This window comes from Euprymna scolopes, chromosome 2, assembly GCF_053919585.1.
Source record: "Euprymna scolopes isolate OS-2025 chromosome 2, ASM5391958v1, whole genome shotgun sequence".
NCBI lineage: Eukaryota > Metazoa > Mollusca > Cephalopoda > Sepiida > Sepiolidae > Euprymna > Euprymna scolopes.
Window position 1 is genome coordinate 80233813 of NC_136483.1, and position 143092 is coordinate 80376904.

Below are 143092 nucleotides of genomic sequence, written 5' to 3' on the forward strand. Positions count from 1 at the left end.
ATTTCTTGATTAAAGATTATTCTAACCTAACCTCCAAACCTGACCCTCAATATCGCCATGGACATGGAATGTATGCCTACATTAAGAATGGCTTCCTTTGTGGCAGGAGTATCTCCAAAGAGGATCCTAAACAAATCTACATGTGCATCCAAGTAGCACTTACTGACAGCACCACTTTATTATTTGTCTTTACAACAATGGTGTCACCATCTTTGAAAATATTGCAGAGAAAACTGACCACATCTCGACTGCCAATTCCTCTGCCAAGATGTATGCGGAAATTTCAACATCCACAAATGTTTAATGGTTGGTCTACTCAAACAAGATAGATTATGAAGGAAGATTTTATTATGATTTCTCTCTTGCCTATGGTATAACCCAGATTTTTGATGAACCCATTCCTGTTTCTGATGATGATAGATAATTTGCAAGCCTTCTGAATCTTTTTCTAACCACCTGCACTGATCTGTGCTCATAATCTGTTCTGTCTCTGCTGGAATCCTCTGATCACTCCGTTCTCACAATTAAGATTAAAACAAAGAGTAACAAAACCTCAGATATCCCTCTCCATTGCACTGTGTATGGCTATCTGATGGCTGACTGGGACAGTTTTCATACATTCATATAAGAAATACCCCTATGCTCCATTTTCAAAAAGGACATGTCCTTCATAGCATCCAACTTGACAGATTGGCTGTTGGCATAGACAGCTACATGTAGTCTAAAAATTTCAACTGAAACTAAATAACCAACTGTGGTACACCTCTGAATGTGCCGCTGAAATTGCACATAGAAATCATTATTTTAATTGTTTTGAGTGAAACAGATGTTCAGAAACTAGAGCTGCCTATAGGACTGCTAGCAACCACTGCAAAAAGGTTATAGGAAATGTAAGAGTCATTTGCCCTAACTGTCAAGTCTAAAGTAACTGAGCAGAGACTAGTTTCCCACAAGTTTTGGTGCCTAACAAATAGGGTTCTGAACAGATGCATATCTTCCATCCTAACCATCATCAATGGACCTGAGGTGATTACATCAGCATCTGACAAAGCCAAGTTCTTTGCATCAAACACCATCTTGTGTGATAATGGCAGCCTACCCATTTGAATTTCCTCCCAGGAGTGAAAATACTCTGAGCAACATCCATAGATCTATCCGAGATGTATCCAGACTTATCAAGCACCTTGATTCCAGCAAAAACAACTTGCCCTGATAACATTCCAGTGATAGTGCTAAAAAAAAAAAAAACTACAACCGGAACAAGCTCCTATACTAACAAAGTTGTTTAAATGTTGCACTTAAGGAGAGGAGCTTCTCAACATCTTTGAAAATCTCAACAATCTCCCCAGTATTTAAAAATACAAGGGATCAGCCTCAGTTCAGAATAATCAGTGCATCATGACTAAGTTGTTGCTAGAGTCTGTGATAAATAGAATAATTGTCAATGACTTCAGCAGAAACAACCTATTCAGCAACAAGCAATATCGTTTTCATTCCGATAGATCAACAGCTGATGTGCTGAAGGTAATATCACACAGGATCAGTGAATTAATTGATGATGGTTTCATTTTTAGAGTAATAGCTCTTGACATATCTAAGGCATTTGATAGGGTTTAGCATAAAGGTTTACTTCACAAGATTTTCAGCTATGAAATAGCTGCAAATGGCATCTCAACCATAAAATCCTTTCTCTCTAATAGGACAATTAAAGTAGCCATTGATAGGCAGAAATCTAAAGCTCGCAGTATTAACTTTGGCATTCCTCAGGGATCCATCCCAACTCTCTTCCTGATCTTCACCGACAATCTTCCAAATCATCTGCTATGATCATTTGTTGACATCTATGTAGATGATACTACCATCTATGGCAACATTTCAAAGGCCAACAGAGACCAGGATCTTTTTAGTTCACTCCCCTACGACCTGGAGCGTATGGTGCAATGGGGTAAAAAATAGCTAGTTATCTTTAATACATCCAAAACTAAACTATCTTTTCACTATCAACACACACACACACACACACACATATATATGATTACCTGTATGTTTCTCTGTAGCTTATTTGTCATATATATATATATATATATATATATATATATACACACTGGCAAAAACCAAAAACAACAAGAAGGGATAACTTCATATTTGTATTTGTTCAGATATTACAATTGTTTCGACATAAACGTGACAATCTTAAATTTTATATCATTTAAAAATTTTCGTAGTTACACCACATTGGATATGTTTGAAAAAAGTACAAAGTTTGTACGTATCTTGACACATTTTCATTCTGTTAAAACATATATATGTATTCTGTTATATCTATATTTTTATAAAGTAATAGGGTTCGTGTGTTTCTGTCTGTGTGTACAGCTCTCCTCCATCATCAACGAAATATAAAGGAGGTAAGAGGGTAGATCTCTCCTGGTAGAGAAACATTAGAACCCATTTTAGGATGTTTCTGTTATAGGAGACATAAGAATCTTTGCCTAATTTTTTTATATACTAGTCTACAAACCACCCCCATATCGAATGACTTATGCTCATTTGCATATCACATTATATTAAATCTCTTTAACTAATTACCTCGACCTTATTACATATTGGAAATATTCTAATCATTTCAACTGTACTATTTACAAAATCTATTTAACATTTAATTATTTAATATATTTTCATTTAATTTTATATTCGATTTACGTATATTATCAAAACAATTCATTGGCGAGGAAAGCTTTATGTTTTGGGATTGTATTGAAAATGTAATGGAAATTTCAATTTCGTTCCGTTTTAATCTTTTATATTTTACTTGCCAATATAATTGAAAGAATACAATTCAACTATCGTAATTTTATATAAATAAACAAAAACAAATATTTTAAAATAAAACTTTATTAAAAAAGAAATAATTTTATTTTTAAATGAAAAAAATCAATTTAGTAAAATAATTGTATTAAACACCCCCAGCCTTGTCAGCAAACCTGTAAACCTATAAAAGTTAACATTTCGAATGTAAACAGTGATTTTTCGATTTTGTTAGCGCTTGCCGCAATTAAACACAATTAAAACGGAACTAACTTTATTTCCATTCTATTTTTTAAACAACCCCCAAAACATAACGCTCTCTTCTAGTTATAGCCAATTTTTTTTTAATTAAATAAAACAGGTCAAAATAAACAGATAAGCGCATTTTCTTTTACATTTTTTCTTGCAACCATTGTCATTTAACCAACTGCAGGATACCGTTACTTTTGTGGGGTTGTTTTGAAAATGGCACGGAGATTATAATTTCGTTCCAATTTAATCTTTCTGGTCGAGCCTATTTCGAAAGCCTGTCTTATCATAGATTTGAACTACAAATAATTTATTACATTTTGATTATTACTATCTTAAGACTTAAAGCTTATATTTATTTCATTTTTCTATTTATATATTGAATTAGTTATTTCCAGTCTTATTTAAACTTAGTGCTTTCTTTAAACCGGATGAACCTTTTATAAAAATATGAGTTTAACGTAAAGAACACGAACAAGGTTTTATTCAACTGAATTTCTTCCAGTTTACTAACAAAATATATAAATTTAAAAGAAATATAAATAATAAAATAAAAAGGTTATGTAATTTAAAAGAAATACACGTACTCACAAAAGCAGAACTTTTTTTACACATTTTTTTCTTTAAAACCATAACAATGAGACTAACAATTACCTAGATCTTAGTAATTATTTGTTTTAATAGAACTGTTTTAATTGTACTGTTTACTTAGTTAACCTAAGTTGGTATTACATTTATTTTACATTTACTTTTTTTTTTTTAATTATTACTTTTAGACTGTGACGTTTACACCCGGAAGTAATGAGTCACACGTAGATCGCTTTTATTCATTCCTTTTGGTCAAGATCAAAGTGTAGTATCTGTTCTTCAGATGCTGCACTTCATTTTCTTGTTCTCTTTCGGTGGAGGAGAAATCCTTCACGACTGAGACAATTTTTATTTTTGTACCTTTTCTCCACGTTAAAAAACGACCCTGGTGTCTAACTCTGTCCCGTGGGGAGGCATAGTAAATAGGTACAATATAATTGTTTATAATTGTACTATGCAGAAATATTATTTATAGTTCGTCCATTTCAGTTAGTATACATTTCCTTTACGCTTAATTAATTTACAATCATTAATATCGTTAAACAATTCCGTTTAAAACCGAAATTATGCCACCCAAACGAAGTAGAAACGAAAGTGAGGAAGAAAGAATGGAAAGATTGGAAGCTAATAGACTAAGAGTTGCTGCAATTCGCTCCAATGAAAACAATTCAGATAGAGAAAGACGTCTAGAACTTAACAGGATACGTCAAAGAGAAAGGAGAGCAAGACTGTCAGATTTGGAAAGAGAAACCCAACGTGAAGCTGACAGAACTAGACATGCTGTAAGGCGGTTAAATTCATCACAAGATGAAATTCAAGAAAGGCAAAGATATGCACTGGAAAGAGAAGCAATATTACGATCGAATGAATTATATGAGGTAAGTAGACGTACACAAGGTCAGTTGAGAGTGGCTCAACGACATCAGAATGAATCGGAAACCCAACGAAGCTTTCGCCTATACCAAGGGCAACAACGAGAGGCTGCATGGAGAGAGAGTATGACTTTGCCCCAGCAATTGACAGAAAACGAGGCAGCTAGACAACGAATGACTGCTTTGAGACACCATGAAATAGAACACTGCAATAGAAAAGGATTGCTCTACAACAAAAATGACTCTCTCACTACAGCTGATATAGGAAAAATGGACAAAGTATGTCAACATTGCTCAGCTGTAAAATTTAAAGGAGAAACCCCTGGTTGTTGTTGTTCTTCTGGCAAAGTTGTGCTTGATAGCTTTCCACCACTGCCTCAGTTGCTTCAAGATTTGCTCTCCGGCAATGGTCCCATCTCTAAAGATTTTCTGCAAAATCTACGCTGTTATAACAATTGTTTTGCAATGACATCATTTGGTCACAAAATTGCGGCAGTACATGGGTGGAATCTTTCTTTTAGAATTCGAGGCCAGGTTTGCCACCAGATTGGGAGTCTTTTACCACCTGAAGATGAAACAGCAAAGTTTATTCAAGTCTACTTCTTGGATAGTCTGGAAGAGGAACTACATAATCGGGGACGTGACAGTAGACTCAATAGAGACATTCTCCAAAGTCTGACTGAATTTTTACATGAGAACAACAGCTTCATTTGTCAGCTGAAAACAACAAAGGAGAGGATTGAAGAAGAACACTTGGTAGAACATAAAGTTGTCATAAGGGAAGACCGAAGGCCGCAAGAAGAGCATCCACGGCGATTCAATGCTCCAACAACAACGTATGAGATTGGAATATTAATGGAGAATGAACCAACAGCTAACCGGGATATTGTCTTGCGTTTTAGAAATGATACATTAAAATGGATCTCCGAACTACATCCCCTCTACGATACTTTAATGTACCCGTTAATGTACCCCTATGGTTCTCCATCTTACAACATCTACATGAAGGCATCCAATGGGCGAAAAGTTACCCAACAGCAATTTTATTCGTACCATTTAATGACTCGGCCTGGAAACTATTTTCTCTGGTACCGAAGGCTATTTCAACAATGGCTGGTGGATGTGTACTGCAAGATTGAAACAGAAGGTTTACAGTTCCTGAGGCGTGAGCAACAGACCCTGAGAGCTGACAATTATAGCAACTTGAGAGATTCAATTCTTAGGGAGGATGGGAATCCAGAACAATTTGGTCAACGAGTTGTACTTCCGGCAACTTATACAGGAGGCCCTCGATACATGTTTGAGCGTCAAAGTGATGCCATGGCATATGTTCGGCGAATGGGCCGAGCCGACCTCTTCATCACGTTCACAACAAATCCAAAGTGGACAGAAATTACAGAAAATTGTCTTCAAGGGCAAGACCCTCAGGATCGTCCAGATATTGTTGACAGGGTTTTCAGGCAGAAGCTAAAAAAGTTACTTGAATTTATTAAAAAGGGAGGATTTGGCAGGTTGAGGGCTTTCCTGTACAGTATTGAATATCAAAAAAGAGGACTGCCGCATGCACACATCCTCACCTGGCAGGCCCCAGAGGACAAACTTCTACCAGAAAAAATGGATCTCTGCATATCTGCAGAGATCCCTGACAAAGAGGAAGATCCTGATCTTCATGCTAAAGTGATGGCACATATGGTGCATGGACCTTGTGGACCATTTAATCCAAATTGTCCATGTATGATTGACAAATGTTCCAAAAAATATCCAAAAGAATTTCTTCAGTGTACCGAGCAAGGTCAAGACTCTTACCCCAAGTACAGGCGAAGAAAACCAGAAGATGGAGGCCAGACTGGTACAATAAGGATGAAGAGAAATGGTCGGTATGTTAATCAAGAAATAACAAACCAGTGGATTGTTCCGTACAAAAAGGTCCTCCTTCAGCAGTTCAACGCTCACATTAACGTAGAAATTTGCAGCTCGATCCAAAGCATCAAATATGTCCTCAAATACGTGAATAAAGGATGTGATCAAGCAGTGTTTGAACTACAAAGAACTGATGGAGCAGCTAACCAACAAGGCCAAGTACAAAGTCACATTGTGGATGAGATCCAGCAGTTCCAGAATGCAAGGTATGTCGGCAGTTCAGAGGCGGCCTGGAGGATATTGGAACATCCCATCCATGAACATTTCCCCCCAATTGTACAACTTTCTGTTCATCTTGAAAATGGGCAGCATGTCATGTTCTCAGCTGATACTGCTCTGGAACGAGCCCAAGGTCCACCGCCTGCCACAACTTTGACAGCATTTTTTCAACTCTGCCATGAGGATGACTTTGCAAGGGGTCTCAAATACGTAGAAGTCCCTGAGTTTTACACTTGGAAGAAATCGACAAAGAAATGGATGAGAAGAATGCGTGGGGTACAAGTTGAAGGTACTGAAAATGATGATGTATGGAAGGCACCATGCATTGGGAGAATCTACACGATTAGTCCAAAAGCAGGGGAGTGTTATTTCTTACGCCTGTTGCTCAATGAGGTTGCTGGTCCAACTTCATTTCAAAATTTGCGAGCATACAATGGTCAGGTGTTTGAAACATACAGAGCAGCGTGCCTTGCTCAAGGCCTTCTAGAAAATGACCATCACTTGCATCAAGCAGTAGGAGAGGCAAGTGCCACTCAATCACCTTCAAATTTGCGAAGCCTATTTGTGATAATTTTAACAGCCTGTGAGCCAAGAAATCCTCTTGAGATCTGGATGGCTTTTCGTGATGTAATATCTGAAGACATTCTTCACAGATACAGGCAAGAAGTTAACAATCCAGAAGCAGATTTTAATGAGGACATCTACAATAAAACTCTTTGTCTAATTGAAGAAAAAGTTCTCCTTATGTGCGGTCAACCATTGGCAAGCTATGGATTATCTGCACCAACGCAAGGGAGAGATGAAAGACTCGCGAGAGAGTATCAACGTGAAGTTACTTATAATCTTGAAGAACTTTCCCTACAAGCAGAAAATATGCAAGAAAAACTGACCGATTCTCAAAGAGAAGTTTACAATTCATTCATGGCAATGTTGGAAGCACAAGGTGAAATGAACAAAAACATGATGTTTCTTGATGCTCCAGGTGGTACGGGCAAGACTTTTGTAATCAATTTGATCCTTGCAAAGATTAGATCCATGAGAAAGATTGTGCTTGCAACAGCATCCAGTGGCATTGCTGCTACTCTACTACAAGGTGGCCGCACTCTTCACAGCACTTTTAAAGTACCCTTGGATACTCATCGAATGGATCAGCCAGTTTGCAAAATTACTGGTAACTCAGCCTTGGCAAATGTAATTAGAGACACCTCTGCAATCATTGTAGACGAAGCCCCAATGACGCACAAGAGTGCTTATGAAGCAATTGACCGAACACTGCAAGACATCACAGGAAACAAGAATCCCATGGGTGGCATTCCAACCTTATTTTGCGGTGATTTCCGTCAAATCCTCCCAGTGGTTAAAAATGGCACAAGGGCTAACATTGTCAATGCAAGTTTGAAACAATCCTATCTCTGGAGGCACGTTATAGTGAAGAGACTGACTACTAATGTGAGAGCCTATATCTCTGATAACACAGCTGCAGCAGACTTCTCAAAATTGCTTCTCCAAATCGGTAATGGTCAGTTTCCTATCACTTCTTCACCTGACACAATTAAGATTCCAACTGCGCTTGGTAAATATGTCGGTAATCAGAAGCAACTGAAAGACAAAGTGTACCCAGACCTGCAAAACAATGGAAAATCACCGGATTGGCTTGCTGAGAGGGCTATTATTTCGCCATTAAACAGCAATGTGAATCATTTGAACAATTCAATAATGGATGAATTTCCAGGAGAAACAAAGCAATACAAGTCAGTTGATTCGGCTACTAATGAATATGAAGCTGTTCACTACCCTGTGGAGTTTTTAAACTCTTTGGAGATATCTGGAATGCCTCCACACATTTTAAATCTCAAAATTGGATCGCCAATCATGATTCTTCGATCCTTGGAACCACCAAAAACAACAAACGGAACCAGATGTGTTATCACCAGATTGCACACCAATGTACTTGAGGCCACCATTTCCTGTGGTCCCTACAAAGGCGAAACCGTTCTACTGCCAAGGATCCCCTTAGTTCCATCGGACTCAGAACTTCCATTTAAATTCCGGAGACTCCAATTTCCTGTGAAGGTGTGTTTTGCAATGAGCATAAACAAAAGTCAAGGTCAGACATTTAACACCATTGGCGTAGACTTGACATCAGACTGCTTCAGTCACGGTATGTTCTACGTCTCCATCAGCCGGACAGGAAGTTCAGAAAAACTCTACATTCTGGCTCCAAATCAAAGCAGCAGAAATGTAGTTTACCCTGAGGCTCTTCAGTGAAAAGTTTGAGAAATGGATATGAGGAAAAACTGACATGATCTGATTGTGGTAAGTTTTTAGTATTGAATGTGCAAGATAAAATTTAAGCAAGAGTTGAAAATTACTTCAATGAAAAATTTACTATGTAACATCAAGTAACCTTCCTTTTTGATGAAAATGTTTTGTGAAGTTCCTGATTGAATTTCAGTCACTACAAGAGGTAGTTAAAATGTTAATCACCTTATACAATCGTTGCTCTTACAACATCAACTTACTGGAAAGGTGCCCACAGATTTTGGTACCCGAGTGCGCAACAAAGCTCCGTGCGAAGCACGGGTATCTTTGCTAGTATATATATATATTAGCAGGCTGCCTGGCGTTGCTTGGTCACAAAATACGTCTAAATATTATATTTTAATTAATGCAGAATTATTATTATAAATAGAAATACTATAGGTATTAAACATAAAAATTCCTGAATAAGAAAAAACAATGGAAAGAAAATAAGAAATGTGCATACGAGTATTGTTTTTTTTTATAGTTCACTTTTTGTAAGTAAAAATAAAAAATACTCAAGCTGAAATCAAAATCAAAACCTAAAGACAATGAGCCAAGTATAATAACCACTATGCCAGCTTGACATGATCTTTAAAAAGTGTTTTCAAACCTACCTATTCTTAACATAAGTAATGTCATGTGAACGATTCATGCATATACATTCGTAAAACAGTTGACAAACAGATAAAAATCTGATGACCCTCTACATACCAATTTTTCAATTTTTAACCCTAACCTTTTTCCAGATGAAAACTGATTAAAAAGTTTTCTACATGTCTAAAGACCCTATAGACCAAATTTCAAGTCTGTAGATAAAAAATTTGCTGAGTATATAGGTTGAGACATGTCCTCTCACATACACACACACTTTTATAGATATATAGATTAACCAGATTATCTTGATTATTTCCCCTGAGAATTAAATAAGCATACTTGTCATATATATTTTTATACTACTAAAAAAATAAGAAAAATAAAATCATATGTATGTATATATATATAATTTATTTTTTTAAATAAAATTTGGATATTACAATTGAGAGGAAATTCCAAAAGTGTCCAACATTGGTATGTTCTCTCTCTCTCTTCTGTCATTTCAGTGTGAAAAGCCTACAATCAGCAAATGGAAGGATAGGGGTTGGGGTGAGCGGCAGGAAAGTAAAAGGGGGAAGGTAACAGTGGGAGAAGCTTAAATGTTTGCAGCAATAATATGCAAGATGGGGAATCAGAAATAAATACAATGGAAAAGTCAAAAAATAAAAAATTCAAGAATATTTCAAACATGTACAGTTATTAAATTATCTTCTTTTGAAAGTTTTTCTTTCTCCATTTTTATCTGTGCAGAATTTCTAATTGGACGTTCAGTTTTGTTTTCCCTTTTGCAAACTTTACACCCACTTTGTTCGCTCATTTCCTCAGAGGGAAATTGAACAACAGAAGAAAATGTTCATATTTTTATCTTATAAGCAAGGTCAGAATTTCTTTTACAACAGACATCAACCCATATAATCATCTTTAATTATTTTTCATTTCAATAGCTTTTGTCCCCTTTTTGGTCACTCGATGAATGTATAAGATGATTATATTTTGAAGCTCTTTATTAGGAAGAGTTAGGGGGAAGTATTAAAGATTGACCCAGGGATAAATAAAGAGCGGCTAGAGTCAATAAATATGGTTATGCAGAGAAAGGAGTTGACGGAGACAGGGAAAAAAAAAAAACAATGGTAAGCAAAGATTGGGGGGAGAGGGGAAGTATTGAAGCCAATCAGAAAAGGTCAATGATTTTTATCAGTTCACTTGAATAACGTAGCCAGTTTTGATGATCGGTAATCAACACGTAACTGCACAAATGAGAGAATTACAGATTTGTCGAGACCCGCCTGAAAAACAAAAAAATAAAATAAAATAATAGATGAATGAAGGTCAAGGGTCAAACAAAATGAAAGAAGAAAGGTTCTTGTCCAGAATTCAACCTAAAAAAAAAAACAAAAAACAAACAGAAAAATTTTTATGATGTATATACCCGTCATGGAACAAAGATGCCATATTCCAAAAATCACATAAATTGATCATTTCTTTTTAACTCAGAAAATCAAATTTTATGAGTAAGCAATCTAGAAAAAATTAAGGACATATAATTGCAATATTAAAAATCTGTGAGATCAACCTTGTAATGCTAACGATTTCACAATTGCTTAAAGTCATTTAAAGATGATTTCCTTTATACATAATGTATAAAAAAAAATACTTGATCAATGTACGTGATTTTTAGACTATGATATTTTTGCTCTGTAATGACTACACACATCAAATAGATTTTTTTGTATTTTTGTTATTTTATTTAGGTTGAACTGTGGATTTGTGTCAAAAAAATTAAGATGCCAAAGCCATTTTAATAGTCTTTAAAGAAAATATTGAAAATGTATTGAATTAAATCAGATCAAATTTTAAAACCATAAAAAGAAACATTTTAATGTGCAAATTTACTCCATTTCACATCAAGTTTCATCTTTTAATGCCAAAAACAATTGGAAGTTGCAATAATCATGAATTTTACTCGCATAAGATTGTCAGCCGTATTCAGGTGTGTTTTGTTAAACTTGGGAACCTGTACAGAACATCAAACTGAATCTTTTATATAATCCATAGGGGTAGAACATTCTTGTTCCATCATCCATGACCGGGTAGAAATTTAAAGTAATTATTATTATATTACAAGTATCGCTTGTACTGACGATTGAACCCTCAACCTCGAGAGACTGTTACTTAAAAGTGAAACTTTATCCATTGTGTCAAAGGTCAAAATTCTGAACCCAAGTTTGACAAAGGTTCCCAAGTTTGATAAGATACATTTGAAGAAGGTTAATGGCTACAGCTAAAACGTTGCTAGAATAACATCTAAGAAGAGAACAATAGTCGAAATAAACTAATAATAACAATCATTAATCCTTATCTCAAAAATGTCTAAAGCATTATTTTAAGGATCCATTAATTTGGAAGATTTTAATCTAAAAGATTGTGTTCAATCTATTTATTAGACACATTTCAGGTAAGAGCAGTAATGTTATCTGTGTGATCATTAGTGCTATGTCAACAGAATATTCTTTTCATTATTTTGACTCTTGAGTATATATCAGTTAATATCTTCTATGTTTTTAGATAGACAGATGTGGTTCTCGATTGATTAACTGTGTCGGATATATACTCGAGAGTAAAAACAATGATAAGAATATTCGCTTGTCATAGCCCTAATGATCATGTGTTAAGAAACTTACCAGAGGTTCCCCAGTGCAGACCTGTTTCAATGTATCAGGCACAACAACCAACAAATTGCAAAGTGCATGCAGTTTATCAAAAAGTTGGTTCACAAGAGGAATTTGTAATTCTTTTACTGTCTTTCTGTATTCATTCACATCACAGATCACAAGCATTGCACCTGCACAAGTAAAAAGACAAAAAACGATTTAATCAACAAATAAAGATATGATGTAGTTAGATCTTACAGCATCCTTGCTGGGTTAAATTTTATTTTGTTTATTCATCATGAAGTACGACTTCATTTATTTTGATAAAAAGATTTTATGCTTGTGATTCATAATAGTTTTAACATTTAACAAATTCAATCTTGTATATTGATAGTTTACAGATTCATCTATTTTCTAAGTAGATTTTGTACATAAATGTCTACAATTGATTAAATTTATTTATTTTTTTAATTTCATAGAGCAGTTAATTTATTTGATTTGAAAGTATAAATCCACCATCTTTAAAAAGGACATGCTATACTTGAGCGTCTTGCATCAACTTGCACACATGTGTACACACATCTTCTAAACACCATCCTCAAGTGTCTAAGGATTTGTCAAGACAAGCTGGCACGAGGATACTTTTTGCTATTAGTTTTACAGTTAAGTTACCACTGTTTAAAAGAATTATTACCTTTTACAAATTAGTTCACAAAATTTCCAAAAAAATAAATACACAACAAATAAATGTTACTAAAGGCAAGCTAAATTACTCTTCTACCTACATGGACAAGTTTTTTGTGTTTTGACTTATTTTAAAGTGATTTTTAGTTAGAAATAAAAGTAGTGCAAAACGTGCCAAGAACTAAAAACAAAATGGTGGTCTCATTCAAGCCTTCATAATCGCTCAAAAATCGAAAATTAAACAAAATACTGAAGCACATCCAGTAAATGTCATCAATCATGCAAAAATGTAATATTCTACCAGTATTTTGCTTAATTTTCGAATTTTGAGTGATTATCAATTTGAATTTTGAGTTATCGAAGCTCGAGCGAGATCACAATTTTGTTTTTTATTCTAATTCAACAGGTTTAACACTACTTTTATTTTTTTAACTAAAAACACTTTAAAATAAGTTAAAACACAACAAATCTTATCCAGGTAGGTAGAAGAGTAACTTAGCTTTCCTTTGGTTACATTTATTTGTTGTGCATTTATTTTTTCACCTCTTATTTTGCTTTGTTATCTATTCTGAAAAATCAACAAACATTTTTATTTTATTATTAACATATTATTATTATTATTAACATATTATTATTATTATTATTATTTTATTAGCTGCGAAATATGCACTAATATGGCTGAGTATCTTCCAAGCCTTACAATTTTGGGGCAAAGTGTTTGCTTGATTTATGTTCACTTCTGATAATTTACAAACATCTATCCATCTTTTGTTTCATCTACCTTTCAACCAGCTTCTTTGTATTATGCCCTCAAGACATATTTTGTATAGCCTCATACTGGAATATGACCAACTAATCTAAAGACTTTACATTTGATGAGAGATGACATCAAAATTGAACTTACCCAGGGAATTGTATTGATATTGTTGGAAATGTTCAAAGATGAGACGATGGAATCGTGTTCCGAGTTCAGTTAACACAACATCAACATTTTTTCCATCAAGGCTTCGGCGAATATTATCAACCTGCAACTTGAGGAATGTCACAGTCTTTGCACATGCCTGAAAACAACCAAAAAAGATAGGTGTTAAAAAAAACAACAAAAAACGAAAATATATATAAAAAAGAAAAATATATTAAAAAGCAAATATATTAAAAAGTATATAAAAAATACAAATATATAAATAAAAAAAGTACAATTCTATTAAAAACAAAAAAGACATACAAACAAAAGACAATCATATTAAATATAAATTTTTTTAAAAAATTGAGCAGAGATTGTATTCTTTTCACTTCTAATTCTTTGATGACATATTTTAAATTTTCAGATCAAATACATCAAAAAGTTATCAAGAAAAAACAACAATGAGTCTAAAATGCATCCAATCTGTGCAATTTCTGATGAAAATGACATTCCAAACAAGGACCAAAGAAAATTTTTTCATTGACAAGATTTGTTTGCAAGGAGAGTTTCATTTAAGATTTAGATTAGTTAATTTCACTTGATTAATCTGCATTTAGTTTTGATGACAGCCTCAAGGCGGCCTTGGAATCGGTCACAGATCCTCATCATCATCTTCCAAATTAAGCCTTCAAAGGTATTGGTGAGCTTGGGTTTTAGCTTATTCTTCATAATGCAGCTTGATCTGTTGAAGTTAATGCAATTAGATAAGCTAGGAGGCCAGATATCCAATGAAGTATGGTTACCAAAGTTCTCTAACAGCCGGGCTTGAGTTTTTCAATTGGTATGACATCTTGAATGTTATTCTCACGACAATTTTGGCTGATGTAACCATCAACCAAGGTAAGAATAATTCCAAATAATCCAAATAAATGCATTTTAATCTCAAGTGTGACAAACTGACAGATCGTCTTAGATTGATACATGGACATATCTAATAATAAAACAAAAAAATGGCATCTGCATGTAACTCACCTCTGACCGCATTTGCATATTCGCATCTGCGTCGGGTTTAAAGTCAGACTTTTTTTGTTCAGTGGCTAAAATATGACGGATGGAACCAATAATTGCAGATATTGATCTGAAAAATAAAAATCAAGGGATGAACAAATTTTGGTTGAATGTTTTATAAAATGTTTTTTTCTTAAATTATCTTTTATTGCTTTCTTTGATAATATTTTGTCATTCTACTCTGAAAAAGCCTTTCTTGAAGATGTCTACTTTAGAACAAGGTCTTCGGAGGCCAATTTAATGTAAAATCATGAATCTGAAAGAATTTTTTTTCGATAATAAAGAAAATATTAACCATTTGATCTTTTCCTTTCAATTATTTTTAGAAATTTTGCAGTTGAACATTTTGATTAACATAATGCAGTTAGTTTCTTAAATATTGTTTTTAAGAAAAAAAACCCCAAACATTTGTTCTTATTTTTCCTTGAAAAACATTGTTGAGAATCTGAAACAGAATCTTTTTTTAATGTCATCATTAACAAAGACATCATCGACTTTCTAAAATAAAATGTTTCTTAAAAAATTATAACAAACCAGATGGAGTAGGAAGTTTGGGTGCATTGATAAAGTGGAAATGGGAGAAAAGTCAAACAATGTTGATGTAGAAATTAGAGGAAGGAAGATACAATTTTTTTTTAGTTAAGTATATTTGTTATTTCTTTAGACATAATAAATCTTGGGTACTTATTTAGAATTACACTTAATTAAAAAAACAAAAATACAGAAAAATCTTTATGATGTATGTACCTATCATGGAAGGAAGTTGTCATATTCCAAAAATCACATAAGTAGTTTGTTTTTTTTATTAAGAAATTCAACTTTTACAATTTTTTGTGATTAAACATTTTGAATACAAACAAAATCTTAATAGTTAAATTAAATTGTCACTCTTTAATTTTAAAACAAAATGGCAACTCCCAGCATCCTCCACGCTTGTTCATAAAATTTGATTTTCTGTAAGGAAAAATAAAAAAATAATAATACTTGATCAATATACATGATTTTTGGAATATGACATCTTTGTTCCATGACGAGATTTTTTTGTATTTTTGTTTTGTAACTTAGCGGAATTTTAAATCAGCACCAACTTTTTAATTTTGTTCTTAATAATTATAACATTTTTTTTCATTAAAAATTTTCTAATTAAATGCTATTACAAAAAACAGAAAACGCAATTCACCAAATAAGGAAAAACAATATTAGCCATGGTCTAAGTCAGAACTAATTCAATTTGGGGATATCTATGTCAGTGGTCAAGGACATGGAAAAGGTAAAAAGTATTTTAGCAATAACTTCAGTTCTGTTTATGCTAGACTCACTACTTGGTCCATATTGTAGTCAATAAAGTCCTGCATCTTATATGATCTTGACTTTTAAAAGTTTCATCAAAGTAGAAACTTTGACAGAATTTCTACTTTGAAATTTTATCTATGGATTTGCTGATTGATAACAGTAGTGACCACATACAATTTCAGCCTAATCAGATGAATATTTTTTGAGATATCAATGTTTCCATAGCATAACTTGAAGAATATTTGGTACAGCATTATCATTATACATTATTCTTTTTATGCAAATTGAGTCAAGGAAGAAAAGCTGTTAAGATTTTGTTAATGAGAAATATGTAAAAATATTGCAAATAAGAATTTTTTCTAAATGATTATACAATTTCTCCAAAAACTACCTATAAATAAATGTACTTTTAAAATATATATTTACCTTCACAAATGGTTCAGAAATATATATTACTGCACAAAAGTTGACCCAAAAGGTCACAGGTCATCTAATATATATATGTGTGTGTGCGTGTGTGTGTGTTCGGTCTCTCACCTGTCTAATCCTGTGTCTATTTTGCTCTCTAGCTGATCTCTGAGTTCACGTTTCCGCTGCAAACAACCACTGTGCTTTGGTGATGATCTGAGGTGAAAAGAAGAAAATACATTTGCAATAGAATAAAAAAGGAAGTTGAGAAAAGGACATGACTTCTGCAATGTCTAGATTTTATTGCTTCCAAGAAAATTCAGTGTTCAATAATCTCTCATATAAGCACTTCAAAAATACCCATTTTGTCCTGTTCATTTTTTTTTTTTTTTTTTTTTTTAATTCAATTTTCACCCCAAACAAGGCACAGTGCCACTTTGAAGCAGGGGGCTACTATTAGGGAATTAATTAGCGGGGTCATTATGAAGGGAGAAGAGTAGAAAGATGTTTGTTAACATTACACTTGAACTTCTGCATATCATTGCAGTTGGGAAAGCAGAATCCCGGAAGGGAGTTCCAAAGACCCGCAGTTCTGGGGAAGAAACTATTGGAGTAAAAGGCTTTCTTGCACCTAGGGATCTCCACTGTAAAGGGATGAGACTTAGTAGCTTGTCGGGTTTGTCGGGGGTAGTTACGTCGGGGAGGTACAAGTGTTTGCAGTTCGTCAGAGCATTCACCATTAAAGTATTTGTAGAACAGGCAGAGGGATGCAACATCTCGTCGATGGGACAGAGGTTGAAGCCCAGATGACAGTTCAGGACCTATCAGGTTTGCGACTCTTTTTTGAACCCTGTCCAGGAGCGAGAGACAAGCAGCAGATGCACCAGCCCAGATGTGACAACAGTACTCCATACATGGGCGAATGGTTGCCTTATAGAGGTATAGGATACTGGCAGGCGTAAGTAGTTTTCTAGCACGGTAGAGGGAGCCAACCTTCCTTGCAGCAGCCTTGGCAATGCTCTCAATGTATCTATTCCAGTTCATATTCCCTGTAAACGTTAGGCCGAGGAGTTTAAAAGAAGTACTTTCAGGCAATGTGTTCTTGGCCATTGCTATTGGTGGTAGAGAAGGTTTCTTGTAGTTATTGAAGGAAACAAGCTTAGTCTTAGCAGCATTGAATGAGACCAACCATTTTTGTCCCCATTCCACTACGGATTGGAGGTCATCCTCTAGTGTTTCTGCCATTTTCTTGGATATGTGTTCATTTGTTTTCCCCTCATATCTGTTATAGAGAGTGGTGTCATCGGCAAATATACCCATCTCCGAAACAATATTATCAGGGAGGTCGTTTATGAATATCAGGAACAATAGAGGTCCAAGGATAGACCCCTGAGGCACTCCCGCATTTATGTCATATTGTTTGGATGTACGTCCGTCGAGGACAACTTTGATTTTTCTATTACTTAAGAAGGATTTAATTACGTTATGAATTCTTCCAGTGATTCCATATGATCTAATTTTCCTTAGAAGACCATCGTGCCATACCCTGTCAAAAGCCTTAGATATATCAAGGGCCACCGCTCTACCCTCCCCTGTTTTATCCAATGAACGGTATATACGTTCAGAAACTACAGTTAAGATATCTGCTGTTGAACGGGCTTGCCTGAATCCATATTGTTTGTCAGTCAAGAGTTTAGCAGCTGTTAGGTGCTGGACTAGGGCTTTATTAACTAAGGACTCAAATATTTTGGCGAAAAGCGGGAGGAGGCTAATGGGGCGATAATTTAGTGGGTCAGTTCTTTCACCAGAATTCTTGAAGACTGGTACCACAGAGGCGGTTTTCCAGCAGTCGGGAAAACAAGATTCGTTAAGGCATTTATTGTAAAGTTTGGACAGAACTGGAGCAACCTCGGCAGAGCATTTTTTTAATAGCACAGCCGGGATGAGATCTGGTCCACATGCTTTAGAGGTGTCTAGGTTTTTTATAATAGCATGTACCTGAGAAGGGGTGATTTTCAAGTCGTCAAGTGTGGCGTCTGTTCGCAGAGGAAAATCAGGGAGTGAGTGGTGTACCGAGTTCAGTGTGGAGTTTGAGGCAAACCGACTGGCAAGCAGATTAGCCTTGTCAGTTGCCGTGCAAGCAACCTCATGATTGTTTGTTAGTGGGGGAATAATTGACTGTCCATTATTAACTACGCTGTTGTAGATTTTCCAAAAATCCCGGGTTCCTAATTTCTGTGCTTCGATGGGCTTTCTGGTGGTTTCAGAGTAATCTGACTTAGCTGTGTCTATCACTCTCTTACAATTATTTCTAGCTTCTATAAACTTCTGTTTATTTGAGCTGGACTTATGTCGGTTGAATCTGCGGAACGCATGCTGCCTTTGACAAATGGCAGCTGCACAAGCAGAAGTAAACCATTGGGGGGAGTGGGGCTTGCTATAGTATTTCCGTGCGGGAACATGTGCTTCAATAGCAGTTTTGAACCATTCAGTTGTCTCATTTGCACACTGTTCCGCTGGAAGAGTAAAGATATTTTGCCATGGGGCATCTCTGATGAGCTCCCTGATGGCTTCCCAATCAGCCTTTTTGTAATACCTCGTTGTTTTGAGTAGTGGGTCTTCAGTTTTAGGGCGAGAATTTAGGCTGATTTCTACCATTATCACAGCGTGATCAGCATTCCCGAGTGGGCTATGGGCATTTGTTGTACAGTCATTGGGAACTGTTGTCAGAAAGAGATCTAGAAGTGAGGCATGTTGATCGTGCTGGTCTGGGAAACGTGTCGGAAATGTAACCATCTGAGATAGGGAATGAGATCTAGAGAAGCTATATGTGGCGCTACCAGCTACGTCTGTGTGATTTGAGAATCCTAGCCAGTTACTGTGGTGGACATTGAAGTCACCAAATACATGTATTTGTGCGCTAGTATCGAGGGAGAGTGCTATATCTATGCTGTCTGAGACTTTGTTTATTAGGGTACAGTCTTGGTTTGAGGGAGAGCGGTAGAGAAAATATAAGTAGCTAATATTGTGTTGCATATTTAGTCTGAAGCACATAAAGGCCTGGCCCTCTGATTCTAGTTTTATTTCTCTAGTTAGGGGGAGGGTGTTTCGAATATAGACTCCAAGTCCATGCATATGTCTGTCCGAGTCCTTACGGTAGAGTGGGAGATAACCAGGCATGTTAAAGTGGTTAGAGGGTATGGAGGAGTGAAGGTTAGTTTCACTTAATGCTAAGATATCCGGGGTGTTTACAAGGAGAAATGACTCAACATCATCTAAGTTAGTTCTAAGCCCGCGGATATTAGTAAATGCAAGCCTCAAGGGAGGAGGCAGGTTGGTTTTCTTTGAGTTTGGTCCTGGTTTAAACGTAACTTTTGCTTGAGCTGTCATTTCATTTTATTTTATTTAAAAGTTTCAGTTAGGGTGGATGAGTGAGGGGGTGCTGGACAAGTAGTTGTGCAGAATACCAGACATGCAATACAAGTAGACCATCAGCTGTCCTCACCCACAGGATTGTGGCCTCAGGAAAGCCCACCGGGGATGAGTGCAGGGTCCCTTTCCATGCGCGACATGGCACTACAAACATCCCGATATTTTACAACTGTTGATGGAGCAGCCGCTCTAAGCGCTACCAAAGAGTTAGGGCTCCTGTACTATCAGTCGGAAACAGCAGCCAGGAACTGTCAATCCGGTACCCTCAATCCATTAGGCAAAGCCAGCCCAGTCCAACTGCACTGACATATATGGCACTGAAGCACCCCACTGTGTCCAGTTTAGGGGGATGGGATGTGGCAGGAGTGGGGAAAAGCGGCGTTCATTACCCTAGTCAGGAAACAAGGTCAACCACTGGGTGATTCAAGCGAGTCCCTGTGATAGTACCTCTACGCCTGGCCAATAGGCAAAGAAGGAGTATGAAAGCCGAGCGATAGACAGAGTCTATCTCCTCCTTAAGCAGTTTAGGTTTGCCAACCGGTGATTTGTTTGAGTCACCAGCTCTAGGAAGGTTGTCGTCCAGGACTGAAGAGACCTCCCTCCCCTAGGTTTAGTTTCAGAGTTTTCCTTCTCCTAGACGGATGGCCTGGGAAGACCTACGGGTCCATCAGCTCCGGGGGGGTTCGCCCCGCGCCTGGGTCCTAATCCAGGTATTTCTGCGACCCCGCATGGGTAGTTAATATTTATTGGTTATTTAGGTTAATATCTCCTGGAAAAATCGGGCATTTAGGTTAGCTTCTACAGAAGATTTTCACTCCTCAAGTGTGGTTTAAAAAGGGCATTATTATGCTGTCCATTTTCATTTATACTGAGAGAGGGTATACGTAAAAATTCATGCAGTGGAAGCAGTTAAATTTGCTACAGTATTGGATCGAGAGAGTCGAGTTGATGTATGGTTAGATATAGTTTTGTAAGTTTAGCAATGTATGGTTAGATATGGTTTAGTAGGTTTAGGAATGTATGGTTAGATATGGTTTAGTAGGTTTAGGATTAGGATAAGGTGTTAGAGTATGATCTACTTTCTATTAGAAATTCTGATTTGGTGCCCAAACCGGACATTTAGTAAGACTGAAAGATTAGATATGCTCAGTATAGAGACAAGAGAACATTTGATATGGAGTACAGTTATACCTGATAGATATAGGTTATTGCATATTCTGTAGGTATAGTTAAAGTATAGATGGATGGATAAGTAGTATTGTATACGAATGCATGGAATTTTAGACAATTTGAGTAAGTTGCCTTTAGACTACAACTAAGGAGAATGACTTCGCCTTTCTCTTGATATCCGGAAGTTTTTATTTCAATGAGTACCGGTTTAGTTTGTGTAATAATTATTGCAATACTTCATTGTCATTTTAAATGCACTTCTCTCCAAATCGACCATCCACCTATCAACGGATCGACAGGTGGAAACCCATAACGTGCCACTACTGCAAGAATGTAGGACACATCATGATGGACTGCCCGGTAAAGAAAGATACCGAATGTAAAAAGGGGATAGATTATAACCCCAAGGCTTTATTACCTCGTGCAAGATCTCTACAAAAGACAATGAGGACAGTATTAGAAAAGGATACCAACCATTTATATCAGAGGGTCTGGTACATACGGTAGATGATCACCAAAATCGACGACCAGTAAAAAATGGACCGAAAACAGCCACCGGTGAATCCGTCACCATTCAGGGAATTAGTGGAAATTTGCTTGATGTCCCACTCCACCGAATTTCCCTCGATTCGACCACAGTAAGCGGTCCAGTCGAAGTAGGAGTCGTGGAAAATTTACCAAGAAAGGCATTTCACTATTGTTAGGGAATGATTTAGCCGGTGAAAAGGTTATATCAAAACCGAGAATAGTAACTGAGGTAGATGCTAATAAAATCGAAAGAGATAAAGAGGAAGGAAGGTTAATCCATATATGAAGTAACGATAAAATTGATTTACCCCAACCATTGTTAAAAACTGAATTAGAACTAGATACCCCACCGACAAATTTAAAAGAAGGCAATAAGCATAGTGAAAACTTAGAATTTCCCATGAATCCTGCAAAGAACCTTAATTTAAATACAGCACCAAAGTTTAGAAATCCGACATTATACACCAAGAAGTGTTACCGAAATAAACATGTTCAAGTGATATGCAACAAAACAGTCAGGAAATCCATTTCTAATAAACTGAAAACCCGCAGACAGCATCGTTTAAAAGATTTGATCATAATTAAGAATTTTTGTTATAACAAAAGAGGTTCAGTTAGTAAATTTTGATGTCAGATTACATTGGCCAAGTTCAAAGTGTAGTATCTGTTCTTCAGATGCTGCACTTCCATTTCTTGTTCTCTTTCGGTGGAGGAGCAGTCCTTCACGACTGAGACAATTTTTATTTTTGTACCTTTTCTCCACGTTAAAAAACGACCCTGGTGTCTAACTCTGTCCCGTGGGGAGGCATTGTAAATAGGTACATTATGTGAAGTTGGATGACATAGATATCCGAAATGACCGACCTTTATGGAAAAGTCCTTCTTCGAGAACTTTTCTAAAACTGGTAGGGGGATGTGATACAGTTATTAAAATGTATAATAAATTATTTTATGGATTTTTAACCGAGAGGAGATATATTTTCAGTATATTTTATTCACTGTATCATATTTTTGCGCCAAAAAGGATTCAATTAACGTCTGCTCGGTAACATTTTGTAAACAAAACAGAAGAAAAAAAGGGGAGGAGGAGGCCTGCGAACAGGAGGAGAAGGGAGAGACAGAGATACTGTGAACGAAGAGTGGAAAAGGAAAGAGAAAAGAAAGATAGAGAAATAAACCGTATATATAGAGAGAAACTGTGTAGAGAAAGAGAGAGATAGATCGTATAGAGAGAGAGAGGGGCCTGAAAACAGTTGTCAACAGGCAGTGGAGCCTCACGCTTCAAAGCAATAAGACGTAAGTCAGCGAAGGTCAGGTTGGCGAAGCCAGCAAAAGACGACGACATGGTAGCGAGTCGCGGAGATAAATATAAATGATGTCAACCGATGATCAGCGGTCAAAGTTAAAGTATTGACCGAATCAAAGAATGAACCTAGCAAAGGAAGGAATCATAGATCAGTGAAACTGTTACTGTAAATCAAGGACTTCGATGAGCTTCGGAAAACAAATAATTGGAGTAATCAACACGCACGCGCGTAATGAAACATCGTCCGAAGGACAAAAATATGAAAATTAACCTGCACGCGCGTAATCAAACATAAACAAGTTACATGAAAGAAATCTATATTAAGAACAAAAAAAGGAGACGAAAGAAAGGTTGCATTTCCAAGGACACTAAGTGAGTTTTCAATCAAAACTTTCATTTCTCCAACATCTCTCTCTCACCCTGTATCTAATTGAGCAGACGATTTTATGTGAACATTGACTGTTAATATATTTTTCTCTCGGTAGAATTTGAATTCATTAAATCATTTCATTTAGTTAGGCATATTTAATTTTCTTTTCTTGAATTGAATTTTATTTTATTTTTTTTTTATATAAATAAAAATTTGTTAATTTTTCGATGATATTTGTCCTCATTATTTCTTATGTGATTTCGTTGTCCAGTACATTTCATTTTATTGTTGTCTTCGGGACGGTTGTCCCATTCCCTTTACGTATTATCAAGGAACCTGGGAAACTTTTTTTTTTTTTTATATATTTCGTTACGTCACCCATCTCTACCGTCCCCAGTAGGATTGGGATACGTCGTAACAATGAACATTTTCTTATTTCAAATATTATATAATTTCCAAAATTAGACTCACAGATCACTCAAACATAAATATATATTAGTTATGTTTGGGCGTTTCTACAGAATTGGGACAAGATTTTCAGAAATCATAAAACTGAATTTCACATGAAAACAATGGTATCTATATATTCCTCGCATTTTTAAGATGATTATATCCGAAAAATTACGAAAATTGATAAGGTAGAAAATTTTTTATTAAAGAAAATAAAAATAGAACTTGATAAAAACGATCGTAAAACACAGGAGAGTTTAACAGGGAGGTAATTTTCCGTTTGAATTAAACAAAGATGGCAGCAATTTTTTACCTGCTAACATGATTAAAGTTATTTTTTAATAATTCAGTAATATTCAGGTAATTTCGACTGAATAATTTGGACGCTACCATTGTAACTTATTAGAATTGACAAAAAATTAGTTGAAACCATTGTTTTTTTTAATCTGAAAACTCCATTTACCAACTACAAAATCTCATCCCAATAATGTAGAAGAACTTATGTTTGATATATTACGTACATAGCTATAGTGTTGTTACTTATAAAAGTAAAAAGACACAAAAATATTAGTGAGAAGCAGAAACTGTTTGGTCAAGACTTACAAAACTAAAGGTACCAAACTATCCATGAACTGCTTCTCGAAAAGATGGAACAAAGTATTTGCTTGACCAGTCACATCAAAGAAATAAATCTCTGGGGGTGTTTTTGCATCTGGTAGAGGAATAGCTGTAAAAGATAAAAAAAAAACAACACAGATTAGTAAAACATTTCATTTAGAGTCGATTTAATAGTAGAAACTGATGAATGTATGGAATACTTTTGTCATAAGTGAGATGATGAATCTTTATCCCATTTGAGGGTTCTTGATAAAGTGCAAAAATGTGTCCGCAATTTGATTGGCCCTAATCATTCTTTTCTTCCTTTGCAAATTCTCTCATCGATATAATATTGCTAGTCTCAGTCTTTTTTTTTTTTTTTTTTAATAAATACTATTATGGCATGTGTTCAGATTTGCTTGATCTATTCCTTTCTTCCTTTGTTCCAGCTCGTTTGACTTGTTGGTCTAGTGGTCTCCAATTCACTATTTTGATACCTTATTGTAATACAGCTTCCTATTCCAATTGCTTTGTTTCAAAAACTGCAAACTTGTGGAATTCTCTTTCTGCTGACTATTTTCCTCCTATCCATAGCCTTGTTTTTTTCAACACTAAGGTCAATAGGCATCTTCTGTCTTTGCAATAATCATATTTTGTTCTTTTTAGCTCCTTACACTAAGTAGCTTCATGCTTTGTCTGGAGCAATTTCCATTAAAACCAAAGTTGTTAGATAAATCAATAGGGGATTATCATCTAATAGAAATTCTTGCAAAAAGTTTTAATAGCTTCAGTCTCTTTTTTTGGCTCACGGAATCTCTCTTGTTTGTCCTTATTCTCTTCTGACCATCACCTGGCTTCATTAAGTTCATGAAGATGAATCAGCCCACTCTTCTTTTCACTTGATTTAAATAAGATTAAAGATGCGCGTGTAAAAATAATGTTCAGAAGTTTAGTAGTTTCCCTATATGGGGCTAGAGTAAGCATAAGATTAGGAGAAAATTGCATTAGAACTTAACAGACTAGATTACATCAGGGGATATTTTGGTTAAGTTGGTCATGTGGTATATTTTAAATGATATATTTAATTGCTGAAAAGAACTAAATGTTTGCTTTGTTTAATGGCATTTCAACTCTTTTAAATTTATTTAATGCCAAATCCAGTTGTTTTGATGAAAGTGAACATGCTTCAGTTTCTTAATATCTTCAAATATGTATTCATGGTGTGAATATGTTTGTTATACCATTGGATGCAGTTATCGAAATAGATGAGATTCTTACATGTACTACTACTCTAGGTCAAAGTGGAACTTGGACAACTAAATGGTAACTTTACACTTTCCAAAGCTTCCAAATTAGGGCCCGAGTGTAGTCTAAACACTTTCACATGACAAATAGCAGTGTCAAAAATTCACATGACAAATAGCCATGTCAAAAATTCACATGACAAATAGCAATGTCAAAAATTCACATGACAAATAGCAATGTCAAAAATTCACATGACAAATAGCAATGTCAAAATATAAAGCTAGATGAAAACAAGGAGAGGGAGGCAAGATATCATCAGTTTGAATTGAGAGAAAAAAAAAAAAAAAAAAAAAACTCACCTTGCAGTCCAAGTTCTACGGCATAATCAATATGTTCCATGACAAGAAATTGAATTAAAGTTTCCAAAATCCTGACAGCATTTGAAGGTAAATCAGATTGGCTGGAAATCTATAAAGAAAAAAAGATGATAATTAAATCAGTTTTTGAAATTTATACTTTAATCTATACTAAACATACCCATGACCTGCTGGATTATCATTGCCATTATTTATTCTACTTTGATCTGGATATACCCATCAGCCTATTATCTTAATAATTATAAAACTCTGAACCATCTGAGCATCTTTGCTTGAATCTTGTATATGTATATATATATATATATATATATATATATATTTGGATTTGCACACATACAGTCATATATATATATATATATATATATATATATATATGACTGTATGTGTGCAAATCCAAATATATATATATATATATTTAAAAAAAGTGTAGCCATCAACAATTGTGGGTTTTTCAGACTTTTATCATTTTTTTTTATTTTAAAATATTTTTATAACGCGCTTCAAGTCAGATATTTTTATATAAAGGGGTTTTTTAAAGTGAAAGTTTGAAATGTCATTTTTGGAAAACATTTTAACTCCAGAACTCTCATCCATTCTTTCAATGTGAACATACCATCAAAGTCTCCTTTTTTTGCATACATCTTATATTGTCCAGATTTAATCTTACTTTGAGGACATCAAATCTAAGTCTGTCTTTAAGAATCACATTCCCCATCCATGTTTGTATTATTTCTTTCTATGCAGCAGATATTCTCCAGTTTAATTTCCATATATCATTACACTGTGTATATATGACCGATACACTTTCCCTTGGTTAACCATGGTAATGCTTTTAGTAATGATCAAAGTTTCCTCAACTTACTACACCCACTCCTAATTCTTGCAATCACACTTGAACCCACTCTATCCTGTGCTCCAATGGTATCACTAAGGTAACAAAACTTCTGGACAATCTCAATAACAAATATACCTTCTCCACATCAGAGTTCTCATCCATTTTCTTGTACACAAACTTATTTTCTCTTAATTTACCAATAATTCTACTTCTTGAAAATGACTCGAAGAAAATTGGTCACATTTCAGACAACAGGCAGAAAAATGTTAAAAATATACAAAACTTATGATTAACAGAAAACAAAAGAGAAAATGTTTGGTTAAAACAATCAACTTACAACTTTACATCGTTTAAAAGCTAGTTTCGTTTCTTGCAAAATATTCATGGCAACTTCTTGCGAGAGAAAGATTTCGCCTCCATAATTCTCAATAGCTGGTCCAATATTAAAGTTGACGTTAGCAATAGCAACTTGAAATTCTCTTTTTAAATCATGAATTCTAAAAAGAGATGAAAAAGAAAAACATGTCATCAAATGAAGAGAATGAGACGTTGATTTTAAAACATTTTAAAACTCATGACATGGATTTATAACCTCCTGCTGTGAAAGGCATTAAACTTTACTTATAAACTTGTTGCTGACAGAAGTATCAAGGATTGAATAAAAGTAAAATTCATTTACACTTATAAAAAACAACTAGGCACTTGTATCCTTACAATTACAACTTATAACCCAATGATACTTGCCTCCACATCACAGATTTCCATCCTCCCTAATTTGAAAAATCCTTATTTGGATTTGCCTGAAGCCAATAAATTATTACAAAAAAGAAACAAATTGATTTTTGCAAATATCTTTTCAAGTTCATATTTTTATTCTATACAATCTTTATGACTGAAAGTTGTGACTAAATCCATTTTATTTTTTTTATTTCAATCAATGCCATAAGAAATATTTCTTTTTGACGGATCCAGATTGTTTGAATGCAAATGAGAATAAGAGATTGTTCGAAATGACGGGCTGAGACAGCAGCTTTTGGGTCGGCATGCTGGTGGGTATAAGTGACAAACTGTAAAAATATGGAATTGTAAAGAAAAAAAATAAAATAATAAAAAAATCAGAAATCATATTAAATACCGAATGATTCGTCACCCAAATAGCACCCGACACACTTTTCTCTCGGCAATGCGCTGATTTTGTCAGTGATGGATTTCTTCAGTTTAGGAATAGTCTGAAGATTTCTGAATTTTTAAAATGAGGATTAGTTATTTGTATTATTTGGATTCTTCAAACTACTGTTCTCAAGATGAGAACAGTAGTTAAAAGTAGTGGTGGGATGATTAATCGGAATCGGAAATCGTAAGAATCGTGTATTTTGGGAGGTATCGGAATTGGAATCGCATCATTAAAAAATACCTTAATTTTCCGATTCCTTCATTACGATTCTTTTAGTCTTATGTTGAAAAAAATAAAAAAATTTCCTGATATTTCTAATCGCAAGAGAGAAATGTAGCATGTTATAAAAAGAAACCAAAGAAATTCATCATTAACAGGGCAATGCTTAGTGCCCCTCCCTTACAAGGTTCATTCATTCAGATCTATTGTAATCAAAACTACAAAAGAGTTAACTTGAAAAGAAGTATGCAGGGCTCTACATTGAGAGTAAAAATAAAAAAACGCTTATCTTTTTGGCGATTGTTTTTTTTACTGACAAATCCTCTAATACTGAATGAAAATGCTTTTTCAACTTATATTTTCTTAAAATTAAACGAGCAAAGTCAAATTATTTAAACAGTAAAAGGTTTAATAGAACAATATACTTTTTTTTCTTTTTTTAAAAGAAGGCTTTTGAAAGAAATATCTCTAAAATGAAATTGATCACGTTGTATTATTTCGCAAAGTTTTGACAGTAGTCGGCTTCTTTTGAAGTTTCAAAAAAATCGACCCCATACCTATCTCTTCCAAACCTAAAGTTATTAAATAACCCCTTCGTTAATTTAAGGGTAATTAATTCAATTCAGTCAAGTTTTTTTTTTAATTTCATTGAAATAAAATCCATTATTTTTTTTTTATTTTTTTCTCCAGAAAGATAAAACCCTGAATTTGATTATATTAAAAGCAGAATAATATATATATCTTTTTTCTAGAATTTTAAATTGAAAATTAAAAGTGTTTTGCGCAGTTTTTTGCCGAACGAAAAAGAAATTAATATATATATTTTTAAAAGGTTTTGTAATCAATTAATTTTTATGTCTAAATAATATTTACGATTAATTAAATAATTTCATTTTAAAAAGTATTTATAAATAGAATTTTACTTAAGACTTATAGTTTAGCAATATTAAACCACATCAACCATGTGTGAATTGAACACAGTCAACCAAAAAAAAAAAAAATTCAAAAGAAAATGCATATTTGCATTTCATTATGTAAACTTTTATACATTGGTTTCAAAAAGTAAATTCTATAAGTTTTTTTTGTTAACTACCGGTTGGTACAATTTACCGCCCCATCCCTTTATATTTTTTTCTTTTTGTCTTTTTTAGCGGATTATTTTCAATTAATTATCCAAATAAGTGACTAGCTTTAAAATAAAATTTAATAGTAAATTATTTGTTTACAGATAAACTGAATTTTCTAATATGGCCCAAAGTCCAAAAAAAGTCTTGCATGGAAACTTTTTGAAGTTGATGAAGATGATGAGTTGAAAGCCATTTGCAAAGTCTGTCAAATTAAAATATCGCGAGGAATAAAACCATCTAACATGACCACAACCAACATGTTAAAACATTTAACTATGAAGCATCCAAATAAATTGGAGGAGCAAAATAAAAAAGAAAAGGAACAAAAAAATTACCAACTAGTCACTCAGAGCAGTTTTATTAGTGAGGGTCGAAATCGCAGTGTCTTTTTTTTTTGTTTTTTGCCTACGTCACCATCTAGGGGTCACCAATTTTTTTTAACCCTCCTTAACTTCAAAGAGTAAATACAATATATACAACTAAAAAAATAATTTTTAAAAATGCTGATTCTATTCATGAAAAATTCTTTTAACTAGAAATTAAAACTTGGGTAAAGATAGCTGACTGACAGCAACAGAAGCACTGGTTAACTACTGAACCACGTGGAAAGGTGTGGGGGGGGGAGGAAAAAAAGGAAATTAAATGATGATAATAAATTATGATAACCGTCTTTGAAAGGCACTAAACTCCTAAAATTTACTTCTTTAAAATTTTAGGCGGCACTCCCCAGCGATTTTAAAGCACTCTCTCTCTCTCCAAAAAAAAAGATTTAATTTTTAAGTTTGGGAAAGATATATTTATTATAACCGAATTCCTGTATGAAGACTGGATCTACTTTATTGGACGTTAATTTGTGAGATAAGTAATTTTCAATGTTTAATATGTTTTTAAAGTTTCAATTATCAATTAAATTTTTTTAATTGCACTTATTTTTCAATTTATTTAAAAAAACAGGGTTTTAAATGTATTTTTCAAGGTAACAAGCTTCGAAAGAAGTCTAATAAAAAAAAAATCACTTAATTTTTAATTTCGACAACCCTGAGAATTTAATTATTAAAAAAATATTGAAATGTGACATTTTTTTTATTTAACATTTCTATTAGTTCAATTAATTTTCTTTCAATAATTCATTTCACTCAACAAACTTCACCATTTTTTTTTTTTTTTTTAAATTTTTTTTTAAAATCTTTTTCTGTAATTTTGGTAATTATGTTTGCTCAATTTTATCTAGTATTTCATTTGTTTTTTATAGTGGTATCATTTTTATATGTGTTCCTTTGATATACCCTATTTCAAAATTAGTTTGGCTAAACTTATTCTTCACGTTAGAAACAACATGTAAAAGCAATGAAAAAGTAAGAAAAAACAATAGGTGTTAACTACTCTTTGTGAATTATGGAGGTCTGAAGAACTGCCGTCACAAATACAACTATCAATAGCCAAACAAAAAATCGTTTTTGAAATTCCTTTAATTGTAACTTTTTGCTATACCTACCTTTTGGTATAAAACACAAAAACTTTCGATTAATGGTATTTATCATATATGGTCGTTAACTTTGGAAAGGTTATTTTGTATCTACGGCGCCATGTCATGTGGTATATTGTTTTTTTTTCATTACGCACGTTCATTTATAAATTATTAAATTAAATATTTATCTTTTTTATATTTAATTAGTATATATTTTCTTTCTCTTCCGCTATATTTTTTTTATTTAATTCATTAAATCTGTTAATTATGAGGACCAAAATAATGAATCGTGTGTATTTATTCTCTAATTTTCTTGTTTTTGTTCTGTTATATAAATTCTATTTTATTTGTTTTTTCTCTGAAGGATAAATTCTATTTTCTTTGAGTTTTTTTTTCTGTATTCCAATTAAGTAAAATAAATTTTCTCTAAAATAAATTTTGCTAATTTTTCCGTTTAGTTTACTATATAATAATTTTATTTAAACCAAAACACGACGGTGTAGACATAAAATATCTCTTCCAAAGTTAGGGAACATATTTGGGAACTACCGACCATAAGTATAAAACTACCTGGTATATTTCAAAACAATAATTCCCTAGGAATCGGAATCGTACTTGGTATCGGAATCGTTAATCAATATTTTCCTGGAATCGGAATCGTATAAAAATTAGGAATCGTCCCAACACTAGTTAAAAGAATCCAAATACGAGTCTGGGGATTATCTTTAAGATGAAATCACATATAAAAAAATGGAGAGTTATGGTCCAGTGAATATGAAGCACATTCAGGATCACAACTTCTACTGATGAGATGATCACCAAAGTGTCCCCACAGTTATTTCAATAAGTCCTTTGAAGTGTGGGGAGTTGTTCTATCCTATTGAAAACACTGTCCATCCCTTGCAACGTCTTTGTCTGCCCCAAACCTTAACAACAACTAGGCAGTGCTCAATATTAATCAATGCAGAGATGGATATTTGGAGCATATTATTGAATGTTGATAAAACAAAGACTGTTGGACATTCATGGCTGAAGCTGGGTAGACAAGTCCAATCAAATTTATTTCATATTTTATAGTGTTCATCATTCATCCTTGTTCCTGTTATGTTTTTCTTAAGATTATGCCATTAAAAATACTAAGTGTTCCTTTCCTGATGTAAATATGCTGGTTTATATCTTTCAAATACTCAAATTAGAATAAACTTTACATGCCCCACATGTGTACTGCAGAGTGACTCCCCAAAAGAATATCTCTGATACATTCCTCTCTTGGCACTGTTCTGATTTGGGGTATGATGACTCTTCATTTCAAGAATATTCTGGAAATTGTTTTAGTACAAATTATTTTTTTTAGATATATCCACATTTAAAATCTGGGATGTTTAGGTTTGGTAATTGTGAAGCCAATTAAGAATCACAACTACTACTGATAAGAGGATTGTTAAAGTGACTCTGCAGCAATTTAAACAAGTTATTTAAAACGTGGCGAGTTAACCCATCTTGTTGAAACCATACTTCCTCCCTCACAAGAACTTTGTGTCTACCCAAAACTTAAGAATTAGATAGTGTTCAGTATTGACCAACACAGAAGTGCACATTTGGTGGAAATTACTGAAAGTTGAGAAAACAAAGACTGTTGGACATTCACGACTGAAACTTGGTGGACTGAACTTTATCTCAAGTAAGGTCGTATTGTGGAAAGGATGGTGTATTTTATTAATGGTCACCTGCACAGAAATTGCTTAAAAAATAACTATTAACAAAAAGGAGATGCTGTCTGAATGTAATCAAATCAGTCTCTTCCTATCAGTCTAAAACTAAAAAGCTGGACACCAAACCAAAAGAAAACAAATTTTTGCTCATCACCAAAAATCAATTTCAACCACATTGTTTTTAGATTAACCAACATGCCCATGAAATGTCAAAAAGATGAAAGTTCATTACTCCTCAGCAAAAATAACAAAAAATAAAAAAGAAAAACAAGTAAAAAATTAAAATGCATATTTTAAACTCACCCGCCAGATTGTATCTGTTTTTTCTGGTGGGTCTTACTGTCATAGTATCTTTGTAGCATCAGTGAACAGCGGTCATGTAGAAATTTGATTTCATGACTGAAAAAAAAAAAATAAAATCAATTTGTTTATATATATTTATTATTAATTATTTTGTTTATATACTTGTACATTTATTAAATCAATTTCTTTGTATAAATTATTAATCAATTTCTTTAAAACAAATGTACCAAAAATAAATAAAATTCTTTTGTCTTTTTCACCTTTTATAATTGTTTTTTTTTTTTTACTCTTTTGCATCTAAAACAAGACATATTCCAACTACTATTTGGGATTGTGTCTAACGATGGATTGTGGGGAGTTCAAGATGTCTGTTCACATTACATTTGAACTTCTGTAGGTTAGTGCAGTTGGTGAAACAGTAAACATGGAGGGAATTCCAAAGTCTAGCAGTCTGAAGGAAGAAACTATTAAAGTAGAAAGCTTTCGAACATCTAAGGATGTCAACAGTGAAGGGGTGGGATTTTGCTGCTTATCGGGTTGGTCAGAAGTATGTATATGTATTGCTACAAGTTCATCAGAGCACATTCTATTAAAGTACTTATAAAGCAAGCACAAGATTACAATTTGCAGTGATGGGACAGAGATTGGAGCTTGGCAGATAGTGCAGGACCTATTCGATTTGAGACTCTTTTGGACCTTGTTTAAGAATGAGAAACTTCTAGATGCACCAGTTTAGATGTGTCAACAATACTTCATGCATGAGCGAATTGTGGCTTTGTAAAGATATAAGGTACTCTTTCTGATGAGAGTAATTTTCGAGCATGGTAGAAAGAGCCCACCTTCTTTCAGTTTTTGATTTTTCTGTTCTCATATTTCTTATTTCTCCTTTATTTTTTCTTATTGCTATCTCTTCTCCCCCCCCCTCCTACATGATCGGCTTTACATTACTTTGCTATTTCTCATGCATTATCAAATCATTAACTACTGGGTAGGAATAGCTAGTATATAAGAAATAAGACTTATCCTAACATTTTACTGCAGTTTCATAGAACATCCAATCATCAGAAATGTATTAATGAAATTCAGAATGTTCATATTTACAGCTTTTTAGAAAAGGGTACAATAGATTGGGGCAAATATAAAAAATTGCCTCAGTTTAGGAGGATTTCTCACATATATATATATTTAACTTTCTTATTTTGTTCTAACTAGGGATGAGGTATCCAACTGGATGCCAGACATTCACATGCTATCTCATCCATTCCATCCAAGAGATTTTTTTAAAGATTCTAACCGTCCAGTTAAGTACAATTGTTTGTATCTCTTTTGCACTTGATTCACCGGATATATTTGCCAAATAGCTTTTGAAATTCTTTTTCATTTTTTTTTTTTTTTTTTAATATTCTTCCTTTGAAGATTGTAATATAAGGTATGGGGTAGCCAAACCAGCTACCAACATTACCCTGCTTTTTATTGAAACCAGCCAAGAGCTCTTTTTAGTATCCTCGTTGTTCCCTTAAGTGCAATTGTCTAGATCTCTTTTGCACTTGGTTCACCAGGAATATTAGTTAGGTAGGACTTCAGGTTCTTCTTCATAAGCCCTGTGGCACCTATAAAAACTGGTAGGATTGATATCTCCCTAAGATTTCAGTTTCTTTTCATATCATACATGAGACTTAGATATTTGGTCTGTTTCTCTCTTTCAGTTCTGTTTAGACCTCCATCATTAAGGACACTCACTTCAACCAAGGTTGCTACTCTCTCTGACATTCCATATAACTATATCAGGTTTGACAGCAGCATTTTCAAGGTAGGTGGCTGTAGGGATTACATGCTCGTAATGTATGTATATAAGTCATTTCCAATTGTTCTTTTAGGTTGATGTTCCCAGGACTTGCTGCTGAGTCTGGTTGCTCCTATAATTACTGAAATGATAGAGATCTTCCTAAGATTCCAGTTTCTTTTTACGTCGTATATAACACCTTGGCATTTTGTATATTTAAACAAAAATTCAAAATGTCCAAGAAAATGAATTCTGAAATGTATATGATGTGATGTCAGTATTTTGATTCTGAGAAGTTAGTTTGGTACTTGTACAGTTTAATCAAGACATTAAAAAATGAAAATATTGAAAAAAGGTTATATTAGACGTATCCGTTCTGAACTGAAAATCTCCGAAAAAAAATTTCACTTAATTTGATCGAGTAGTTTTTTTTTACAGTGGAAAAACACGTTTTTATGACAGCACATTGAAAGCAGACATCTTGGATTTTTTCTTAATTTTTGTTTGGAGTTTACAAACGTCACGGGAGATAACTCGAGTTGAAGTGTTGACACTCCTTCCCCATCTTTAATACTAGCTTTTCTTCCTAAAAAATCGAACCTTTTGCTCGGTATCATAACAAATTGTTTTTTCGCAGTAAAACAAAAACTACTTTATGAAATTAAGTGAAATTTTTTTTTTCGGAGAACTTCATTACATAATGGATATGTACAATTTAAACTTTTTTTTCAATATTTTCATTTTTTAATATCTTGATTAAACTGTACAAGCACTGTTAGTTTTCATGTTTGACATATTGATGAATTTATTTGTATAAACAGTTAAAATGTGTTTATTGATTAAAATAAGTGTTGCCAAAAAAATAAGCATAATAAATAAAATTTTGGAAGAGCTTCCTACCTTATGTATGCATCAAGATGTCTCTGGAATATCCACTTGGTCTGTTTACTGAGGAAGGCACTATCATTTCCAAGTTTAAATTTGGATAGATCATTTGATAACTTAGCCGTTCTGCGAGCAGAGAGTGAAAAGAAGATCATAAGCAAAGGAACAACATTAAAAAAATTATTTTTATTCTTTGATAAAAAATACATAAAACAAAAAGATGTTATTACAAAAAAAACAAAAAAAAACTCAAATTATATTAAAGACAAACAAATAGTTTGAAAATTATAGATCTGGATTTATCAAGAAATTTGATTTGCGATATCATTTTTTACTTTTTATTAATCTCAAACAATGCATATTGCATCTGAGTGGGGCCAAATTTATGGGAATATCTTAAGGTAGGAGTTGTGCAGCAAGATGTTTATTCATATTACATTAGCGGGGAGACGGGGGGGGGGAGCTTTTCTCAGGTGCAACATATGCTTAAATATGATATTTTAATTTGTCCAGATTTTGTATATTTTGTAATTTCTGTAAGATTTTGTAAAATCGTTATTTCAAAAGTAAAAAAAAGTATTCAAGGGCCATCAGCTGAAATCGAAACCAAAACTGTAGCATTCAAAGCTGGTGACATTATCATTGTACCAACATGACATGCATATGAACTAATTAAAAATTAAAAATAAACTAAGATGAATGTACTAAATGTATAACGATTTTTTTTCAATTTCAACCCATTTTTGACCCCTAAAGACCCATAAAAGAACAGTCTATAAAAAATCGAATCATTTGAGGCCCATAACGCCGCTCTACAACGTTTAGTTTCAGAGAAGATAGAGTTTGAAAATATGGAGACAGACATATAGCCGTTTATATATTAGATGCAAATTTCTGCATTTTGGTACAGTTAAAGGAGCAGTGAGGGATTTCTAATGAGAAGCAGTTTGAAGAAAAAACTATTAGAATAGAAAATTTTTTAGTATCTGAGAACCTCTCTTCAGTGAAGGAATAAAATTTTGCTGCTGATTGTGTTTGTTGGGGGTACAAGTGCAATGGTGGCTTTATAGAGATATATATGATTGGAAGTGTCCTCTATATACTTATTCCAATTCATGTTGCCTGTAAATGTTAGGGTGAGGAGGTTGACATTAGACCCTCAGGAAAAATGCTACCAGCCGTGACAATCAGTGGTAGATATATCATTTATTAGTGAAACTGCAAAGTACATTGAACAAAATAGTAAATATTACAAGATTCTTTGAAAGAGATAGAACTATGAAGATGAAAATTGGTGACAATTATTCTGAATCACAGTATATATATTTTCTGGTAGTCATTAGTGTTCAGTATTGCAACCTTTGTTGTTTTTCAAATTCATAAATGATGTAATAATATAAATTCAGAAATAGAAGCATGTGCTGATAATGTTAAACTACTTGTTCAAGCGTAAAACGTGTGTTTTGATTTCGTCAGGCCAAAATCTCCTGTTGTACGCCCGTCATTCAATCTAAGTAAGTGAATACCACTCTTAAATTAAAAAATAAATAAAAACAATAAAAAATATATAAAACAAAAAAAACAAACAAACAAACAAACATTATTATTTGTTTATAAAGTGGTTTTTGTTTTGAACTGAAAAATCCATTTGTTGCAGTACTGACTAGATCAAACAAGAACTTTCCTTCTCCTAGCTTAATTCCTATCCATAGAGATATATGGACGTATCTAAAAAACATAACAGATAAATGTAAAAAGAGGCAAGAAGAAAGAAAATAAAGAAATGCAACAAACCTTGTGTATAAATCATATAAATTGGTCAGATATTTCTCAGGGTCAGATTGTCCTTCCAGTTTCATTGAAATGTGGTCCTGAGTAGAGAGAAAAAAGTAAGGATAAAAAATTTGTCTTGAAGAAAAATATGGATGGAATACTGCTGCCATATCTGGGCAGGAGCTGCTAAAAACAGCCTATCCTGCCTTGACAGAGTACAAAATAGACTTCGTGGCTTAGTGGGGGGATGCCCTTTTCTCTACCTTGCAACCTCTCTCCCACAGAAGACACGTTGTGAGCCTATCCTTGTTTTATTGTTATTTCCATGGCAGGTGCTCGTCTGAACTCCAATCTCTGGTCCCCTCTCGCCAATCTTTCACGAAAAACACCCGTCTAGCTGAATCCACTGTGAAAAATTTCCCCTACTCTTTATCTGTGCCTAAATCAAAACGTGGATTCCATGAACAAAGCTTCTTTCTTAGAACTGTACGCCTGTGGAACTCTGTTCCGTCTGCCTGCTTCCCATCTGACTACAACTTGGATGTCTTCAAGTCCAACGTTAACAAATTCCTGATGAACCGCCCTCTTAAGTAAACACTTCATTAAATCTCCACACTAACGTACTGTACTTGCAATAACCCTTATCCCTGAGTGACTTCGGGGCCTTGATAAGTGGTGACCACGGTGTAAAAAAAAAAAAAAAAAAAAAAAAAAGAATTTTTTCTGAAAAAGATATATATTTTTTGAATTATTCAGACTACTACTTCCATCTGGGTTGTCATTTTCACAACATTTTCAATGATGTAACTTCTGATGATGTGCCTGAAGAAGGTTGAAGGTTACATCAGCTGAAATATAATAACATTCGATGTGTAAAATGGTTTGCAAATCAAACTTAAAAATATGTTCATCTAATATTTACAACAAATAAGGATTATAAAAGAATTAAAAGAAAAACGTAATAGATGTACTGAGACTAAAGCTGCCTTCAGGACTGTCAGCAACCACTCTAAAAGATTAATAAAAAAATGCAAGAGTGTCGTATGATCAGTCCTTCAAGTCCAAACTAGCCGAGCAGCGGCTTGGTTACCACCAATTTTGGCAAATAACAAACAAGGTCCTAAATAGAAGTGTGTGCACTATCCTAACCATCATCAATAGACTTGAGGTAATCTTGTCAGCATCAGACAAAGCCAAACTCTTTGCTAAAAACTTTGTAGTTAATTCTACCCTATGCAATCAGGGCCGCCAACAGTCTGTATTTCCTCCTGTGTCTGAAAACACGCTATGCAACATACAAATACCTATGCGTGATGTTGCCAAGCTAATCAAAACCCTTGATTCCAGTAGAGCAATTGGCCCTGATGGCATTCCTATTATAGTGCTGAAAAAGCTTCAATACTTACAAAGCTGTTTAAGCATCGTCTTAAAGAGAATTGATTCTCAACGCCCTGGAAAACCTCATCCCGTATTTAAAAATTCAGGTGATTGCTCATCTCCCTCTCTCAATACAGACTAATCAGTCTCCTGTGTATTATGAGAAAGTTACTGGAATATGTGTTAAAAAAGAAGTAGTCAATCACCTGAGCAAAAATAACCCTCTCAATGACATGCAATATGGTTTCCGTTCTGCTAGATCTACAGCAGATGTGCTAACAGTTATATCTCATAGGATTAGCAAATCTCTCAATGGAGGCTTCCTTTCCAGGGCAATTACCCTTGACATATCAAAGGCCTTTGATAGGGAATGGCATAAGGGTCTACTCCACAAAACCACAAGCTACGTTATAGCTGGAAATGTCTTTTCAGTTATTAAATAATTTCTCTCTGATAGGTTCATAAGAGTAGTGGTTGATGGGCAAAAATCAGAAGCTCACAGTATTAATGCTGGAGTCTCTCAGGGGTTCATCCTGGATCCAACTCTCCTCCTGATCTACATCAATGATTTCCCAAATCACATCCTAAGATTATTTGTAGACATTTATGCTGACGACACTACCATCTATGGCAACATTTCAAAGGCTATAAGTTACCACGTTCTCTGATTCTTTCTCCTCTGATCTTGATGCAATGAAGAAAGAGGTGGCTGGTTAATTTTAATACATCTAAAACTAAGCTTCTATCTTTCCATCATCAATGCTCTGATCCCCGTCTGGCATAAACTGAAATGTGAAATGTATGGCTTTCATCTTTGGGAGGTTCCATGTTTTGACAAGCTTCTGGGTCTGATCTTTACTCTGGATCTGAGATGGAACGCGTACATCAAATCCGTTAACAGGGTTGCTAGGAAAATGGGGGGATCGTTCTACCATTCCAGTAGATATTCTTACTACTGATGCAATTCTCTACATGTATAAGAGCCAAGTGCGTCCAAGGATGGAGTACTGTTGCCACAACTGGGAAAGAGGTGCTAGAAGCAGCTTATCTTGCCTTGACAGAGTTCAAAATAGACTTCGTAGCCTAACAGGGAATGTCCTTTTTTTCTTCCCTGCAACCTATTTCTCTACAGAAGAGACATTGTGAGCCTGTCTCTGCTTTATCGTTATTTTCATGGCAAGTACTCATTCTATGGTCTCTCCTGGCCTGACTTTCACAAAAAAACACTCGTCTAGTTGAAACCACTATCAATAATTTCCCCCACTCTTTATATGTGCCTAAACCCAAACGTAGATTCCATAAACAAAGCTTCTTTCTTAGAACTGCACGCTTGTGGAACCCTGTTCCGTTTTCCTGCTTTTCAACTGACTACAATATGGTTGTCTTCAAGTGCAACATAAACAAGTTCTTGATGAGCCGTTCAAGTAATCCAATTTACCAAATTTCCACTACTAACGATTACTACATTTTCCTATTGACTACTGTATACTCATTAACCCTTATCTTCGAGTAGCCTCCAGGCTTTGATAAGTGATGACTGTTAAAAAAAAAAGAAAAAAAAAGATGCTTTATAAATAAAAAAAGAAAAGGCAAGTTTCACCATAATTTTCTTTTTTGAGTGTCTTTTATAATGACATTCTCAGTTTTTCTGTTGAGTTAATTGTTTTCAATTTTTTGTGAAGTTATTTAAAAAATTTTTTTTTACATGGAGGTCACCACTTATAAAGGCCCAGAAGCCACTCGGGGATAAGGGTTATTGCTTGTACAGTAATCAATGGGATAGTAATCATTAGTATTGGAGATTTGATAGAGCGTCTTACTTGAGGGGGCGGTTTGTCAGGAATTTGTTTATGTTGGACTTGAAGACATCCAAGTAGTAGTCAGGTGGGAAACAGGCAAACGGAAGAGAGTTCCACAGTCGTGCACTTCTAGGAAAGAAGCTCTGCTCATGGAATCTACATTTGGATTTAGGCACAGATAAAAAGTGGGGAAAATTAATGTCAGTAGTTTCAGCTAGACGGGTGTTTTTCGTGAAAGATTGGCGAGGGGGGACCAAAGATTGGAGCTTAGACGAGCACTTGCATGGAAATAACGATAAAACAACGACAGGCTCACAACGTCTCTTCTGTGGGAGAGAGGCTGCAGGGAAGAGAAAAGGTCATCCCCCACAAAGCCATGAAGTCTATTTTGTACTCTGTCAAGGCAGGATAGGCTGCTTTTAGTAGCTTCTAGCCAGATGTGGCAGCAGTACTCCATCCTTGGACGTACTTGGCTTTTATGCAGATAGAGAATTGCATCAGTAGTGAGATATCTTCTGGAGCAGTAGAAGGATCCCACCATTTTCCCAGCGTCCTTGGCAACAGACCTGATGTACGTGTTCCATTTCAGATCAGGAGTAAAGGTCAAACCCAGAAGGTTGTCAAAACATGGAGCCTCCCCAAGACGAGAGTCATACATTTCAATTGATGCCAGATGGGTATCAGAGCGTTGATGATGTAAAGATAGAAGCTTGGTTTTAGATGCATTAAAAGTAACCAGCTACCTCTTCCCCCACTGTACAACGTGCTCAAGATCAGAGGAGAGAGAATCAGAGAGAACTTTGTCATTTCCGGCCTTTGATGTGTTGCCATAGATGGTCGTGTCATCAGCATAGATGTCAATGAATGATTTAAGTATGTGTTTTGGGAGATCATTGATATAGATCAGGAAAAGAGTTGGCCTCAGGATGGACTCTTGAGGGACTCCAGCATTAATACTGTGGGCCTCTGATTTCTGCCCATTAACCACTACTCTTATAAGCCTATCGGAGAGAAATGATTTAATAATTGAGAAACCATTTCCAGTGATACTGTAGCTGGAAATCTTGTGAAGTAGGCCCTTATGCCATACCTTATCGAAGGCCTTCGATATGTCAAGAGCAATTACCCTGGAAAGGAAGCCTTTGTCAAGAGATTCACACTAATCCTATGAGATATAACCGTTAGCACATCTGCTGTAGATCTTGCGGAGCGGAAACCATATTGCATGTCACTAAGAAGGTTGCTTCTGCTGAGGTGGTTGACTACTTCTTTATTTAATATGGATTCCAACAACTTACTCATGACACACAGGAGACTTATTGGTCTGTACTGAGAGGGAGACGACTTTTCACCTGAATTCTTAAATACAGGGCATGCTGATGAGGTTTTTCAGGGTGTTGGAAAGCACTTCTCCTTAAGGCAATGCTTAAACAATTTTGTAAGTATTGGGGCAATTCTAGTTGGAGCTTTTTCAGCATTATAACTGGAATGCCGTCAGGGCCAGTTGCTTTACTGGAATCAAGGTTCTTGATTAGCTTGGCGACCTCACGCACAGATATTTGTATGTTGCATTGCGTGTTGTCTGTTATAGGAGGAAATACTGGGAGTTGATGGCCTTCATCGCATAGGGTAGAATTAGCTGCAAAGTTCTTGGCAAATAGTTTGGCCTTGTCTGATGCTGACGAGTTGACCTCAGGTCCATTGATGATGGTTGGGATAGAACGCACGCTTCTGTTCAGAATCCTGTTTGCTATTTGACAAAACTGATGGGAACCAAGCCGCTGCTCAGCTACTTTGGATTTAACAGATTGACCATATAGCTCTCTTGCATTTTTTATTACTCTTTTAGAGTGGTTGCTGGCAGTCCTGAAAGCAGCTTTAGTCTCAGTACCTCTATTACGTTGGTAGCTATGGAAAAAGTGATTTCTGTGTGTGATGGCAGCAGCACATTCTGGGGAGAACCATGGCTGGCTGTTAGGTTTTTGTTGGAATTTTTTGGATGGTATGAATCTGTCTATGCCTACAATTAACCATTCGGTCAGGTCTGATACTATAGAGGACACATCCTTTTTAAACATGGAATACAGAGGTAGATCAGATATGAATGTATGGAAGCTATCCCAGTCCGCCATAGAGTATCGATATACAGTACGGTGGAGAGGTACGTCTGAGGACATTACATTTCATTTTTATCTTAACTGATACAACGGAGTGGTCGGAGGATCCCAGAGGAGATAGAATGGAACATGAACATAGCTCAGGGGAAGTTGTGAGAAAAAGGTCTAGAAGGCTTGCATACTGACCGGTAGTATCGGGCACATGGGTGGGTTCGTGAACAATCTGAGTGAGGTCATAAGTAATGGCAAAATCATGACAGAACCTACCCTTGTCATCTGTCTTATTTGAGTGGGTCAGCCATTGCACATTATGAACATTGAAGTCTCCGCAAATGTGAATGTTAGCCGAAGGATGAGCAGACAAGATGTGGTCAATTTTCTCGGATATATTCTTAAAGATAGTAACCCCCCTGTTGTGGGGGCGATAGAGGGCAAATATTAAATGCAGTGGTGTAAGCTAGTGCAACCTGGAAGCACATATAAGGTAAATTAGGGTCTTCTCTGGAGATATCCCTACCACATGGAAAGCCATCTTTAATGTAGGCACATATTCCATGCCCGTGGCGATCTTGGGGGCCAGATTTAGATGTTAAGTTAGAGCATCCTTTAATTATGAATTTGTCTAGGGAAGTGGTTGGCCCTATGCCAGTTTCACTTAGAAAGAATATGTCCAGTTTCATCACCTGTAATTGTGTTTCAACCTCTGGAAGGTTGGAACGTAGACCCCTGATGTTGGAGAAGGAGACATGGTAGTAGGGGTCTATGTTGGAGGATGGGGTTCTAGGTTTATTCATGTTTTTTTCTCGAGATTTGTCATGTTGAGATTTTGGGATTTGTAGAACAGGTCGATAGACTTGGTTGGAGCAGGAGAGAGAGGGAAAGTAAGAGAGAAAAAGACAGGAATTTTTTTTGTTTTGTTTTTGTAGCACATGATAAGGTAAAGCCGTAACAATTACCCACTAGTATGGCATCGAGAGGCCCTACCAGAAACTACTGCATGGTCTAGAATCCATTCACCAAATGGCAATACAGCAGCCCCGGTACATTGCACCTGCTGATAGGACAGCCTCCTTAGTGGTTAATCCAAGGTTCGGGTCCCTGACTATCAGGCGGATAACGTCAGCTCAGATGAAACGTTTACCTCTAGCACCCTTACTAGTGACATGACCACAAGGATAGACATAGAAACAGAAAATTTTCAACATCTCAGGCTACTTTTCACGAAGTACTACTGACCTGGAAAGCAGCTTTTTCTTCACCCTTTGTCAGAAAAATCACTCATTTGAAATAAGGAAAGAAAGAAAAAATGTATTATTTTTACACATGAAACATCATGATAGCATGTGACTATTGGCTCAAATTATCGACAATAATATTGAATACACGAAAAAAATATTTAAAATAAAAATTGAAAACTAATTGGTGTTTGTGTTTGCCAAGTTATGTTTTTTTCTGTAGGGGAAGAATTGTTCCTATTTTATTAATACAGAGATCTACATTGAAAACCAAAAATAATTTTAAAAGACTAGAATCATGTATTATACAAGCTGAGACTTTACATATTTAAAAATATCTTCTTAAGAATAAAACATATTTTGGTTATTTTTTCCCCCCTTTTCTGCATTTTGTTGGTATGAATCCCTGGGAGGGTGGATTGGTGAGCCTCCCATTGAGATAGAAAATGTATAAATCAAGTCTAGGCAATTTGTTAAGCTTGGTGGTGCATGCTTGAATAATGTTCACATCATATATATGATGATTGTAACGTCTTGTCAGACGAGTGCCACTCCCTCAGACACTTCAAGTCCATGAGCCCAAAAATGACTTCCATCACCACAGGACCATTTTTATAGACAAATGCTTGAGGGAGTATCTATACACAGATGATGTTACAGAGTCTTAGCTTTGTACAACAGCTAAGTCTCTCCAGTAACAAGCAAGAGCAAGATAGCCAGCAACAAGTTAAACTGCAAACCAGCTTAATGCGGGTACTGGTCTCTCGCTGTATGGTTTTTTAAATCAGAGATTTGCTTCTCCTAGAAAGGTTACCTTCACCTCTCCATCCCAGCACACACATACATACACACAAACACACACGGTGCTAGTTGGCGGTTGACCCCGAAAAAGGGTTCATTTGCCCTTTATACATATATATATACACACACATATATATACATATATATTGATATTTAAAATAAAAACTGAAAACCAGATGCAATTTTAAAATAAACAGAATCATTTATTATTATATATTTTTCTCTATGATGAAACTTTCAATATTCAAATATATCTTATTTTTCTTTTTGTCTAAAAATGAAGATAAACATTTCAAATTACAATATTAAGCAGATTGTTTAGTTTTAGTTTTTCTGCAATCTATGCAATTGACAGAAATTAAAATCCTGGGCGATGCCGGATATCCCTGCTAGTATTTAAATAAATAGCAAAAGAAATTACATAGAAAATAATTCATCCTGATTTAGACAATCGTTGGGGAAACTGTTTCTTTGCTAAAATATTTTTAAAATTTATTATTGGCATTATATATTTTTAAAAAAATAATATTTGATCAATGTCAAATAGTCTTAAAGGTTTAAGAAAGGACAAAAGATGAAATACAGAAATCAAAAAGAGTTTAGTTCTTCTTCGTTATTGCAGCAAAATTAAAAAAAATTGAAATATTGAATTGCAAGCGAAACCAATGGTATCTACTGAATTGTTATTTCGCAGTAATAAAAATATCCAAAATTTATGAAAAACGATAAGATAGAAAATTAAATATTAATAAAAACACTTTTCAAAGACAATTAGCGAAAATTAAGTTTGGCTAAATTGACCAAAGATTTTCAGTTTTCACAAAATATTTACCTCCTTTTTGTTACAATTAGAACTCTCCAGTTTCCTTTATTGCAAAACTCATTTTTGCTCATTTTCTTTAAAAAGTATTTTCATTAATAATTTTCTACCTTATCGTTTTTCATAATTTTTGGATATGCTCACTACTGTGACATGACATTTCAATTTTGTTAAGCTTCACTTCAATAACAAAGAAGAACTGAGAGTTTAATGTATGAGCAATATCTTCTAGAACACAGGCATCTATGCAGGTCACGTAAACTGCAAACTTTTATAAAACCTATGAAACAACAACAATAGACAATTGAAGAATGATAGTCTAGTATTCAACAACTTTATGGATCATGCAAACTGCAAAGTTTTTACCTTAAGAGGTCCAAGATATATTCGTTGAACAAGTTTTCCCATCACACTTTCAGGATTTGTGAAGACGTTGATTATGAGTTCATTTGTTCGATCACACAGTGGCAAAACTTCATTGAAAATGTCATCAGATGTGAACGAACCCTTTTTGTTGAAAAAGAAAAGAAAAACAGACTTTTGCTTGTGAGAGATTTGCAAGTAAAATGTCACGCTCAAAAACAATTCACATTTATGTAAAGTGACAAGAGTAGATACTGTGCATGTAAAGAGAAGATTAAAAATGGAATTTTCCACTAGAGGTCAAGTTAAAGATTAGAACTATATGTCAAGATATGATGCCATGGACAGAAAGTCTGGATATTTGTCCATAAAAATGTACAAGTGAAATATGCAGTTCCAAATAAGTTAACAGGAAAACTTTGATATAATTACTAGTGTTTGATGATTAGTTAGAATTAAAAATATGGGAACTTTTTATGGTATTGGAATCTAAAATATTTGTGACTGTTTTACCGGTGCCAAAAATGATTCTTTTATATGTGTTGTTTTTTTAAACTTTTTCCGTTGCTGATAAAATAATAAAATGACGATTGATTTTAAACTACCATTAAAACAAAAATCTATATATCCCAGCAGATTTTTTTTTGTTTGGAAAAATATCTGGCTATATTACATGGATTTTTATGGCAATCTGAAAAATAAAAAAAACAATTTTATAGTTAAATATTTAGATGTTTTAAAAGAAATGGAATCAGAAACTGAACAAAATCAGTAATTTCATATGGGAATTGAGAAAAATATTGGAATCATCTCATCACTAATAATTACATAGCAGGCAAAAGTAGGTGTCCACACCAAGAATTAGGTAAAAATTATTGAGTAGAATTTTAATTAAAAACATAAACCAACTTTATCGTATTTTTCCGATTTGCCATTGATTATGATTTGATAAAATAATAGAATGACTTATCTCCCCTTCTTTTACATGCAATTGCACCCTTGTCAATCGAAAATTGGAAAAAATATGATAAAACTGATTTGTATTTTTAATTGCAATTCTACTTAATAATTTTTGTACAATATATGGTATAAATCCCAATTTTTGCCTGATACATAAGTATATCAAAGTTTTCATGTTAATTTATCTTAACTGCCGTACAATTTTTATAGACAAGCACTGAAGTCTGAAATGAGACATGGTGAAGAAAAGGGGAAAATCTTACCCATTTACATTATTAAACATTCACATTGAATGTCCTTTCATTTGAAGAATGTTCTTTTTTTATTAATTCACTAACTTCTTATTAAATAATTCAACAAAACAAAAACATATATAGATCTATTTTGAAGAGTTTAGTCAAATAAAGATGTAGTAAAATCAATATGGCAACTTGAAAATTATTTTTTAAATGATTGAATATTTATTAATTGAGATTCAATGAGATGTGTGGTTTTTATCTTTTTCCACCTTTAAGAGTGCTAAAACTTGTTTTAAAATAAAATACAATAATGAGATCATAATAAGAGTAATCCACTCGAGGCTGAGCTCTAAACACAGAAATTGGGATGTGATATTGAAGTTGAAAGGTATACACAGAAGAGTGATAAATCGAATAAATGTAGTAAAAAAATTGCTTTTACAAAAAGACACTGGAAGAATAAGGATTAACTAATTGATTCTTATGTTTCTGAATTTTTGAGATGAGGATTAGTTATATGTATTATTCATCGGACTACTGTTCTCATCTTCAGTGTGATTTGCAAGGACCCGTGGCATAGTGGTTAGAGTACTTGGAAAAATCAATTGTAAAAGTGATATTCTCCTGAAGGTTCAATCCTCAGTGTGAGCGACCGAAATATACATTTGCCAATTACTTAGGACCTCTATCCAGTCGTGTTTTGTTAATAGGGAAATATATTTTGGTGATAAATAACCAGACCAGATTAAGCAACGTTACAGAAGAATTTAAGACAAAATTAGATTAAATAATAATGGTAAAAAAGAATTGAAGTGTCATTTTTTAAAAACAATTGGATACGACTGTATATTAATGCTGCATTAATAAGTGTAACTGTCAGTGTAGAATAAAGTTCTAAAAGGGGATTTGGCCTAAAGAGTTCAAACTAACAAATAAATGCTTGTTTAATTAGTAAAGAAAAAAATATTATCTTTACCTTCTGTGCTTCTTCGATGAAAGAATCAATACATTTACCATAACTCTGAAGGACAAAAAAAAAAAAAAAGTTAAATTTTACAAATGAGAAAAAAAGGGGAAGAAAAAGAATGGAAGTTTATGTCCTGTAATTTAAAACATAAAAGAAAACATTTTTCAGTTCTACTCATGAGCAAATCAAAGTTTTCCTTAGAGTACCATTACAATGCCTCCGTTCAGTTTCAAGAGACAATGGACACCCCTGTAATGGTAGCCGCACGTGTAACTGTGAGTCAAGGGTTGCACAATTACCAACCACACCTCTCCTGAATGGCACTGCTTGAGTCCAAGATAGACTGGAAACAATGCTGAGATAAGCGGAGAGCACATACAGCTTCTGGAATTTCCTAATGGTCACCCATTTTAGTACTGACCAGACTCAATGTTGCTTAAGCTATTGTACTGTAGTGATATTCGACTGACTGCGTAAAAATAGTGTTAAAAACGGTATTTTCTGTTCAATTAAGCAAAGAAAAGGAAAATTCCATAAAAAGTTAAAAATTACAGTAAAAGTTACATATTAGGATATGACATCATTGACAAGAAGTCCAAAATGTTTGTTTGGTGAGCTGATAAGATATGGTCACCTTTTTTTGAAGCTCCGTTGATGGAAATGTGTAACCTTTATAGTGCTGTATAAAAGAAATAAACATCAAAGAGAATGATGACGCCATTGAAAATGTCTGGTAAATTTTTTCAAACTTATTACTGCTATTTCTTCACTGTGGCTAAGATAATGGCTTAACAACAAAGAAAAGAGAAAGAAAAATGTCATTATCCAATTAGCCAAATGTTTAAATGTGTCAACAAGAGACAACAGCTATTTCTGCTAATGGGTGGAGTCGAATGTTATCGATGCTATGTAATGTTATACTATTTAGATTTTATTAATTTCATTTTTATTTAGCTTTTGGGTTAGGATCAAGATGTAGTATCTGTTAGCTTTCAGGTGGCCATCCTTCCAAGCATGATCTTCTAAGTTTTGATGGGAGAATGGGTTTATTGTCTGTCACCACCTACCGGAGAGAACATCGATAGAGCTATCCAGGTTTGTTTTATACTCTGTTCAATGCCACTTTTTGAGGATCTGAATTCTCCACATAAAATTGAACTGGTAATATTAGGTAATAATATGTTGTTTTTTGACATTCAACTTCAAAAGATCATAAATCCTTTCATATTAAACTTTATTAATTGAAATAAGAACCATTAGAATCGACACATTTTTGCCAACGACAAACAAGTTTATTTATCCCATTAGCATAGATATCCGGAGTTCTGGAAGCGATGAAGTCATCGAAGGCTGATTCAGCATCATCTTGGTTTTTGAAGCATTTTTTGTGCAGGAAGTTGTCGAGATGCTTGAAAAAGTGATAATCAGTGGGCAAGAGGTCCGGTGAATATGGCGGATAAGGCAGAGTCTTGCAGCCCAATTCGTTCAGCTTCTGTAGAATCAATTCAACATGCGAGCGAGCGTTGTCATGGAGGAGAATTGATCCCTTCACATTGACCAATCTTGGCACATATGTTGGGGCTTCTGGTGCACTTCGTCAATTTGTTGGCAGTACTTCCCCACCATAATCGTTTTGCCTGAATTCAAGAAGCTGTAATGGATGAGACCGGTTGCAGACCATCAAACAGTCACCATAACCATTTTTGGTGCAATTTTGGTTTTGGGAAGTGTTGTGGAGCTTCTCCGGCATCCAACCGCTGTGCTAAACATCGCTGGTTGTCGTAGAGGATCCATTTCTCATCACACATCACAATCCGCTTGAGAAATGGATCGTTTTTGTTGCGCAGAAAGAATGTAAAAGAATGTAAAAGACACCTAAAACATTTTTTTTGATTATTAATTTATGCGGCACCCATTTATCCAACTTTTTTTACTTCTCTATTCGCTTTAAATGGCGAATGACTGTTGAGTGGTCAACCTCAAGTTCAACACCAACTTCTCATGTGGTTTTGCGAGGATTGGCTTTAATTAAGGCTTTCAAATATTCGTTATCAACCGCAGTCGACCAGCCATGACCGTCTTCATTTTCAAGGCTCTCGTTACCATTGCGAAATTTTTTGAACCACCATTGTGTCACACGTTCATTAGTAGTTCCTGGGCCAAATGCATCATTGATATCACAAGCTGTCTCACCAGCTTTTGGCCTAGTTTGAACTGGAATAAGAAAATCGTGCAGATTTGAATTTTGTCCATGCTCTCAAAAAGCCTGCAAAAAAATGAATGAAGAGATTGAGAATGATAACAAATAACATGATTCGATAGAGCAAAAAACATGCTTCAAAATAGTATACATGGCTATATGAATCAATGAATTCAGAAATCTATATATATAAAAGCGAAAATGTGTGTATGTATGTTTGTGTGTATGTATGTATGTTTGTGTGTCTGCTAAAAACTTTCGACAGACACAACAAAAATTCACAAACTTGGTCTCCTATGAAAGCCCCACCTTCCGGACAACAAATATCGAAAAATTGGCCCAAAGTGACCATCAGAAGTGCGTCAACTGATCGATTTTCTGCAGCCCCCCCCCCAAAGTGACATTTTAATGTTAAACATTACATATTTTTAAATCGATTTATAACTGCCCCAAAAAATATGGCCGCCAACTCTTCTACATAAAGTATACATGCCGCCGTTTATTTTGGGTCAACTTGTATTTAAAACCCGCTGAGTCATGTCACGTGATCTTGACGTCAGCAACCTCTAATGGCGGTCTGAATTTACAATTTAAAAATGTTGTTATCGGTAAAAAAAAATTAATTAAAGCTAAACTATGAACTTCTACGCTATGGCAACGTTACCAAAGTTATTACCACATTCAAAATAGGTAGATACGATAGTTAAACGAAAAATAATAAGCCAAACATGTGAAGTAAAAAAAAAAAAAAAATGCTTACAAAAAATATTAACGAACGAAGTTTTTAAATATAAAAACAGCCAGACGCCATTTTCCAGTCTTTAGAGTAAGGAAGACGAAGTGAGAGAGAGAGAGAGAGAGAGAGAGAGAGAGATCCGAAATCGACAGGGGGGAGGGTCAACAACGCATGCGTCAGATGATGTCATGACGTCGTGACCTGATTTACTTTAAATAGTTGATAAACCGAACAAACTTTATATACGCCGCTTTAGCGCAGGTAGTTAAGGCCTTGGTTCATTATCTAAACGTTTTAGGTTCGAATCGTGGTGTGAGATGTCTTTTTTTTTTTCGATTTTTTTAATTTAAATATTGAACCCTGTATTATTTAAGCCATTTTTCACGTAACGTTCGTTCGTTTTTCTGTTTTAATCGTTCGTTTGCCTTAGGTTATTTTTTTTGTGTTTACCCCCCCCCCTTAATTAAAACAATGCTTACATCGTCATCGTCGTCGTCGTAACGCTCGACGACTTTCAAACATCTTTCACTTCTGGCTGGCCGATTTTATTTTCAAACTTCGCCTCAGGGGTTCGGCTTCGATCCCCCCCCCCGGTTTCTTTTTTTATTTAACACCACACACCCCTACAAACACCCGGGCAACGCCGGGTACCCCTCGCTAGTCATATATAAAAGTAACATATGTGAGAAAACGATATTGTTTTTGCACCAACTAATACATTAATGATTACAGTAAAACACTAACGAAAACTCCCCTCAATTTGTTAGTAAATTAAAATTTCTCATCTAAAATAATTAAAAAAATGTAAAAGGTACATAAATATTTAAAGTAAAATGCATTCAAGCATCTTTATTCTGTTTTGGGAAGTTGTGTAAAACACAACTTGTAAAAAAAAAAAAATTGTTGCTAAATATGCAAATCGAATGGAGAGATTTTATTTTAAATGTCAGGCTTAAGTGTTGAATAGCATTTTCATTATTCTGTTGCACTTAAGTTTCAAATGTCATTTTCATTGTTAAATGTGTACATTCAAGGGAAGCATCTGAACATCTGCATTATAAGTTTTCAGACATAACTAATTTGTTGGGTTTTGTAGCGCGTCAAATATTATGTTACTTTCTACTGAAATCAAACATTTTGTAGATAATTAATCTGCAAACAAATTTGTTTTCTATGCAGTTTTTTTTCTATATGAGAAGTCTATGAATGGTATGCTGGAAGATACTATTGATCTGAGTAGGGATTCTTATCAAATCAACAGAGATTAGACCATTCCTGTAATGATTGCAATGTAATGCTAGTTTTGTGCAGTTACCCTCTCTCTCTTTCAGAAGGGGTTAGTTTATTCCTAATCACCTGAGGTGCCCTTACCAGGGAATGCTGACAGGGCTGCACAGGCAGTTTTTTTGCAGGTCAGAGTATCCCTTCCTTGGAGGCACTGACTTCTCAGTTCCACTTTCCAGCCCTGGTGTCGAAGTTCTTGCAGTGAGAGAGAATTAAAAATACTATCGATTTGGGTTGGAATTAAACTATAAGTAACGGCAACTTGAGGAGGACTCCACATTCTCGAAAGCTCCTAAATTTAGGCCTGACAACTAGATGATTGGAGTAGAGACAGTTGAAAATTTATCTGAAAAGATCCAGAGTGCCATATGACACAGAAAAAAAACAAAAAAAAAACACAATTTACAATGCCAGAGGAAGATTCCGACAAAAGAGAAGGAAAAACTTACTTTAAAATTTTGAAGAACTGAAGCGACTCGTCTCATTTTTATTTTCTCATTTTTTTTATGGGCATTTTTAAATTCCTCAATCAATTCATTCTCGATTTGATTATATTTATCTGAAAGGGAAACAGAACATCAGAGTTACCTATCTATTAAAACATATGTGAAGTAACGTTGTAAAGCAGTAAAAAGTTATTTTTTTTCTTAAGTTTTGAGATTGGTTATCTGTATTATTTGGTTAATTCGGATGACTGTTTTTATCTTGTGTGTTTTCACAACATTTTTGTCGATATAACCCTTGACCTTCGTAAAGTGTATTTTGTTATATTCAGGAGTGTTTCTGTTGAACTTGGGAATCTGCATAGAATTTTGAATGAAACCATTTATTTACTTCACAGGGTAGCAGGTTCTCATACCATCACTCATGACCGGATAGAAGTCCTAAATAATTTGCAATTGTAACAAAAAAAAAATCCAATTGCGAATTACTTAGGACCTCTAATCCAGTCGTGGCTGATGGAATGAGAGCATGCTACCCCCATGAAGTAAATAAAGGATTCTGCTCGAAATTCCATGCAGATTCTGGAGTTTGATAGAAACACTCCTGAGTTTGACAAGATCCATCTGAAGAAGGTCGGAGGTTACATCAATAGAAATGTTGTGAAAGTGACACTCAAGATAAAAACAGTAGCCTGAAGAATCCAAATAATATGGTTATTACTTTTGCTTTAGTATCAAAAAACATAGACCACTTCATTTTTCAGTTTGTATTGATCAAACACTATCTACAGAATAAAAAAATTGATTTTAAAAAGAATGACATTAAGAAAACAATAGGCATTACACTAATGCAGAATAACTAAAAATCATTTAAACAAACAGAAAAGCTTGGAATGACATTGTTAATTGCAATCAAGTTAATGACTATGCAAGCAAGATGATTGTATCAATATAAAAAAATCCTTTTGCTGTAATAAAACCACTTAATAATTATTTATCAATTGTCCACTAAAACTGATGTAATATTTCATTATAATACTAGTTTTGGTTTAAAAAACCCCCCAAAAAACATCTTCAATGTGATACTATTGATGTCCTCTCCTCCAAGTGTTAGAAAATAAAAAAAGAGGAAAAAATATAACAAAAAAAGAGGAAATATGTTTATCAGCAGAACAAAGGTATAAGAAGTTGTTCACCAAAAAACACAAAAGAAAGCTAAAATAGGATTGTTGATCAAGGTGTGGTAGTAATGGGAGCAAAAGATTGGTCAACACATTTTAGAGTTAGTTTTACAAATGACCATGAGTTTTATGACAGTTTGCTCCTATTGAGGCAAGTTGTAAGTCAGACATAGTGGCACTCAGGTTGTGGCTCAAAGCAAATCGAGAGGAGCTGGCCTCAATTGATGAACATGGCCTTGGCAGACAGCTATATAGCTGTGAACCTTAGAATGTAGAAGGTTGATGGTGTCATTCACATTCAGAATGCAAAGGTGTCGGAATTTGTAATTCTATATTTTTATACTTTTTTTCTTTTCTTTTTACATAGGCATCACCACTTATCAAGGCCCAGAGACCACTCGAGGATAAGGGTTAAAAGTATACAGTAGTTAATTGGACAATATAGTAATCGTTAGTAAGGTAAATTTGGTAAATTTGTTAAGTGGAACGACTCATCAAGAACTTGCTTACATTGGACTTGAAGACAACCATATTGAAGTCAGCTGGAAAGCAGGAAAATGGAAGACAGTTCCACAGGTGTGCAGTTCTAAGAAAGAAGCTTTGTTCATGGAATCTACGTTTAGGTTTAGGAACAGATACAGAGTGGGGGGAATTATTGATAGTGTTCTCAGCTAAACGAGTGTTTCTTGTGAAAGTTTGGCGAGGGGGGAACCATAGATTGACGCTCAGTCGAGCACTTGCCATAAAAATAACGATAAAGTAGAGAAAAACTCACAAGATCTCTTCTGGGAGAAAGAGGTTGCAGGGAAGAGAAAAGGACATCTCCTATGAGGATACAAAGTCTATTTTGAACTCTATCAAGGCAGGATAAATCCTTTCTATCAGCTCCTGCCCAGATGTGGCAACAGTACTTCATCCTTGGACGTACTTGGCTCTTATATAGATAGAGAATTGCATCAGCAGTGAGATATCTACTAGATCGATAGAAGGATCCCACCATTTTTCCAGCGGCCTTGGCAACAGATTTGATGTACGTGTTCCATTTCAGATCAGGAGTAAAGGTCAAACCCAGAAGCTTGTCAAAACATGGAGCTTCCCCAAGACGAGAGTCATCCATTTCAATTGATGCCAGATGGGGATCAGAGCGTTGATGATGCAAAGATAGAAGCTTGGTTTTGGATGCATTAAAAGTAACCAGCTACCTCTTCCCCCACTGTACAACGCGCTCAAGATCAGAGGAGAGAGAATCAGAGAGAGCTTTGTCATTTACGGCCTTTGATGTGTTGCCATAGATGGTAGTGTCATCAGCTTAGATGTCAACGAATAATTTAAGTATGTGTTTTGGGAGATCATTGATGTAGATCAGGGAGAGAGTTGGGCCCAGGATGGACCCCTGAGGGACTCCAGCATTATTACTATGGGCCTCTGATTTCTGCCCATCAACCACTACTCTTATGAACCTATCGGAGAGAAATGATTTAATAATTGAGAAAACATTTCCAGTGATACTGTGGCTGGAAATCTTGTGAAGTAGGCCTTTATGCCATACCCTATCAAAGGCCTTTGATATGTCAAGAGCAATTGCTCTAGAAAGGTTGCCTCCGTCAAGAGATTCGCTAACCCTATGAGATATAGCAGTAAGCACATATGCTGTAGATCTAGCAGAACGGAAACCATATTGCATGTCACTAAGAAGGTTATTTTTGCTGAAATGGTTGATTACTTCTCTATTTAACACAGATTCCAGCAACTTATGATGCATAGGAGACTTATTGGTCTGTACTGAGAGAAGGATGAGCGATCACCTGAATTCTTAAATACAGGGCATACTGATGAGATTTTCAAGGATGATGGGAAGCAATTCTCCTTAAGACAACATTTAAACAGTTTTGTAAGTATGGGTGCTAGTTCTGGTTGAAGTTTTTTTGAGTACTATAATTGGAATACCGTCAGGACCGGTTGCTTTACTGGAATCAAGGTTTTTGATTAGCTTGACAACATCATGTACAGATGTTTGTATATCACATAGCGTGTTTTTTGATACAGGAGAAAATATTGGGGGTTGTGAACCTATGCCCCCCCCCCCCAACCATTCCCTAAGCAACCACCAATGTGAGAGACAACATTAAGGTCAGATTAGAAAATAGAGAAGATTACCAGAAAAACAGTGTGGGAGGTGGGGGGCGATGTTTGTTGTTGAGTGGGGGAGGGGTAGGTTGGGCACTTGGTTGCACACATATACGAGGAATGAAAAAAATAACAAACCTGAAATTCTCTGTCTGGCTGTGTCAAACCTAAAAGAATATAATTGCAAATCAATGATTAAAGCATAAAAATCAGTTGTTTATTTGAAGAGGAAAAAATTGAAATGGAGAAAGTTTTATATAAGAAAACTAAGTGAAATTAGAATTTATGATTAAGAAAAGATGCAGATTTCTTACAACATTAAATGATCTTCAATCAAATAGTTTTATTTTTATTTAAGAAAATCAAATTTTATTGGACAACTACAAAAAAAATTCAAATAAATTTTAGTATTGCACAATTCGTAATGTAATTGGTTTCTCTTTCTAGGATCTGTTTATAAAATGAAAATCATTTTAAATCTTTCCACAAAGTAATAAAACTGTGACAAATATTTTTCTGCTGAACTTTTTTTTTTTTTTTTTTTATTATTAAATTTTCACCCCAAACAAGGCACATTGCCACTTTGGTGTAGGGGGCAACAACTACTGGGGTACTATGTTAGGATTTGGGCAGCAAGATGTCGGTTCACGTTACACTTGAACTTCTGCATGTCAGTACATTTGGGGAAGCAGTGGCCTGGAATGGAATTCCAGAGTTTAACGGTTCTGGGGAAGAAACTACTGGAGTAGAAAGATCTTTTACATCTAGGGATCTCTACTGTGTGGGGGTGGGATTTAGCTGCCTGTCGCATTTGTTGAGGGTGTCTACATTGTGGGGGCACAAGTGTCTGCAGTTCGCCAGAGCATTCACCATTAAAATACTTGTAGAACAGGCAGAGGGATGCAACATTATGTCGATGGGACAGAGGCTGAAGCTTAGATGCCAGTTCAGGGTCTATCAGATTTGCGACTCTCTTTTGAACCTTGTCTAGGAGCGAGAGACTATTAGCAGATGCACCAGCCAAATGTGACAGCAATACTCCATACATGGCGAATGGTGGCCTTATAGAGGTACAGGATACTTTCGGGTGTTAGTAGTTTTCTAGCACGGTAGAGAGAGTCTACCTTCTTCACAGCGGCCCTGGCAACGCTTTCAATGTAATTGTTCCAACTCATGTTTCCTGTAAACGTAAGGCCAAGCAGTTTGAAAGATGTACTCTCAGATAAAGAGTCACTGGCCATTGCTATTGGTGGCAGAGAAGGTTTCTTGTAATTATTGAAGGAAACCAGTTTAGCCTTGGCAGCATTGAATGTGACCATCCATTTTTGTCCCCATTCAACTACAGATTGGAGGTCATCCTCTAGTGTTTTTGCCATTTCTTTAGATATATGTTCATTTGTTTTCCTGTCATGGCTGTTGTAGAGTGTGGTGTCATCAGCATATATATCCATCTCAGAGGCAATTTTGTCATTAATGAATATTAGGAACAATAGAGGTCCAAGGATAGACCCCTGAGGCACTCCCGCATTTATATCATATTGTTTAGATGTACGACCGTCGAGGACAACCTGGATTTTTCTCTTATCTAAGAAGGATTTAATTATGTTGAGTATTCTACCAGTGATACCGTATGATCCAATTTTCCTGATGAGATCCTCATGCCACATTCTGTCAAAAGCCTTAGATATATCTAGAGCTTCCGCTCTTCTCTCCCCCGCTTTGTCCAGTGAATGGTATATATGTTCAGAGATTACAGTGAGGATGTCTGCTGTGGAATGGGCTTGTCTAAATCCATATTGTTTGTCAGTCAGAAGTTTAGCATCTGTAAGGTGATGGACTAAAGCATGCTTAATTAAGGGAACTTACTTAAGTAAGGGAATTTACAAAAAACTGAACTTTTATTTCCTGTTTTCAGCTAACAAATTTATATACGAGTGGGTTTACTCGCTCAATATCTAACATTTTAGCATGCCTCACTTATGAAAATATTTTTGATCTCATTCTATCTTCATAAAGAGATGGTCATAAAATCAGTTTGTTTACTTGTCTGCAAGAAAAAGACAATAAATTTACTGAAGTTTTCATAAAAATCATTTAAAAAATAACCAATTACAAAATTTTAAATTTCCACTATTCTCCAATCTTGCTACATACAGATATAAAAAAATAACGGCAATAATCTTTATCAGTATGTATGGGGGAGGGATATGTCTTACTTTTCTCCGCTTGGTAATTCTTGGGCAATCAAATGCAATTTCTGGATAATGTCAGCAGCTAATTGAAGCTGAAAAAGAAGAACATTTTTAAACAAAATTTCTAACAATAAAAAATACTTTGTTTCTAAATTTTAAAATCCAAGTCTTTTAATTAATAAGAAAGCACTTTATTTAGACTTGATTAGGAGCAAAATCGTCATCTTTTTTGTTCTTGGTCAGTGAAGGAGAAATCCTTCTAAACTGGGGAAATTTTTCTTATTGTTGTCATCCAGAGTATCCCACTTGGATTTTCCCCACGTTAAAAATCAACCTTGTGTCTAACTTTATTTTCATATGAAGGCAAGTAAATAGGAACTAGAAAGCATTCACTCTAATGTGTACTCCTGTAATACGATCATTTAGTGGTTAAGACCTTCAGTTGTTTTCCGTGGAGTTTGTCTTCAAGGTGTATCCTAAGCATGGCATCAAATGTAATCAGAGTTCGCAATCGTTTAATGATTAGAACCGCTATTATGTTTAGTGATAACTTTAGATGTATGCTGGTTTTGTGGCACCAAAATGTGGGGAGCTCAATGCTTCCCCAAAAGGGTTTCTCACCTATTGTGCCACACTCCTGCTACTAGTTCTGGATCCCATATTACAATTTTTATTATCTTCCAATTTTCACAATTAAATGTTTCATTGGTGCAATGATAATAGCGAGATTTGAATGTTTTAATATTGCATTTCAAGGCAAACCAATGGACGTGACTTAATTATCATGTTACAGTAATAATATATCCAAAAATTATGGAAAATAAGGTAGAAAAAGAATCATTAAAGAAAACATTTTTTTATGAAAATCAGTGAAAATAAAATGTTTGGCTAATAAAACACCAGGGAGTTATAAAGGGAAGTAAATAGCATGTAAATATTCCCAATTTGTTAATAAATTGTGTGTTAACAATCATAAATATGAGTTACTTCCCTTGCTTTTAACATAACCGAGTTACTTCCCTTGTTATTATGTCATGGCTTCCCCAAAAAATATGGCTACATTTTTTTATGATAAAGATCAAAAACTCGTGTTTTTTTAAATAATGTGATAGTATTTAAGTACTTCTGACATGCCAATTAAGTAGATGTTATTTCTTTTAGATGAAATTGGCACAAAAAGTCAGTAGATACCATTTTTTTAATCATTTTTTTTTTCCATTTTTCCAAATTTCGCTATTATAGTGTACTTGCGCCGTTTAATTTATAAATAAAATAGATAAAAGGCTGTGTTTGATGTTTATGGATATTCTGTGTGAAAACAGATGCCACAATATCATTGCAAAATCTCCAAATTCCCTTATACAAAATTACTACCTTCATTGGATTTCTTTGTAAAAGTTATGGTTGATCTTGAATTGGTAACAATGATACCCCATCAAAATCACATCAGTTATGCCAGTGTAATCACACCAGCTATGTTCAGTGCTAATATATCATAATAACACCAGCCATGTTTAGTGGTACTCCACTGTAATAACACAAGACACATGTAAGTGGTGCTGCGTTGATACTCTACAAATATTTTTCAAGGAAAAAGAAATTTTAAGCTGTAGCTGGCCAAGTACAATGGGCAAGAGAATCTCATAGAAAAACACTGTGCTTTTCAGCAGGCAAAATTGATTACGTCAAAAAAAAAAAAAAAAAAAAAAAAAAGAAAAAAAGAAAAAGCACTCAACCAAATTCAAGAACTGAATTGAGAAGAGCAGAAAAATAAAAGATGTTCTTTGATATAACAGGTGTTAAAATAAAAAAATCTTGTTTTTCTTTCATTTAGGAGTTGAAAGGAACCATAATACTTGATTGCTGCCTTTAAACTTTAGTTCTAGACAAAAATGACTCTTTATTTAAAAGTTTTCAATTTAAAACAGCAGCAATAGTATATACATGATTACTCATTTTAAATGATTAGTATTGATCTGTTTGTATAGTTGGGCCATTTATTACACTAACAGCGATATTAAAATCAAAAATTCATATTCAAAATTGAACACAAACTTATGGTCAACTCATTTGCATATTGCTCTACAAAAGGACATCTCATTAATCCATTCTTATTGTTTCCTAATTATTTTTATTTTATTATCTATATATTAATACGATAGCATGTATTTTATTTATTTTCTGTGTCATGTTTACATCTGAGTCGTTCAATTGTTATGGACTTCCATTTCTTGGAATAAATAATTTTACCAAGAATTCTTCATAAGTTTTGGTTTTGGTTTAGATTATGGCTGAAGGAACTCAAGTTATTTTTTTTCATAAGTTTTGGTTTCGGTTCAAGCTGATGCACCCAAGTCATATGGATATATTTTTTATTTTTGAAATCACAACTTTATAATATATAAAAATCGATAGAACATTAACTCTATAATGATATATAGGAAATCTGCAAGAATTAATAGACGATATTTAAGTGTACTTTACGACCGGACTACACTGGACGTCCCTACTAGCTTTGATAAATACTTTTGAAGTTTTAACAAAAGAGCTACAATAATATCAGAGCATTTCCATTTACACTGAACATCTACAGAATGACAACATCAATATATCACATATGAATGAGTCCCCTGTGGAATTTCCACAGGTCCCGCTAGTTATATATTATTATATTAAGTTTTATTGATGCATATTTTTCTATATTATGGATCAAAAAAATAATATTTTAGTTGAAATGAGTCTTTTCAGTCTTTCATGGTCAATTTATATCTGTGAGTTGCAGTTCTTAGTTTCTTCAATTTTTCCGGATAATGCCGGCATATAGGTCTGGTTAATAGATTAAAAATCTATTGGATTAGAAAGTAATTTCTAGCTTAACTGAAAGGCAAAAGTCAAGTATTATGGTTCAGTTATGCTTGTAAACCGACAGAAAGCATGAATTACCGACTACACCTCTGTTGTATCAAAGGACAACATAAAGAGAAATGGTGACTTACTTGCCAAGGGTCGGTGAATATTGTGCACTTGAGAGGTTCATCAGAAAGAAATTCAGAAAAATAATTCATCAATCTCTGGGCCTCAAAAGCACATGCTCTTGGCGTGTTGACCCCTTCTAATTGGTCACCCAGATGAACAACTTTTGTTGCGACAAAATTAATTCTTTCATCAAGTTCTTGGAATTTGGAATAAGAACTCTGAAAACACAAGAAAAACGAAATAATTAAAGAAAATAAAAACATACATAACAAATTTCCTCATCACATTGGTTGTATACAATTTTTGTATAAAAAAATATTTTTCAAAATGAGTACATTTATAATCTTTTCTGATTGATGCGCTCATGGTAAATAAAAATTGATTTCCTATCTATGCTGTTTGTGACCTTTACAGCAACTTGCAAATTCCTTTGGTGTGTTCTTAATCAGAGAAAGAGTGTGGAGGGAACAATAGAAAAAATGAAAAAAGAAAGCTCCACCCTCCAAAAAAAATTCTTTAAGTTAAATCCTTTTCTTTTACAGACATTTAAAATCTCAACAATCATACCTCATCTAAAAGAGAATAGAGATATTTTACTTTCATGTCTTGTTAAAAATACTTGACTAATTTTCACAAGATTTTGAGATTGAAAAGTTGCACATGAATTAGAGAAAATGTTACATTTTGGATTTGATCCAGAATTTTTTTTTTTACATACTTCTTTCTTGTTGTACAAAGATTTATATATTTTTGGAATCATTTGTGCTCCCCTCGACGTACATAAACTCGACAAACCCGCTTAGCAATAAAATCTCACTCTTCACTGTTGAGGTTCCTAAATGCCAGAAAGCTTTCTATTCTAATAGTTTCTTCCTTCGAACAGCTAGACTTTGGAATTTCCTTCCTGCTACCTGTTTCCCTGGCTGTACCGATATGCAGAAGTTTGAATGTAATGTAAAACAACACCTTGTTAATCTTTCCTAGGCATGGTCGCAAAGAGTAGCCTCTTACGTATAAGTGGCAGTATGCCTTGTTAGGGGTGAATGTGAGTCAAAAAAAAAAAAGAAAAAAAAAAAAGTAATTTATTTGCTATGTCTCCATTACTAACTAACATTTTATTCAACCTGTTTGCAGATTTTTTGCACAGATGTGCACATTAGTAGATTATTCGTAACTTAATGGGCCACAACTATTGCCATTATTCATTCCACCTTGATTTCATTTAAAAATTCATAAACACTGACATATTTTCTAAAAATTTGAATGCCTACTAGACACTGTCCTCAAGTATCAAAGGTCTCTCTGTACAAGGGTAAGTCAGGACAAGCTAGCATGAGGATACTTTTCTCTATAATTAAACCCTGACTAAATATTCAAAAACACATAGTATTTGCAGCACAAATACAAGCTCCTTTGTATGGCTAACCCACATTAGCTTTTACGAGAAACGGTGCACCTTCTCCAAGTGATGTTACCTCAAGTAATAGCACGAAGCTGGATATTTCACCAGACAAAAGGAATTCTTGTCCTGGAATTCAGTAAAACCAAGAGACCATAAACAATGTATACTATAACATATTTAAATAGTCAATTGGGGAGACGAAAATTATGTTCTTTCCTTCTTTACTAACTCAAGTATGAGAGATAAAGAACTTTAATGGAATATTCGAATACCTATGTCTCTCATAGAGAGTTCAAATGTTAGTCTCTCAGGGAGGGGACCCCTTGATTTCTGAGAACTTCAACTGAAGTAAAATGACACACTAAGAAATTGTTATTGCAAAACTAAACATAATAAGTCTCTTTATTTCTGTATTTTCTTTAAGGATAAAAAGTCATATTATTTTGCTACCTACTTTATATACATATTTTACGATATGTAAATCACACTATGCAAATTACCTGAAAAGTGAATCACGCCTTTTGTAAATATTTACAGAGACATTAAAAATTATTAGAAATTGGTTGAATCAACTTACAGAAAAGTTGAGAGAAATACATAAATAGTTGAGAGATAGCTGAGCACCTTGTTCAGTTAATTATAATTTAGGGCTAATTAAAAGAATTAAAAATTAATTTTTTTTCAAACATAACTTGGTAGGAAAAAATATTTTAGCAAGTATTCTGTGTCATCTTTTATGACGTAAAAGACAGGTGTCTGTGTATATGCATGTTTGGCAAAAAGTTAAAAATAACCAAACCCACAAAGTATTTTCTTGATCAGCATTGCTCCGAATAAATAATATTCAAAACTTAGAAAAATCTATTTATTCTTTGACCATATACTGGCACAGATTCTGTCAAAGGGGGGGGGGGGGGTCTAATTTTCAGCCAGTTTATGTACTAGCTAAAGGGAAGTAACAATGTTTTGTTTTAATGAAGGTGTTACTTCCCTATGCCGACACATTGTCTGTGTGTATGTCCAGGGAGAGGAAGGGGTGAGTTGGAGAAAAAAGGGGGTAAGAGGAGAGAAAGGAAAAAGTGAAAGAGAGATGGATAGAGAAGTAGAAGTTTTAATAGAAATATGTTACACTTTTGACATGGGCAACCCGGCTAGTTTAAGTATATAGGAAAATAAAAATAAATATTGAACATTGCTTTGATGATGATGATGAAGTTAACTAATCTTGACTTTTTGATCTCTCCATATAGTTGCAAGCTTATATTCTTTTTATAAGATTTGTAACTCTTCTTTGTATGCCTTCCAATCTCAATATTACATCTGAATTTCTTCATATTAAAAACCGATCTTGTGTCTAACTTTACCTTTGTGGGGATGCATGTAAATACAGATTCTCTGTTATCTATCAGGCTAAAATGATCACATAACATTTGATCCAATGTTATTAGTGAGTTTTACATTCAATTAGTTACACTCCACTTAACTATGGAAGATGCATACCTGGTTTTTGCGTTGCAATTCACTGACTCGTTGCCAGTGTCGTTTCTCTTCGTCTTTGCAATTCATTTCCAATTTTTCAATTTTTTTTTGCATTTGCACATTCTTGTCACGCAAATCTCGAATCATCCTCTCAAAGGCAGCGTGCAGACTCATTGGGTCGAATTCATCACAATTAGTTTGCGCTCTGGTACCCATGGTACGCCAGGCAAGACGCTCTACAAATTCATGGGCATTAAACGGTTCCTGAAATTAAAAGAAAAAATATGGAGTCATAATATATCAAACAGAAGACATGTTCATTCAATCTGCAAATATGTAATTTCAAACTTAATGCCGACACACAGAAGAAAATCTTATTAAAAAAAAAAAAAAAAACTTGAGCCAATTAAACATTACTAGTCTTTCTCTACTCTATTGCTATTTTCATGGAAGGTGTTTGACTGAGCTTCAATGTCTGGTTGCACGTTGTAAAACTTTCATGGGAAGAATCCACTGCAAATAACTTTCTATTCTTCCTTCATCAAACAGAATTTCCATGAACAGAGTTACTTTTCAAAGAATTTACCATCTGTGGAACACGTTGCTACAATACTGCTTCCTTGGGGATTAGAACATAATTTTCATTAAAAATCATTTTTGTTCATTAAATTGTTAAGTGAAATTACAGAATAGTTATAAAACGCCCTCTCCTCCTCATGTTAAGAATGGGTTTCTAAATAACATTATTTCAGCATGGTTTGTATTCTGGAAAAGTATCAAGGGTGGTGGTGCTGCATTTTATTGTGAAATAAAATGTTGTCTAATTTTTTTTTTTTTTATTTCAATCTTCTAAATTATTTCGAGTGAATTGGGGTTCAACATTACTCCAAAGCAATTTATTTTTTTTTTTACTTATACCAGGTTTTAATAAAAATAAATAACATTAAAAAGGGAATTATAGCAAGTTCCATCGTACACAAGAAATGCCAAAGTGAAAACTGGACAAAAAAAAATGTAAGTCTAAACAAGTCTAGAAAGAGGCTATCTAAGGAAGAACAATAACTCAATTTTATAAACGAATCCAGGACTAGTGTGGCTAAACATTCTTAAGCAAATTGTGTTCATTTTAGGAGGGTTCTGTTGCAAAAAATTATATAATAATCTAGTTTCTCTTGTGAATCAATAACCCCCACCCCAGTTTGCAGAACTTGATACAATTTCTGTATATTTTACAAAAAAACGAACTTTTCACAGAAAAGACACATTTAGCCTTCAAACATTTTTTTTTTATTTCAAATATTTTCCACTGAAAATTAATAACAATTTTTCTTTGCCAGCAAAACTTTTAAGTGAAAAGAAGAACAATTCTTCATACAAAGTTCTGCAAACTGTATTAATATTTTCTTATTTTATATTTCTGGTTTTAAAATTGCTACCATTTTGTTTTTCTGTCAACTGTCTACCTAAGTAAGGGATGATGCAGCAGCAAACATAATAATCTTTTTTCTCTTGTGAATCAATGTCGCCCCCCCCTTCCAAACTGAGTGATTCGGCCACCTACTAACTGGTAGAGTACATTGATTCATCTGTCCCTTAAGTGACTTCTTTAGCCCCTTTCAGAACCTACAGTCACAACCAGCAGAGAGAACTCAACCGATGAGCAAGATAGACGCCTCTCTCTCTCTCGTCAATGTCTAGTGCAACTTTACTATAATGTGTCTTTGAAAAAAATGCATTTCAGAGAAAACATTATTACGTACTTACATGTTATGCCAAAATTAGTATAAATTTCTAAAATTATGAAAAATGATCCAGTAGAAAAATAATTATAAGTAAAAACAGAATTTTTCGAAGTTGCCATTAAACTGTAAATTAATTAGAATATCAAAATCGGGGGAGATAACTGCATTCTACTGATAACGCTATCTTTCAGGTCGGCTACCTTGCTTCTTTTCATTAATATTGCACACATTTTTTCTGAAAATTAGCTCTAGCACATCGCCTACTGGACCATTTTTCATAATTTTTGAATTTATACTAATTTCGAAATGACATGTAAATACGTAATAATGTTTTTCCCTGAAATGTCTTTGTTTGAAATTACACGATTGGGTCGGACGACACATTAAAGTTGTACCTAACGTCCACAACAGCTCCCCAACTCTCGCTATAGAAGCTGACGACCTACTGGGTGCTTTGATCTTACTCACTAAAGAAACGGCTTACTTTTTCCTGGCTGGTTTACTTTCTATATTGAATAAACCTTTTTGTTGTCTTAAAGAGGTGTTGTTCTTTTGTGTCCAAAAATTTATAATTAGGATGAAAAAATAAATTTCTTTTCCTAAAGTTCTATTCGCATAACAGAAGAGTTACCAAAGCCTTCCCTCTCCTTATATGAAGAGCGGCTTTCTAAATTTGCTTGAGAATGTTAAACTGCAGAAGTACCACTAGTCCTTTAACTAAAACATTATGAACTCGAGAAATTAAATATTAGTTTTTTTAAAACACAAATAGGTCACAAGGTGCTTATTAAGAAGAAGTTGACATATCTATTTTTTTTTAATAAGTGGTTTAAAGCAAAAACAACAGCAAATTTTCTGAAAATAAGTAGTTTTCCGTGTCAGTGACATTGAATACCCCCTTATACCATATCTATAGTTGCCCCAACCTCTTCCCTCAGCCACTTCTACAGAGTAGGCCAAAAAAGTGCAGTAATTTCGGTATAGATCCCAAATATGATGTGATTTTGCTTTTAAAACCTGGCCTCCTTGGAAATAAAAGGAGAATGTTCTGCTTTTGTTCCCTACCCCATATTGTTGCACTCAATCAGACTCACATACATAGGGGAAAAAAACCTCTGACATTCTTCGTAAATACCCCAATTCACTTTGGGAGGACGATGAGAAAGCACAGAAACGAGCAATTTTCCAAACTGCATTAAAACTGATATCAAGACAACAGTAGAGTCAGTAGAGGATAGGTATCCAACAACTGCAGAACTGAAACTAGCAGCGGCGTATGTAAAGCAAAATAAATTGTTTTTGACTAATTTCAAAATAAATTTTTCCTTAAAAATTATTTGTGTAGAGTAATGTCCGTTTACACTGGTTGCAATTTGCAGTTTTTGGATGAGGCCAATTTTTGGTAAATATTCAGGAAACTGAACAACTGATGTCATCATTGTTGAATTAATTTTATAATTATATGCTTTAAAGTCATCTGCACTTTTCACATTTTTTTTGGTGCTTGTGCAGATAAGTGAATTTTGAAACAAACGCATTGAAATGCACTGTTACAGAATTATGTGCCATATCGAAATAGTATAACCCCCCCCTCCCCCCCCCAAAAAAATCACGCAAAACGATCCAGTAGAAGATGTGCTGGTAAATATTACCTTACGCTACAACAGAACACCAACCACTCTAATTTGGTTTTCTAGAGGTATTTGAGGTCACTGATAACGAATCTGATAATCAAACCTGTCGAAAATTTACCATTTGCATGGTATTAACCCCTGGATCCTGGGACTATTTTGTGCCATTGCACCGCCTTTGTTAATGCTACGTTAGTGTTTTATGATGCGTTCGCATGTGGGTAGTAAAATGATTTATCACATCGCAGAAAAATCTTTAGCAGACATTTGAAATAACAAGAAAGTTTTTAAAAAATGTAGTTAAATTTTTGGGTTCTTATGTAGTTTTGTATGCTTTTTAAGTATCTTAAGTATTATCTGAAGTAAAGGTCATTGGTTACCTGACAAGGGTATTAAGACCATATGTCAAAGTTTGACCATCTTCCATCAAAGAGTGTCAAATGGTACTAGTTATTAGAAGTGCACGACTGTGGAACTCTCTTCCATTTGCCTGTTTCCCACCTGACTACAACTTGGATGTCTTCAAGTCCAACATAAACAAATTCCTGACAAACCGCTCTCTTAAGTAAGACACCCTACACCCTATCAAATCTCCAATACTAATGATTACTACAATACTATCTCATTGATTACTGTACACGCAATAATCCTTATACCTGAATGGCTTTCGGGCCTTGATAAGTGGTGACCTCCATGTAAAAAAAAAAGTTATATGTTCATGAAAAAAAAAAAAAAAATATGGGAGAGTAGAGTCACTGATTCAGTAGGAATTGGTAGTGATATAGGTCTTGGTGGTTCTTCCATTCTGTTAATTGATTTAAAATATTAAGGGTACTAGTGCACTTATTGATCCGTGCTGAAATGATAACATTATTTAAAAAGCCATGCTTAACATGGGGAGAGGAGGGTGTTTTGTACCTATTCTGTACTTTAACCTTACAATTAAATAAAAAAAACATATCATATAATTTTAATTAAACTTGGAAATATGATTAAAAAAATAGCACGGGTCAGTAAATGCATTAGCCCCAAATTAAGTTTTCACGAGCAGTTTACAAAAACATATTTTCAATGTTTTTCGTTCTTATTTTTCGAGGTGGGGTATTCAATTATAGAACGTTGTAATTTAACAGGTACTTCTGTTGTTTAATTAACCGTTTTTCCGTAAGTAACGCGCCAACATTTACGGAGTAGAATACCGTTTAACATTTCACAAAAATTCTGTCTTTACATTGGGGAGGGGTGAAGGGCGGGGGCGGATGTGTTATGTGTTGTTTGTGGCGGCCGCCTTACCGACAGCAGTATTTTTTTTTTTTTTTTTTTTACAAAGGCATCACCACATTATCAAGGCCCAGAGGCCACTCAAGGATAAGGGTTAAAGAGTGTACAGTAGAAATTGGTCAATATAGTAATCATTAGTAATGAAAATTTGGTAAATTTAATAACTTATATGGAACGGCTCATCAAGAACTTATTTACTTTAGACTTGAACACAACCATATTGTAGTCAGCCGGAAAGCAGGAAAACGGAAGACAATTCCACAGGCGTGCAGTTCTAAGGAAGAAGCTTTGTTCATGGAATCTACGTTTAGGTTTAGGCACAGATAAAGAGTGGGGGAAATTATTGATAGTGTTTACAGCTAGACGAGTGTTTCTTGTGAAAGTTTGGCGAGGGGGGACCATAGATTGAAGCTCAGTTGAACACTTTCCATGAAAATAACGATACATATTAACATATTTTTACTATTAAATGAGATAAAAACTATTTTTTTTCATTTCATGAAAAGTATTTGTTCTAATTGCTATTAAAAGGTGAAAACTTTATTTTATGAAAAATATTTCTTGTCATTTAAAATGTCTGCCATGTATTCATGCACCTTGTGAAACGTCAAGTGACTACGCGCGTGCGCGCACGAACGTACATTTCAGTAAGAAACCGATCGCGCGTAGCATAAACGAAGGCGATGAAATGGGGGCGAAGTAGTCCGAGGGTCCAGGGGTTCGTCATACCATGCAAACGGTAAATTTGCGACGAGTTTTATTACCAGATTCGTTGTCGGCGACCTCGAATACTCCTAAAAAATAGAATTAGAATGTACCTATTTACAATGCCTCCTCACGGGACAGAGTTAGACACCAGGGTCGTTTTTTAACGTGGAAAAAAGGCACAAAAAATAAAAATTATCTCAGTCGTGAAGGATTTCTCCTCCACTGAAAGAGAACGAGAAATGGGAGTGCCGCATCTGAAGAACAGATACTACACTCGGTGTTTTGTTTGGAAAAATTCATAGACTAGTGGTTGGAGATTTTTCATTTTTTTTTTCAACAGCGAATTATAATGAAAGCAATGGAGATAAGTCAGTTTTAAGAACGCCCCCAAATTTACAAAAATTCAATAACTCGATAAATTAATTATATTTTTCACTTGTAATTATTTTTCTACTGGATCATTTTTCGTAATTTTCGGAATTTATACTAATTTCGACATGACACGTAAATATGTAATAATGTTTTCACCTGAAATGGTTTGACTAAAGTAAGAGTTTACCAAACAAGACCGTCTAATTTCCAAATTAAAACTGTGGCGATTTTAAACATTTTTTAGTCATTATGCCAAGAAGAACTGAAGACATATATAATTTAAATGAAAATTAAATTACAAAAAAAAAAAAAATAAATAAATAAAATAATTTAAAAAAGAAAATGTTTTTTTTTTTTTTTACTTACTTGTTCCAATTCTTGGTAAAGCATCGCAGCAGTCGATGACATTTTCGGGAGATTTGTTTGTTTTTCTTCAGAAATAACCACTTGGATTTGCCTTTGTTAAAACCCTTCTTTAACTGTCACAAAAATGACAAGGATTAATCGACGAAATCGTCCACAGAAAAACAGAAAAACATGAAGAAAACATAGAAATTCAACACACAAAAACAATATTATTAATTCGTTAATTTCTTTTGCAATCGAATTATTTTCAATTGGTCCTTTTTTTTAGTTATATCTTGTAACTTCGATTAACACACAATCCGTTCTTCTTTATAAAACTATGGACTGGAAATAAAATCCTCTTTTGTAAACAAAAAATCAGTTTGTAAATAAATAAGTGGCCGTTATTAGAGTTGATTCCAAATATTTCCTAGCAGAAATTCGTTCAACGGCCATAGATACCTTTACTTGGAACGGAAACAAATTATCAAAGGGCAGATAACTGCGTATTTACAATAACTCTTCGCGTGTTGGTAAATTGATTTATTTGAGCACAACTAGACTAGTGTGTACGCCCAGCGCCAATAACGTGTGTGTATGGGGGGGGGGGGTTTCGTCAGTATTCGCACTCGCTATTTATCTAGATATATTACTAAAATATTCGCATAAACTCATATCATAATTTTTCATATATAAAGTCATATTTACTACAGTTTCTGATGAGTTTTTAAAAAGACACTAACTGTTAACCATTTTTGGCAGATATGCAGTTTAGATTGTAAAGATAGCCTCTAACACTTGCAATACAAAAACGGATAATCTTTTAGATTACACCGTTGTGACGCCACCTCAATAAACGTATATGATTGATTTATTAGTTTCATTTTCTTTTTTCATTTAATGGGAACTAACAATATATTATTTTATTTCTAAATCTTGTCAATAGACAGGGAACACGAATTTACAAATTTTAGAAAGAGTGTTTTATTTCTTAAATTTTAAATAAATGGTTTATTTCTTAATCATGTTAATGTAAAAAGCGAATAAAATATATTAAAAAATGCCAATAAAGGAAAAGATAAAAGAAACAGGACGAAAAGAAAGAAAATTGAAATTCTTCTTTAAAACAAAAGTAAAAAATAGAATAAATGAAATTTTTTTAAAAAAGGCCTAAATGATAAAACTATTGAAAATTATAAAAACTTCTACAAATGCTTAAAAAACAGATACATGTCAATAATCAATTTCAATTTTAATCATGTGTTAATGTATAATGTTGTAGAAAATATGGTAGGATAACCAATTTGAAATCGGAATCTGTCGTTTTTAGAAATCAGGGATATCAATAAGTTGAAAGTGGTAGAGTATCACTGGGACCGTTAAAGATAAATTTAATGAGATCTGAGACTTACAGAAGGGTCCCACCGAGTCACATCCACATCCATATAAATTTAAAAGACGTGAATAACTGTGGAAAAATAACAACATTCGATAAAGAACTTGAGATCACTGTACTAGGATAAAATAACATTTATTAACCTGTTTAAGAAAAAGTAATTCAGATCATTCCAACGTTAAGGGTTTTGCTACAAGTGTTCATTAGACAGTTTTTGTTAATAAGTGTCTCGTAGAAAAGGCAAGAAGTTCATGATTACAGATTTTCATGAGCAAAAGAGGCACACGTGGTTATTTTCTGGCGGGGAAAGAAAATCATTAATTGCTTAAGTAGCATGCGTGTGTGTGTGTGTTCAATACTTATGCAAACAACAGTTCGAAATAACAGGGTTGCCAAGAAGAATAAATCTCGTTAGATATGATAATTTGTTGCAATATTTCATAATGCGGCATGATCCCGCACAGTCGGTAGATTCTATTTATAACTGATGCTGCTAGGAACTGACAAATCAAATTAATTCACGTTCTGCTAGCAACCAATCAGAAACCAGAATTGCTCCATAAATATTAAACCTTTCTGTAGCAATTTTGCATGTTTTCTTCGTGTCAACACAGGAAAAATCTTTTGCACTGTGGATTCCAACTCGAGAACTGTCTACTGCAAACCAGTCACCTCCAGGACTTGTGTAGAACACCAAACCATCCGAAACTGTTCTGTCTACTGTGAACCAGTCACCTCCAGGACTTGTGTAGAAGAACTAACCATCGGAAACTGTTCTGTCTACTGCGAACCAGTCACCTCCATAACTTATGTAGAACAACTAACCATCGAAAACTGTTCTGAAACTAAACATGGTTTACACTTCAAGATAATTTTTTCATGTTGGTGATTTAAGATGCATAATGTGTGAAAAGCCTTGTTACATTAAATGCAAGTTGAGCTGAAGGAATCTGAAAAGAAACTGGTTTGGTCTTTGTGGCAAAAGCTTAAATACGAATGTTCTAGAATGTTCTGGACTATTTGTTATGTCTCTGTGCACGAAGCATAATATAGTTCCTTTATCGCATGTGTGCGGATGGGTAAATTACGATGTGTCTTTACATGTGCTGAAATCCATGGGTGTTGAAAACGATGATTGCTATGAAATGTCTCTGCCAAAGATTTGTTCTGGCCGTATATAGCGGATGCTACATTACTCTCCTCCTAGACAAGAAGTTGATATAAGAAGGAATAAAATATAGCAAGTTAATGGCAGTCCGAAAGAAAAGTGACGTCATCAATTTTTTAGTTGCATGATCGGCGTTATTGATGGCTTGAATGGCATCAATATGCATGCATGTCGTACGTCGACATTGTGTAAGAATGCGATGTACTTGTAATAAGATCTCTTCTTATGCATGTGTAATAATGTATCGAGAATGCTTAAGAATCCGATGTGCTTGTAATGAGGGCATTCCGAAGGCATCGAGCATAGTTGACCTGGAGTGGGGTGGGGGGCGTTATTAATTTCTGCATGTGTGAAAAATGGTGGTATCTCTGTTGTGGCCGTGGTTTGGTGCAAGAGAATTTCTCTGCATTGTATCGCGAGCTCCATTGAAAATTTGGCATTAAATAGGCATTGATAATCACTGCTGGCAATGATGTAGGCAAAATCCTGTTGGTTGACGGGTTTTCCAACATGCTGGTTACAGAAATGTTAATCTATAGAAGGTCTGTGTTTTTTGCACTATTTCACTGTCGCCAGAGTTCGCTTCATAGAAAAATCATGTTTAACTTTCGATCTTTGAGCGATTATTTGCAAAAATTGGTAATTTTATTGAGACGAGTGTCATCAGTTCGTAAGGATGACCGTGATTGATTTACTGACGTCATATTAGATGATTGGAAAAGAAAGATTAGTTTTGGTCTTTTTTCTTTTCTTCCTTTTGGTGTCCATTACTTTCTTTCTTGTAACTTTTTTTTTTAGCTCATGTGTTAACTTTTTAAAATGAAGTGATCCACAATTTTCTTTTTCTTTTACAAAACCTATAATGAGAAATTTTATGAGAACTGCGTCGGGAGCGCCGAGGTCGCATGATGAATTTATATAAAACAAACAACAGTTATGATCGTGTTAGAGAAACATTAATTCAAAATGTTCCCGACAATAAGGTTTGTGAAGTAACGAAATGTTCATTGAAAACGATTTGCTATATAATGCCTCAGCAAAAATTTTTTTATGTTGAGAGGGAACATGCATGGTTATTTTTTGGAGTTGCTTTATCGCATGTGTGCAGATGGGCAAATTACAGCATCGTGTTTTTACACATTCTGAAATCCATGGGTGTTGAAAACAGTGATTGCTATGAAATGTCTCTGCCGAAGATTTGTTATGGTCGTATATAGCGAATGCTACAGCGTAATGTTGTAATCTAAAAACTGCTCCTTTTAGTCATGCGAGAGTTAGAGACTATTTTTACAATGTAAATTGCATGTCTGCCAACTTTTTATTATAAAGTGAAAGATTTCTTTCCAAATTCTTTTCAGGTGTCGGGAATGGTCTGACTTGCTATTTGTTTTCTTGCTTTCCCTCACCACTGTAAATGGTTTTGTCTGAAGGCTAGAAAAAGACAGGTATTTTACTTGCTAAATTTTATGTGACAGAATATAAGTACATGTTTTTTATACACAAATAAATACATATTGTTTTTTATTTATAGTTGAGTGAGAGATTTGAGAAACCAATCAGTTCAATTGTAGCATAAGGTATAGAAACGCATTGTTAAACTGCTATGCAGCCTAGTTCGCATACAGCACACACACGTACATAATGCACAACACCCTTAGTTTGAGACATATATAGTTATCGCCCCTTGATTCGAGCAATTACATGTTTTAGCCCATAGGTGGCTATATCGATTTCTTTCTTTCTCTCTCACTCATTCTCTTACACCCCCACCAATGTAAACACAAAATTTCTATGAAATGTTAAACGGTATTCTACTTGATAAATATCGGCATGGTAGTACTCACGAAAAAAGGTTAATTAAATTACAAAAGCACCTGTTAAACTGTACAAGTTCTATAACTGAATCCCCTCCAAAAAAAAAAAAAAAAAAGAACGAAAAACATAAAAATATGTTTTTGTAAATCGCTCGTGAAAACTTAATTTTTTAGGTCAATTAAAAAGCAGAAAAAAAAATAAGTAACACAAAAAAATGAACCACATTTTTTTCAAAACTTATTTAAAATGTCTGCTAACGATTCCTCTGTGATGTGACTGATACGTCACTTTACTATGCGCACGTAAACGCATCATGTAAGAAAACACTAACGTAGCGTTAACAAAGGTGGTGAAATGGTGCGAAATAGTTCCAGGGTTCAGGGGTTAATACCATGCAAACGGTAAATCTACGACGGGTTTGATGATTAAATTCGTTGTCACCGATCTCGAATATCACTAAAAAAACAAATTAGAGTGGTCGGTGTTCTGTTGTAGCGGAAGGTAATATTTACCCCCCCCCCACCACAAAAAAAAAAAAAAAATTCAATTACAATTTGAAATTATTTCAATTGTTAAAAGATGTTTATTTCTAGGGGAAAGGGTTAACTTAATTTTAGCACCTATTTTTTAAAAAAATGTACGGAGGTCTCTAATTAATAAAATTAAGAAAAGCAATAAACGTTGCTTCCCTGAGTGATTCAGTTAAAGCAACTAGGGCCTTCCGTAAAAAGTACGCACAGTTGCATGTAGACACAAAATGATGACATGGTTGATAGTGTGTAAAATGTTGGCAATTTTACACAAAAATTTACACATCCCGAGTAAACAATTATAACTTCTCGTTTCTAAATGATATAAGTAAAAACAAATTAAAAAATCCAAGGGAGTTAATTCAGAAACACTTTATTAAGAGTTATCTCCCTCGTAAATAATTTTCTTTTTGTTATTCGTTTTTACCGAACCGAAGCAAAGCGGCACTCACCATAACCGGGAATTTCAAAGGCTCGCTAAATCATTACTGTTATACTAAATGTGAGCTGATCAATGTTTGGGCGCTTTTGCAATCACCGTCATTGGTTCAAGGGAGAACTGTATTTTACTAACGTTCAGTTTTTCATACAAGAATTTGCGAAACATGTAAAATCATTTGCTCTTACAATCAAAAGTGACTTTTCCAGGACACTTTTACTCGAATATTTTGTTTAATAAAAATGACAACATCGTCGCATTTTACATGTTTTGTTTAATAGCGTCTCAAATTCTTGTATGAAAACCTGAACAATGTAAGTAAAATAGAGTTATCTCCCTTGAACCAATGATGACGATTGCAAAAACCCTGTTTAGTTCTGGAATTAAGTTATGTTTTAGAAAATTCTGTCTTAATTTTAACTATCTTAATTAACCGTAATTTATAATTAAATGAACAAGTCACCCATCTCTCCCTTAGTATGTTTCTCTTGTCACTCTCACTTTATGTTGATTTAATCACTCTCCAAGATTTATTAGTGCCTATGTGAATATAGAGAAAATGTTACTCTGTTTTTTTTTTTACTGTTACTATTTAATTTACATACGTGTGTAAATAATAATAATAATAATAATAATAATAATAATAATAATAATAATAATAATAATAATAATAATAATAATATCTTTTTTTCAAAGCAGACGCCATTAAATCTACATAAATGAAAGCTAAGATTGGAGAAGAACAAGGAAACTGTTAGAGACAAGGCTATACAATACACATTTAATTGAAGGAATAAACACCTGGGTAGTATCGTTAATAAGGTACTCTGGACCGTTCATAGGATGAACTAAAGAATAACTTACACGCCTTGATCAAAGGACAAGTAAATTACTCACAATGCACAAAGCATTACACCCAAAACATGATGCTGACCGACTCTATGTGAAAAGGAGCGAAGAAATAAAGGGACTTATAAACGTAGAAGACTGTGTAGAAGGCACACACACACAAAAAAAAAAAAGACTTAGAAAAGTACATATGTCAGAAGGATTGAATACTGCATCGAGAAACCCCACCAAGAATAACAATACAGGAAACAATGAAACCACGAACAAAAAGACAAGAAAAGAAAAGTGGGAAGAGAAAGAGCTACATGAACCATTTATGAGAATTTCAAAAGAAGAGAAGTGTGAAAGTACCTGAATGTAGCTAAGAAAAGAACACATGAACAGACAGAATCCCTACTGACATCTGCACAGAACAACACTACCAGAACTAATCACATTAAAGTCAAAATAGATAAAACACAAAAAAATAAATGTAGACCTGTGGGAAGAAAGACGAAACAGTAAACCACATAAGTTAATGCAGAAAATCAGCCCAAAATGAATATAAGAACAGGCACGACTACATGGAGAAGGCAGTGCACTGGGAACTACACCGTGAACATGCTGGTAACTGGTTCAAACACAAACCAGAGACACTACAAGAAAACGAAAACCACAAAATCCTTTTGAACATGGAGATACAAACATAAACCCATTCAAGCAAAAAAGACATGATGTAATAATAATTAACAAGAAGAAAAGAAATTGACAAATTGTAAATTTTTCCGTCCCAGCAGACCACAGGGTGAAGATCAAAGAGGCAGAAAAACGAAACAAATATGCAGAACTTTCCAGTAAACTTAAAGGATTATAGAACCTGAAGAAAATCAATATAATAACCATAATTTTAGGAGCACTAGGAACAGTTCCAAAAAACTTGAAAAAAAGACTAAGAAAAATCAGAAAGAGAAAATGGCGTAAGTACTACTGGCAATCGCTCCAAATAGTAGAGAGGTCAAAGAGGAGGGAAAGAGTAAGGAGAGAAAGCACTAACCAGGTCTCCACTGAATGAGTGTAAAGAGGACTGAAACCTTGGGGAGGCTTATTTCAACTCAAATTCCAGTGAAGACCAATAGCTGCTGCCAACGAGAAATCAATGCAAGCTGTTGCGATAATGCACATTTATTTGCAAATGTTATCGAAAGAGGTGCAGAGTACTGGAAACCTGGGGAGACTTGTTGTCACTCAGCTTCCAGGGAAAACCACAGGCTGTCTTCAAGGAGATGTCTGTTTTCTCACAACTTTCGGATGTTTGTAATATTTTTTTTTATGTTGTGACTTTTTGTATGAACAAAATCAAATTTAATTATTTCGATTTCTCTGATGTTGTTGTTCAAGTGCATATGGTTATGTAGGTATAACTGGCAATTGGCAAGGATTGGCTCTTATATTCAGCTATTGATGAGATAGCAGATTATTTAGTGCAGTTATATTGCAGAATAGACAGAAAAACTTTCATTCAAACATTTAAAAACAACTTTATAAAGTCCTCTTCGTTAACATTTTAATAAAAAAGAGGAATGGAAAAGAGAAGAGTGTTAGTAATAGAATAATTCCAGGAGTATAGACGGAAATAAAAATCATAGGAAGTCTTGTTTGAGGAGAAAAGAGTTCATGTATGTGCGCCATACACAGGTGTTGAAGTCAGGGTCAGGCAGTAGCCATGGCAGATTATATATCCCCTTAAAGGTTAAAGTGGAGGGAATATTGTTGCACCCCAAGAGAGAAGTTTAGGCATTAGTCTGATCCACATGGAATTGTTGTTAGTACCGTGTCCTGGCCAAGGAAAACGAAAATAGCCGTGTGTTAACCCATTTCAGCAACTCTGTAACATGCTTAACTCGCCTGAGAAATAGACTCTGATTGGGCAAGCCAGATGTGAATTTGAATGTTTGCACCAATCAACAACCAAAGAGATTCAAACTTGTAAACCGTGAAATGTCGCTGCTATTGTTGTTGTGTGTAATCATGGCTACTACAATATGAGATAGAAGGCATTAAAGTTGCAGATTAAAACTTAAAAGACGAGGTTTGTTTGCCCAGAATTATAAAGGAGTTATCTCCCTTGCACCAACTAGTTTATCTCCCTTGAATCATTACTAGCTTATGAGGGGAAAAATATGAGCAAGGTCAACCAAAGTGAATTGTTTTTAACTAATTTCCCAAATGTATTTCCTTTAAAATAATTTATGTCGCTAATAGTAATGTTTATTCCATTAACTCCAACACTAATGGCCAAAAATATGAAGGAAAAACCGGTTTGAAGATGAGAATGATTCCATAAAAATATTTCACAATTTTTATTTGCAAAAATAAAATGAAGACTTTTATGTTCTGACTTTCAGTTTATGATCAATGTGTAGTATGTGTTCTCTCCTCACTGAGAGGAGAAATCCTTTCCGACTGGAGTGATTTAAAATGCTTTTATCTCATTTAGTGTACTCCAATTCGATGTGCTGATTATCAGAGGAGTATTCGAATGTGTAGAAAGACATGTCATTCTAACATTTAAAACAACTTTATGGCCATCTTAGCGTTTAAAGGAATGGAATTAAGAAATGTCATTGGTTGCTGAAAGTCTACACGCAGTTTATGTTTTGGGTGAAGTGCTCAGGAATCCAATGGATACAAGCAGGAGAGAGAGAAATAGGGTTAGTAGAAGAGAATAATGTGGCAAGAAGTAAAAAGGTTAAACTTAAGGAGTAGAATAAATATTGTGTATGTAGAGAATGGTTAAGAGTTCATGTTATGAGAATCTATGAGAAAGTCTGTACGTATGCATATGTTAAAGTCAGGCAGTGTTGATGTTTTTGTATTAGTGTGTGTGTGCATGCGTGTGTGTATGTGTGTGTGTGTGCGTGTGTGTGTGTCTGTGGGTGCGTGCTACATTGTTACATACACATATGTATGGCTGTTGCCATGTTGGATTTGGAAGTCTTCTTTTAGAACACAGGGCCAGATAGCTCAATGATTGAGGTTAGCATCTGAAGAGAGAATTTTTGATGTTAGAAAAAAACGCCTTGGATGACTCAGATAGCTGCACCATCTCACAGTAAGAAAGAAGGTAGTGGATGTTGCCTTTTATAAACTCCAGTCAAGTACTGAACTTACATGAGAAATGGCTCTTGATTGGGCAAATCAGAAAGTAAGTTTAATGTTTGCACCAACCAGAGCTCAACTTAGAAATCAAGCATAGATTTAAAATACTACAAATGGTGGCTTTTTGCTGCCATTACAACTTATAATAATGCTGTTACATATAGCCTTATAGAGATAATTCATCTTCAATGGTAGTTAATACAAAAATAATTAAAAAAATACGAAAATTAAACGTAAACAGTACAAAAAGCAGATATAAACAATGTAAATATAGAGTCAAACATGTAAAATTCCCATATAAACTTTGAAAGGAAAATGTTCTGCATTTCGTATGATAATAAAATGCTGATTATTTTGGGTTTGGTGAATGTGATATGTGCCATGTAAGTAAGAGAAGAAGGAAAGGAAACTACAGTTTTCTTTAATGAGAATTTCTTGGGTTGATGAAGTGTTACACCAGAAGGGTGTTATGCTGAGTGAGTTTGGAGTCAGGGTTGGCTGCAACAAGCAAACAAATGTTCTTTAAATAGTGACAACTTGGCTGATGGATGAGTAGATAAAGTGAGAATGACAACCAAGGCGTTTAGAGCCAGATTGTGGAAATTCTACAGATTTAACTTTAGGATTTTTGCTGTTGATATACTCTTGGCAAAAACAGATGGGCTCACAAAACACACAACTATTCATTTAAATGGAAACGATTTTTTATTGTGTTAAGATATAAACATTTTTGTATTTATTAATTTTACCTGAAATCTTGTGTTGCGGCACTAGTTTAAAACATTTTTTAGCATTTATATTTTATAGTTAACTATCAAGAAATCGAAAACGAGCAAAATATACAACAAATAACATTTACATAAAGTAAGTAAATTTAATTTTTTATCGATATGTATGTTTCAAGTTCTGAAACTGCTTTCAAGTTATTTTTCTTATTTTAATATAAGATTCAGGTAATATCTGTCTTTTGGGTACAATGAAAATTTAATATGGCCGACTCATCTCTGTTGTTGTTTCATTTCTTAAGAAAATAGCTTAAAAATGACTTATCTTACCATTACCGATAGAAACCCCTAGACTTATGGTTAGTAAGAAAGTAAGCCTTTAAAAATATTTATTATTATCTTTTAAGCCTGAAATTAACAAACATCTCCAAACAAAATTAACCACTATTTTTTAGTTACTTGTGTTTAATTCAAAGTGATGATAACATATTCAAAGATAATAAATCTTACAATCAGTTTCCACACTTTAAAATTATACAGATCGGTAAAAAGTGAATTTTTCTTGTGCTTGCTAAAAGTTATTTGGTATATATTTTGTTTGTTTTTGATTTGACTATACTGCATGAATGCCCACGTTTTATTTGAACGTTGCAAGGTGAACGTATAATTCTCTGCACATCATTGCACATCATCATATTCAGTTTAATGTCTGTTTTACATGTCGGCATGTATTGGACGGCTTTTAAGAAAGTAATTTCCAAACTAACCCATCTCTGGCAAGGCTTTTATTTATCCCTTTTTCTCTCAAACCCATCCTTATCACATTCATTGTTTTAATACGACTAAACGAACAAAGTCTCTTATCTCGTACACTTTGTAATCTTCATCTCACACCATTCTCATGGGAGGAGATGGAGGAGGTAGTCAATTCCCTGAGTTTACTTCATCTACTCCTATCTTTTGCAATTTTTCTATACTCCAATTTTATCTATTATATAAATCTCACCTGTCTGTTTAAATATGTGTATGTATGTATGTCTGCCTAAACCTTTCGATAAAGGCGACAGATTTTCACGAGATCGATATCGTTTTGAAGCGCGAGCCTTCGGACGACAAATATCGAAAAATTGGCCAAAAACATTAATTCTTTCACCTTCAATTGAGCACTTTTCTACAAGGAGGGAGTCACTTTTTTCGCCGATATTTTTGAAAGTAATCCTCGCTTTTCGATTGACCACCCTTAATTTAAACCTCCGCCACTTCCGGTTTGGCAATGGATGCAACAGCAAAGACGTCACTTTTTTTCACGGTCTTTTTCTCCTTTGGTATGGGTTCGAGCCTGCTTGCCTGCCTACTACCACTTTTTTCTTTTTTCTTTTTTGCTCAACACACACCTCCAAACACCCGGGCAACGCCATGCACCCAGGCCAGTCATCAATAAAGCAAAACATATGAAACGTTGCCATACGAATATACTTTCTCAACATTAGAGTTCTCAATTGCATATGTAGACTAATTATCATCTCTTAAGCTATCTGTAATTCAGTTTGTAATGAAATTTGGTTATTATTTCACTTTGTGGAGTGGTTATTTAATTATCTCCTCTGATCACTCAATAATATAAATGTGTTATATTCCTAAATACTTAGGAAATAAAGACAAACGTGAGTTACACCGAGTGGTATGTGTAATGGGGTTTATTTATAATACAGAAACGTAAGGCTGCTCGCCTAAGGTAAATAGAAGTACATAGTAACAAGTATGGGGAAGAAAGTCTGATAATCAACACGTAAGACTATCCGTCTTACTGCGACTGCTTGTCTGCCGCTGTCTGCCGCTGTCTGCCAAACAGTCCAATATATATATACAGTTTGTAACCGGTGTATAGCCAGTTATGTTCCTTCACAACACCTCCCCCTGAAGCTGAAATCTTCCTGATTTTAGCTTAAATACCTCTTCCTTTTAGGGTCAGGGCTTAATCTCCTGGTAACTTTTCTCTTTCTTGCGCTTTTCCTTCTGGTCAGCGTTACCCGGGGTAAAGGTTTCTGTCCAGCCCGTATGGTCGGTTCAGGCGAAATATTCATTGTTTGCGGTACACACGCTGGTTTTGGTATATCAAAAATATCGCACAATGTTTCCATTGGTGTCTCTTCCACATTTGGAGACAGTCTGGGACGTATTTGATTTCTGTGTCTTTTGCAGACAAAACTTAATCCTTGGATGGTATAGACCATGCTCCCAATCCTTTTTTTGATAATACCTTCAACCCACTGATTTCGTCCATTTTGAAAATTTTTGAAATATACATTTTCACCTGGGGAGAAGCACTTGGTATTAAGGTTTTCTTTTTTGAAAACTTTCTTTTTCTCTGGTAGCAGCCTATCGAAGACAGATCTTATCTTTCTTGCAAACATTAGCTCAGCCGGGAAAGAATTGACATTATTATTAGGATTTGGTGTCACCCTGTAAATTGCTAAAAATGTTTGAATACATTGTTCGTCTGTGTCCGTAGTAAGATTTTTCTTAAGTGCCCTTTTAAACGTATCTACAAATTTTTCGGCCAACCCATTCGATCGTGGATGGTACACAGGTGTTGTCATATGTAGAATATTTAGTGAGTCACAGAATTCTTTGAATTCATGAGCAGTAAATGCTGTTCCATTATCGCTCACTAAGGTTTTTGGCACTCCAAAACGGCTAAAAATTTCATTAAGCGCACTCACAGTGTTTTTTGCTGTTGGATGTCTAAACTTAAATATTTCTGGCCATTTTGAAAAAGAATCTACAATAATCAAGTAAAAATAACCATTTATAGGTCCCGCATAATCAATATGCAGACGTGACCAGGGTAGGTCCGTCTTTGGCCATGGCGTCGTTTTTACTGGAGGATCTCGAGCTGCTAATTGACATCCTCTGCATGTCTTGACACATTTTTCAACTTCCTTGTCCATACCAGGCCAGTACACATATCCTCTCATAAGGGATTTCATTCTCGAAATGCCCGGATGACCTGTATGAAATTCCTTCAGAATTTTCCTCTGTAACGTTAGTGGAATTACGATCCTCTCACCATACATGAGCACATCTTCACAGATGGAAAAAGGCGTTGTTTGATCTACCTTTTTATTTTTTTTTATCCATCCCAATTGATTTTTCATTTTCTTAATGAAAATGTCATTTACTGCCTCTTTTTTTATTTTTTCGAAAGTTACCGGAAGTTCACGTATCATATTACACATTGAACTTGTACATTCACTTTCGTCTTTAAGCGCAGCAATTACCGTTTCTTCGAAACTTTCGCTTCTTTTAGGGATCAACCGTGATAATGCATCTGCGTGTCCTAACTTTTTTGAGGATACATGTTCCATCTTAAACTGATAGTTTAAGAGGGTTACAGCCCATCGCTGTAATCGATTCGCAGTATGTGTGGGAATGCCTTTCTTTGATCCAAATATGGTAAGTAGGGGTTTATGGTCGGTTTGCAAAATAAAAGATCGTCCATGGAGAAATCGATTGTACTTTGTAATTCCAAATATTATCGACAGCGCCTCTTTTTCAATTTGGCTGTAATTTTTCTCCGCAGCAACCAACGTTCTTGAAGCATGGGCGATAGCTTTTGTCCTACCATCCTCATACTTGTGAAGTAATACAGCGCCAACACCGTAATCACTGGCGTCCGTTGCTAGTATTAGTTCCTTTTCTGGATTGAAATGTGCCAATGCTAAGTCTGACAGTAGACATCTTTTGATATTTTGGAAAGCAGATTCACATTCCTTATTCCAGTTCCATTTAACACCCTTTTTCAGTAACTCGTTAAGAGGAGCTCTTAAATTATGTATGTTAGGGATGTAAATTGCATAGTATTGAACTAATCCCAAAAACGATTTTAATTTTGTCACTGAATCTGGAGCAGGCATCTTTTCAATTGCTTCAGTCCTTTGTGGATCCGGTCTTCGACCCTCTTTGTCGATTATTTGACCTAGATATTTAATTTTTTTCATAAAAAAATCGCATTTTTCTGGGCTCAATTTAAAACCAAATTCCTGTATTCTTTTGAATACTTCTTTTACATGCTTCTTATGATCTTGCAAATTTTCACTTTTAATTAGGATATCGTCAAGGTAGGCCATTGAAAATTCCAACCCTGCCAGCATCGTGTCCATAATTTGCTGGAAAATAGCAGGAGCAACCTTTAATCCAAAAGGAAGCCTCTTTAGCTTAAAAATGCCCTTATGAGTATTTATGCCTAAGTATTTGGAGCATTCATCGCTGATCTTAATTTGCAAGTAAGCATCTGAGAGGTCTATCTTAGAAAAAATTTTTCCTCCGTTAAGCTTAGAGAACAGATCTTCTGCGGACGGAAGGGGATAATTATGGTCCAATAGACAGTCATTTAAACCCGTTGAAAAATCTCCACAGACCCTTATTCTGTTATTTTTTTTCTTTACATACACGGTTGGACTTGCCCAATCTGTGTGGTTAACTTTTTCAATGACTTCCAGTTGTTGAAGTCTATCCAACTCTTTTTCGATTGCGTCCATCGCTGAAAAAGGCACATTCCTTTTAGGTTTGAATACTGGAGTGGCATTTTTCTTTAATTCAAATTTTGCCTCTGTCTTAATACAGAGTCCTAGTCCTTCGGCAAAAACATTGGGAAATTCAGTTTTCAAATCCTTCAGGAAGTCTTCCCTTTGGTTTGCTTTTTCTGCAGTTAAAACGTTACAAAACGAATTTATGGGTTTCTCCCATAAATTAAACAGGACAATCCAATCTACCCCAAACAGGCATGTATTCTTTCCTGGTACGACGTACACTTTGGATTTATGAGTCTGGTTAGCGAATGTCACTTTGCATTTTAATTCTCCCTTGAACTCTAATCTTTTGCCGCACACACTTCTCGCCGTCTTTCTGGTTTTCGCTAATTCAGGTCGACCTATCCTTTTCCATATATCTTCATTTATAATACTAATATCTGCACCGCTATCCAGAAGCAATGTAACCAGATGTCCATTTATCCGAACATCAACATATTTCCGTCTTTCGCAGCTTTTTTCTTTATTCATGCGAAGCGTATTTACATTATCGGTCCCTTGTCTTTTCTTCTGGGCACAGTATGTTCCCTTGTGACCTCTGAGACCACATTCATAACATATTTTGTTCCTAAACCAGCAGGTCTTATTGTTGTGTCTTAAACTACCACAACATTTACACTTTAGCTTTGGGTCTTTGTATCCTTTAAGGATCCTGTGTTCTTGGAACCTGGACTTTCTTGTGGTCCCTTGCCTTTTTACTTGCTGCACCTTAAAAATATTTTTCTCTTCAATGCGAGTGTTGTCTTTCTTTATGTTAATCAGACGTTGACACTCTTCAGTGACTTTTTGCAATGTTATGTTAGGATCCGCCTCCATAATTGTTAGGATCCGTGAACGTATATCTTTGTCCCTTGGTGCTGTGAGACCTTGTACAAAGATTAAACATTTAAATTGGTCTGCAGAAATTTCATTCAATTTAAATGATTCGCATAAACAGTTCACAGTGCAAGCATATTCTAGATAGTCTTCAGCTTCTGCCTTCTGAATGTTCAAACATTTGTATCTAGAGTGAAATAGGCTATCCCTTTTATCAAATATTTTCGACAAGGTACTAATTGTTTCCTCGAACGAAACCTCCTCCGGTTTTTTTGGTAGAATTAGATTTGCATACTTGGTGTTTTCATCAGTACCCAGTTTTTGTAGTAGCAGGGTAACTTTTTCCTCATCGGTCCAGTCTAAACATCTTTTCGTAAAAATTGTTTCGTATCTTCTGTAGTATGCAGGGAAAGTAACACCAGTATCCGGGGAGTAACGAAATTCCGTTAGTGAATTCGAAATACCCTCGGCAGAAAAATTAGTCTTCTTCCCGGTCGACGTTAGAATTAGCTTTTCTAAATTCTTTTGCTGTGTCGACATTTGTCGTTGTAGTATGTTTGTTTGTTCTTGTTGTGCCTCTAAAGTTTTTTGTGTTCTTTCTTGTTGTTGTTGCAGCTGTTGCTGTAGCTGTTGTTGTTGAATTTGTTGTTGTTGTTGTTGTTGCGCTAAAAATTGTTGAGTCATTTTTGTCTGTTCCTGGATGCTAAGGGCTAGAGCCTTAGTTAACTCTGCTAATTGTTCCATGTTAGCTTCTAGTACAAAAATGTCTTTTCGAATTCTACACAATAATTCCAAAGAAAAATCGTAAATTTACGTATATCGTAAATTAGTAGCAATATGCAGACACAACACGTTTCAACAAAGTTCATCCATAGTAATTCAACAGGCTTTGTAAAATAATTCTTTTTTTTTTTTTTTTTTTTTTTTTTTTTTTTTTTTTTCAACAACGTAAGTTCATACACAAAATATTTCTTACTTCCCACGACAAATAGTTCCAATTATTTATATAAAGGCAATAACAAACAATTAATTTTCCAAAAAAAAAAATATATGGCTGCCGTTCCCACGTGGCATAAAATGGTACAATAGTCGTTGTATTTATATTTTTTCTTTCGAAACTCGTAATCCTTTAGTGTAGTTTCGAATTCAACTTGCGACCATTTTTTTTTTTTTTTTTTTTTTTTTACTTGTCAAAATAAATATAAATTCCACTTTACCTTGAACATGTTTCTATAATTTCTTGTGAGTTCTTTACGAAGAAAAATCCGTACTTTTCGCTACTTTAGGTAGGAAAAATTTTTAAATTCATTGACGCACGTGGTCAAAAATCCTTGTGTAGTTTGTTTTTTTCGTAAAACAAAAAAATCCTTGCATTGTACACAGTCCTTGGTACGGTAATTTATCTCTGTTAAGAGAAAGAACATCCTTTCGTCGCCATTGTTATATTCCTAAATACTTAGGAAATAAAGACAAACGTGAGTTACACCGAGTGGTATGTGTAATGGGGTTTATTTATAATACAGAAACGTAAGGCTGCTCGCCTAAGGTAAATAGAAGTACATAGTAACAAGTATGGGGAAGAAAGTCTGATAATCAACACGTAAGACTATCCGTCTTACTGCGACTGCTTGTCTGCCGCTGTCTGCCGCTGTCTGCCAAACAGTCCAATATATATATACAGTTTGTAACCGGTGTATAGCCAGTTATGTTCCTTCACAACAAAATGACACCACTAATAATATAAATATCATTAAAGCACATGATTTTTTTTATGAAGAACTAACCTTCAAATAGCTCATGTCAAAATTTGAGCCCAATCAGATTATTAGTCTACAAATTAAAATTTATTTAAGTGAAGCTACTGTTGCATTTTTTTCTTCAAAACAATGAAAACATCTAAATTTTGTGTTTAGATAAAGCATTGCTTTCTGATAGGAAAAATACTGTTCAAGCAAAATAATTGTTTAATGAGTGTTATTTGGACTCGGTTTTGTCGAAAACAATGGTTATGAAGAGGTATACTGACTTTAACATGGTCGTGCAGACACGAATGATGTTAAACAAGCAGGTCGTCCAACTTTGGTAGTTGTGCTGGAAAATACCAAAAAATTCACAAATTCATTTTTGTCAATCGGAAGCTGAAGTTGCATGAGATATCAGAGGATTTGAAATTATTAGAAGGCAGTGTATTCATCATTTTGCATGAATATTTGCCAATGAGAAAGCTATATTCAAAGTGTCTATGAGTTATTGTTTCAATGCATCATCAACGTTCTGATCCCCATCTGGCATCAATCGAAATGGATAGCTCTCGTCTAGGGGAGACTCCATGTTTTGATAAGATTCTGGGCTTGACCTTTACTCCTGACCTGAAATGGAACGTACATCAAGTCTGTTGCCAAGGTCGCTGGAAAAATGGGAGGATCCTTCTACCGCTCCAGAAGATATCTCACTGCTGATGCAATTCTCTATCTATATAAAAGCCAAGTGCGTCTGAGAATAGAGTACTGCTGCCACATTTGGGCAGGAGCTGCTAAAAACAGCCTATCCTGCCTTGACAGAGTACAAAATAGACTTTGTGGCTTAGTGGGGGATGCCCTTTTCTCTTCCCTGCAACTTCTCTCCCACAGAAGAGACGTTGCGAGCCTATCTTTCTTTCATCATTATTTCCATGGCAGGTGCTCGTCTGAACTCCAATCTCTGCCCCCCCCCCACAATCTTTCACGAAAAATACTCGTCTAGCTGAAATCACTGTCAATAATTTTGCCCACTCTTTATCTGTGCCTAAATCAAAACGTAGATTCCATGAACAAAGCTTCTTTCTTAGAAGTGTATGCCTGTGGAGCTCTGTTCCGTCTGCCTGCTTCCCACCTGACTACAACTTGGATGTCTTCAAGTCCAACATAAACAAATTCCTGATAAACCGGCCCTTTAAGTAAGACATCAAATCTCCATTACTAACGATTACTATGATATTATCCCATTGATTACTGTACACGAAATAACCCTTATCCCCGAGTGGCTTCTGGGCCTTGATAAGTGGTGACTACCATGCAAAAAAAAAAAAGAAAAAATGCAACAAAAAGATATTTTTTGCATTAATGTGACAATGGGTAAAAAATAGATCACATACTTCAAAATGGATAGTCAGTTGAGTGGACAGCAGAAGATGAAAGCTATCCAAAGCGACCAAAGATACAAACAAGAGATATGCATCGTTTATCGATTACTTCGATAAAAGAAAAGCTATCAACATGAATATTATCTAGCATCATTGGTTGAAGGAAGAAATCGACAAAAAACAACAGATAAAGAAAAAAAGCACCCTTTAATCATGTCACAACGATAGCAAAACTACATAAATTGCATTTTAAATTTCTTCTGCATCTATCTTATTCTCTAGATCGGGCCCCCAATTACTACTGACTGTTTGCAGACCCCAAAAGAATGCTTCAGGAAAGAGATTTGATCCAATGGAGAAGTAAGGCCAAAGACAAATCTTTCTACAAAAAAGGAATGGAATTGTTAGAAAACCACTGAAATCAGAACATCACTCTAGAAAAAGATTTGTGATGCCTCCGTTCAGTCTCAAGGGACTATGAACACCCCTGTAAGGGTAGTTGTAGATGTAATTGCAAGGCAAGAGTTGCACCATCCACAACCATACCTCTCCTGAATCGGCACTGTATGGATCCAGTGGCAAGAAGAAGCCCAAGACTGATTGGAAACAATGCCGACATAAGCAGACAGCACCTCTAGCATCTTGAATTCCTAAATAGTCACTGATTTTAGTATGACCAGGATCAACATTGCTTAACTTCAGTGAACCGGTGTATCAACATGAATATGCCGTAAGAGATTATTTTGAATAAAGTCGAATTTAGAATAAAGTTGCTGCTTTATTAGTTTGCCCCAATGTAACCAGATGGTGGATCGGGCAATGCCCAGTGGCCTTACTTGCTGGGTCAGTAAGCAGTCAGTGTCTAGGTAGTCCTTTGACACATGCTAAGGGGATTTCACATTGTTGGATGTAACAGTCATGATGATGATGATGATGATGATGCTACAAAGAATAAATCTGTTTTCTTAACAGATAATCAAAATGATTTCCTGCCCCCTCCAAGCTGGATAGCTGAAGGACCTAAGTTGGAATCATAAAATGTTTTCAGACAGTGAAGATTGGCACTTAAGTTTTATTTGAAGGACTACCAGAAAATCAAGTCAAGTAGATAAATTGCGAATGGATTTTAATTATTGGATTGACCGTGAAATCACTTTGGGAAGAGGGTCAACTATGATTCACTTATCCTACCTTATAGAGATGGCTTTTGGAAAACCATCCTACCTGTGATAGAAAAAAGGTAAAGACTACGGGAGTGGGAGTGAAGGCACTGGGGCCCTCCCACTTTAGTGATGATGAGGTATGGATTGAGAGAGAAGAAGGAAAGGAAAAAGTCCCTCAAAGCTTGAGAAATACAATCCTTTTGGAGATTGGTTTATGGAGAATAGTGGAATAAAGTTCTGTTGATTGGGGGGAGGGGCCAAGCCTACCTGGTTCTGAATATAATGAAAGGCAACAATAGCCTTAGGATACCACCACCGGGAGACCCAGACCTTTAAGAGAAAACACATTTCATTTGGGTCTCACTCTGCTCCAAAACACTGAGTTCACACTGTCAAGAATCAGGCCACTCAGACTTAGGGTTGGTCACCCCAACTTTACTAACAAAAGCCACCAGTCCCCAAGTATTTGTATCCGGAGTCAGAAACAGTAAAAATTTGTAACTACCACTGAATAATTATCTTGTTTTTGTTATACAACAAGCCGAGTTGTCGAGTTGTCTTTCTTCTCTTTCTTTGTTTTGAAATGACCTCTACTTTCCAGTGACGCTAACATTGGAGGCCAGAGCTGAATGGATTGCACACTCTATTGAAAGCAACGTGGGGAGAGTGGCAACCTATGCAATCGGATCGTCTTATCAACCAAGACCTTCACCAAAGAGACAGCATAGTTCCAGCAGCCACCCGAAACCAGAGCAGACAAGCCGGGTAGCATCACTCACTGGACCTCATTGGGAAGTGGGGATACATTAATACTTATTAAGTGATATCTTATTATTTACTCTGTATCATAGAGAAAGATTTATTCCACTTATTATTTCACACTTGTAGTGTCCATTTACTTGCCTTCACACAATGGCATAATTAAACACAAAGTCGGTTTTTAATGTAAGGAAAATCCAGTTCTGATGCCATTACTGAAACAAACGCCATAGTTACCATGACGACCATTACAAGATTACAAAAGTAAACATTAACACTTGTAATAATTATTAATAGACAATACATTTTTTAACTATTCGTCATGTGAAAATGTAAAAGTTTCTGAAATTGATCCATCATCGCCAGTCAGTGTCTGATGGGCACAGATCACAATGAACAACCCAAAAACTGCCCGCTTTAGTTGTAGATTAGTATATGGTTCTCGGCCTTCAGTGATACTATGACCAGATTTTATATATTGCATTTGGTATTTCCAAATGATTACCAACTAGCTTCTGACCAGGTTCAGCATTGCTTAACTGAGAACCAATGTGTCTACATGATTATAGCCGTGTATTTCATACAGTGGACAAATAGCCGAGAGATATTTTTTTTACATGGTGGTCACCACTTATCAAGGCCCAGAAGCCACTCGGGGATAACGGTTATAGATTTGTCATGTGTTAAAAGTATATCATGCAGTCAAATGCCATTGAGCCACCATCACCTCCCTGTTGTTAGTGTTGATATTGTTTCTTCTGTGAAGTCTTCTGTTCATTGTTTCTTCCATATCAAGAGATTTAACTACAAGAAGATTGATTTGGATAGGATGCTGCAACTTCCTAGGTGATGCAATGTGGGGCTCTGTTGTGGAAATAATTAGAACTGATCATTTCTCCTAATTAAGAAATTTCAAGCTAGGTAATGAGATTAATAAATAAAATAAAATTCAATAACGATAATGCATTCGCTAAAAAGAATACTAGGAGTTACTCTTTCATTGTGAATTAAAGCTTAAGAAACAAAAACAACTGAAAATAGACCAAAATAATACATTTCAATTCATCGTAAAACAGAATCGGATTCATTAGGAATGGTTAAATATATATATATATATATATATATATATATATATATATATATATATATATATATATATATATATATATATATATATATATATATATATATATTACTAGCTGTGGCATAAATGGTGTAAATTGACAAAAAAAAAATGCATGTGTCTAATATGTTTAATTTTCCAACACTTGTGGATACACAATATTCCTGGTGGTTCCTGATTCAGTGCAAATGAAGAGATTGCCTGGTTTGCCGACTCTAGAACATGCAACATATAACTGCTATGTGAGAAGCAATCAGTATGTAAATATAAGCCGCACAATTTTAAAGATTGTCCCTGTGCTTTGTTGATCGTGATAGCAAATGCCAGTCTAATTGGGAATTGCAATCTTTTAAATTGAAATGGCATGTCTGTAGGAATCATAGGAATGCGTGGAATCAGGACATTCTCACCTTTGAAAGGCCCCGTTAAAATTGCGGCTTCTATTAGGTTAGTCATTAATTTTTTTACAGAAAGACGTGTGCCATTACAAAGCTTGGGCTGATTAATATTTCGCAACAGGATGATTGGCACGCCAGTTTTTAATTGCAGTACATGAAGTGGCATCCCTGGCAAATCTAGCGAATTCAAAAATTCTGTTGGATAGTTGACTGCTTCGTCTTCTTCAAGAACAGTGTCGACGGAGTTGTATGTGACATACTCACCAGGAATGTTCAACTGAATAGTACTGTTGAGTTCATGAACATCTTTGTTGTTAGGTGCAAGAATGGCTCGTTCACTCAGCCAACTGGGATCCTTATAGTTAAATTGGATGTCTACAAAAACCTTTTTAATCAAGTCGTCTTTTGTTGTCACTAAGTTACAGAAGTTTTGTGGCAATTTAATTTGCCCTGTGGTTAGATTAGCCGGCAGTTTTCCATTCCCAATTTGCAGTAATTGATTTGAAAATAACTCTGTTGAGTGATCGTTTTGCTGCTGGACACGCATATTTCTAGTCAAATGGAATGTTTTCACATGTTGCCAAAAAGTGGAATATTTTAGGCAAACATTTATTTCATCTGCTGGTGTTGATCAAGGATTATAGGTAGTGTTTGCCTGAAATCTCCAGCTAGCAATAATACTGCATTCCTAAAGAGTCGGTCATTACCGTACAAGTCTTGCAATGATCGATCCAGAGCCTCCAGTGATTTTTTGTGTGTCATTGTGCATTCATCCCAAACAATGAGTTTACATTTCTGCAATAACTTTCCCATGCTCGATGTTTTGGAAATGTTGCACAATGGAGTTTCCATAAATTGCATATTCAATGGTAGTTTCAAAGCTGAATGAGCAGTTCTTCCACCTGGCAGTAATGTTGCAGCTATTACAGATGATGCAAGAGCTAAGGCTATGTCAGAATATGATCGAATGGTTGCCAAAATTAATATAATTAAGAAGGTTTTACCAGTTCCTCCTGGCGCATCTAAGAAGAAAATTTCACACACCCCATTATTGACTGTTTCTATTACTTCGTTGTAAATGTGTTTTTGCTCAAAAGTTAGTTTTGTAATATTTGAATGAATGTACAACAAAAGATCATCTGTGTTGTAAGTTTGTTCCCAACGCAATTCTACATCAAACAAAGTCGCAGCAGATCGATTCGGTGACGTCATTCCCAATTGACTGAGAACTTTGTTTGCAATTTCTAAGCATAAATTTTCAATTCGTATCAATGCCTCATTATAAATTTCTGATGTAAAATCCAGGTAGGTATTTGCAGTTTCATTGCGTTTTTGATGCAAAATTTCTTCGGCCATGTGTGATTTATATTTCTCCCATAACTCTAATGGAGATGAAGGGGAGCAAGTTGTCAATATGATGGCAAACAATGCACGAATTTGAATTGGATGCGATGTGTTACATGCATCATTAATGCATTCATTCCAATGTCCGTGATTCTCCAATAAATTCAGTGCTTGACATGCACTGCGAAAAGTGGCATGTGTAACACCATTGACAATTTTTAAGTACTGGAAAGATGTTGGACCAGGGACATTTATCAACAGCATGCGAAGGAAAAACACTCATCTTGTTTAGGATGAATAGTATAAAGTCGGCCTATTGTGTTTTCTTTGTAAATTCCAGGGTGTCCGTCTACTCTATCTCCTCGTTTGCGTAGTTCAAATAATTTCCTACTCCTATTCCATGTGTAATAAATGGGCACTTCCGAATAGAGCAGTGTTGATGCAAAGGCGTCATTTTGACATAACGTGAAAAAAGCCGTTAATGTTGTCGCCGGGGGATTAAGAGCTATCTGTTGCACATTGTAATGAATTGTGCAGTAATTATTTCTGCACTGAACGACGTCATTTGGAAGCATGAGTTGTATTTCCTGCTGTTCGATAGAAAATGCTTTGATTCAGCAGTAAATCCAACAAGCAAAGATTTTAATGGTTCTGGTGGTTCCTCAAGTTGAGGTAGTTTAATTTTTCCATTGGCACGGCACAATCCTTTAGTTTCCCCCTTAAATTTCAGAGCCTTGCAGTAGGGACACACTTCAGTCATTGTGCCGATTTGAACCTGGTGACTCAAACTGTAATCATCATCAGGGTCGTAGTGGAATGCAAGCCGATCCACATCCCGGGTTGGTTGAGCATGGAGTCGAGTTTGACGCTGAGCTGCAGTTTCTTGTTGACGTCTTTCCACATGTCGCAGTCTCTCACGTTCATTCGTCGAGATCGAAGCAGATCTGTATTACGGGATTGTTGTACCAGTAATCTTGCTGCCTCAAGTCTGGAAGCACGTCGATCTGCTGCCTCATTGGCACGTATCAGAATCATCCGTTGTCTGCTCTGCTCGTTTGCCGATGCTCGTTGTTTAGGATTTTCACTGTCTAATAATCGCCGAATTGAATCGGCATTGTGGGTACGCCGACCTAAATGTGATATGTGGCGGGGAATTTTAAACGGAAAAAACTGTAACGCCACCGGTACTTACCAAGAACGACTTTAGATCCAAAGAACAGCCAAAAGGAAAAGGGGTTGTCCTAAGCAGTAAATGGACAAATTGCTAATGTAAGAATCGAACAAAAGAAAGAATTCTATGGTTTTTTGTTTGTGGTAAATAGGAAAAGTGACGTAACAGTAATAATCCACGTGAATTTACTGTTTATGTAAAAAATAAGGAAGCATGTAGAAAAAAAATTGATTTATGGATTTTTTTTTTAGAAAAAAAAAAACGATTGTAAAAAAAAAGAGAAAAGCAAAAAAAAAAACCCCCAAAAAACCCCAGAAAAACAAAAACAAGTAGCGAAATTAAATAGCATACACTGAGATAAGGCAATTATACATCCCAAATGCAAAAAGTAATATATAAAGAAAAAGCAGGATGAAAAAAAAGTAAGTAACGTTGGTGGAAAGAAGTTTGTTTAATTTGATCAAAATAGAAAAGAGGAAAAAAAAACAAATAAAAAACTGGAAAAGTAAACGACACAGCTAAGTGTAAAAATTAATACATAAAGGTTTATATATAAATGTAAAGTGAACAAACAGTAATGCAATTGAATTTACTGTTTATGTAAAAAATAAAGAAGCATGTGAAAAAAAAAAATTAATTTACTGTGTTTTTTGTTAGCAAGTAAAAAAACCGGTCGTATATAAATGAGAAAAAAAAAAAAAAAAAAACTATATCGAAATGAAATAGCAATCAGTGAGATAAGTTAATTATACACAGTAAATGTGGAAAGTAAGCTGTAAAGAAAATGGAGGAAGCAAAAGAAAAAGTTGGCGGAAAAAAGTTTGTTTAATATGATCAAAATAGAGACGAAAAAAAAAAAGACAAATAAAATACTCGGAAAGTAAACAACACCGCTAAGTGTAAAAAATAATATATATATATATATATATATATATATATATATATATATATATATATATATATATATATATATATATATATATATATATATATATATATATATCAAATATTAAATATTTTTATATAATTGTAGGTAAAATTTTATGTTTCCTATCTGGAGCACATGGTGCAATGGGAAAAGTGGCGTGTTACTTTTAACACTTATAAGACCAAGTTGTTTCTCTCTTTTCACCACTAATGCTAAGATTCTTGTCAGTTGAAATAAAATTGCTCTCTTCTTTCAGAAGCTTCTGGCTTTGATAAGCTCCTATGACTTATTTTCATTCCAGATCTATAATGATCCTATCTGTTGCTAAATTTAGTGGAAAAAGGTTGGATCATTCTGTTGCACCAGAAAGCATCTGACTCCTTATGCAATCTTCTATCTAGCTCTACAGACAATCTTATTTTTAGTTGATCTTTGACAACTAAATATTTTCATTTACTAGCCAAATAGAAAAGTTACGATCCAAATCAACATGATTTTTGGAATATGACATCTTCGTTATGTGATAAGTATTCACAACATAAAGATTTTTTTTAAATACGTGTAATTCTAAATATGCACCGAATTTTATTTTAGATTTGAAAGTATAAGCATTCGAATTTATTCAGATGTTCTTTAAACAGCCTTCATTAAAAAAATAAAGAGTATATTGTTTTAGTAAACCTTTCATTGTTTAAATACTTTGACTTTGTTCGTTTTATTAAAAAATAAAGGTTAAAAAGATATTTTTTATTTAGCAATAAGCTTTGGAAGATTGTCGATGGAAATAAATAAATCGCCAAATGATAAGCGTTTTATTATTTCTAGTCGCTACTTGGAAAAATTACTCGCAAATGCGACTGTTTCACTCGCAACGTAAAGTCCTGTATCTATATAAAAATCAGATACATAGAGAGATGCAACTCAGAGCACTCAACTTGTACAAAATCAACTTTACAATTTAGTGCGGTTGATATTTTCTGTTTTCTACAGCCCCTTTCACACAAAAGAGACGTTGCTAGTCTTTCTCCACTCTAATTATATTTCCATGGAAAGTGTTTAGCTGAGTTATAATCTCTAACTCGTTTTTCTAAGATATTCATAACAAAAAACTCGTCTATCTACCACAACATAAAAACAAACCTTTTTCTTCCTCTGCATTCATAACATATAAGAGAATTTCCATTTAGAGAGTTTTTTTTTCAAAGTACTTTCCATCTGTCAAACGCATAAGCACAGGACTGCTTCCCCGCAGACTACAACATGGCCGTCTAGAAATCCAATGTCAACAAATACTTGTCATAAAATGTCGTCATAAGTAATCAATTTTTAATCGTTCAGTTAATCATTTTCAATCCCTTTATAATATTGTTCATCATTCAACTGATAATCCTACAATATCATTGACCTTTATCCTAGAGTGGCTTTTTGCCTTGATAAGCTGTAACTCATTAGTATAAAAAGCACATGTGTAATCGATTTCTATACTTTCAGTAAAATACTTTGGAACTGATGCACCTTTCTGTAACCCTCTTGCATACTTTCTATTTCTCTTATGCTGACTCTCTCTTCTTTATTGCTTTCTCTATCTCTACCCTCTTTTCTTTAATTCGCCCCTCCCCCAATTTCCTATCTCGTCCACTTTGTTCGTTCTACCTTCTTTCCACTCTACTTATCTTTACGAGCATTCAACGAAGAAGAAGAATGCAAAGTAATATTAGACGAAGAAAGATGAAGAAACATAACACAAAAAATATTAATGAGAAATCAGTTTGTAAAACCGAACAAGTGATCGCTCAATTCGAACCTTTCACACCAAATTGGCACGACACCAATGCCCATAGAAATGCCACATAAAAATATTTTCTTACAAAAGCAAAACGCGTCTTTTCCAATTTCTTCCGTAGAGAGATCCAAGTTTTGGAAATTACTTACCAGAGCCAAAGGCCAAGAAGTTGGAAACCTAATTGCAGTGGTTCATCGACCAAGTGACCTTCAACTCTTGTTTGGATTCCGAATACAATCGTTAATGACTCGACAAACATGCCAGTCAACAACCTCACATAACTTTTGGCCATTTTGGCTCGTGGTCAGTTGACTTTGATCTGCGGAATAAAATTGCTTGCAAACCTTTCGCAGGAAAGACCGTTACAATAAGGAAATGAAGGCGGGTTATCCTGTTGTAAAAGCCCAGTACGATCTATAATGAAACAGGCGATCAATATCAATAGGATGCTGCCAAAATCTAATATGTGTTATTACTGTCAACTGACAGATTCCAAAGTCTACTAATTTGTTCAGTCCGGCGCTATGTGATTTGTCTGTATCAAGCATAAAAGCTATGATATGTAAACCTTCATGGTTGTTAGGATACAAAATAAAACAAAGCATTAATACTATTTATTCTACTTCTATCGGTACTTCGGATATGCGTTAAGAAGGCTTCATCCGTTGTCGCATCACCACAGTGTTGCATCCTTGTACTTGTTTTACAAACACTTTCACTGAATGTGACTTAATGAACTAAACCGCACTTGTACCTTCCTCAACATAAATATCTCGAACCATCCGATTAACAGCAAAATAATAGTCTTTCACTATGGAGGTCTCCAGATGCCGGAATATTTTCTATTCTAAGAATATTATGTTAGATTAGAAATTAATGTGTGAGACGAACAGACAAAAGAAAGTTACAAGCTGATACGAGATACTCTTTTGCTTTCTATGTTCGTTTAGCTTACTCTGTGTTCTTTCTTTCTTGTTCACTTCTTTCTTTCTCCTGGAAGAGGGAGTCACTAATAAAGCCAGTTGCTCTAAACGGCAGTGGGGTGTCAGATTTCTATGTAAAGGTGCGCACTTAACATTTTTCAACCAGTGAACATGATTGCTGCTTGTTTTAAATCCAAAAAAGGTAATCAACCTTTATCAAATCAACAAACCTTTGTAAAACCAGTGACCTAGTCAACGAAATCGGAGTTTTTCGGTCCTGGATATAGTTTAAGAATATGACCTTAAACTATATCCGATGGTGAGGCTCCAGCTTGCGGGCTTTGGGGAGTGTGGACCCACCCTTTAATTGTCACTGCTCCCAGGTCCACTCTGACCCGGAGTGGCAGTACCTGTTAGGGTCCCAACTATGGGTTGAATAGAAACTGACTTAAAAAAATATATATACTCTATTAAAAAATTGTTCTTCAAAATCACTGGATTCGGCATTAAATAACCTGAAAAGGGTTGATATGCCGTAAAACAAAAACAAACAATCAATCGGAGTTTTTCTGGGCGACACATACAGCATGCCTGGACTCTCAGCAACAAGAAACGCCTATCCAAGCTCAAATTCTTTAAACATAACTGCTTTCTCTCCAATGCATCTTAGTGCGTGTGATGTGGCTCCATACTTGGAATTGATCCGTTTCTGTAGGAATTTGTTCTAGATGTTGACTTTCATATTTGTTTGTTTATACGTTCATCGGAACTGTTTACTTTGTGATTTGTGGCAGATGTCTCCGAGTTTTCCATTTTCGCCCTTAATATATTACTATTTGTTTTTGTTTATTAATTAGTCACCGCTAATCAAAATTAAAAAAAAAATACTCCAGGATAAGAATTTATGAGATACATATATTAAGACGTGAATGATGATGCAGAAATGGTCAGGAACGATCCATTCAAAAGAACAACCGATCCAAAGAAAAACAATTCTTCCCCCTTTGTCAGAAACATAGCGCATGGAATGGGAGGACTAAATGACATAATATGGAAGGGCTAGCTACTAGACTGTTGAGAGTAAACAGTAGGCTGACGTTCTATTTCACCCCTACCGTTTTATCAACAGTCGATCCATTAGAAAAGTTTTCATATGGACTTTGAAGTGTTTGTCTGAGGGGGTTAGATATCTGATCAGTTTTCGACAACCTTCCAATCTTTAGACTGCTGCATGTGTTTGTATTTCTTTATGTGTTAAGTGTTTACCTTACTTCACCATATCGATATTAATTTTATACATTAACTAGTAGAACTTCCACCGTGCCTTCTGCATCAATTTATATAATTTACTGTTATTAATAATATTCCTTTTGAAATAATAAATGTCTGTCAAAGTCAACATTGCAATGTTTTCACATATGAGCAATCAATAAACCAAATAAAATAAAATAGTCTTTATATATACGTGCGCGGGGTGTTTATACGTGGGTCTTTTTATTTTCCTCATCGTCGATTCTTTTCATCGTCACTGTTTCATGATCGATGTTGCGTCTAGTGATTGTCAATCGCTTCACTTGTTCAACTTAGAAGAATAAAACTTCTAATGCATGAAAAACACAAGGAGACGTTCACTGAGTTTTCTTCAAGGTTTTATTGAAGAGAATGGACTTAAAGAGAGAGACTAATTAACTATTTCCTTATTAACTTCCTAATTTAAGAAATGAGAGACGCTGACGGACAGAGACGTGAGGCAACATTCAGCTTAGATTATTTTACATTATTGGCGATGTGCCCCATTCACAGCGAGGCTGACTAAGAACCTATGCCCCTTTCATTTGGAAATGTGACGTCATATCATCATTCAACTTCTTTTTTGTTTACGAAGTTTGATCTCTTGTCATTGCCTTGTCATCTATTTTTCATTTAACTCTGAGAACAGTTCTGTCCTACAGATCCTGACTATCCTGGCGTGCACTAAGTGTGACCCTCGTCAAAATTCTACACTCGCTACTTACAGGCGTAGGATCCGTACTATGTGACAAATATTATTTAGAAATAGATGACTTCTTCCGTACAAATAATTGTTATTATCAGCTAAATATTCTTAAATCAAACAAAACGAATATGCCTCTTTATTTATTTAAAATTATAGTAATTAAATTCTTTTTCTTTTCCTCCGTTCAGTCTAGAAAGACAATGGATACTCCCTGTATAGGTACCCGCGCATGTAATTATAAGGCAAGGATTGCGCAATCTCCAACCATACCTTTCCTGAACTGGCACTGCTTAAGCCCAGTGTCAAGGAGAAGTGCTAGACGACTGGAAACAATGCTGAGATAAGCGGAGAGCACACACAGCATCTGAAATTCTCAAATGGTCACCCATTTTAGTACTAACCTGGCTTAACGTTGCTTAACTTCGGTTATATAACGGAAACTGGTGTGTCAACGTGATTATACTGTACATACAGGGTGAAACGATACAATTCTCGCAATAGAAAAGACGATATGATCCCATGTCCGTTTGATGAGAACCGGTTTTCTTTTTTTGTTGTTGCAGACCATCTACAAGTTGGCCAGTTGTGTATAAATCCCAAGAGCGATAGGAGCCTTATATCATGCTTGAAATTGACATAATGTTCAAAGAGTGAGATCGGAGATGCGCCACTGTACAACTCATGCTCTCTACCTATCCAAGATATGACAACAGAACCATTGCCAGCATCCTCGAAATGCATCGCTGGATTGCCACGAATAACAGGCACGTGCTCAGAGTGATGAAAACAAAGTTTCCGACCACGGTTATGGTCTTTGGTGTGGTTTCAACTGAATGCCACATCATGCCGCCTCACACCTTAGAAGTCGGCTTGAAAATCAACACCAAAGTGTATCTGGATGTGCTGAAGAGTGTGTCGATTTCTTAATGCAATTAGGTGGCCGCTGGCAGATAGCAGGACTCTGCGCAGGCCCAACATTCCAAAGAGACCCAGGCTTGGCTTCAGAAGGAGTGCTACGACTTTGTATCTTCTCTCACTGACCCCGTCTCTTTCCTCGACCTGAGCTTTGAATGCGCTTGTGGAAAAAGCATGCTACCAGTTTCGGATCCGTATCGAGGCAGTGATTGAGATTGAAAGCAGATACATTGACAAGATGTCAGCTCTAGTACATAATCAAGTTACTTGAATTGATTTTTTCAATAAAAGTTTTACAATAAAGCTGTAGTATTGTTTTACGGCGACAATTTTATCGTTCCATCCTGTCGTTAAGCATAATAGTCCGCTAAATATTCTTAAAATAAATAAACCGAATATCACCTTTCAAAATGTAATTATTTAAAATTGCAATGTTTTAGTCGACAGGACGAGCTAATTTGATTTTGGAACAATTTATTTTAAAATAGGTAAAGTCGGAATGTTTTACATTGGCTACATTAAATTAATCAAAAATCACATTTGCTAACTGATCGATATTATTGTTCTAAATATGTGGTTGAAACGTGATGAAATACGTACGAATATGAAGTGACAGCATATTATTATTATATAGATTCCATGTATTAATTTTCATGTGAAAGACAAAAAATCTAAGCAAACATTTTAAACTTTCTAAAATCTTAATGCTTGATAATGAATGATTATTCAGAAATTACGAAATTGTTCGATAAAAAGTAAATAAGAATTTCGAAATCCTAATTATTCTTAACAAAGAGAGATAATGCCAGTATAAAAGCAACTTTGAAATACTCCGTCTATTCTAGAGTTTTTGTCGAAGAATATTATATGATTGATAATTGCTATATTCAAAATGACACCATTTTTACTCTGTGTACGACCATTCTCTTCCCACCATTTACAGTATTGAGCGGAGTATCTCATATGACACCATTCCTACCCAGCATTCTGCACCAACGATTAAAAACAAAGAAAATAAAAGGACATCTTTATTGCAACTTGAACATCCAATTTATTCCAAGAAATATTTAAACCTAATGAACAAATGATTTTAATTTTGGGAATGCTAGGACAGATATATAAATGCTAGCATTACATACCAGGCGTTGTTCGGTAGTGTTTTACTTGTCATTTGTCTTAATTTATTTCTTTAGACTATAACCTTTATAAGCTTATTTTTTTGTTCCAATTAAAGAAAATTAACTCTTTATAGTTTTAATTTGGTTTGTTTTACCGCATATCAAACATCTCTAAGTGATTTAATACCAAACAAAGCAAAGTTGTCAAATATAAGTCTACAATTATAAAGATAATGATTTATATTTGAATGAACGGATGTCTGCTGCTGTTATGCAGTGTTAAACATGTAGATGTTAATATCGTCTTCTTTTGATCGAGGTGTGTTTCATATATTTAGAGTACTTCGTTTTTCTGAAGAATTTCAGATTACTCTCTACTGTTCTGTTGTGTGGGGGGGAACGATGGGTTGTCTGCTTTTTTTAAGTCAATTTTTATATTTACAGCGCATCAGCCCTTTTGAGGGGTTTATAAGAACAGAACAGGACATGCCTTTTTATATCTTGTCTTCACATCTCTGGACCGTTTCGGCTCCCCTAGAACTAATGCTCATAACAACAACGTAAGTTTCATTTCTCTGCACAATTGGAACTTTATTCGTTTCACAGTCGAAGTCACAACCCTGTTCTCTGCTCATCCTTAGAAGGAGGGTAGGAATCTTTCTATCGGTTTATCTGGCATACATTGCGATCGTTCTCGTCGCTCTCAGGAGAAGTCTTCCATCTTCTAAGAATAACTGACGACTGTCGAACTCTCAAACTCGAACTGAACTCTCTGACTGACTAAAACTGTTCCATGTGCGTTTCTCTATATTTTAGGGGTAGAGGAGGGATATAAATCCCCACTGACATGCACTCAACACTCGTCTTTGCCAAGATTGTTCCAGTTTTAAGCCCGACTCGATTAGTCTGATTTGGTTTGACCCCTTGATCCCGTCTGCACTAGAAAGCCTGTTTAACCTCTGTCGGTTTGCTCTTCATTACACTCTGACGTCAGCAGATATCAACCAAGTCATAAAAAAAGCTCAAAATCATTAGGCATTCAGTAGTAGTTTAATATGCATCAGCGCAACATTGTTAACTTTGCATTGTGATAGATGATTGAACATCCTTTATTGCCTTAGACTATTCTAGTGCTTTTTTTTACATAGGCATCACCACTTATCAAGGCCAAGAGGCCACTCGAGGATAAGGGTTAAAGACTGTACAGTAGAAATTGGACAATATAGTAATCGTTAATAATGAACATTCGGTAAATTTGTTAACTTAAGTGGAACGGCTCATCAAAAACTTGTTTACGTTGGACTTGAAGACAACCATAGTGTAGCCAGCTGGAAAGCAGGAAAACGGAAGACAATTCCATAGGCGTGCAGTTCTAAGAAAAAATCTTTGCTCATGGAATCTACGTTTAGGTTTAGGCACAGGTAAAGAGTGGGGGAAATTATTGATAGTGTTTTCTGCTAGACGGGTGTTTCTTGTGAAAGTTTGGCGAGTGGGGACCATAGATTGGAGCTCAGCCGAGCACTTGCTATGAAAAGAACAATAAAGAAGAAATAAACTCTCAACATCCCTTTTGTGAGAAAAAAAGGTTGCAGGGAAGAGGAAAGGCCATCCCCTACGAGGCTACGAAGTCTTATTTTGGACTCTATCAAGGCAGGACAAGTCCTTTCTATCAGTTCCTGCCCAAATGTAGCAATAGTATCCCATCCTTGGACGTACCTGGCTCTTATATAGATAGAGAATTGCATCAGCAGTGAGATATCTACTGGATCGATAGAAGGATCCCACCATTTTTCCAAATGGTTTAATGTGTCTGGTTTAACAGCTGAGATATAGAATAGGACTTTGCATAAACAAAAAGAAACTAATGAGGTTAAATGACACGAACGAGAGGGCCAGTTGACAGATCCATTTCATGAAATTATTCGTTCATCAAATTGTTTCCCTCAGTAAAATGACCGTATCGCGCGCTGAGTGGCATCTAGCTCCGTCCTGCTGAAAGCACATGCTGCATTAACACCTTCTAGTTGAGGCTAGAGGAAGTTGGTAATCATTTTTCTGTATCGTTCACCGTTGAGTGTTATTTTCTGACCATCATCGCCTTTGGAGCCATATGAACCAATAATTCCACCAGTTCATAAAGTGCACCAAACAGTGATTTTTTTTTCTGGGCGTAATGGTGTTTCGACCGTAGTTTGTGGATTATCATCGCTTCAGCAATTCTGTATATTGACAAAGCCATTTAACTAAAAGTGTGCTTTGTCACTAGGGCTATGACAACAGCATATTCGTTTCATTGTTTTGACTCTCGAGTGTGTATGCTTTTATATAGAGTGTTGTGGTTCTCAGTTGATTAACTGTGTCTGTATCAAATATATACTCGAGAGTCAAAACAATGATAAGAATATTCTGTTTTTATAGCTTTATTTATCACCCAAGAAAACTTTGAAAAGTAATCGTGGATCAATGATAATGTTTCGTCATTCGTCAAATGCACGGCGTGAACGACGATCATTACACAAGTTGAATCTTGTAAACGCGCAAGCCGAGCTTTACGCAAAATTTTCCATAAGGTCGGAGGGCACAAGTTTAATTGTTTAGTACATTTAAGCGTTGACACATTGGCAACACTATGCTGTACAGCAGCAATCGCTTGCTGAGTGAGCACTTGGCGACATATTACAGGGTAAGTATTATCATTTACAGTGAACGTAGTGCGAAAACGATTCACAACTTCTCTAATTAATGTGATGGTCGATTATGAGCACTATAAAACTCACGTAAAGAATGATATGTTGCTCCGACTAAACCTTGCTTTTCAAAATAAATTTGCCCAATTTGCAAACGCTGCTCGTGTGTCAGTCTGTTAATGATGAATTGAAAATACAAGCTGAACTCAAAATAACCGATAGTTGCCAAATCTGCAATCAATTAAAGAAAATATAGTTGTCAATTTAAAGTTCGCCGCATCTAAAAATATCCTGTATGTAGATGATAATTAAACAAACAAACAAACAAACAAACAAACAAACAAAAAATAAACAAAGGCTCTGAAGTTAAATACAGAGAAAAATAATCTCAAAGAAAAACACAAAGTATAATCTTCATGCCGGTTGAAGTATTTAGGAGATTTTAAAGTTTTCCCATTGAGCCAAAAAAGAAACCCATGTCTTGTAAAAATAAAAAGAATCGGTAGAGAAAAGAATCGAAAATAATTGCAAGTGTAAGAGACTTTTTGACGCTGCATCCGATTCGTTTGTAATTAGCTAATCTTATTGCAAAGTCCTTATCTGAAAACAGCTGCGCAGAAGGACTGAGCAGCGTGTCAAGGGAGAAATGAGTTTGAGTTTGAAAGGCGTTCTCTTGAAATAGCGCCTGAAGAATGATGTTAATCTATTTCCAAAATAGTTGTCAAGCAAGTTATTACTCTTCAAGTCTTCGAAATGGTGTACGTTCCGAGTTTGAAGCCAGCCAAATTGTCTCCGTGCTTTTATTGAATCAAGTAATTGTTCGAAAGAAGACTGATGACAGCATAGAAAATGTGACCAATACCGATGTCGCGTTGACAAAGAAAAATAAACAAATTTTGGCTTTGATCTTCAATTCAATTTTCCTTTCTGTATTTTCGGCTTTAATTAGGGATCTATTTTGCTTTTGTAAAACAGTTATTGTGTTCACTCGTTTTGCTAAAGTCGTTGGAAAAAATGTTTAATTATTATATCACCACATAAATCACTTGACGTCGATGCAATGGTTTACCTATATAAAAGTCGGATACGTCCCACGATGGAATACTGATACAACATCTGGTGAGTTGTTATCAAAGTTAAAAATCGATTTAAAAATCTAGTGGGAAACGATCTTTTCCGTTCTTTACACTGTCTTTGCCACAAAGAGACGTTGGAAGTCTTCCTCTATTCTATCCTTACTTTATGGAAGGTGCTCGACTGAGCTTCGATCTCTAGTTCTCCCTTGTGCGACATTCACAACATTAATTCGCTTCTCTACCACAACAAAAAATAATTTTAATTTCTTCTCCTGTATGCATAGCAGCAGAGGAAACCAACAGACTTCTTTTGCAAGAGCTGCACGTTTGTAGAACACATTATCATGAACTGTTTCCCTGCAGATTACAACATTATCATTTCCAAATCTAATGTCAACAGATTAGTGCCAGATTCCGTCACACAACGTCTCCACAAATAACCAAACTTAGTTAATTACATTAGTAATCCTAAATCATCTAAGGAGCTTCTTCACCAACTAGCTATCATTCTATCTCTCGTTAGCCTTTAAGTAGCCTTTGACCTTGACAAGAGCTGACCCATCGCTAAACATACAGCCTGAATAGATATATCTTTATAAATTGATAGGAATGTATAGCCGGAAACATCCGCGAAACACGGCGCTGATCTGTCGCCGATTATACTCCAAGATACTGATAGAGTGCTTACAACATATGATCACCCTTCTTACTATTGACTAGCATCAACCGTTTAACTCGTTTTGACGATCTTACAATATTTCACCGTAAAATCCATTTTTGTTTGTTTACAAACGATTTTGATGCTTTAAGATGAGAAATTTGTGATTTTCTTATATACTCCGATTAACGCAACGAAAAACCAAGCAAAATTAACAGGTTGACAAAAAAGTTCTTGCAGGTTTTAACTTAAATTCGGATGAACATATCTCGGCTCAAACAAAAGTTTATTGATCGAAATAAAAACTATCAGAAGCAACATGCTTTTGCTAACGCAAACCAAGTATAGTTATGCCAATAACGTAAACATCATGTGTTCTGGTAGTGATGAAGTCGCTGAAGGCATTTTTGATATCGCTTAGGTTTTTGAAGCATTTCTCACGCAGAAAGTTGTCGAGTTGCTTGAAAAAGTGGTAGTCAGTAGGTGAGAGGTCTGGAGAGTATGGCGGATGAGGCAAAGTTTTGTAGCCCAATTCGTTCAACATCTGCAGGGTCAGTTTAGCAACGTGCGCTCAGACATTGTCGTGGAGGAGAATTAGGCCTTTTCTGCTAACTAATGTTGGATGTTATTGTCGAAGTTTCTGATGCATTTCATCCATTTGTTGACAGTACTTCTCCGCCGCAATGATTTCGCCTGCATTCAAAAAATTAAAATGGATGAGACCGGTCACAGACCACCAACCAGTTAACATGATTTCCTTTTGGTTCTACTCTGACTTCGAGAAGTGTTGTGGAACTTCATGGGCGTCGTCGGTTGTCGAAAAGAACCCACTTTTCATCGTCACAACTCGGCCGAGAAACAGGTAGTTTTTATTGCGTAAAAGAAAGGTAGAGGACACTTCATAACGGCGTTTCTTTTGGTTGTCGTTTAATCCATAAGACACTCATTTATCAGTTACTTTTTATCTTTCCAATCTATCTTAAGTGGTTGGAAATCGTCGTATACGTTACGTCTAATTCAGAAGTAATTTATCGAACAGTTACGCGTGGATTGGCTTCGACTAGGGTTCTTGATCGATCGTTGAGAACATCTGGTGGCCGACCCCATCATCTTCAAGACTCTCGTCGCCGCTAGTAAATTTCTTAAACCACCATTGTGATGTGCGTTCAGTAGTGGTTTCTGGGCAAAACGCTTGGTTTATATCGCGAGTTGTTTCAACAGCTTTTCGGACTAGCTTGAATTGAAATAACAAAATTGTGCGAATGTGCTTTTTTCCATCCTGTATTCAATGTTCTGAACAGAAGACAATTGTTTTAAAACGATTGAAATTTAAACGATTAGATAGAGCGGAAAACGCTCTTTAAAACGATATATAAAGTAAAAGTATTATAACAAAACCTTATTTGAAAATACATCATTTGAAATAGAAATAAAAAATTCTGCAAGAACTTTCTTCTCAACCTAATATATAAAACAAACTAGCAGGTCGCTCAGCGTTGCCTGATCGTAAAATACGTTTAAAAATGATATTTAGATTCATGCAGATTTCATATTTCTTATTATAATCTACTGATTATTATATTGTGGACAATATATAGTATTGATTTCAAAAGTTAAAATTATGACGTGGGTATAATCAGCTAGAATCGAAAACAAAAACACATATAGTTCTCCAGACTTGTTCGTTACCCTTTGAGCCACGTCCGTTCTCGCGTCTTGTTGATCATTCATTTGGCTTGCATTGTCCTAACTGGCGTTATGTTCTTTGATCATGAAAGTCTTATTCTTCTTTGCTTGTCTTGAAAGCACGGAAGTTTCCAATGTTTTTACGTAGTGCTTTGCATTACGATTGAACTTTGCTAGAACTTCTAAACTAAATTCACAGATGGTTGGGTCGGTTTTGTAGCTCTATTAGGCCATACCTGTTTCTGTCCGCCCCATTCCCATTCTAAGGCAGTTGAGTGTGCAATACTGAACCAATGGGGCTTCTGAGTCAGGGAGAAAGTTTCAGAAGGAACATTTTCTATGTTAGTAGTAGGAGGATGCATTTTGTATTCCTCTAGTCCATAGCTGCGATCTGGTCTATTTCTGATATGTTGTTAGAGGGTCAACACGTTTGAGGAAGCTTTTCGTTTTCAGCCACTTCGGGTCTATTAGCCCATGTCCATGAAAGATATGAAGTCATTCACTTATGACCATTTGATCTCTTCTCGGATGGTTATTTCATCTTTCACATCTGGAACGATGCAAGTTATTGAACGATGGTTTGGCTCGCGTCGGTCGCTGGAAATCGTAATGAAACACGGGAAAAGTATCAACACAGTTATCGCATAATAATCGATCAATTTATGTAAAGAGTTTAAATACAATTTATATGAAACAACAAGTTTTCCCATACAACATGTGCGTGTGCACTGAAAATTATGGAAAACTCTTTTATCAGATTTTTATCTCTTGGCGAGCAACGTTATTGTCCCTTTTAATAGGCCCAGTGGAGCCGGCATTTCTAAGGTTAAATAAGGTAGCATATGTTTATATTGGTTAGTAAATATTCGATTGCGATTTCATTTTAAATCAGTGATGCGATCCATTTTTTGCGGACGTAGTTGGAAGCAAAGTTATGTGACTTATTTATCTAATTAGAATTTTGACTTGCTTTTATTGGAATTTTATTTTTTATACTGTTTTTTCTCAAAATGGTATTTTTCCTATTCAAATTCTGTCTTATTATAAAAAAAAAAATCTTACTTACATTTGATTAATATTCATGCTTACATTGAGGTTGAATTTATTCAGTAATGAACTGCATTTTGTTGAGCAAAGTGTAAGTCTAATTTTTACTGATTTTAACTTAGCTTAAATATCAATATATTATTACAAATAGTGACGTGTACATTCTTCTAAATCTTTGAACAGAGTCGTTATATCCACACGTCTCTTTTATATAGTACTAGCAGGCTTTCCAGCGTGGCGCGGTCGTAAAATACCATTTATATGATATTTTAATTTATGCAGATTTCGTATTTATTATCATAGAGCCAATTATTTATTGATTATCATATTTCACCCGATATATAGTGGTGATTTCAGAAGTTAAAAAATATGACTTCGGTGGCATCAGCTACAATCGAAACCAAAACATTTAGCGTTCCAGCCTTAGTCGTTACAGTTTGGGCTATCGTCAGAAGAATAAGAAATAGCTAAAAGTGAATCGACTTTAAAATATAAATGTATATTTGCGTATGCTTACAAGAGCATTGCAAGTCGACATAGTAAGTGTGACGCCTATCAAGTTTCAATTTTTACAAAAATTTTAACCCCTTATCGACTAAAAACATAAAACATAAAAACATTAAATGAACACATATTAAAATGATCAATCAGACCTTATCTTATGTAGCGATAGGAGCACGTATGTAGCGGTAGGAGCGCGTATGTAGCGGTAGTACGTATGTAGCGGTAGGAGCGCGTATGTAGCGGTAGGAGCGCGTATGTAGCGGTGGAAGCACGTATGTAGCGGTGGGAGCACGTATGTAGCGGTGGGAGCACGTATGTAGCGGTAGGAGCGCGTATGTAGTGGCAGGAGCGCGTATGTAGCGGTAGTACGTATGTAGCGGTAGGAGCGCGTATGTAGCGGTAGGAGCGCGTATGTAGCGGTGGAAACACGTATGTAGCGGTGGGAGCACGTATGTAGCGGTGGGAGCGCGTATGTAGCGGTGGGAGTAAGTATGTAGCCGTGGGAGCGCGTATGTAGCGGTGGGAGCGCGTATGTAGCGGTGGGAGCGCGTATGTAGCGATATGAGCACGTATGTAGTGGTAGGAGCGCGTATGTAGCGGTAGGAGCGCGTATGTAGCGGTGGGAGCGCGTATGTAGCGGTAGGAGCGGTAGTGAAGTGCATATCTGCTCAGATTCACGATTCGGCTTGACGTATATGAACCACCTTATGTTCTGTTGTCGTCCGGAAGATGACTAAGGAAAAACACGGACACAGATATGGGTTAGAAAGGTAATTTGTACTGAACAAAACAGAATGTACAGAGAGCAACAGTCGTAGCACATAACACCAAATTGGCGTACTACGAAAGTACACAGACCACATCGAGAGTCAGTACCTCTCGGTCTATTTATGCAATTTGGAAAAATTCATATCTTGTACATGGTGAGTCACCACATGTTCATAATTTCACTTTCATCAAGCTGATTATGAAATCGTTAATGACATACGGAAGAATTATATTTCATAAGGATGTAGAAATAAAGAACTACTTTCCTTCAGCGGAAATATATTACATTTAGATAATAACGTTGCCTGTCATCTCTCCCACTTTGAAAACAGAAACTATTTCACCTTGTAATGCGCTTTGCTCTTCGCAATAATTTATTGACTTCCTAAGATCAAACACATGCTAAATCATTATTCTTTCTCACATTTTTTATGAACCTCACACAGGAGATCATTCAACATTAATCTTTTTATTTAAGTTATATTCCCAATCTATTGGCAATAAAATTTTATATATTTTAGTTAGGATAGTTATTGCAATTGGTTATTGCTTTTCCTTTAAAACTATACTTCTTACATAAAAAAACGTTGTTTGAATGACACTGAAGAATCAGAGGTGATCCAGAACATAAGTCGGTGAAATTACGTGACTTCTGGACGGAGATTTTTCTATTTCTTTCCTGGCGAAACTTCAAGCAGAGAAAACGTGGTTAAGGCGTCATCCCCTATGAAGACAGGACGGGCGCACACGTTGTAGCTAACTGGTTATCCGTTTATATATTTCCCACGCATGTCCACAAGTAATCCCTCTCAGAATTTTTCTGTGGCTTGACTTATTTTTTCATAAAACTTTTTATTGATTAACATCAGTATTCGGATGGTTTTGTTAACAAACAATGCAGAAACTGGGTTTCCGACGGGTTTATATATTTTTATCAATGCATCGGCAAGCAAAACCGCGGAAAGACCGGTTTTACTATTTATGTACGACAAATTAAGGCACGCCAACTATTCCTGTTGATTCTATATTTATATGATATTTAGGAACGACAATTTTAAGAACAACAAATCGTTCCTGCTGTTGTTTTTTTTTGTCTTAGCTAAAACATGTGTGTATATGTACACACACACACACACACACACACACACACACACACACACACACACACACACACACACACACACACACACATTTATTATATAACATTCTCCATGTAATATGTTCCTATGGCCGGTTCCATCATTAAACGTTTGGTTGCTTCAGTGTGACTCCGTCTGTTACGTCTCTGCATTGTTATGCCTTCTATAAACCTAAATTGTTTTTATATAAACATCAAACAATGCTTCAAGCAAACTATTTTCACCTCTTATCAGAAAAAGGATTTTTACTTTTTAAAAATCGTAATTATTTGTTTTTATAGTAATTGTTCTGTCAACAGTAAATGGTTACAAAAATAACAAAGAAAAGTAAATAAATGATTAAATCGACCATCACAAACCTCAGTCCGTCAGTCTGAAAAAAAAAAGAACTTGTTTATTTTCTTCGAAAATGCTTAAGCGAAAAGAGAACACAAAAACAGCATAACAATCCGTTTGAATTAAAACCGGCGGCTTCTTGTTCGTAAAAAACCCAGATTGCTCAAATATATCGTGCCTAATGATCACACAAATAGAGAATCATCAGGAGCAGTTGCCATGACTTGCCGTACATTTATCGTGCCTTAATTTGTCGTGCATAATTAGTAAAACCCTGTCAAATACATATTTTGTAAAAATGCTGTTTTTTGTTTTTGTTTGGGACATTTCCAAACCATGGCTTGGCCTTAGCGTGATTATTTCATCCTCTAGTAAGTAATTGTCTCTATGGAATCAATCACATCAGAGTCTCACAACTTGTGTAATGCATTGCATGTGCATTTTGAACTTTTCAATAGAAAATAGTTACCATTATTGACACATGTCGCTAATCGAAATCTTTCTACACTTCTTTCGATTATACATGCGTACACACTCACAAACGTATATCAAAATATATCAACAAGAGTCGGTGCGACTCAATCCGCATCTTTACTCATCACTGCTCTGAAATAATGAGACAATTTTAATTGAACGCTAATAGAATCAGTCAGATATGAAACTTAATTAGCGACATGAAAGCCTATTACCGACATTGTCGAAGGTTCGGAGTTTAAATTGATAACTTTTGGTCACAGAAAAAAAACAAAAAACAAACAAACCAAAAAACAAAAAACAAAAAAATACAAAAACTAAAGTTCACTGAATTTGTTATCGTAAAGAATATTAACAAAAAACAAATATTTTCTCAGATGCGTACACGCAACCTACGCGTTTAGTGATGAAAGTTGTTTCTTAAATGTAACAAACTAACAGACCGATCGACGAATAGAATATGTTACAGTACACATATTAAATTTTTGTATGCATTTTGGTAATTCACTCTTTCTTCGTCTCTCTCTCTCTCTCTCTCTCTCTCTCTCTCTCTCTCTCTCTCTCTCTCTCTCTCTATATATATATATATATATATATATATATATATATATATATATATATATATATATGTTGGGGCGATTAATCGGAATCGAAAAAATCGGAACTTTTTGAAGTATCGGAATCGGTATCGGAATCGGAAAAATTTGAGCCTAGTTTCCGATGCCAAAACCGATTCCTGAAATTATCTTTTTTATTTGATTTTGGTTAAAGAAACATCTTCCACTGCGTATAGTAATAATAAAGTAATAAATATTTATTGAGTTGAACTTCCAGTAAGACAAAAAAAAACTTCAAAATCACCCCTCACAAGTATGTTTTTACGTTTGAGAAAATATAGTTGACATATCGGATGTGAACGATGAGTTGGACGTAATGTAAAAGTGTACCGAATTAAAAAGCGAACGAAATTTAAATTTCCGTTCAATTTTTACAACAACCGTAAAGCAGAGTATTCTATGCAAATTTTCCCTAACTTAGTGTATTAATGTTATTTTTTTAAGCAAAAATAATATTTAGGTTTGGGTATAAATTCCTAAACTCATTTCACACTAAATAATTTAGGTGACTGAATAGGAATCTAATTGGAATCTACCCATGTTAAGAACGGCTTTCGGAATCGACACCCCTAATCTTGTCAGCATACCCGAAAACCTATAAAAGTTCACATGTCGAAAATGTACCGAATTTAAAAGTCCGTTCCATTTTTAACACAACCGTAAAGCAGAGCATTCTATGCAAATTTTCCCTAACTTAGTGTATTAATGTTATTTTTTTAAAGTAAAAATAATATTTAAGTTTGGATATAAATTCCTAAACTCATTTCACACTAAATAATTTAGGTGACTGAAATAGGAATCTAATTGAATCTTTAATTTCCTGAATAGTAAAAAGATGATCCACAATGGTCGATTTGCTGCTAATATCCATTTTTTAGGCACGGGCAAAAATAAACGAAGAATCGGGGAACCTAGTTTTGAAAGCCGATTTGTAGGTTTCCGACAACTTTTTGATTGTATTTGAAAGATTAAGGACTAAACTTAATTTCCCAAAGAAAAAAAAAATATTTGTACACGTGAAAAAAAAGTTATAGAAAATGTTTTCACGGCGAGCTTACCAATTCAGCTACATTTTGAAGTTAAATAAATTCATTGTAAAAATCCTTTTGAGATAAATATTAGTTTTCTGCGTTTATTTTAAAGATAATTAGTAAAGTAAAATCGTAAGATATTGAATTAAATAAAAAAACACCTTGTTTGTGGTAAAAATAGCTGAATTAACCCCACAATCGAGTGCTTTTGCCGTTCACATAAGCACAACAAACCGTACTTTTGGAAATACGGAATATACAGAGGCCCAAAATCTGAGACAGTCGAAAACTGTCTCAGAATGATGTCATAAAAGGAAGGGGGGGGTGCTGGGTTTCTTTTTTTTTTTTTTTTTACCCAGACGGGTATCCCCATTTCTATTGTAAATGTTTGTATAAATTTTACCATTTTTTAATTTAATTATTTTTCTATGTTCCTGTTTTTAAATTAATTTTGGCGGAGTTGTACAACCATCACCCCCATGCGAATTTCTATACTGATAGGTGTTTTGAATTTTTTTTCACTAGATTATTATTGATTGGACACTAATTAACCAGATTACGAAAAAAAAAAATCATTTCAACATTTGAAAGGAGTGCTCATTTTTAGTTACCACGTTCTGGTAAATCGGTCTCCCATTTTTTTTCTAAACACGGAAGTGTCTTCGGGAGATATAAAATGGTCTCATGTTGACGAAGCAATGTATCGGGAGGTGTACGGGATGGAAAATTATTAAACATTTCTCCAGCATGTTAGTGAAAGTTATAATACTTAAAAAAATTTGAAAAAAAGTTTTGAAAAACCCCCCAAAAAACTTCACCTTTCATAAAAACAGATAAATTATTGTAAAGAAACACCCACAAACTCACCTTTCATAAAAACAAATTATTTTATAAAACAAACAAACAACAAAAAACACCCACAAACTCACTTTTAACTAAATAAGTTAATAAAAAACAAAAAAAAAAAAAACTCGAAAGTTTATTTTCATAAAAGCAATAAAAAAAAGTCATGTTCATTGTATTTTTTTTTCTTTGAGATAAAAAAAAATTCTGACTTACAAATGCGGTCGAGGCTCATATTATTTTTACTTTCTATGGTTTTGATATACCTGCGTTTTTATTGGTTACAAATTGGGTGACTGATTTATCAGAACGTTGTAACTAAAAAGTGAGCACCCCTTTCAAATGTCGAAATAATGATTTTTTTTCAATTTTTTTTCATAATCTGATTAATTACTGTCCACTCAATAATAATTCAGTGAAAAAATTAAAAAAAACCTATCAGTGTAGAAATTACGCATGGGGGTGATGGTTGTACAACTCCACCTTAATTTTTTTTAATTACTGATTATATAAAAATTATGTTACGCCGAAAATTTCACATTCTTGCGAGCAAGGAAATTATTAAAATCTTGCATATAAAAATTATGCGAAATCTGTAATTAAAAAAAATAGAAATATTTTTGCTATTACAATTTTCTTTGTAAAAATATTAAATAAACAATGCTTAATTCAATGGTAATATCGGTAGTTCGAGAAATTCATTTTCTTCGAGTTATATCGAATTCATTGATACGGACTTTAGGGTCTTTTTTCGTAATGTTCCTGTAAAAATTATTTTATTATTTTTATTGTTACAAATTACGATGCTTTATATATATATATATATATATATATATATATATATATATATATATATATATATATATATATATATAATTCTTGCGTTTTTTATTTACTACTGAAAATCATAACTTTAGTAAAAAAGGTATTTTTTGTTTAAACAAAATAATGCATTTCCACTAAGATTTAAATAAAAATAATTCCGCGATCATTATTTGATAAATACTAAAAAGTTCATTAAAACTGGTTAATTTCCTGATTTTTGGTGAATTTTTAAGTAAAGCGAGGGGTCAAAATGTTTATTCATTTTGAGCGTCGGCATTCATTTTGCCCGTAGGAAAGCGACCACATGTGGTTAATTTAAATTATATTTCAAGCACATGGTTACATTATAAATAATCACGTGATTAAATCCATTTAAAATTTACCGATTAGAATCTGATATTTTAAAAAAATTATTTCATACAAAATGATAAAAATTTGTTTACATTAAGCGAGACCACGAAAGTGATGTCATGTGACGGCAGGCGGTCATAAATAATATGTCCCCAAATAAAAAAATGGCAACATTGGAACAAAGAAAACCACCTATTTATTAAAGAAAAATTAAATATAATGTTATAATTAAAAAGAGATATGCAAAAACACGCATGGGTACAGTAAACATATTATACCAAAATGTCGAAGCAATCGGTTCAATGGTTATTTAGACTACTAATAATGAACGAACAAAGAATTACATTTATATATATATATATATAGATGTATATATATATATATATATATATATATATATATATATATATATATATATGTAAGTAGATAGATAGATAGATAATGATCTGAAGTAGAACGAGAGGACACAATGGATAGGTAACTATTTAGTTAACCTTTATATTGGTAGTGAAAGCATGAGGATTACGTTCATTCACTCTAAATACTGCAGATATATAATTAGCTCAATAGAATGAGAGTTAAATCTTCCAGAGCTAAAGTAGAGTAAATAGGAGGCAAACGAAATTAATTTGCATCTCATACAATTAATTTACATATGTTCCAAGAATTTATACAATAACAACTTAAATTTGCGTACGCTCGTTTCAGAGACGATATCAACTTTATTAACATGCAATCGCACAACGGCAAGCTAACATTTAAATAAGAACATCATAAAATTGAATCAATGAATAACTCATTTTTGTGAATTGAACTAAAAACGTATTATTTGAATTCTCCGAACTACTGTTCACATCTTAAGTATCATTTTCACAACGTTTTGGTCGATGTAACGTTCGACTTTCAGGTGTATCTTGTCGAACGCGGGAATATTTCTGCCGAATCTGACACCCACTGAACATTTCATTGTTTCTCACGGGGATGGCGTGCTCCATGACTGGATAAAGGTCCTAAATAATTCGCAATTGTATTTTTATGCTTCCCACACTGAAGATTGAACCTTCAACATACAGGAGAATATCACTTTACAATTGCATTTGTCCTAGTACTCTGTGCCATTTTAGTGCGAATTTTAGAAGTCTTAAACTTACTTTATTTTTAGATGTAATATCACTGTTTATTACTGCATAAATATATATATGTATATATATATATATATATATATATATATATATATATATATATATATATATATATATATATATATATATATATATAGTGCTGATTAAAAATTTAAGACCACTTAAAAAACTTTAAAAAGAAACATTTTTTAAGGATAGATTATAAACTCTTCCGACTTAAGGTTACTAATACTACAATTTAAAAGATTATGGAAACAAAAAGCTACATTCCAAAAATTTTGTTTAAAAATTTGCATTTTTATTAAATTATGCTTTTTACACATGATCAAAATCATAAGACCAAGAGTATAAATTGTTAGATTTGTGGTAATTTTAATGTTTTTAGTTCAGTTAGAGATTAGCAATCACTGTGTAAAAGTGCTACCATGCCCAAAGCGAGAAAACTAACCGAAGTTGAGCGCTCCCGAATTCTAGGATTCCATAAGTAAGGTTTGTTACAGCGAACGATAGCAGCAAAGGTAAATCGCAGTAAAACTGTTATTTGCAACTTTCTAAAGAACACTAAAAATTATGGAAAAGCAAAACCCTTTGGTAGCTCCCCCCCCAAAAAAAAAATTTCTCCTGCATTGAGTAGGAGAATCAGACGGGTTGTTATGAACGACCGAGGACTTTCTTCTAGTCAAATTAAGGCGGTTACAGATGCTGATTGCAGTTCAATAACAATTAGGCGACACTTACAACAAAAGGGCATGGTAAATAAAAAGCGTAAACAAATTTATCGATTGCTTCCACGTCACAAATTCGACCGTTTAAGATTTGGTCCTGAATACCAAATTTGGGACGTTGAGAAGCGGAAAACAGTCCTGTTTTCTGATGAGAAAAAATTCAATTTAGATGGTCCTGATGGATTCCAGCGATATTGGCATGACAAAAACATACCCCTTGAAATTTTTTTTCACACGTCATAGTGGTGGAGCATCCGTAATGGTATGGGGTGCCTTTTCTTACAGAGGGACCATGGAGCTCCAGGTGGTGCAGGGTCATCAAACAGCAGCTGGTTATGTTACATAACATCATTTTTGATGATGGAGGGTGATCGTTTGTGTGAGGATGGATGGTTATTCCAACAGGATAATACTGCAATTCACACTGCAAGACGGACCTTGAGCTTTCTACAAGAAAATGGAGTCCATCTCTTGGGACATCCTGCATGCTCACCGGATTTGAACTCAATTGAAAATGTTTGGGGATGGATGACAAGATAGGTTTAGGTTGTAGATGGTCTATGCCCCTCCTCATTACGGTATATATTATCTATTCTTTATAATTAACGGTTCCCATATAGTTTTAAATTCTATACTAGATCCACTTAGTAATTGATCGTCATATATGTTGCTTATTTGAGTCGTCTTACTCTCCACACTTCTTCTGTGTCTTTAATTTTTAATTCGTCCCATCCAGATCAATATCTCCACGTATTATGGCTTTTTAATGTTCTACTAACTTTACTTTTATTGGACGAAATGTCTCAACTTTGTATAGTTTTCCATATTTACATAGATCTTATATACACAGTTCTTAGTCATGATATTTCTTCTATGGAGGGCCTAAGACTTTTCTGTAGAGTTGAATCACTCCTGAACACTGTCCTAATATCATATGGTTGCATATTCTTTAAATCTTTCCGACAAGGCTTTTAATATAGAGTATACAAACTATGGTGAGTTTTCAGGTGATGTCCTTTGGTGTCTGGTCTAGATATCTTGGATTTGATGTCATGCTATCTGGATAGTTATTTAGGTGGAAGGTTTCTCTTAAACTATCAATTTCCTCTTGATATGCATTGCTGTTAGCACATATTGCTTTTGCTCGGATGATTTCTTTCTTTACATTATATGGATGGTGAGAGTTGAAGTTTAATTACTGTCCGTGAAAGTTGTCTTTCGGTATAGAGATGAAATAAACCCTGACCAGTGCGGGTTATGAACACATCTAAGAACGAGAATTTTTTTTATTATGTTCTTTTTTCTGTCGTGAACTGTAATAGGACGGATAGAGTTCACATGGTCTTGTAATATTTGAACATCTTCTTTCTGGGACCAGAGTATGAATGTGTCATCCACATAGTGCAACCATATTGTTGGCTTTCGTCGTGTTGATTCTAATACCATTTCCTCAAAATATTCCATCAGTACATTGGCCAGTACTGGGGACAATGGTGATCCCATCGCCAAACCTTATTCCTGCCAGTATATATCAAATTCCATCATAAAATATGTATTTCTACACAGAAGGTCAACATCTCCATTATATTGTCAATTTGGATGCAAGTGTGTTTCTTTCAATGAGGAATCCGATGTTTGCCAATCCCATACCTCTGCCAGAGCCTCATAAGTGAATACTTTCGTGAACAGGCTCACTACATCTCGACTCACGATACGGTTGGAATGAATGGGAGCATTATTAATTATTTCCACGAAGTCAGCTGAATTCTTGACGTACGATGGAGATTTGCCTATGATTAAGGTGATTATACCTACTAGAAATCGACTCAATATATGGTGTGCTGAATCTCGGGCGCTGATTATGGGCCTTGATTAAATACCGCCTTTATAAATCTTAGGGATGGTCGTATAGGTATTGTGGCTTTTTTTTTTTTTTTTTTACACAGTGATCACCACTTATCAAGGCCCGGAAGCCACTCAGGGATAAGGGTTATTGCAAGTACATTACGTTAGTGTGGAGATTTGATGGAGTGTTTACTTAAGGGGGCGGTTCATTAGGAATTTGTTAACATTAGACTTGAAGACATCCAAGTTGTAGTCCGGAGGGAAGCAGGCAGACGGAACAGAGTTCCACAGGCGTGCAGTTCTAAGAAAGAAGCTTTGTTCATGGAATCCGCGTTTTGATTTAGGCACAGATATAGAGTGGGGGAAATTTTTCACAGTGGATTCAGCTAAACGGGTGTTTTTCGTGAAAGATTGGCGAGGGGGGACCAGGGATTGGAGTTCAGACGAGCACCTGCCATGAAAATAACGATAAAACAAGGATAGGCTTGCAACGTCTCTTCTGTGAGAGAGGGGTTGCAGGGTAGAGAAAAGGGCATCCCCCACTAAGCCACGAAGTCTATTTTGTACTCTGTCAAGGCATGATAGGCTGTTTTTGGCAGCTCCTGCCCAGATATTGCAACAGTATTCCATCCCTGGACGTACTTGGCTTTTATATAGATAGAGAATTGCATCAGTAGTGAGATATCTTCTGGAGCGGTAGAAGGATCCCACCATCTTTCCAGCGACCTTGGCAACAGACTTGATGTACGTGTTCCATTTCAGATCAGGAGTAAAGGTCAAACCCAGAAGCTTGTCAAAACACGGGGCCTCGCCCAGACGAGAGCCATCCATCACAATTGATGCCAGATGGGGATCAGAGCGTTGATGATGTAAGGATAGGAGTTTGGTTTTGGATGCATTAAAGGTAACTAGCCACATCTTCCCCCACCGAACCACGCGCTCGAGATCAGAGAAGAGAGAATCAGAGAGAACTTTGTCATTTACAGCCTTTGATGTGTTGCTGTAGATGGTCGTGTCATCAGCATAGATGTCAACGAATGATTTAAGTATGTGTTTAGGGAGGTCATTGATGTAGATCAGGAAGAGAGTTGGGCCCAGGATTGACCCCTGAGGGACCCCAGCATTTATATTGCAGGCCTCCGATTTTTGTCCATCTACCACTACTCTTATGAGCCTATCGGAGAGAAATGATTTAATGATTGAGAAAACATTTCCAGTTATACCGTAGCTGGAAATCTTGTGAAGTAGACCCTTATGCCATACCTTGTCGAAGGCCTTTGATATGTCAAGAGCAATTGCCCTAGAAAGGAAGCCTTTGTCAAGAGATTCACTAATCCTGTGGGATATAACCGTCAGCACATCTGAGGTAGATCTTGCAGAGCGGAAACCATATTGTGTGTCACTAAGAAGGTTATTCCTGCTGAAGTGGTTGACTATTTCTCTATTTAATATTGATTCCAGCAACTTACTCATAACACAGAGGAGACTTATTGGTCTGTACTGAGAGGGAGATGACTTATCACCTGAATTCTTAAATACAGGGCAAACTGATGAGGTCTTCCAGAGGGTCGGAAAGCACTTCTCCTTAAGGCAGCGCTTAAATAGTTTCGTAAGTATGGGAGCAAGTTCTGGTTGAAGCTTTTTTAACACTATAATTGGGATGCCATCAGGGCCAGTTGCTTTACTGGAATCTAGGTTTTTTATTAGCTTGGCGACCCCATGCACGGATATTTGTATGTTACCTAGCTTGGTCTGTGTTATAGGAGGAAATATGGGGAGTTGATGGCCTTCGTCGCATAGGGTAGAATTAGCTGCAAAGTTCTTTGCAAATAGTTTGGCCTTGTCTGACGCTGACGAGATGACCTCTGGTCCATTGATAATGGTTGGGATAGAACGCACACTTCTGTTCAGGATCCTATTTGTTATTTGCCAAAACTGGTGAGAACCAAGCCGCTGATCAGCTACCTTGGATTTAACAGACTGGGCATATAGCTCTCTTGCATTTTTTATTACTCTTTTACAGTGGTTGCTGGCAGTCCTGAAAGCAGCTTTAGTCTCAGTGCATCTATTACGTTGGTAGCTATGGAAAAAGTGATTTCTGTGCGCGATAGCAGCAGCACATTCTGGGGAGAACCATGGCTGGCTTTTAGGTTTTTGTTGGAATTTTTTAGATGGTATGAATTGGTCAATGCCTACAATTAACCATTCGGTCAGATCTGATACTATAGAGGACACTTCCTTTTTAAATATGGAGTGCAGAGGTAAATCAGATATGAATGTACGGAAGCTATCCCAGTCAGCCATAGAGTATCGGTATACAGTACGGTGGAGGGGTACGTCTGGGGGCTTCTTACATTTCGTTTTTATCTTAACTGATACGACGGAATGGTCGGAGGATCCTAGAGGAGAATGAACGGTACATGAACATGGCTTACTGGAGTGTTGAACTAGCTGTTTGTATTTTACAGATCGCAAATTTCGTGCATATTCTCTAGTTCGACAGAAACATTCTCAAGTTCGACAATATGTACCTGAAGAAGGTCGGAGGTTACATCGACTAAAACGTTGCGAAAATGACACCCAAGATAGGAACAGTAAACTGAAGATTCCAAATAATACGAATAATCCATCCTCATCTAAATAATTCAGAAACGTAAAGTAAGAACGTAGTTCATAATTCTTGGAACATATGGAAGTGATTATGGATTCATTTCGTTTGCCCTTATTTAATAAGTATACACACACACACACACACACACACACACACACACACACACACACACACACACACACACACACACGCACACACACACACACACACACACACATATATATACATATATTTGAGTCAGTCACATTCTCAAGGCTTGTAATCAAAAGCTTTGTCTCACAAAATTAACATTTGATTCTAACTAGCCAGTCAATTGTCATTCTGTATTCGTTTAAATGATACTAAAATTACGACCGATTTCATCAATTATATATTCTATCTGTCCCGATTTTATTCAGTAACTACATTTTCCAATATTCATCGCTATTTTCAAATCGCAATTCATCTCTGTTGATTAACTAATGAACTTGCTGCTTTGCTACAACTATGGAATTTGTAAATATTGTCCCAATTTACTATTATTTATTTACTTCTTTATTCCTTACTAGTTATTATACAGTACCTGGAACTTAAGTTTTACCTACGTATGCTCATTCATCTTTTTTAAAAATATAATTTAATTATGCCAATGACTATTATTACAACTGCATTGCAATACTGCGCGTGTTTATTCTCTTTTTTCGCTCGTAAGAATTCTCTCGAATTACAATTTTTTCTGTCATTTTTAATTAACTACCTTGATTGTTATTACATTTACATTGAAATGCTTATTCGCTTTGCTTTTATTCCCTGTTATCTTTCATAAGATTTTCATCGCAATTAATTACTATTCTCGTTTATTTCTTTTATTATACGACATGCGTTTATTGTATTTTACTTATTTCGTGCGACTTTTTCTCGAAACTTCTTTTAATACAGCTGTTTAGTTTGTTTAAACCTAAGATTAAACTACATTGGTTGTTATTTTTATTTAGACAACACCTTACTTACTAGTAAAAGTGTAGAACAACACCGGGATCGCACCCACAAAGTATATTCACAAATACACAACTACGGTACGAAATAAATATATGTACATGCTAACATTTTCAGTGTGTTTGGAGGTGTGTGTTGAGAAAAGAAAGTGGTAGTAGGAAGGCAGGCTCGAACCCACCGCAAAGGAGGAAAAGAACGAGAAAAAACCTGACGTCTTTGCTGTTACGACCACCGCCAAACCGGAAGTGACGTAGGTTTAAAGTAAGGCTAGACAATCGAAAAGAGCGGATGACTTTCGAAAATATCGGTGAAAAAAGCGACCCCTCCCTGTAAAAAAGTGCCCAGCTGAGGGTGAATAAATTAATGTTTTTAGCCAATTTTTCGGTATTTGTCGTCTGAAAGGTCGAGCTTCAAAACAATACTGATCTTGCAAAAATTCGTCGCCTCTGTCGAAAGTTTTAGGCAGACATGCAAACATACATACATTTATATATTGGTAGCTCAAATTTTCGACCCAAAGCGATTAAAAAGCTTGCCCTATCTCTGAATACCCTTTATGTAAAATTTCAAATGTTTAGACCAGAAATTGTCTGAGTAATTTGGTAGAGATCGCAGAGGTCAAAATTGTCGGAGGATTTTGGTAGAGTTCTCAAAAGTCAAATCGTTGAACTTTGACCCGTTAACAGCCAAATCTTTGGCCGAAAACGGATCACAAAAATTTTCCCAAATCTCAGCACCCTGTATATCAAATTTCGAGTCTGTAGACTGAGTTATTGCGTAGGGAAAATGTACACAGACAGACAGACACACAGATACACAGACACGTTCACTTATATATATATATATATATATATATATATATATATATATATTAATATATATATATATATACAGGGTGTCCACAAAGTCTGGCTACATAATGTAGCCAGACTTTGTGGACACCCTGTATATATATAAAGTAATAAAATTTACTTGGCGTGTACTTAATCCGTTTCTGGCTTGTACTTTACTAATGCAACAGTTAAAACAAAACCGACTACGCCCGTCTTTATTGAACTTTTGTAGTCATATGCTTCTCGCAGTTGATTTTAATGCAACTTTTGTGGAATTCGATACATATCTGAGAGATTACGTGAAGATGCCAACACCCCAATGAACATGATGCGATAGTACCGAGTGAACCCACGGAAACTATGACACACGTCTGTACTTAGTGACCGCTTATTTAACATCGGGCCAGACTAATTAGTGACTCCAATAGAAAATATAAAAATGAATAGACATTTCAGTCAAACAAACACTGATTATATTTGTCTTTTTTGGTTTTCGCAATTGAAGTTTGGCCACCTTTTCTCTTGGTTTACATGATATAATATTCAGTACCACATGGAGAAGTGGTTTTAAAGTGTGATCGCATGAAGTTCACCAGTAAAAATAATGAAAAAAATTACTTTTTTTTTTATAAGAGATAAATACTGTTTAGTTTTTGTTATTTGGATTGTTTGAACTATTGTTCCCATCTTGGTTGTTTTTCTCACAACGTTTCGGCCGATATAACCTCCGACCGTACTTAGGTGCATTCACACTGGATATTATTGGTAAATGGTGAAAAGTGTTTTTTTTTTACAGCGAACATAGCCGTTAGGAATTTAAAACGCAAACAGCACCAAGTCTATTTTTAATAAATCCGGGCCCTTTTTTTTGTATGCTGTTTGTATATTTTGAGATGGGGATTGATAAGTATTTTTAAATATTATTTGGATTGTTCGGACTATTGATTGCATCTTGGTTGTTTTTTTATGTTCGCTAACAATAACCAAGATCTCTCTGATTTTCTCTCTTCTGACCTTGAGCACGTGGTACGTGGGCAAAAATATATCTTGTTAATTTTAATGCTTTTCTCTATCATTAACTCTCTGACCCCCACTATCTTGCCTCAATTGAAATTAGCTATCCTCTTGGGGAAGCACTATGTTTTTAAAAGCTTCTGAGACTGACCATCATTCTTGATCTGCAATGAAACACATACATCAAATCTATTGCCAAGCTCGCTGGAAAAATAGTTGGATCATTCTACCGTACCAGTAGATATCTTACTGCTAATACAACCCTCTATCTGTATAAAAGTCAAGTACGTCATAGTATGGAGTAATGTTGCCACACCTGGGCAGGAGCTGCTCGGGGTACCCTACGACTGAGTTCAAAACTAGCTTCTAAACTTAGTAGGTGATGCCCATTTCCTTCCCTGTCGCTTCTTTTATACAGAAGTGACGTTGCGAGCCTGTCTTTGCTTTATCGTTATTTCATGGTGAGTGCTCGTTCGAGCTCAAAACGATGGCCCATTATCAAGCCTTCACAAAAAATACTCGTTTAGCTGCAATCCCTGTCAACAATTTACTCTACTCTCTTAAATTTAAATGTACATTCCATGAACAAAGTTACTTTCATAAGAAATGCCCGCATGTGGCACTTCATTGAACTGGCCTACTTTCCGGATAACTACATTATGGTCGTCTTTAACGATTATTACGCTTTTGTCTCTGTAATTGCCGTGCACTCATTAACCCTTATCCTCGATTGGTCTTCGGGCCTTGATAAGTGGCGAACTCTTGTATAAAAATTGTGACCTATTCTTCTTCTGTACGCAAATTCCTCAATTTACTTAATTATAGAATCCCGAGAAAAATAAATCCAATTACCTTAATCACTTTCTCTCAATAAATTTTCCAAGAATCATTAAAATTATTTCACCTGATACTCACATTTTCTCGATGCAGTTTTTCGAGTTTTTCATTTCTCGACTATGTTTTTCTCAAGTTTTGCCATCACGTGTTTTTTCGAATCTTTTTACTGAGTCTTTCCATATCTTGACTGTGCTTTCTTTTGGCATATTTTGTTTTGAATAAACTGTGTTTCTTGTTGTTTTAAGTATTCCAGTAAAAATCTTCTCTCTCTCTCTATAAGTGTTTTTTTTTTAAATATGGAAAAATTCTTGTGACTCGGATAAATCAAAATAAATCAATATGAAATTCTTAGCTTGTCGCCAATTTGATGCATAAACACCAACAATAAATAGAATAAATATACTTGAACACACTCTTAGGAAATAAATAAATAGTATGCTCATCTAATGTATCCTAATTCTCATATTACACATAACAAATAAAAATATAATAAATACCATATATAGTAATTTCGAACTTTGGAAATTCTGTTTCTTTGTCTATCCTTGTGGCCATGTCACTAGTAAGGGTGCTGGAGGTAAACGTTTCAACTGGACTGACATTATCCGCCTGATAGTCAGGGACCCAAACCTTGGATTAACCACTCAGGAGGCTGTCCTAACAGCAGGTGAAAAGTACTGAGGCTGCTGTATTGCCATTTGGTGAATGGATTCTGGACCATGCAGTAACTTCTGGTGGGGCCTCTCGATGCCATATTAGTGAGTAATTGTTACGACTTTACCTTATCATGTGCTACAAAAAATTCTTCGTTTTCTTTTTCTCTTACTTTCCCTCTCTGCCCTACTCTAAGCAAGTCTGTCGACCTATTCCACAGATCGTCTATATTCGCTTTTACTACATACGTATTGCGCTCTAATGCTACACGACACGCGCATCAGTCATTTAATTAAGAGATGAAAATTCATTCGCTATGGTACACACGTTATATCCATTATACATTGTAGATGTTTCCATCGCATCCTCGCTAAATAACGTACGATGTACGTGACGCCAATTTTATTACCGAAAATTGCCTATCCTAAATGTCGTTTTACACGTAAACATCATTTTTCGCTCTTTACGGCCTGAGCGTTTGCAATATTTATAATGTCGGGTCCAGCACGAACTCATTTCTGATTAGTTGAAGATAAAAGTAAATAAAAATAAAAGAGAATCTACATAGACATAAAAATTTCTTTATTTCGGATCAATACGAAATAATGATACACGGATCGTCATAAAATATACGACTAACAAAATCAGCAAGTTAAGGCCATTCCCACTAAATGAACGCGATCGCAATACAAAGCTATTAATTGTTTGTACTTTTTTAATTGTTCGGACAATTATACTCATCTTGGGTGTTATTGGCACAACGTTTCGGCCGGTGAAACCTCCGACCGTCGTCAGGTGTAAACTCTATGTTTTTTCTCAATAGAAAAAGGGGTTAACTCTATATTGCAAGAAATCGGACTTTGGGGTTGAGGGTATGTCTGTAAATTATAAAAAAAAAAAAATATTAAAAAAAGGTCAATTTTCAAGGGTACTTTTAAAGACTTTCCTATGATTCAATCTTTAACTGAATTCTTCTGCTAATTGTCACTATTAGTGAAAAAATTACGAAACCATTAGAAAACACAGCACAAGGGATGCAACTCTAAACAAAACAGTATATCTCAATCAAAACAATATAAATATTCATATCACATCTAAAAAATTCAGAACAGTATTAATTGCTTCGTTGTTGTTTGGGAACGACTGAAAATCAATGTGCATTTCAACTCCACCCATTCAAAAGTATATTACCATTTTATATTTTAATTTCTATAATATTTGATTTTTACGTAATATATAACATTAAAAAAAATTCTTTGCTGTTTCTGAGTGTCTGGGACGAATACAGAACCCCGAGATATTATCAAAAAATTCAATAATACAAAAGTAATACAAACGTTGATTCTTCGTAAAATCAAGTATTAAAATGGCGACAAAATATTGATCGGTCGCTTTTCAGCCGAGTTATACTTTGCATTTAATATTGCTACTGGATATCAGATTTACTTATAAGGAGTTATGAAAAATAAAGACAAAATTTGCTAATACGAGGCGCCTCCAATAAGTTTCCAGACTTTTTGTACAGGCATTTAAATTGTCATAGAATCTTGAAAATACATATTATGAGATGACTGACTAATTTTTTATGATTAAACTTTCAAATAAACGACTACAGCAGAAATTGGAATACATCATAGTAAAGCCTGATTATCCCAGCTGGTGTAGTTGAATGCAATCTGGGCGAGAGGACACTTTAGAAGTACGATATGCAATAAAATTATGTTTTAAACTTTGAAAAAATGTTACAGAAACGTATGGACTACTTTAGACTGCTTTTGGACCATCTTGCATGAATCGAGCATTAGTTTTTAAGTGGCATAGTAGATTCAAGGGAGGCAGGGAGTCTGTAAGGGATAATGAGGGATGTGGGAGGCGTAAGGAAGTCAGAACACCAGAGGTGATTAGCCAAATAAAGACTTTCATGAATAAGGACCATTGTGTATCTATAGAGACAATTAGTGCACAGTTTGCTGTCAGTGTGGGAAAGACGCGGCAGATTTACACGAAGTTTGTCACAGACGATTTGACCAAGATGAGCAGCAAGACTCTCCCCATAGTCTAGACCTTGCCCCTTGTGAATTTTGATTATTTCCAAGCTCAAAGGAAACATTAGAGCCTGTTATTATGAGAAAATTGAGGCAATGAAAAAGAGGTTGTGACGAGGGTCATTGATACGCTCACACAAGAGGACTTCCATGGGGCCCTATAGAAGTTGTTGCAACAGTACAACAAGTTTATTGCAGCCGCGGGAGATCACTTCGAAGGGGACTAAAGTTTCATATGTGTACTATGAATAAAAGTGCCCGTACGAAAAAAAAATTGGAAACTTATTAAAGGCACCTCGTATAACAAAAAATAGAATGGGTATTCTTATGAGAGCGTCCCTTTGATCTGTGCATTTAGAGATGAAAATTAGATCATAAGCGTGACAGACAAACGGTAATGTAATTTCAAACTGAAGTGTAAATGCCATTCAAATCTTAAATGTAACTATCTATATTTGGGCGTGATAGATTAAAGAAAATGTTCTTTTAAACTAAAGTGTGACTTACTGAATAAGATTCAATTTCATACAGTCATATACGACCAAAAATCTGTTATTTCAAATATAAATAAGGGTGACAGTTGAAAAAAAATAGATTTATAAATGAAATGCTGCTTTTGTTTTTTTTATATACCACGTTACTTCATCATCTTGATATCTTACATTGCTATGATCCTTATTAAACACTTACGTATTTAAATAAATTACAATAAAAAAAGATATGTCTCACTCTTTCAAAGACTGGCCCAACTGGCAACAATTTGAAATGAATTTAGCTTGGTTTATAAAAATTATCGAGTTTTGTTTATAAACAACTACTGTTCATTGATGTTGCACGTGCACGCGCATTCTTTATTTTTCAATTTATTTAGACATTTGAGTGATAAAAATGCCGGTTCAAACTTAATCCTGAAGAATCGTCAAACTAAATGACAGAAACAGAGCGATTGTACGTTATCTTAAAATCAAGTGCGACAGACCGATGAGCATGCTATTTTAAACTTAAGCGTGCCAGACAAAATGAATGCTATTTCAAACAAGTTTTGCAGATCAAACGACAGATGTACACACTCTTAGACGAATTCTTGAAACGTCTAAAATAAGACCAGTCTATCTAATCTGTGCTTTGAGAATCGAAAAAAGTCGATTTCAGACTGAGAACAGAGTTACACATGTATCTGTGGACACATAGACTAAGCATCTCACGTAGATGTAAGGACGCATAAAATATCTCATTTGACAGAAAGAACCAACTATTCATACGATACAGATTCATTTTGTTATGAATATTAACAGTAAGATTAATGAATATTTTCCCTTTTACCAAATCTAAGATTTCGTTGGAATGTTTGTGCGTTTTCAGGATTTATTTAAAATTGCTCATATTTTTCTCCAACGAAATCTTTCATTTCGGATATTTTTACTGTCCAATATTAGATCCGATATATTTCAATTGAATATTGTTTTCGGTTTATTTTTTTTTTATTACTTGTGAGTTTTTACTTTTATATTGATCGAAAAATCTCGTAATAAAAATCAGTATTGAAACAATTGTTAATAACTTATGTCGTTTTTTGAAACTTTAAAAATTTAGTTTATTCACCGCAACATCTTATCGCATTCATTTGATCTATATGTGATGCTTTTTGCTTATTTTGGAGTTATGTAAGAAAACCGAGGGCCAAATGGGAGCACTCGCGTATTAGATCCCATAGATTGTGCAGAGGCACCCAGATTTCTTGGTGAATTCGTATTTTCGACAAATGTCTTCAAATTTGCACATATTTACCATTGTACTTTAAAGATTTACATATTCTTTTTTCTTGCAAACCCATGCTTTCATTTTCGCTCGGCAGTTGTGTGTTCATGATAATTGTTGTGGTGGCACACATTCATTTGCATATGTGGATAGTAATTACATATAAATAGGAAGACTCAGTTAGTCTGAGTGTGTGTTCACCAGAAGCCACCGAAGGCCGCCGAGAGCAGATATGTTTCTCCAGCAAAGACTCTCTTATTTGACACCATTATGTAAATATTCGGTAAATATACCTTTTCCTAATACACTTCTTATTTGATCTACCTTTGTTTGTTGAGTCGTCATTTGTATTGCTTTCTACGTTACTTGTTTCAACCTGCAAACTTAACAGTGACGACGAGGATGAACGTCAAATATAACAGTTTGACGAAGAAATGGAAGGAACACACTAAAAAAAAGTACAACGCAACGGTGGACCTTTCTAAGGAATACAAGTTTTGACGAACGAAATAGTCGTAAAAACGGATTTTACGCTAAAGAGAAGTTCGACTCAAGCGGAAAAAATGAATAATTCAGCGAACATTGGAAAACTGTAAAATATTTTCCTCGCGAAGTACAACACTAAAAGAAAGAAACTGTTGTTTCCCAAATTCCAAGAACAAAAACTACATTCAGGTTATAAAAAAAAGTAACCTCGATTAATAGTATTTTATTTACTAAAATACTAGTCGGAAAAAAGAGACAAACCAAAACCTCTAATTGCAGTCTCAAAGAAAAAAAACAAAACTCGAACGTGACAAAAAAAAAAAAAAAAAGCGACGATTTACGCCGTTTCCCATGGAATCCATCTTAAAAAAAAAATAACAAACTGTAAAAGTGAATTTTTGTAAAACGACAAACAGATTCGTATTACTAAATTACGAAGAACAGATTTGTATTACTAAATTACAAGGAAGTAACATACGTAGAGAAAAAAGTTCACCAGTGGATTTCCTAAATTGCTGTAAATACCAACTAAAGACTTTTTGGTAAGCCAAATTTTTCTCTTCGGTATTTAAAAAAAAAATGCCACAGTTAAAATAAAATCAAGGAACGATTTTTTTAAAACTAAAGTTGTCACTGGATAACGGATATCAGACAGAAAAACGTCACACACACACACACACACACACACACACACACACACACAGAATTCAAATGTAGTCCATACATTTAATTTTTTTTTAATTGTGACTCGAGTTGAAAAACTTTTTTTTTCTATGGAAAGAGTTGTATTTAAGTTCGGCTGTTATTTAATAGGAAATGCCTAAAACGAAAAAGTAAATCGCATTTTGTGGTTTCAGCAAAAGCCTCAGTTCTTATGTTGTGGTTGGATGAGCTTGACTCGCTAGCGAAATGAGAAAATATTATTCGAGCAGCGATATTACTATTGAAAACAGGAACTATGAACAATTATTTTTGTAACACAAGCCATTTTATATGGTACGGATATTGTGTTGCATGTGAAATTGTACAATTTTTTCTTCGTAACTGCATTACTGCTACTGAAGGATACAAAAAATGGAAGATTTATCTAGAATGTTAATGCAATTTTTGCAGACGCAACAAAAGGCGCAATCCGAGCTAGATGCACGTAAAGAGGAGAAATTATTGAAATGGCAAATGGAACAAGAAGAAAGGCAGAAGAAATTACAAATTGAACAAGAAGAAAGGCAGAAGAAATTACAACTTGAACAAGAAGAAAGGCAGAAGAAATTACAATTTGAATATGAAGAAAGGCAAAATGAACGTTTTGCTAAAACATTAGAACTATTAAAGACTAATCGAGAAAATGTCGACAGTACTAATTTCTCGCATACAACTATATTTAATAGCATGGACACACTTAATTATGTGCCGGAGGAAGAAAAGACTTTTGAAGCGTACTATACAAGATACGAGGATGTCTTTCAACTGGACTGCAAAAGTTGGCCAAATAGCCAGAAAGTGAGCCTTTTACTCAGGAAGTTGGGTGTAAGAGAACACAGCAAGTTCGTAGATTATATACTACCTAAAAAACTACGGAATTAGATTTAATGGAAGCTGTAAAATTACTAAAAGAATTATTTAATTCGAATATATCTCTTTTTCATAAGAGATGGTTGTGTATGAATCTAAGGAAGATGGACAACCAAGATTATTTGACATACGCATCAGTTGTCAATAAAAAATTATGATAATTTTAAGCTAGCGGAACTAACAGTAGAAGATTTCAAATGCATAATCTTCGCACAAGGGTTAGTCTCCACGAAAAATGCAGAAATACGCAGACGAGTGTTGTCTAAGCTAGAATCTGAGCAAGATTTAACACTTCAGAAATTAGTAGAGGATTGTGAAAGGCCCATTACACTAAAAAAGGATAAAAAAAGATAGAAGAATCCGGAGTGGCATATGTAAGAAAGGTTAGAAAACCATACACACCAACCAAGAACTATACAAATAAAAGCAGTCAAAACGGAACGAGATATTCAAAATATAATAATTATGATTATAGTAAAGAATATAACAAGTCTCTTCCTAGATATAACTGGAAGAGATGCGCAGAAAGACATTGGGAATCGGATTGCCCTTATAAGAAGAAAAAATGCTTCATTTGCAAGAAAGTCGGACATAAAAGCGATTGTTGCAGATATAAAGATTTCACCAGAAAGAGAGTACAGCAAACAAAATCAAATGAAAAATTAGACAAAAATCGGCGAAAATACATAAAAGCGGAAATATTTAAAACGCCAATAAAATTACAACTGGATTCAGGATCCGATATTTCTATAATAAACTTGAATACATGGAAAAAGTTGGGTAAACCAACCATGATGAAAACAAGTAAATCAACTCGGACGGTAACTGGTGGTGAGATAAAATTTGAAGGAGAAGTTATCCTTCCGATAAAATTGAAAGAGATTACGAAGAAATTAAAAATGTTCGTATTGAAAAATAGCGAAAACCTGTTTGGAATAGATTTAATTGAGAAATTTGGACTCTGGGATAAGCCAATTAATACATTCTGTAAAAAAAAAATAGAATGTACTACTCCAACAACAGAAACTATAAAAGAAGACTTAAAAAAATTATTCCCTGATGTATTTATGACTAAATTAGGTCGTTGCAATAAATTTAAGGCCTCGCTTGAACTTAAAGAAAACACCAGCCCAATTTTTAGAAAAAAGCGAAACGTTCCGTTCGCTTGGTTGGAAAAGATTAATAAAGAATTAGACAGATTGGAACAGACAGGAATGCTATCAAAAATAGAACATAGCGACTGGGCAGCCCCCACCGTATATGTAAAGAAAAAGAATGATGAAATCAGAGTGTGCGCAGATTTTCGACAGGTCTAAACTCCATATTACAAGATTACCATTACCCTCTACCAAGCCCAGAGGAAATATTCATAAAGTTGAATGGTGGTAATATCTTCTCCAAGATAGACTTGAGCGACGCGTATTTACAAATACCGGTCGAGGAGAATTGCTAAAAAATACTATGCATCAACACGCATAAGGGATTGTACAAATACAATCGGTTGCCCTTTGGCATCAAAGTAGCGCCTGCCATTTTTCAACAAGCGATGGACACCATGCTAAGTGGTATTGAGTGCGCATGTGCATACCTGGACGACATTGTTATCAGGAGCAAATCCCTAGAAGAACATAAGGTGCATTTAAAACAAGTATTCACTCGAATACAAGAATTCGGGTTTAAAGTAAAAGAAAATAAATGCGACTTTTGTATGAGCAAAATTAAGTATCTTGGACATATAATAAATAAACATGGGCGACGTCCAGACCAAAAAGATCTGCGGCAATAAAAAACATGCCAGCACCCTAATACCATGTCAAACATATCACCAGCTGATTTAATGTTTGCCAGAAAGGTGAAATCAGCGTTTAATAAACTATTGCCAAGACAGGCAATTGTCCGAAACACTACACACATGATAAGAAATAAATATAACTCGGGAGATCGAGTATATTTCAAGTGCTACAGGAATAACACTTCTTACTGGGAATGTGGAGTAGTGGATAAACGCATTGGTGATTGTACATACATGATTAAAGGTCCACAAAATATACATAAAAGGCACCTGAACCAAATAAAAAACGCCACATTCAAGATGGTGATTATACAACAGCAGTCGAAGAGGAGGAAACCATGGACATCATATACGAATCCTTTAATTTGGAACCGCCTCAATATACACCTGAACCCCGAAGATCAGGTAGAAAAAGAAAGTTTAATGAACCATTAATGTTAAATCCCAAGAGAAAAAGATATTGAAATCTGTGCGACTTCAAATCTTGGGAGGAGGGTGCTGTGGTGGCACACATTCATTTGCATATGTGGATAGTAATTACATATAAATAGGAAGACTCAGTTAGTCTGAGTGTGTGTTCACCAGAAGCCACCAAAGGCCGGCGAGAGCAGATATGTTTCTCCAGTAAAGACTCTCTTATTTGACACCATTATGTAAATATCCTGTAAATATACCTTTTCCTAATACACTTCTTATTTGATCTACCTTTGTTTGTTGAGTCGTCATTTGTATTGCTTTCTACGTTACTTGTTTCAACCTGCAAACTTAACAATAATCATAGTCATAAATAAGGAAATGGGTTCACTATTAATATTTAATTTAATTCTTGAGGATCGTGGTGTAGGTGCCTGTCACAAATCCTTTTATTTATATTTTTACGGACCGACACATTTATTTAATTAAAAAAATATCAACAACGTGATCATTCTGGTCACAGCACCAGAAATCGTATTGCCAGTTTCATTGACCCGCGATATGACTTGTCACGTCAAAGATACAGAAAGAGATCCATCTTAATCATTCACATTTACTTATGTATGATTGTGGTGTCAATACTTTTTTTTATATTTTTATGCCCGGTAACATAAAAAAATACAAACATCAACAACGTAATCATCCTGATCACAACACCAGATGGGTATTTCCAATATCAATGGAACCCGACAGGACCCCCCATGTCGTCCCTATAAAACCTGTCTGAAATAAATACGTTTCTGATCTTGATACAGACTGTGACATCACCTCGAAACCTAACTAATAAGATGTACTTCAGGTACACGTCTCACAGCAATAGTCAACATCATCTACAAAATAAAAGTAATAATCAGAAAAAAAACGCCACACTTTTCTATAATATTCTGGTCGGTTATATTTTTTGGCTTTATAGACGTCTAAAGATAAATATTTACAAAAAAGTAGTTTGCGTAGTATTATTGAATATTGGCAGTAATATTTGTTAACGATTGCGTTTTGATATTACTTTTTAAGCAACTTAGTAAGGTTAACAACAGACGAGTAGAAGTTCAGATTAAATTCCATATAAAGGATAAATAATTGATTCGTTAGTTTCATCTTGTGATGTCAGAACTATTTGAAGTTAAATTTCAATTGGAAGAGAAATGTTAGCAAAGAAAGATATATTGTAAGGTTTTCGGAAAAAGAAACAATTAGACAACCTGTGAGGATGCTCTAACCGGAAACGACTTTTATTATAAATTAAATGAGATTCAATCGTTATTTTGTCTTTCATGCAAATCTTTAGGAAGTTGTATTCTACAATGCAACTAATTTTCCTGAACATTAAGAGTTTTCATACTGAACAATTAAAAGTAACTGTTTGTGATACAAAGAGTTTAAAGGAAATATTGTTAGAAAATTAGTCCAAAACAATCTATTGTGATTTACATGCTCATGTTTGATGCATTTGCGTTAAAACAATCTCATATTTAATAGGAAATATAAGCAGTTGAAGTTATATTATAAAGATTGGTCAGGATTACTGTGGGAAGAAAAAAAACATGGCCGACGGAAGGTTGATTTCTAAAGTCCAATTCTAACGTAAATTTGACATGCTTTTCTGTTCTATTCAGTATTAATTTTTTACGTACATACGTCACATGTTAGTAGGTAAACCATAGTAAATTGTATTGGCGCAACTTCACAAAATTATAAACATGAAGCTGGGGAGGAATAACCCGAATAGCTTTGAAATTAGGAATTGCATTTTCAGCTGTGGGTTGCAAAACGACGCGGATCAGCAATAAAGAAGACAAGAAATGATTACATTTTCGGTCTAATTAGATAATTCGAAATATGTCTTCCCGTAAAAAAGATTGTGGATTGAAAATATAATCGTCGTTGAAAGGTGAGAGAGGTTAATTGGATCAGTTGTCGATGGCGGCAACAGGGTCAATATCTTCATTGCTATCGTTTAGCATGACAAGGCGAGAAATAGAAAACAAAAAAATAAAAAACAAAAAACAAAACAAAAAAACCCCTACGCTTTGGATGAATTAGTTTTCTACTGACAAAATCGTAAATAGTTCAGCATTCGACTTTTAACACATTACGGTCTTATTAGATGCATCCACGCATCTTTGTGAGGAGCGTAGTTCGTCGAACGATAGATCTTGCTTTAATGCTAATGCGTCATCGCTTACCAACACCAGAAAAACACTCGAAGATAATTGTTAATAAGATTGTAAGTTAACTAATAAAACAGTGCAATGGGAGGGCTAAGAAAGAATCAACGAAATGGACAACATTTGATTACATAAGCAGATGTGGCGACATGTATTTATCAATATAGAACTAGAAAACGACTATGTCGTTATATTTAGGGAACTTGAATAATACCACGAGCGAATTAAAAAACGATTAATGGAATGGGCAAATTTGAAATATTATTTTAAAACGCTAGAGTTTAATGGACTAATCTTATTTCAGACTACCGGGAGGGGGAGGAGGCGGTGCTCGGCTTTGCCCGGGCGGAAAATACGGTTAAATATGATATTCTAATTTTTCCAGATTTCGTATATATTAATATGAAGTTGTGGTTTAAAAAAAAAAGTACTTAGGTACCATTAGCTAGAATCGAAACCGAAGCATTCAAAACTGGTGACATTACTTACCACTATACCAACGTGACATGCATATAAACCGGTTAAAAATTAAAAATTAAACATCAACTAAGATTAATGTACAAAATGTATAATGATTTTTTTCAATTTTGACCCATTTTTGACACCTTCAAACTATTTTTAACCGGCTAAAGACCCCAAAAAAGAACGGCCACTAAAAATACAATCATTTGAGGCCCCTAGACCCGTTCTGCGATTTTTAGTCTCGGAGGAGATAGAGTTTGAAAATATGGAGACAGACAGACAACAGACAGACAGACCGACAGACATATAGCTGTTAATATATTAGATAAAAGTTGTGTCTATCAATCGGTTGCTTTTGTCCAGCTTAGATTAAAAATAACATATACACATCTGTCACGCATTAAAACAGCAATTTCCTTGGTCTGTCTTAAATTTTAATTTCATGACTAAAGTTGTAAATTGAATGAAAGCATATTAAGAATAAGAATTCCTGTTTTGCCACTGATCCAGAATTCTTTTTCTTCCACCATGTGCTAACGGCATAACCACGTTGACACACCGGTTCCCACTGGATCACCGAAGTTAAGCAACATTGATCCTAGTCAGTAATAAGTGGGTGACAATTTAGAACTTACAGGTGCTATATGTGCTCTCCGCTTATCTCGGCATTGTTTCCAGTCGCCCTGAAAATTTCCTTGCCATTGGACTCAAACAGCACCGATTCAGGAAAGGTGTGATTGGAGATAGCCCAACCCCCGCCTCACTCACAATCACATGCGCAGTTGACCCTACATGGCGTATCTTTTGTCTTTCGAGACTAAACGGAGGCATCGACCATGTGCTTAGCATAAGGCGAAGGATGTTTTAGCAAAGTATTCTTTTCTTTGGAACACCTAACCATAGTACTGCTTCCATGTATATTGCAACATAGACTTCATATCCAATGTCAACAAATAGTTGCCATAAACCGATCCATTACTAATAAATCGTAGTTCACATCTATAATTCTTACTCGGCTTTCGGCTGACAACCATGCGGTCTCAATCCTTACCCTCGAGTAGCCTTTTACCTTTAACTTAAGTGGTACCTATTAATAAACATAAAACTTTAATGTTTTCTTACATTATTTTTGTATTTTTGGTACTTTTGAATACTTGTATCGCTATCCTCTTTGTTTTATATTATTAACCCTTCGAATGAACTTGGTTCGTCTGTTCAGTTTCTCTCTTCCTCTTCCCTTTTTCTCTTTTTTTACACAGGCATCACCACATTATCAAGGCAAAGAGGCCACTCAAGGATAAGGGTTAAAGAGTGTACAGTAGAAATTGGACAATATAGTAATCATTAGTAATGAAAATTCGGTAAATTTGATAACTTATATGGAACGGCTCATCAAGAACTTATTTACGTTAGACTTGAAGACAACCATATTGTAGTCAGCCGCAAATCAGGAAAACGGAAGACAATTCCACAGGCGTGCAGTTCTAGGAAAAAAGCTTTGTTCATGGAATCTACGTTTAGGTTTAGGCACAGATAAAGAGTGGGGGGAATTATTGATAGTGTTTACAGCTAGACGAGTGTTTCTTGTGAAACTTAGGCGAGGGGGGAACCATAGACTGAAGCTCAGTCGAACACTTTTCATGAAAATAATGATACATCAGAGACAAACTCGCAACATCTCTTCTGTGAGATAGAGGTTGCAGGGAAGAGAAAAGGACATCTCCTACGAGGCTACGAAATCTATTTTGAACTCTATCAAGGCAGGACGTCCTTTCTATCAGCTCCTGCCCAGATGTGGCAACAGTATTCCATCCTTGGACGTACCTGGCTTTTATATAGATAAAGAATTGCATCAGCAGTGAGATATCTACCGGATCGATAGAAAGATCCCACCATTTTTCCAGCGGATTTGGTAACAGATTTGATGTACCTGTTCCATTTAAGATCAAGAGTAATGGTCAAGCTCAGAAGCTTGTCAAAACTTGAGGCCTCCTGAAGACGAGAGCCATTCATTTCAATTGATGCCAGATGTGGATCAGAATGTTGATGATGTAAAGAGAGAAGCTTGGTTTTAGATGCATTAAAAGTAACCAGCCACTCCTTACCCCCATTGTACTACGTGCTCAAGATCAGAGGAGAGAGAATCGGAGAGAACTTGGTCGTTTACTGTCTTAGATGTGCTACCATAAATGGTAGTGTTGTCAGCATAAATGTCTACAAATGATGTAAGGATGTGATTTGGAAGATCATTAATGTAGATCAGGAAAAGAGTTGGGTCCAGGATGGACCCCTGAGAGACACCAGCATTAATACTGTGAGCTTCTGATTTTTGCCCCTCAACTACTACTCTTATAAACCTATCAGAGAGAAATTATTTAATAATTGAGAAGACATTTCCAGCTATACCATAGCTAGAGATCTTGTGAAGTAAACCTTTATGCCATACCCTATCAAAGGCCTTAGATATGTCAAGAGCAATTGCCCTAGAAAGATTGCCACCGTCGAGAGATTTGCTAATCCTATGAGATATAACTGAAAGCACATCTGCTGTAGATCTAGCAGAACGGAAACCATATTGAGTGTCACAAAGAAAGTTATTTTTGTTGAGATGGTTGATTATTCTGTATTTTACACAGATTCCAGCAACTTACTCATGACGCACAGGAGACTTATTGGCCTGTACCGAGAGGGGGATGAGCGATCTCATGAATTCCTAAATACAGGGCATACTGATGAAATTTTCCAGGGTGATGGGAAGCTATTCTCCTTAAGACAACGTTTAAACAGTTTTGTAAGTATGGGCGCTAGTTCAGGTTGAAGTTTTTTGAGTACTATAATTGGAATACCGTCAGGGCCAGTTGCTTTACTGGAATCAAGTTTCTTGATTAGCTTGGCAACATCACGTACAGATATACCTATATCACATAGCGTGTTTTATGATACACGAGGAAATATTGGGGGTTGGCGGCCTTGGTCGCAAAGGGTAGAATTAGCTGCAAAGTTCTTGGCAAAGAGTTTGGCTTTGTCTGATGCTGACGAGATTACCTCAGGTCCATTGATGATAGTTGGGATGGAGCACACGCTTCTGTTCAGGATTCTGTTTGCTATTTGCCAAAAGTGGTTGGAACCAAGCCGCTACTCAGCTACTTTGGACTTAACGGATTGAGCATACAACTCTCTTGCGTTCTTTATTACTTTCTTACAATGGTTGCTGGCAGTCCTGAAAGCGGCTTTAGTTTCCATACATCTATTACGTTGGAAGCAGTGGAAAAAGTGATTTCTGTGCGCAATGGCAGCAGCACATTCTGGAGAGAACCATGGCTGGCTGTTAGGTTTTTGCTGGAACTTTTTCGAAGGTATGAAACGATCTATACCTACAATTAACCATTCCGTCAGGTCTGATACTATAGAGGAGTCTTTTTCTTTCTTTTTCCCTCTCTCTCTCTTTCTCTCTCTCTGTGCCTCTCTCTCTATATACATACATACATACATACATACATACATACATACATACATACATACATACACACACATATATATATATATATATATATATATATATATAACTATTTTATTTAATCACATAAATTAGAATACAAAAATATAATTTATTTCAGCAGTGCTCGGTACATACGTAGAGCTAGGTAGTAAATTATGAAAATAGATATGGCAATTAAGCTATACAGAATATTCCGCGTTTCATTCTCGTGAAAAGTCGTCAGATTTATTGTTACCCTTAGTAATCATTCCAAACCCAGAAGATGTATTTATTTCACACTCATAGTGTTTTATTCATATGTTAATATAGTATGTCTTACACGTGTTTGGTTGAATACGGAAATTCACTAGACAACTAATCAGAGATGTATGAAAAAAAGTATATATATTTACCTGTCTAGAGAGCTACCTTCTTTTTATAAAAACTGAGGATGTCATTAACGAGAAATAAAATGCCTAATATATTTTGAACGTTATAGATATTTTGGTAGTAGGTCAAAACACTTTGCACTTAATCTTTCACCAATACGTCTCTTTACATTATTTTTTCCATTATTTCCAAATAAATTAAACTTGCTTTCATCACTGAAAAATACTTTTGCCCAATTTTCATATGTCCAAATTACATACTTGTTTGCAGACTCTAATCCCTTCTTCTTATTCTTCGAACTAACAAGTTGTTTCTTCCCTGGGGTTCGATTAAACAGCCCTATTTCTTGCAGTCGTCCAGAAACAGACTGTCTTGACACATTAACACATGAGGTACTATTCACAGCCCTTTTGATTTCTGTGCAAGACTTAAAACGATCCTTTAATGACATACGCTGCATTATTCGATCTTCTCTTGCCGAAGTTTTGCGGGGTCTGCCGGTTTTAAAAGCACTAACTATTTTGCCAGTATCATTGTAGGATTTAACAACCCTGCTTACAACACTCTTTGAACGTTTCACTTTCTCTGATTGTGTGTTTTTTCCTTATGTAACTTCGCAATAGCTTGTCTCACAAAGTAATAAAAAAAAAATTAAAAAAAAATTACGGATAATAATATGGACATCTGCGAACTTTTTTCCTGGCTTAGAACTTTGTATCTAAAGGGATAGTATCTCGCTCACCGAACTCTTAGCTTCGCTGGCTAAACATATATTGATTATTTACCCCTTTATGCCTCACTTTTGTATACATGAAACCTATCGTCCTAACTATTGCCTCCAATTTACACATTTCTTTATTTTTTTCGATTTATAATTATTATTTTCATTAGTATACCATCCTCGCACCATTCGTCCAAACCTCAATTATTTGTTTGCCCCTTTATCCACGTCTATCAATTTCACTCCCCTATCTTTATGCCTTTGCCTTAAATTTTATACGCAACCCTTGACTCCTACCAACAACGCCTCCCTAGGATTATCACTGCATATTATCCACCATATGCTATCTTCTGAAAATTAGTATTATACTCTTACAAATTCCCACATATATCCATCTCATACTGACCCCTTTAATTCACCTTGGGATCCCCCCTACCCTACTAAATTAAAACCTTAGTACACTCCCCATGTAATCCACAACCTAACTTGCATTAATCTCGTAACATCACGATAAAGCCATATTCCCCTTATAAGTAATGTTTTGAGATAATTTACTTTGATTAATCCTGCTTAATATATACACTATCGCTCTAATTATTCATCATAATATTACGCCTGAAAACATACACCGTTGTTTTCTTGGTTACCGATGTCGATAAATACCTTTAGCGTAAATCCCCCCCAGAATCTTAAATACATAACTACTTATATTATTTAAAACTATGATAGAAACCCTATACTCCTTTTTACACTATACTTTATATAGTA

At 35.0% G+C, this 143092-nt stretch overlaps 1 protein-coding gene across 1 annotated transcript; it reads right to left on the reverse strand.

Moving 5' to 3' along the window:
- Positions 1-9943: 9943 nt before the first annotated feature.
- LOC145293045 (exocyst complex component 5-like) lies at positions 9944-70586 on the reverse strand. Its single transcript, XM_080139357.1, has 19 exons — positions 70112-70586; positions 64033-64275; positions 61151-61348; positions 58179-58246; positions 56101-56129; positions 52661-52770; positions 48001-48045; positions 45829-45969; positions 37335-37411; positions 35556-35666; positions 32873-32968; positions 27207-27366; positions 26017-26125; positions 24419-24542; positions 16689-16775; positions 14823-14928; positions 13791-13947; positions 12233-12393; positions 9944-10837 (listed from the first exon to the last, which is right to left on the reverse strand). The coding sequence occupies exons 1-19, from the start codon at positions 70151-70153 to the stop codon at positions 10751-10753; spliced, it is 2151 nt and encodes a 716-aa protein (XP_079995483.1). The 5' UTR covers positions 70154-70586; the 3' UTR covers positions 9944-10750.
- Positions 70587-143092: the final 72506 nt, after the last annotated feature.

Coding starts and splice junctions, on each gene's coding strand:
- LOC145293045 (XM_080139357.1), bottom strand. CDS start 70,153: ATGTCATCGACTGCTGCGATGCTTTACCAAGAATTGGAACAA. Junction 14,929..16,688: donor ATAGACACAGGATTAGACAG/GTGAGAGACCGA, acceptor TTTATTTTTCAG/ATCAATATCTGCAATTATTG. Junction 13,948..14,822: donor ATATGCAAATGCGGTCAGAG/GTGAGTTACATG, acceptor GGTTGTTTTCAG/GCATGTGCAAAGACTGTGAC.